General features: G+C 42.1%; 1 protein-coding gene and 2 long non-coding RNA genes across 7 annotated transcripts; 1 reads left to right on the top strand and 2 right to left on the bottom strand.

The window, feature by feature from the left end:
- Positions 1-4,753: 4,753 nt before the first annotated feature.
- Positions 4,754-22,553, bottom strand: LOC117529988. Its single transcript, XR_004566163.1, has 3 exons — positions 22,508-22,553; positions 22,222-22,339; positions 4,754-4,847 (listed from the first exon to the last, which is right to left on the bottom strand). It is a non-coding gene; the product is annotated as an uncharacterized LOC117529988 (long non-coding RNA).
- A 19,740-nt stretch (positions 22,554-42,293) lies between these two features.
- Positions 42,294-113,856, bottom strand: ulk1b (unc-51 like autophagy activating kinase 1). Of its 5 annotated transcripts, none has more exons than XM_034191594.1 (27): positions 113,264-113,856; positions 110,649-110,741; positions 108,524-108,565; positions 98,871-98,903; positions 92,100-92,136; positions 88,813-88,986; positions 84,582-84,655; positions 84,215-84,316; positions 77,086-77,144; positions 76,177-76,259; positions 75,342-75,392; positions 73,637-73,728; positions 73,365-73,527; positions 73,053-73,104; positions 68,474-68,560; positions 60,811-60,954; positions 60,578-60,726; positions 57,222-57,481; positions 56,925-57,130; positions 54,274-54,401; positions 53,633-53,755; positions 53,299-53,483; positions 52,867-53,048; positions 50,747-50,865; positions 50,495-50,652; positions 46,801-46,936; positions 42,294-42,420 (listed from the first exon to the last, which is right to left on the bottom strand). In XM_034191594.1, exons 1-27 carry the CDS (start codon positions 113,351-113,353, stop codon positions 42,365-42,367), a joined length of 3,078 nt encoding a protein of 1,025 aa, XP_034047485.1. In that variant the 5' UTR covers positions 113,354-113,856; the 3' UTR covers positions 42,294-42,364. The 5 variants fall into 5 exon arrangements, with proteins under 5 accessions (XP_034047485.1, XP_034047487.1, XP_034047483.1 ...); XM_034191596.1 differs by having other exon boundaries at positions 54,280-54,401; positions 113,264-113,855; XM_034191592.1 differs by having other exon boundaries at positions 73,053-73,107; positions 113,264-113,854.
- Positions 67,912-89,974, top strand: LOC117528948. Its single transcript, XR_004565909.1, has 3 exons — positions 67,912-68,072; positions 78,529-78,532; positions 89,964-89,974. It is a non-coding gene; the product is annotated as an uncharacterized LOC117528948 (long non-coding RNA).
- Positions 113,857-119,157: the final 5,301 nt, after the last annotated feature.

The following is a 119,157-nucleotide window of genomic DNA, read 5'->3' as shown; positions in this document are numbered from 1 at the left end:
AAATTATGCACAGTGCAAGCTTTGCATTTTGTATCACCAGTTACCCATCTTCATGATAAAGTGGTATAGAGGAGGATTTTCTTAAAAAGACCTGAAAGTTCAGTTACAAATTGCCAGAAGGTACAACATCTGAGATGCAAGCCTGGATCTGATGTTTTGGTGAAAGAAAATCCTTCTCTGCTCTACTCCACTATGAAGCTAAGAGTAGTGATGCAAAATGCAAATCTTGCACTGTGCACAATTTCTTTTGTGATTTGGCACATGTATAAGCTGATTAAATTGAATTTAAATTGTTTTGTGAAAGGCTCATTCTAAGCTTATGACAACACATTGATACACTGTTGCACGTAATTAAAAAAAACCTGAAAGTTTACTGCCACTAATGTCATGCAAGGCCCTCATATTGCAAGTCCTTTAGCCCCCCTTTATTATAACATATTGAACACCTGATATTTTTTCCTTTTACATCATCAAAACAATAAAAATGCAAGGTGAAGTGTTTTTTTAAATTGGTACTGTATACCAAAAGGTTTACATATTTCCCTATTTTAATTTCCTGTTATTCTCTAACTTCCCTTTCGCTGACATCAACTCATAACACAATATGCTGGAAGGAAGCAGCTGAATTTATATGCAGGAGAACATGCCTTCATAGCCCTGTCACACCTTGATGATTTAGCCAGCGTATGTCGACGTATGAAAAATATGCCGAATACGCTAGCTACGTCAAATACGTGAATTCACCTGTCATACATTGATGATTTAGCCAGTCTATGCTGACAGCCCCGTTTCCACCGAGCGGTCTGGGTCAGTACTGCACGGTATGGTACGGGTTGGAACAGTTAAGTCTGGCTTGGTTTGTGTTTCCGCCAGCTGCAGTACCCAGTTCCAGCTGCAGGTGGAAGATGTAGATATACTGACATGCACAACATCGAGCACGCGTACGCTGTCGTGCAGCCTCTTCACTCCAAACAGAGGCCAAACAGAGTAATTTAACATTTTTTAAATTTTTTTTATTTTTATCTTGGTGGATCATGGGATTTATTTTTGCCACATGCAAAATGCTGCAGAATTGACTGATGTCTGTGGTAAACGCTGAGATGAATGAATGAGGCTCTGTGACTCTTTGAACTTTTAAGTTAATTGTCTTTTTGTGGCACAAAGAGCCGGTGGGACTATGTTTTTTCAGCGACGACAAGGAATTAAAATATTTTCAGATGCTGTTTTCCAAAATCAGTACGCTTTATGTGGATAAGTTTTCATCAGGTTGTGATGATGAATCCAATTGAAACGAAGAGTTCAGATTAAGACTTTATATTTACCCTCAATGGACAACATCAATGTACGTATTTCAACTTATGAGTAATTTACAAGAAACGTGTCAACAATCACATAACTTACCTACAATTTATTGTCCACGTATGAAGTACATATCAGTCATATGCTGGCATACGTCAAAAATATTGTGCATGCCAAAAAAAGTTTTGACGTACTCGCGGTATTACAGTGAATATCAGCATGCTTCAATGTCCTCTTAACTTATACAAAACTTACCCATAACTTATTAGACATACACCAGCGTTTTTAATATGGTCGGCATATGCTGGCTAAATTGTCAAGGTGTGGGTGTTAAAGAAGCCTTTTTAAGAGAATTACAAAAGATAAATGTTACGGCAGACAGTGGAAAAAGGTCTCCTTGTTGACGTTAAATGCCAAACGAACGTATACCATTAAGATTTTGGTGACCATGACTCATGAGACTGCAGCTGGCATAGGGCTGCTCTCGTCACTGCAGCACTGTGTGAATGTTAATGCATTTGTTGCACCCAGTCGTCTTTAGAGCAATGCCTGCCAATTCTGTTTCCACAATGACCCACTGATTCAACAAAATGGAACAAATGACCAATTCTTAAAAACACATGGCATATACTGCATATTTAACACAGGCGCAAACGTCTTCAGTTTAAATGGTTTCAGTTGACCCTAAATCAGACCTCATCAGTAAAACATTTCTTTCAGTTAGTCAGGCTTCTTTGTGGGATATCTGATCATTTAATGAATCCCTGATAAATAGCTGGCCATCACTGACAAAGTGGAGCTTTCAAGAAATTTAAAAAAAGCTGTTGAGGCAGATCACCAAAATTTTATCCACTCTCCCCAGACCCATGGATTATCTCCACACAACATTTCACAAAACTTTTCTTTAATTTTTTAAATCAACTTGCATGAAGTCAGACAGGTAGATGGTAATGCTGTGCTGAGTTTCACCTGGTTATGTCAATGTTCTTTTAAAATGCTTTCGCTGTATAGCACGAATCCTCCTCTGTCTGTCTGCAATGTGGAAACTGAGGCTCTGTGTGAGGGCTGGGAGGATTACTCCACACCTGAGGAGGTACACGTGCAGAGACAGAGAGCACAAATGTGGACTTTGATAACATAACATGCTCTGCAGTTGATTTAATGCTACACTAGGTCGGATTTAGTGTCGTCTCGGATGAGACTGTAGATTACATTATGTCATCACAGGTCAACGAGCTTGATTCCCTTCCAGTTTTCATGTCTTTGCCTCCCTTGCCTTCTCGTGGGATATTCAATATGTATGGTCCCTCCATTTCACAAAAATGAGGGTTCTCAAAACTTGCTAGCCTGCAGTAGCAACCAGTAGACAGCGTACGAGCAGCACAACACTGATTCCTCTTTTTTTATCTCTACAGTTTCCCAGCTGCAAATGATGGAGTAAGTATGCCTCTTCGGGCTACTGTATCAACATCGTGGCATCCATGACGGGGCCCACTCCCATGCAGATATGAAGGGCTCCCTGTACCTTAGAAACACATCAGTTTTTGTTTTGTATCCACAAATGAACAGATGGTTATGAATGTTATATTAAATCCCTTGTGATAAGCACCCCCTAAATACAACACACTGTAGCTTAAAATTTGCACTAATAGAAATATTTGAGTCTGGCTTAAGTAATTGCTTTAGACTGCAAATTTTGTGAAAAGTTAAATTTGAGACGTCTGAGGAACCTGCTACATGGTTTGCTGCAAGTAGGTGTAAAGAAATCAATTAGCACGTAGGAAGAAACACATTTACATACTTTTTTTCTGGAAGCATTTGAAGTCCGATTTTTTGGATGTTCTTGACTCGGGCCGATTTGCTGAAAAGCACAAACAAACAAAATAAGTATCTGAAAATTCAGGTAGCTTTGGTCAAGTTTAATCAATGTAAGACCATTAATAAAAATGTCATCACTTTACCAGGTACCATCAACAAGGTAGGTCTTGGCCAGAACATAGTTTTCTGGGGTGACTTTTCTGCTCAAAACAATTTCCTTCAGCAGCGTCTTCACACGTAGAATCTAGATGACACAGAACGGCTGCTGTAGATGTTTTGATAAGTTCCACAGTAAAGCTGTGTTCACATTACCACAGCAAGCCTTTTTATGTGTGTTTCCTCCATTATTACTGCATGTGTGTGGTGCACTGCGAGAGGCTTGCGATGCGCACCACAGATATGCAATACATCAAACGTTCAAATTTATTGACTGTACAATTGTACAGACCTTTGAATGCAAGTGCGAGCTCACACCAGAAGACAGGCTAATGCTAATAACATAGGTGTCAGATGTTCCAACACTCTGTAACAAACAAACTAATTTCTTGTGAAGCCAAAAAAAACCAAGGCCAACATTTTCTGGAGTATAAGTCACAGTTTGTTTCTTTGTTTGTAGTTTGTAACCTACATACTGAAAAATCACGTGTTCATTAACAACAACATAATTTATTCAAGGCTTTCCCAGGAACAAATCACTACATAAATGAACTCCAATAACAAAGAATAGATGCCAATAATAAAAAGCAAACTACAACAATGGTCAAAAATCCTAAATTAAAGCAAAAAAAAAAAAAAAAAGGCAGACTTTCCTCTGGTGTGAGGTATACAGTTTTTCACCCTCCTCAAAAGGCATTTTTTTAACAGGTGGGACTTATACTCTGGAAAATACAGGAAATGATGGATGTCCCAAAAAAAATGTACTCACGTTTTTATTGTGGTGCATCAAATAGTTTACAATATGTGTCTAACACATGTTTATTTATCTATTTTTGCTTTCTTTTGGAATTTAAAAACCCTTTTGGTACACACCACAGGCTGGGGGTTTCCTGTAAAAATCCATTGTTTATGTCTCCATCCACATCCATCTGACAATTCCTGTTGTCCAAACTGCAAGAAATAACATGCAGTATGTTGTCCATACACATTTATTTGTCCATCTGCTTATTTTAGAATTTAGAAATGCTTATGTTAAGTAACAGCACACGCTGTGGTGTGCACATGTGCTGAGGCCCTGTCTGTTGTTGAACTTCACCCCACGGAAACGCTGGTTAAAACGCGGGGGTCCACATACAGATAAACGTCCAACTAATGCTCTGGTGTGACATGTACCCCAGAAAACACTGGTACTTACCCTAACCTGCATCACTGAGCCCAATGTCAAACTTCTGAAGTGAACTTTGTGTAACAATTTTACCTTGAACACAAAGCTCTTTGCCAAGATATTGCATACACAAGGTTTAGAGACTCAGCCCCCTGGTGGCCACAGACCAAAACAAAGTGAACACAGCTTCATACTGTATTACACAGTGTGGAAAGTGGGAGTATACTATGTAAATGATGGGTACGTACTTCTTGAGACTGTGAACTGTGAGCAGCGGAGAGCTGGCGGATGATGTCCTCACATTCTGGCAGTGGTGGGAGCACGAGGTGGATGAGAGAGGCTGCTGTGAATTCGTAGAGGATGTAATGAAGTGATAAGGTCTGCCTTTAGCACTTGACCACGACCCTTCCTGGGGAACAAATAAAGAAATAATTTCATTGCTTTCTTTAGAGCTTCTCACACGTGATGAAAGTGTACATTTACTCCACAAATAAAGTTATATTTTAAGGTAAAACAAGGTGGAGACAGTTAAGGAAGAGCAAATTGTTCTCCTGCTGAATAGATCATATTTCACTCACCGACTACCGCTGCTCTTAAGACTTTAACCTACAGTGAGGAAAACTAAGTATTTGAACACCCTTCGGTTTTGCAAGTTCTCCCACTTAGAAATCATGGAGGGGTCTGAATTTTCATCTTAGGTGCATGTCCACTGTGAGAGACATAATCTTAAAAAAAAAAAAAAAAAAAAAAAAAAAAAATCCGGAAATCACAATGTATGATTTTTTTTAAATAATTTATTGTGTGTTACTGCTGCAAATAAGTATTGAACACCTACCAACCAGCAAGAATTCTGGCTCACACAGACCTGTTAATTTTCTTTAAGAAGCCCTCTTATTCTGCACTCTACCTGATTAAATGCACCTGTTTGAACTTGTTACCTGTATAAAAGACACCTGTTCACACACTCAGTCAATCACACTCCAACCTGTTCACCATAGCCAAGACGAAAGAGCTGTCTAAGGACACCAGGGACAAAACTGGAGACCTGCACAAGGCTGGAAATGGACTACAGGAAACAGGTAAGCAGCTTGGTAGAAGACAACAACTGTTATGATTATTTATTAGAAAGTGGAAGAAACACAAGATGACTGTCAATCTCCCTCGGTCTGGGATTCCATGCAAGATCTCAAGGATGATTCTGAGAAAGCTCAGAACTACACAGGAGGACCTGGTCAATGACCTGAAGAGAGCTGGGACCACAGTCACAAAGATTACATAGTAACACATGATGCTGTCATGGTTTAAAATCCTGCAGGGCAGCAAGGTCCCCCCTGCTCAAGTCAGCACATGTCCAGGCCTGTTGAAGTTCACCAGTGACCATCTGGATGATCCAGAGGAGGCAAGGGAGAAGGTCATGTGGTCAGATGAGACCAAAATACAGCTTTTTGGAATCAACTTCGCTTACCATGTTTAGAGGATAAGAACAATCCCAAGAAAACCATCCCAATCGTGAAGCATGGGGTGGAAACATCATACTCTGGGGGTGCTCTCTGCAAAGGGGACAGGACGACTGCACCGTATTGAAGGGAGGATGGATGGGGTCATGTATTGCGAGATTTTGGCAAACAACCTCCTTCTCTCAGTAAGAGCATTGAAGATGGATCATGGCTGGGTCTTCCAGCATGACAATGACCCCAAACACACAGCCAGGGCAACTAAAGAGGGGCTCCGTAAAAAGCATTTCAAGGTCCTGGAGTGGCCTGGCCAGTCTCCAGACCTGAACTCAATAGAAAATCTTTGGAGGGAGCTGAAACTCCAAACCTGAAAGATTTGGAGAAGATCTGTATTGCTGAGCAGACCAAAATCCCTGCTGCAGTGTCTGCAAACCTGGTGAAAAACTACAGGAAACGTTTGACCTCTGTGACTGCAAACAAAGGCTACTGTACCAAATATTAACATTGATTTTCACAGGTGTTCAAATACTTATTTGCAGCAGTAACATACAAATAAATTATTATAAAATCATACATTGTGATTTCCAGATTTTTTTTAGATTATGTCTCTCACAGTGGACATGCATCTAAGATGAAATTTCAGACCCCTCCATGATTTCTAAGTGGGAGAACTTGCAAAATCGCAGGGTGTTCAAATACTTATTTTCCTCACTGTACATATTATTTAAATACTTCAGGATAAACACGTTTAAGGGGACAGCTTTCCTACAACTCTTGATGTCATTCAAACGAAACCGGGGGGATGGGGGGGGGGGGGGGTTGAAAGTGTATCTCGTCAGCAGCAAATTTGGGTTTTTGATGTCCAAGGATGCATTCTGGAGGTTTTTTGATTACTATTTTTTCACCCTGATCACCCACCCATTTTCATAGTTTTGGCTTCCCTCATCCTAACTGACCAGATTTTAAAGCTAGAACCCCAAACAGAGCCAAGTAATGCTGAGCTTAGACATTACATTTAAAAAAGTCTTGGTTCTTATCCCACTTAGTTATGCAGAAAAGTTTAATTAACTAAACTTATTTTTATATGGCTCATCATTTAAACTTAATACAGAACTACAGTAAAACGTAGGCCCAGAGAAATACTGATTTAATATTTTAGTCATTAAATTATCCATCCATCCATCATTTTCTTCAGCTTTATCCGGAGTTGGGTCGCGGGGGCAGCAGCTCAAGCAAAGCCGCCCAGACCCTCCCGATCCACAGTCCCTCCAGCGTGTCCTGGGTCTTCCCGGGGCCTCCTCCCAATGGGACGTGCCCGGAACACCTTTCCAGCGAGGCGTCCAGAGGGCATCCAGAAAAGATGCCAGAGCCACCCTCAACTGACTCCTTTCGACGTGGAGGAGTAGCGGCTCGACTCCGAGCTCATCCCGAGTGACCGAGCTCCTCACCCTATCTCTAAGGGTGCGCCCAGCCACCCTGCGGAGGAAACTCATCTCGGCCGCTGTACTCGCGATCTCGTTCTTTCGGTCATGAGCCAAATCTCATGACCGTAGGTGAGGATCGGAACGTAGATCGATCGGTAAATCGAGAGCTTTGCCCCCTACTCAGCCTCCTCTTCACCACGACGGTCTGATACAGCGACCGCATCACTGCAGATGCTGCAACGATCCGTCTATCGATCTCACGCTCCATCCGTCCCTCATTCGTGACAAGACACCGAGATACTTAAACTCCTCCACTTGAGGCAAGGACACTCCACTGACCTGAAGAGGGCAAAGCACCTTTTTCCAGTCGAGAACCATGGCCTTGGATTTGGAGGTGCTGATTCTCATCCTGTACGCTTCACACTCAGCTGCAAACCCCCCAGTGCATGCTGAAGGTCCTGATTTGACGAAGCCAACAGAACCACATTGTCCGCAAACAGCAGAGACGAGATTCTGTGGTTCCCAAACCAGACCCCATCTACACCCTGGCTGCGCCTAGAAATTCTGTCCATAAAATAATGAACAGAACGGTGACAAATTAAATTATTCATTAAATCATTAAATTATTATTATTATTATTATTATTGTTAGAAGTAGTAGGATGAAAAATGTCCTCAAAAGTAAACCCTTTAATCAAGGGGTGCCCCCACAACAATCAAGACAATCAAGAATTTGTCTATTTATCAGAATCAATTTTATAGCCAAGTAAGTTCTCACATACAAGGAATTTGAATTTATGTGGAAAAAAGCGACCTGATTGTAAGGTAAGAAGGTTTTATACGTGCGTTTTACGTCATGCCGTCCCCAGAAAGAGATATAGGTGTATTTTGGGTAAAAGAAAAAAAAAAAAAGAATTTGTTTTATGTGACGCAGGTCTACAGACACTCAGAGCAGACTTTGAAAGAAAGTTTAAAATATGTAAAACTCTGCTCTTTGCTCACTGTGTCTCACCACTGCGCTGTGAGACACTCAAACACACCATCCCCTCTCCTCCTGCAGACAGGACATAGAGGAATGAGAGGAACAGACACAGGGACTCGCTGCCATTAGAGTCTCTTGATTGAGAGAGTAACGACGAGTAAAAAAAAAAAGGTCATTTGACTCATGGTGCCATCTTGGGTTCAAAATAGCATTTGCTGTTAATCTGTCTACATGGAAATCCCGCTATTTTATTTATTTATTCGCTGAAAATGATGGGTTGTGCATTTGGATGCACAAATAGACACAACAAGGGTTTAAAGATGTACAGATTCCCTTCAGATCTGAACAGAAGAAACATCTGGGAAATACTGGAAAATACTAATAAAGTCAGCCATGTGGGATGGAAGCCGACTTCATCGTCAAAGCTTTGAGAGGTAAATTTATTGTTCAGTCTCATGTACAGTAAAAGTCACCTACATACATGTCAACCTATACGGATTGTCCGTAGATTATACGTTTTTTCCGAGTTTCAGAGTCATACGAACGTAAAAATAAAGTCTTACAGATATTCAGGGTTTGGTCTGCAGCGGGTCTGTAATCAACAGTTTCTGTAGCGCGACTCCACTTTGAAGCGTGAGCCATTGAAGCAATGCTTCGATCCACTAGTTCGTGGTTCTTTGATTCACTGCTCTTCAGAAACGGCAAGTCGCTTCTTAACTCCTCTCAAAGCCATTAAAATACAGTGAGTCACTTTTGTGTGGATTAAAGTCACTAACTGGGAAGCTTGTCTTGTTGCAGTCAAGAAACGAGAATTGTCCTCCGTTCCGTTGGCACAACTTCAAACACTGCGTGGCTCTCTACTGAGACAGAGTCTGATCGGAATTAATAACTTCAAAATTAAATGCCCTTACTTTAAATGTTTTTTTTCCTCCCAAAATGAGACATGCTGTATTCTTTAGGAATTACATCCTGACGTGCAGCACAGCCAGCTGCAAGCGCTCAGCTCAGATGTATGGAAAGACATTCATGCCAATAATGTCTGAAAGGAAATGCTTTTGACAAAAACTACAGATTTTGTTAATTTCTGTTTATGTCCAGAGATCAAGGATCCACCATGTAGAGTTTATTATGTCCAAAGTTTAAGGATCCAGTGACCAATTTCATATTTATTTACTTTAAGACTCAATAAAATGTTGTTCAATTTCAATTCAATTTCATCAGCATATAAAGCGCCAAATACCAATAAAAGCCGTCTCAAGGCACTTCACACTGAACAGTTCAAGATAAAAAATTAAAATAAATAAATAAAAATGAAAAAATTAAAATACATAATTAAAAACAGAAGTAAAAGAATAAAACAGATAAAAATTAAAAACTATTCACAAGAAAGAGAAAAAAAATAGTCTTTAAGTCTTGACTTAAAAATGTCCACGGACTCCGACTGTCTCATGGTCACAGGAAGACCGTTCCACAGAGCGGGTGCACAATAAGAAAAAGCTCTTTGACCTGCAGACATAGAAAACCTGTAAGCCTATTTTTAGTGCACAAAAAAATTCACAAGAGGTATCGATAAGTGAATCAATAAGGAATCGGATCGATAAGCGGAATCGATAATGGTATCGATATCAATAAAATCTTATTGATACCCAACCCTAATAAACACAGGGGCGAAATCAAGGATCATCGACATGCCAGTCTGCAACATTGGCACTGGCAAGGCGATTTTCGATACACTTGATGAAGTTCTGAGGTATGTTTTATTTTTCATTACGAGGTCTGTCCAAAAAGTATCTACCTTTTTATTTTTTGCAAAAACCATATGGATTTGAATCACGTGTGATTGCATCAGCCAAGCTTGAACCTTTGTGCGCATGCGTGAGTTTTTTCACGCCTGTCGGCTGCGTCATTCGCCTGTGAGCAGGCTTTGTGTGAGCACTGGTCCACCCCTCTCGTCGGATTTTTATTGCGAATAAATGTCTGAACGATTTGGAGCTTTGCTGCATCAAATTTTTCCAGAAACTGTGAGAGACCTCCAGGTGGACACCATTCGGAAAATTTTGATGGCTTTCAGCAACGATTTTATGGGGATTACACAGATTAAGAAGTGCTCCAGCCGGTTTAAAGACCGCCCACAGCGTCTGAGAGTGCGGCGCGCTCTGAGCACCGATCGACAGGCTCAAACCCCACTCAAACAACCAGATCATTTCCAACGTGAAGGCTTTGTTGATCCGGGACGTCGTCTAACTTTCACAAAAAGGCAGAAGGCTGTGGACATCAGCACTTTTTCGGCACATTCTACTGTTACAGGAGTTTTTTTCACGGAAAGAGAAGCGGAGGATTGCGCCACCATGCCGCTCATGGCGCAGGACAAAACCACCTCCGTGTTGGTCTCACAGGACGACTTTCAGATGGCTCAGACGGCTTCCGGTTGCTTTTCAGTTGTGTGAGTATCCGAGAAATTGTGCATGAGCCTGGACATGTCCCAACATGTCCTGTGAGGCTTCATCACGGCGTTGCTTTGCGCCATGCGGCTCCGCCGCGACGCACGGAGTTCCTCCGTTCCTCTTTCCATGACAAAAACTCCTGTAACAGTGGAATGTGCCGTTCATTTCTAAACTGGACGCTGTCTTGATCGGTATGTCATCTGACTAGCACAGGAACTGCGGAAGACGTGGACATCAGCACTTTTTCGGCACATTGAGACAGACTGTGCGGAGGAACTCCGCGCGTCGCGGCGGAGCCGCATGGCGCAAAGCAACGCCCGTAATGAAGCCTCACAGGACAGGTTGGGCATGTCCAGCTCATGCACAATTTCTCGGATACTCATACGACTGAAAAGCACCGGAAGCCGTCTGAAGCCACCTGAAAGCCGTCCCTGTGAGAACCAACACGGAGGTGGTTTGGTCCTGCGCCATGAGCGGCATGGTGGCGCACAACCTCCCGCTTCTCTTTCATGAAAAAAAACTCCTGTAACAGTAGAATGTGCCGAAAAAGTGCTGATGTCCACGCCTTCTGCCTTTTTTGTGAAAGTTTAGAGGCGACGTCCGGATCAACAAAGCCTTCACGTTGGAATACCTTGGGTTGTTTGAGCGGGGTTGAGCTGTGTGATCAGCGCTTGGAGCGCGCCGCGTTCTCAGACGCTGTGGGCGGTCTTTAAACCGGCTGGAGCACTCCTTATCTGTGTAATCCCCATAAAATCGTCGCTGAAAGCCATCTAAATTTTCCGAATGTGTCCAGCTGGAGGTCTCTCACAGTTCTGGAAAAATTTGATCCAGCAAAGCTCCAAATCGTTCAGACATTTATTCGCAATAAAAATCCGACAAGAGGGGTGGACCACTGCTCCACCCAAAGCCTGCTCACAGGCGAATGACGCAACCGACAGGGCGTGAAAAAACTCACGCATGCGCACGAAGGTCCAAGCTTGGCTGATGCAATCACACGTGATTCAAATCCATATGGTTTTTGCAAAAAATAAAAAGGTCCAATACTTTTTGGACAGACCTCATATATTAGATTATTTTTCCATTTGATAATGTATTTTCCACTAGTGACACACAGTTATTGTTTCTGTAAAAAATAACTACATTTGACACATTCCGTTAGATAAAATTCAGCTTGATGCATGAATACAAGGTCTCTATTGTTTGAAATTAAACTGTGGAGGAAATACTAATGATCCTGCCTTTAATGTCATTGTGGCAAACTCATAATATGTGGACAAAAACCCCAGTTATGTGATACCGCTATGCAGTTGTGTGTACTGTAATAAAACCGATTTTGGTGCAATTTGGAGGTTATAAGGATTTTGTGTTGATTTTATGGATTTTCTCACTTGGTTATACAGGTGGACCCTCAAAGGGGTTGACATGTATGCACCTAAACCGTTATCGTATAATCCAGATATTGCAGTCACCGGACAAAAAGTCCCAGTGTTTCTGTATTGTTTTCCATGTTGTCATGACCAGCCCTGTTCCAGGCTTTGATCCCTTTTTTGCCCCTTTCTTTGCTGCACCTTCTGTTCCCGCTTTGATTTATTAGTGGTTTATTTTCATCATGAGTTATTCTGTTATGTTTTTCTTATCACTTTGTTACTTTCCATACTATAGCCATTGTCCAGTTCTGTTCTACTTTTGTTCAGCCCATTTGTGTTTTCATTGTTTATCATTTAGCTTTCATCTGTATATGTTTTCTGTTATACTTTTATATCGGGTTTTGATTTCTGTTTATTAGTCTGTTCCTGTTTAATTCTGCTTTTGTATTGATTTCCTGATCAGTTCTAGTTACTTTTGTACTCATGCTCATGTTGATTTTGGTTTCTGTTGTTGTATTACATTCTGACCATGATTTCCATTTTAGCTCTGTTCTGCTTTCGCTGTTGTTTCCATTCTGCACCTCCCATCATGTCTTCATTCCTGGTCTCACGCCCAGTTACTTCTGTTCACTCCACGCCCTGCACCTGCCATTGTTTCCCTCACTTTGATGCAGTCTGTTTTGTTTCCGTTCGCTCACACTCTTGCACCTGCTCCCGTGTCTTTGTCTATTACATCACGCCACTGTGCTCACTCCCTTTAGTCACTTGACTCCCATTCACACATCTTGTCTTTTCTTCTCTCCACCTTGTGCTCTCTTCCCTCACTGTCTTGCACAACATGGTGTCTTGTTCATGAGCCACGCCCCTTTCTGGATCCTTCCTCTCACGTGCACCTTGTTTACACCACCTGTCACTAATTAGTCCACATGTATTTAAACCCCACAGTTCTTCACTTCCTCGCCAGATTGTTGTCTTAGCACACTTTCCAGTGCCCATTACAGTCCTGTTTTTTGTCTTGCCGTGTTTTGGAACCTTGCTTTGTTACCTTGACCATGCCTTTTGCCTTATCCCAGATGTCTGGTATTGCTTGTGCCTCTGAACCCTGCTCGTTTGTGACTGCGTCTCAGCCTGATCCTGTTTGTACCTCTGCAACGCTGACTGACCACATATGTACTGAACCTTTGCCTGAAATAAAGACCACGTTTTCTCTTACACCTAAATCAAGTCTGGGAGTCTGTATTGCGGGTCCAACTGCTCCTGGTGACGGGCTCCCGCCCGTCCTGCCACATGTAAGAAACACCATATACTAACTGATTTTGTATAATGGATTTTTCGCTCACATCGGATAAAATGTCCCATCCTATCGCAATGTATTTCCATTAAAAGCCCCTCGCATGTGGGTCCGAGTCATTTTCGTGATTAAAGACCGGCCGTTTATTTTTTCACACCATGCTCAGACTCAGACCCACAGCCTAACATGCACCTGTTAAATCAGACACAGCAAAAAGCTGTAATTTGACACTTTTCTGCTTTAACTCCTTCGTCTCCCCTCATATTTTAATATAATAGTTTTTGCAGTACGCACACTGATTACAAATGGATCAGAAAAGTCCATAACTTTACAACACAGAGTCTGAAAAGATGAAATTCTACAGCTTCCCTTTGATTTGGAGGTGATGACTGCAGAAAAAAAAAACGCTTGTTGATGTTCAAATTAATCTATAAAAAAGCATAGTCCAGTGATAGAGAACTTTAAACTGTCACGCATGTCATTGCATGACACGGAGTTACAGAGCTGCAGCTGCATAAATCAGGCTTTAAATTAATTAAATAAATCATCAGAAATTGTAAATGGATGTAAATTTGATAGCTTAACTATTTTTATATTTATTTTGATAGTACCTGCACCTCGATGTGTTGCTGTATGTGGTTAAATGATTAATAAAAATGTTGAAAACATAAATGGTTAATTCAGTAGGTCAGCACAATTGGAACCAAAATGGCCCCATGTTCTAAGTTGATGTTACTCTCCTCAGTCAAGGGGCTCTAGTTGCCAGGAGAAACATCAAAAACAAACAAAGACATTACTCTAAAAATCATTTTTTGAGCATTTTGAAACGGTAAATTTTATATCTTGCGCCCAGCCTTGATTTTGCATTAGAGGGAACACTGCCTTTTGGCAGCCCAATTGATGGAAATTTCATCACAGCGATGGAGAACTTTAATCCCTGTATTTTCATTGTCATTTGTCTTTGGGTCTTTCTGCTTTGATATACGTCACCAGGAACAATGGGTAGAAATCAGGATCACAGCTGAGAGATCAGGATCAAAGCTTCGAGGTCAGGATTAAAGGGCAACATTAAAGCTCATGCCCCCACCCCTGGTCCACACAAATCAGTAATAAGAAGTGGCAGGGGATCACCCAAGTACATTCTTATGATAAATACACAGTAAATTCACCAGTGTAAAACTAACACTGACAGTGCTAAATTAACACTGCCAGTGAACATATGGTCCCACTCTGCCCAGAGTAGTTCTGGTGGTACTGGATTACTGGTGATTTTACTTTGTATGAATGAAACTGGTCAACTGCTTCTTGAGATATTGCACTAGCAAGCAAAAATGGACAGACGGACACACAGGGGTGGGTGGACAAACGGATGGACGAACACGCTGATCACTATATCGCTCCATATTTCATACTGGTGGATAACAAAGGTGAGCAATTAGACTCAAACATTAGCAATTGAGAACAAAGGCTAAGCTCGAACAACAGTCAAACCTGATCAGTAACAAAGATCAGGGTGACAGGCAGTGGTGGGCACAGTTCTGCTAATCCGCTAACCGCTAATTATCGAAGATAATGTTTTCAATATCCGATTAGCTTTTCAGATAATTTTGAAAACCATCAACGGACAAATTATCTTCCGATAAGTTTTGGTCTGACAATTTTTAGTCCGCTAGCATTTTTGCAGATGTCGCTTTTTGTAGTAGATGCACAGTTCTATCTTCTACAAACAGAGAAGAACTGGTTCAAGAAGAAACCGCTCTATCCTCTGCAGGCATAGGAGAACTGGTCATCGCAAAGAAAAAAAGATCATTTCTTTTTACCCCATAGTGACCAAATTTTAACCAAACTAATTTTGGACAAGTTATTTAAATTAATGTCACGTCTGAAGTTTTATAAAGTGAGAATATCAGATATATGTTTTAGTTTTAAAGTATTGGACTAATTTTAAAGGTTTTAGTGTGAACATGGTGTGTGCGCAGTGCATTCTGGGTAAATGTTCACGACAGGAGAAATGCATTTGAGATGCTCCGATCAGGCTCCACAAGGTCAACAGCATTAAACTCTTTCTATACTGTGCCTAAAACTCTCGGGAATATATTCTCTGGGTTTATAGACATTTTTATTGTGTTTGTTTTATGTATAAATGCCAGAAGAAGTCCAGGTTGCTTCCTCCAAAAGCCGAACAATCTGTTAAATTGTGATTCAGGCAGTGTGATATAACTGGCATCAAAATGCATAGAACACTGCCATCTACTGGTGACCAGTTATATCACAGTGGTGTCGACCGCAGGTTTTTAAAATTATCTATAGGTTTCCAAAACCTGAGAGACCACACATAAGGAGATTAAAAAAAAATCATAGATCTGACAGGTTTAGTTGTACAGTATGTGGTGTCAGCCACATGGTAAAAACAACACACACAAACAGATTTCACCCACAAACATTCCCAGGTCAAACACCTCGCTTCTGATTGGCTGCATGTCACATTTCGCTCCTCACATCCTTCTTAACACACCACACACAGCAGGAATATCTAATAAGATTATATTTAGCGTCATCACAATTGTCGGGGCGTCCTTAAGATTGTCGGAAGGGGAAGATCGGGTCCAATATCAGCCTAATTATCTTGCCATGTGAACCAGGCTAGATGTTATGACGTCTCACGGAGCGATTGATCTGTTATAACACCACACCGAGCCGATAACCGATTGGATGTTATGACGCCTCACAGAGAGACTGATCGATGCGTTATGACCATTCAAAGGCGATTCCTATCACCACACAATAACAACCATACACGAGAAAGTTTTTTGACAGTTCTTTTATTGAAAGAAACCTTGTCTCCCTAACTGGATAGAGTTGTGATGTGATCACGCGTGCGTTTAGGTGCTGTCTAGCAGGATCTTGAAAATTTCTTTCTTTTTTTTTATACAAATGAAAAAAATGACATTTTACAAAATCACATTTATTTGTAAACACCAACACATGTTACACTGATTCACTTGTGTTGGTTTTTACATAGAATGAATGAATCAACTAATCAGTATGAGCGGAGGCTTAGTTTACCCATAATCCCCTCTGGGCATCTGTGTGTTAATGTTCAAATCTTCAGAATTAGTGCATTATTTTAAAATGAACAGATATGTGTTATATATCACTTTGTACATTTTAAGAGTTTACATTAATGTAGTTATTCTCTCCGCAATAATTTTATTTATAAAGCAAAACCATAATTACCTCCGCCAAAGAGGTTGTGTTTTCAGTCACATCCGTTTGTTTGTTGGTTGGTTGATTTTTAGCAGGATTACTCAAAAAATCCTCAACAGATTTCAATAAAATTTTTACCAGGGGTGTATCTTGGCCTAACTTAGAAGTCATTAAATTTTGGTAATGATCCGGAACACAGTCTCAGGTCCCACTGTCGCTGCCCACGTGGGCGTTGAAATCCCACAGGAGAACAATGGAGTCCCCAGTCGTAGCACTATATAGTACCCCTCTCAGGGACTCCAAGAAGATCGGGTACTCTTCAATGCCGCTCAGTCCGTAGGCCGAGACAACAGTGAGAGACCTTTCCCGACCCGAAGGCGTAGGGACGCGACCCTCTCGTTCACCGGGGTGAACTCCAACACATGGTGACTGAGCTGGGGAGCAATAAGCAATGCTACCCCAGCTCTCTGCCTCTCCCCGTGGGCAACGCCAGAAAAGTGGAGTGTCCAGACCCTCTCCAGGAGTTGGGTACCAGAGCCCAAGCTGTGCGTGGAGGTGAGTCTGACTATCTCTAGTCAGTATCTCTCAGCCTCCCGCACAAGCTCAGGCTCCTTCCCCCCAGTGAGGGGCAACAGCCAGGGGATGCGAGCGCGGACCGGGCCGTCGGGCCACCCACCCTCAACTGCCACCCAATCCTCTCTGCACCCGACCCCCATGGCCCCCCTTTGCAGGTGGTGAACCCATAGGAGGGCGGGCCCACGTTGCTCTTTCGGGCTGAGCCTGGCCGGGCCCCGTGGGCTAAGGCCCGACCACCAGGCGCTCGCGTGCAAGCCCCAACCCCAGGCCTGGCTCCAGGGTGGGGCCCCGGCTCTGCCATACCGGGCGACATCTCGGTCCTTGATTTTGTACTGGTCATGGGAGCTTCTGAACTGCCCTTAGTCTGACCCGTCAACTAGGACCTGTCTGCCTTGGGAGACCCTACCAGGGGCACAAAGCCCCCAACATAGCTCCTAGGATCATCCAGGTACACAAACTCCCCCACCACAATAAGGTGGCAGTTCGAGGGTGAGAGCTGGAGGGAGGTGATCGGGAGGCATAGCCTCCCCGATCTGAACCCGAGTGGTGTTCAGTTGTTGGACTTCTGTGCTAGTCACAGTTTGCCCATCACGAACACCATGTTCGAGCACAAGCATGTCCATAAGTGCACGTGGCACCAGGACACCCTGAGCCGGAGGTCGATGATCGACTCCGTAGTTGTATCATATGACCTTCAGCCATGTGTCTCGGACACTCGAGTGAAGAGAGGGGCAGAGCTGTAGACTGATCACCACCTGGTGTTGAGTTGGATCCGCTGGGAGGAGAGGAAGCTGGTCAGACCTGGCAGGCCAAACGTATCGTGAGGGTCTGCTGGGAACGACTGGTGGAACCCTGTGTCAGTGAGGTCTTCAACTCCCACCTCCAGGAGAGCTTCTCCCAGATCCCGGGGGAGGTTAGAGACATGGAGTCTGAGTGGACCATGGTTTCCACCTCCAATGTCAATGCAGCCGCTCATAGCTGTGGTCGCAAGGTCTCTGGTGCCTGTCGCGGTGGCAATCCCCGAACCCGGTAGTGGACGCCAGAAGTAAGAGATGCCGTCAAGCTGAAGAAGGAGTCCTACTTGTCTTTGTTGGGAAGTGGGACCCCGGAGGCAGCTGACAGGTACCGGCAGGCCAAGCGTGCTGCAGCCCGGCAGTCGCAGAGGCAAAAACTCGGGTCTGGGAGGACTTCGGGGAGGCCATGGAGGAGGACTATCGGTCGGCCTCACAGAAATTCTGGCAAAACCGTCCAACGCCTCAGGAAGCGGAAGCAGCTCTCCAACTGCACTGTTTACGGTGCAGGTGGGGAGCTGTTGACCCTGACTGGGGATGTTGTTGGGCGGTGGAAGGAATACTTCGAGGATCTCCTCAATCCCATCGTCACGTCTTCCGAAGAGGAAGTAGAGATTGGGGACTCAGAGGCGGACTCACCCATCACCCAGGCCGAAGTCACCAAGGTGGTCAGAAAGCTCCTCTGTGGCAAGGCTCCTGGGGTGGATGAAATCCGTCCTGAGTACCTTAAGTCTCTGGATGTTGTGGGACTGTCTTGGTTGACATGCATCTGCAGCATCACATGGCAGTCGGGGACAGTGCCTCTGGATTGGCAGACCGGGGTGGTGGTCCGTCTGTTTAAGAAGGGGGACCAGAGGGTGTGTTCCAACTAAAGGGGGATCACACTCCTCAGCCTCCCCTGTAAGGTCTATTCCAGAGTACTGGAGAGGAGAATTCGACCGACAGTCGAACCTCGGATTCAGGAGGAGCAGTGTGGTTTTCGTCCTGGTCGCGGCACACTGGACCAGCTCTACACCCTCCATCGGGTGCTCGAGGGTTTATGGGAGTTCGCCCAACCAATCCACATGTGTTTTGTGGATCTGGAGAAGGCGTTCAATGATGTCCCTGGGGGCACCCTGTGGGGGGTGCTCCAGGAGAATGGGGTCCAGGGTCCTTTGCTAAGGGCTATCCGGTCCCTGTACGACCGCAGCAGGAGCTTGGTTCGCATTGCCGGTTCAGTCAAGCCTGTCTCCAGTGCACGTTGGCCTCCGCCAGGGCTGCCCTTTGTCACCGGTTCTGTTCATTACCTTCATGGACAGAATTTCTAGGCGCAGCCAGGGTGCAGAGGGGGTGCGGTTTGGGAACCACAGAATCTCATCTCTACTGTTTGCGGATGATGTGGTTCTGTTGGCTTCGTCAAGAATCTCATCTCTGCTGTTTGCGGATGATGTGGTTCTGTTGGCTTCGTCAAATCAGGACCTTCAGCATGCACTGGGGCGGTTTGCAGCCGAGTGTGAAGCGTCCGGGATGAAAATCAGCACCTCCAAATCTGAGGCCATGGTTCTCGACTGGAAAAAGGTGCTTTGCCCTCTTCAGGTCGGTGGAGTGTCCTTGCCTCAAGTGGAGGACTTTAAGTATCTCGGGGTCTTGTTCACGAGCGAGGGATGGATGGAGCGTGAGATCGACAGACGGTTCGGTGCAGCGTCTGCAGTGATGCGGTCACTGTATCGGACCGTCGTGGTGAAGAGAGAGCTGAGCAGGGGGGCAAAGCTCTCAATTTACCGATTGATCTACCTTCCGACCTTCACCTATGGTCATGAGATGTGGCTCATGACCGAAAGAACAAGATCGCGAGTACAAGCGGCCGAGATGAGTTTCCTCTGCAGGATGGCTGGGCGCTCCCTTAGAGATAGGGTGAGGAGCTCAGAGTTGAGCCGTTGCTCCTCCACATCGAAAGGAGCCAGCTGAGGTGGCTTGGGCATCTTTTCCAGATGCCCCCTGGACAACTCACTGGAGAGTTGTTCCGGGCATGTCCCATTGGGAGGAGGCCCCAGGGAAGACCCAGGACACGCTGGAGGGACTACGTCTCTCGGCTGGCTTGGGAACGCCTCGGGGTTCCCCCAGAGGAGCTGGGGGAGGTGTGTGTGGATCAGGAGGTCTGGGCGGCTTTGCTTGAGCTGCCGCCCCCGCGACCCGACTCAGGATAAAGTGGAAGAAAATGGATGGATGGATGTATCTGGAACACGATCTGGATCCAGTAATTTTTTTTTTAAGGATTCTTTATCATTGCAGGATATGGCCAATTTCAACATTTTTGCATCTAACTTCATGAAGATGGGTCACAAAGGCTGAACAAAAATTAAGTTACGACACAACAATAATTGAGCATTTGTTTCTCCTCATTGAATAAACTTGTTATTAGAAAATAAAAAAACTTGTGTAGTTCATGCAGTTTCTCTTTATAAATACATTTGCTTAAGATCTCAGGGTTTAACCCTCTGGGGCTGACACCGTCATATACGACAGCTAAGACCAAGCTTTACTAAATTATAAATAACTTTTTAATGATATGAGATAGAAACTTACTCTTTTTTTTTTGCTGATAACTCCGTGGACTTTCGGGCCACCATCCACCATCTTTGTACTCCTCATAGAAGCTGTGTGATGACGTGAGCAATGTGAGTGTCCAATCAGAATTGGTTCACTGTCACATGGTTTTTTAAAATCCAATTGTAGGGAAGATTCACCTCATGTGACACACCAAAGATTGTTTTTAGGAGTGATGTGTTACTAGTTGGCCTGTTTGAATAGCTCCCTGGCTGCTCCAATGCAATTACGCACAGAGAAAGTGAAAGTGAGCAGACGGAGAGTCTCTCATACAATCTCACGTGCTCACACAGTGTGTGAGTATCAGGACTGCTCGACTAGTTTTCCTGTGAATGTTACTGGATAAGCCTGTGGCAAGCTTTCTCGCTCCGGCGTAAAGCACTGTTTACCATATCAATGGAGCAAGGGGGGAGGGGCCGCTCCTCAAACTGAATGAGCCTTGAAGTGTGAATGTTGCTTTCAGAGCAGGAGAGAACAAACACACAGTCAACTTCATAGTAGAAGTTTGTGATGTGACCCTTGTGTAATAGCAGACAGAAATTGCTTTGAGATGAAGACAAACACAATGCATGGACCATTTTGTATATATTTTTCAAAATATAAAATGTTTTTTGTTTGAACCTTTATGTTGTACAGTCTTTCACACAAGAGCCCAAATTACCTTTATAAAGTGTCAAAACAGTTGCTTATTATAGTTTGCTGTGTGTTTTGAATAAATGTGTGTGGAAAATTATTTTCCGTTTTCCTTTCTTATTTCTGATTGTAAACCTGTATTACACTTATAAAACGCAACTACAGCATATATATTTTGAAAGTACAGGTTGTCCTGAAAAAAAAGAGACATAAAACTTGATTCTGGGATGCAGGGGAAGCTGTTAACAGCAATAATAATACATTTATGCCAGGCAAGTGAACTGTCCAAAAAATGCCCTCGGATCCCAGAGGGATAACCACTGAATCTGAAACATGTTGGTAGATGCGTGAAATGAGGTGGAATAAGTCTCTTTGCCAAAGGGTTATTCCATGTGACGTCAGTGACCCTATGGCCTTGGTGGAGGTTTGCGCTCTCCGAGTGCTTCTAGTTCAAACCTGCTTTCCATTTCAAGACCTCTGCCTCATTGCTGGACCACTGTATCCTGTCAGGGTAAATGACGCTTTCCTACAGCAGGGGGCAGAGCGCACAAAGACAGAAGTACTGGCTCATGGGCTGTTTGGGTTTGTGATTGCCATTGGTTCTGTTAGAAGCTTTGGCGGTGTTTAAACTCAAAAACAGCTTCTTAGTAGCTGAGAGTGAGAGCTTCTGATAAGTTTTTAGACAGTTTATCGTTAAAAAAAGATAACTTTTCAGTTAGCTGATTGCCAGTTATCAAGCTAACTTTTGGTTAGCTGTGCCCACCACTGGTGACAGGTCATAAATTAGAAACAAAGATGAGCAATCAGGATTTAAGAATGTTTGTTAAGAGCTCAAAGGAATAACCCTCTCACAAAAATAAAGAGATAAAAGGAAAACATCAAACAGAGGAGCACTGATCTTGGCGGTGGTATGCCCTCTTTGAGTGCTCTTCTAATTTATTTTGTTTGGCTTGGACCAACTGAACCACAGTGGTGACTTCTCATACCGAGGACTGAAGTAAGTGAAGTGTGAGCAACATGAAGATTCACCTCAGTGGTTGGTCCGGTATACGCCGCACGTCCTGTGGTGGTACCTCAGGGTAGGTCCCATTAAGGACTTTGCTTCCCTTTGTTGGAGGTCCAAAATCTTGTTGACTGTGTGTTGGAGCTTAGAGGAAAGAAAGAAAAATCCAGTCAGAAAAATGACGTGCTGCACTCCAAAATATATTTTAGCTGGAGGTGATTTATCTTCCTTTGTGTGACTCTCTTATTAGTCAATGCCAATACTGCTGTACAAATCAACACAGCTGAACAACCAAGGAAACTTGCATCTTACCTTTTCTACTTAACTGTGGAGAATCCATGATCATCTTATACTGCAAACTCTGCAAAATCCAAGCAAATATTACTGGAAGTTATAAACACAAAATAATTTGAAAGCACCCATGGCGTGACTGCTTTGAGGCCAAAGGAAGGATCACCTATACTACAGGGTGCTGAGATGAAGCCTGTTCATGACAGTGACACTGGATCTGTCTACCTAATGCACAACTGAAAAAACCAAACACCATCCACGTTCCACAGTCACAACTCTGCATTTTCCATGTGACCAACATGCACAGACTGTAGGTCTGTCAGGGGGTTTGTCATCACATGCAGCAGAGCATTAATTTGGAATGCATGCCTAGATTAAAAGGTGATGATAACTATAATTCGACAAGACTCAAATTAGTTGTCATATGACCTCTGACTCTGTGTGTAGATGTCATAAGGGTTGTGAAAAATATTAATTCTTAAAATCATCTAGTTGCATCTCATTGTCCGTGTGTTGTTTTAAAGCTACAGTGTGCAGAGTTTAGGGTTGTTCATTAGCAGAAACTGACATCATAACCATCTATTCATTACAGTAAAATACCTGCAATAACAACTCAATGTGTTTCATGAGCTTATAATTAGGCCTTCAAATGTACATGGGAGTGCATCCCCTCATGGAAGTCCCATAGACTGAATATATACTGGACAGAGTCTGCGTGACGTCATCCATTGGTTTTCTATAGAGACCCAGAACAGCCGAAATGACCCCCTTTTCTGGGTGTTGCATAAAAGGCCGGCATGTGGGTGGTTCTTTGTGTGACGAAAAAAGCCTAACATGCCCCTCTCTCTGAATCTAAACCACAGCTAACAGGCTAACCTTGGTTTGGGTGTTTATTAAATCATGTTTTTGTGAACTGTGCAGTGGTTCTCACTAGGGGTGTCGGGAAAAAAAAAAAATCGATTCACATCCGAATCGCGATTCTTATTTATTACGATTCTGAATTGATCCCAAATTTCCAAGAATCGATTTTTAAAAAGCATTTTTTAAAACATTTTCTTGCTTACTGGCTGCGTGTACTGTTTGTCAGGCAACGGCTTCTGTACTACAGCGTACCCGCGGGGGGGGTCCGGCGTGCTTCAAACACTCAAGCTGCAGAGTTCAGTGGCTGCAGCTTAGCATGGCGGACGAAGTGCTAATTCAGCCAGCACCGTCTTGTTGAAGGCAAATGTTTGGGCGTATTTGGATTTTATTAGAGCTTGACATGACTTATGCAATGTGCAAAATCTGCAAAATGAAAGTCAAGTACTTCGGAAACACTTTAAATCCGCAAGCCCACATGCTACGCTATCACCCGGAGCTAAAAGAGGGGAGCAGCGTATCTGCCGATTACTGAGCAGCGCTTTGCTAAACTGCCAGCCAACTCCGAATGAGCAAAGCAGATAAGTACATTTACATCTACAATCACTTGATTAACCTTGTAAAGCTGCATTTTCTTAAACATAAACATTTTTTAAGTAATATAACCATTTCTCAGTGCTCTTTGAATCGAAAATTGATTCTGAATCGAATCGTCACCCCAAGAATCGGAATCAAATTGAATCATGAGTTGTTGTAGGATTCACATCCCTAGTTTTCATAACAGTTTACTTTGGTGTGGACAGTACAAATGACCAGCGATATATTTCTTCATTAATCGTGCATTAAGTGGGCCTACATACAGCTGCTAAAAGTGCTAACATCATTAGCACACAACATTAAATAAGACAAGAGTTTCACTCAGCGTCCATATTACAACAGAGATGTCTTAGATGATCCGTTAGGACGTTTCACTGCACAACAAGCCATATTATTCCAGGAATTTCTAATAAAATACTTCAAACAGGCAAAAGCAAGTGGCTCCATTTCAGTGGGAGACTACAGTTACCAACTCCTTGAAAAATAAACAAGGGACACTTCACTGGCAAGGCTGGCCAACCTGATTGCCTTCAGTCCTCCAAATGTCGTGAGATTGTTTTATTTTTTATGTTGTTGTTGCATTTTTTTTGTGTATGAAACAATTTTAAACTATTTGATGTGTACTTGCAGGGCTCGAAATAGTACGTGCATGTGCTAGTTGTGCACGTATTATTCGAGCGGTGCACGTAATTTATACTGCACTTGCACTGGTGGCAAGTAACTTTATCCAAGTTGTTATCAACTATAAGCACCAGTAAAATGAACCAATAAAGGAATAAATAAGGAAAAAAAAACAATTTCCAGTGTGTTGTCTTCGTCTCCCCTGCGTTGCGTTTTTATGACTCAGACACACGGAGCGAGTTGCTGTGCTCCATTTGTTGTCTTTGTGCGCGCACATGTAAACAAAGAAATGAGAAAAAAAAAAAAAACTGTCTGGGCTGCGGTTCCCCCCCCCCCCCCCCCCCCCCCCAAACTCTGTCATCATTGTGTTATAACACAGTCAACATTTGTTTTATTATACATCTGTGTAGTTAATAAAATTATCTTCCACAATTAGTTCACAGCGCGCATGTGAAAAAAAAGTGGGTTGTCGCTGCGGTTCCTTTATGGAACCCACGTCACTTAAAGTGATATTTTTTTTCTGGCCATGATAATTTGTGCGCACGTTTTCCTTAATCATGCCCTCGAATTAATAAAACGTGCACACGTTTTCCTTTAAATGAGCCCTCGAATTAATAAAACGTGCGCACATTTTCCTTTTGTTCAAAATGAACATAATATGACCTAAATTGTCATCCTTGCGACGCTTCAACCTCAGCATCCTTTTTAATGTGCTTAAACTCCAGATGATGTCATGCTGGGCAGCTGGAGTTCCCTGTATGTCCTTGTGCACCCAAACCATGCTAATACACCCTGACCAGATCCATTTCTAATGGGGAAATGTATTACAATGTCTCCTGGTTTGTTGACTAACAGTCAGCATTAATGTGTCAAGACAATACTGAGTGCACATTTTACAAATTATGGCCACGTTTAAGTAGATCGTGCCCTTGTTTTACGATGCTTAAAATGTGCGCACAATATAATAAAAGGTGCGCACGTTTTATATCGTGCGCACATTCTCTCCACATGCAAAACATTTTGTGATGACACTTCCAGGGCTTCGTAGTTCCTCGCTCTCTCTCTCTCCCCTGAAACGCTGTCATAACTGTGTTATAAACCAGTCACCATTTGTTTATTATACATCTGTGTAGTTAAGAAATAAAATAATCTTCACGGAACGATTTGTTCACGTGCGCACGTGAAAAAAAACTGAGGGGAGAGCAGCAGCAGCGGCAAACTCTACCCAGAGAGGAAGAGTCTGAAACATCAGAGGAGTTTTAAGGTTGATATAAGACTGACGTTTGGTTGTGCAAGTAACTTTTTTTTGGTGCAAGTAATTTTTTTTGTTACTAGCACCAGTGCAAGTAGGTTAAAATATGTATTCTGACCCCTGACTTGTGTTTCTATCTATGGGGCAATTCCTTTTTTTCAAGAGATGGTTGGCAAACCTAATGGGCACAGTCACTGTTGCTCAAAACAACCACGCCCTCAATTATACATAATTTTGTTAAAATGTATTAAACTATGAACTTAGGAAAAAATTCCCCCCAACCCCATAGAGTTGTCATGAAGGAAGAAACTATCTATAAAGATCATAACCATTTTTTTGTACCAGGCTGTAAACATGTTTATTTCTGCTCTAGAGTAGGACATTTTATCATGGACTTCTATGAGAATTTGTTCTCTTTTGGAGCCAGCCTAAAGCCACCAATCAAGGAAGTATGAAAAATGTCTTCTGCATTCGGGTCAAAATGCAAGCTTGAGTGTTTCCGCTTGAGCAGTCCCCATGTTGATACAGCAGCCCAACCTTTCCCATTTTCTAGCTCAGCTGAAAAACTGAAGAAAAAACAAGAGGAATCAGTGATTGCTCCTCTATACACAGTGTTGGTTGCTACTGCAGGCTCCCCTTATTTTTGTGAAATGGAGATGCGTATTTATTGCTTATCACAGGAGAAAGAAAGGGAGTGTGAACCCCATCACTAAATCAAGCAAAGACCTGAAGAAAAACCCATCACAAGTTGAAGTCATCATACATACCAAATTTTATACTTTATTTAAAGCCAAACCTCAACTCTAATACAGGTGAGCTGCGTACAAATAGAATTCTGTATTTTATATATAAAATAATAATACAGCTAGGTATTTTTTGGCCACTTTGCTTCACGAACCATCTCCTGTACAGCTTCAACACCATGATAACCCTGTTGTGAAAGTGTCGTGTCACGGACCCACAACAGGGGGCGTTAATGAACGGACAATGGATAAGCCAAAAAGTAACAATTTAATGTTGTGAATCACACAACGATGTACAGACAATAACAATACAGTGACTGTCAATCATACACCAGGTGACGTGTGGGCAGGCTCGACGATAGAAGACGCCTGGCAAGAGAAAAGCCGGATCCACACAGCTTCCACCGCCAACGGAGCTGAAGAACACCGGAGCCGCCAAGCCCTGCGCCCCAGGTGGCCGCTGTCTTCAGCAGTCAGACCCGGTACTGCTGGCAGAGAACAGAGACAGTCCAGATGAGTGTGAGGTGGCACACTCAGTAATCCCACAGTCTGTATTCAGTAAATGAGGGAGAACCTCCACCTCCAATCAGACACTCGTGCAGCTCCTGAGTTAACCACTTATCTGAGTGGGGTGTGAGGCGAATCCGTCGCAGTCCACACCAAACGCCAACTCCACAGATAAGGCACACCACAGGAAAACGGCTGCAAAAAGAGATCAGACTAATACTCAAAGTTTAAGTCAGCAGAGAAAATTACCTGATTGGTAGTTGATTTCTCGGCGGGGAGGTGGAGTTGCAGTCCGGCCTTTATGGATGAGTGACAGCTGGTACGGATGATGAGTGACAGCTGTCACTCCTGGTCACTCCGACGCCCTCTCGTGCTTGAAGCCCGCACTTCAAGCAGGGCGCCATCTTGTGGTGGTGGGCCAGCAGTACCTCATCTTCAGCGGCCCACACAACAGGACCCCCCCTCAACGGGCGCCTCCTGGCGCCCGACCAGGCTTGTCCGGGTGCCGCCGATAGAAGTCGGCCAGGAGGGCCAGGTCCAGGATGAAGCTCCTCTTCACCCAGGAGCGTTCTTCGGGTCCATACCCCTCCCAGTCCACCAAATACTGGAACCCCCGGCCCTTCCGACGGACATCCAGGAGCCGGCGCACGGTCCAAGCCGGCTCCCCGTCAATGATCCGGGCAGGAGGCGGCGCCGGTCCGGGGGTACAGAGGGGTGAAACGTGGTGAGGTTTGATGCGTGACACATGGAAAACCGGGTGGATCCGCAGTGAAGCTGGCAGCTTCAGCTTCACTGCGGCTGGACTGAGGATCTTGAGTATGGGGAAAGGTCCAATGTATCTGTCCTTCAACTTCTGGGATTCCACTTGCAGGGGAATGTCCTTTGTGGGAAGCGAAACCTCCTGCCCAGGCTGATACGCAGGGGCCGGGGCACGCCGGCGGTCTGCATGGTTCTTGGCCCTCGTCTGGGCTTTGAGCAGGGCAGAGCGGGCGGTACGCCACACCCGACGGCACCTTCTCAGATGGGCCTGGACCGAGGGCACCCCGACCTCTCCCTCCACCAGCGGGAACAATGGGGGCTGGTACCCCAAACACACTTCAAACGGGGAGAGGCCGGTGGCAGACGAGACTTGGCTGTTATGAGCGTACTCGATCCAGGCCAGATGTTCACTCCAGGCCGTTGGGTGCGCGGAGGTCACGCAGCGGAGGGCCTGCTCCAGTTCCTGGTTAGTCCGCTCTGCCTGCCCGTTAGTCTGGGGGTGGTACCCAGACGAGAGACTGACGATGGCCCCCAGTTCCCTGCAGAAACTCCGCCAGACCTGGGAGGAGAACTGAGGACCACGATCTGAGACAATGTCTGCTGGAATCCCATGCAGACGCACGACGTGGTGGACCAGGAGGTCTGCAGTCTCCTGGGCCGTCGGGAGCTTCGGGAGGGCCACGAAGTGGGCCGCCTTGGAGAACCGGTCCACTATCGTTAAGATGGTGGTGTTTCCCTGGGACGGCGGGAGGCCCGTGACAAAGTCCAGGCCGATATGAGACCAGGGGCGACGAGGCACAGGCAGAGGCTGGAGGAGGCCTTGGGCCTTGTGGTGGTCGGCTTTGCCCCTGGCACAGGTGGTGCAGGCCTGGACATACTCCCGGACGTCGGCTTCCATAGACGCCCACCAGAAGCGCTGCCGGACCACTGCCACGGTCCTTCGCACCCCCGGGTGACAGGAGAGCTTGGAACCGTGACAGAAGTCAAGGACCACAGCCCTGGCCTCTGGTGGGACGTACAGTTTGTTCTTCGGACCTGTCCCCGGGTCCGGGCTCCGTATCAGGGCCTCCCGGACGGTCTTCTCCACGTCCCAGGTAAGGGCGGCCACGACAGTGGACTCGGGGATGATGGTTGCAGGGGGGTCTGACAGCTCGGTCTTGACCTCCTCTTCGTGCACCCGGGACAGGGCGTCAGATCGTTGGTTCTTTGTCCCGGGGCGGTAGGTGATCCGGAAGTCAAAACGCCCGAAGAACAGCGACCAGCGGGCTTGCCTGGGGTTCAGACGCTTCGCGGTCTGGATGTACTCCAGGTTCCGATGGTCCGTGAAAACCGTAAATGGTACCGATGCTCCCTCCAACAGGTGTCTCCACTCCTCAAGAGCCTCCTTCACCGCAAGAAGTTCCCGATTGCCGACGTCATAGTTCCGTTCAGCCGGGGTCAACCTGCGGGAAAAGTAGGCACATGGATGGAGAACCTTGTCGGACTCCTCGCTCTGGGACAGCACGGCTCCTATCCCTGAGTCAGAGGCATCCACTTCAACAACAAACTGGTGCTTGGGATCGGGCTGCACCAGAACCGGTGCAATCGAGAACCGGCGTTTTAACTCCTTAAACGCGGCTTTGCACCGATCCGACCAGGTGAAGGGGACTTTTGTGGAGGTCAGGGCTGTCAGGGGGCTAACTACCTGACTGTAGCCCTTGATGAACCTCCGGTAGAAATTTGCAAAACCGAGGAACTGTTGTAGTTTCCTACGGTTCGTTGGTTGGGGCCAATCTCTCACCGCCGCAACCTTGGCCGGATCAGGGGCGACGGAGTTGGAGGAGATGATGAACCCCAAGAAGGACAAAGAAGTGCAGTGGAACTCACACTTCTTGCCCTTCACAAACAGCCGGTTCTCCAACAACCGCTGTAGGACCTGACGTACATGCTTGACATGGGTCTCAGGATCCGGAGAAAAGATGAGTATATCGTCTAGATATACGAAGACAAACCGATGCAGGAAGTCCCGCAAGACGTCATTAACCAATGCTTGGAACGTCGCGGGCGCATTGGTGAGGCCGAACGGCATGACCAGGTACTCAAAGTGACCTAACGGGGTGTTAAATGCCGTCTTCCACTCGTCTCCCTCCCGGATCCGAACCAGGTGATAAGCATTCCTAAGATCCAATTTCGTGAAAATTTGGGTTCCATGCAGGGGTGTGAACACTTAAACCAACAGAGGTAACGGGTATCGGTTGCGAACCGTGATCTCGTTCAGCCCTCTGTAATCAATGCATGGACGGAGTCCGCTGTCCTTCTTGCCCACAAAAAAGAAACCAGCACCCATCGGGGAGGTGGAGTTCCGGATCAACCCGGCAGCTAACGAGTCCCGGATGTAGGTCTCCACTGATTCGCGTTCTGGACGTGAGAGGTTGTACAGCCTGCTGGACGGGTACTCAGCGCCCGGTATCAAATCAATGGCACAATCGTACGGACGGTGCAGGGGCAGTGTGAGTGCCAGATCCTTGCTGAAGACATCAGCAAGGTCGTGGTACTCGGCCGGCACCGCCGGCAGATTGGGGGGGACTGAAACCTCCTCTTTAGCAGTCACACCGGGTGGAACCGAGGATCCTAAACACTCCCGGTGGCAGGTTTCGCTCCACTGAACCACAACCCCAGACAGCCAATCAATCCGGGGATTGTGTTTTAACACCGATGGAAAACCCAAAATCACTCGGGAGGTAGAAGGTGTTACATAAAACACAATCTCCTCCCTGTGATTCCCAGACACCACCAATGTCACTGGCTGTGTCTGGTGTGTGATTAGTGGAAGAAGGGTGCCATCTAGCGCCCGCACCGACAATGGTGACGGTAAGGCCACTAGAGGGAGCCCAACCTCCTTTGCCCATCTGCTATCCAGCAGATTCCCCTCTGACCCCGTGTCCACCAGTGCTGGGGCGTGAAGGGTTAGATCCCCACTCAGGATCGTGACTGGGATTCGTGCAGATCGTTGGGGTTTCCCCACGTGGGTGTTGTGACCCACCCTTAGCCCAGTCTCTAAGGACGAGTGCTGTTGCTTTGACCGTTTGGGGCATTCTCTCTGTATGTGCTCGGTAGAGCTGCAGAGAAAACACTCTCCACGGATCAGCCTCCTTTGTCTCTGAACTGATCGTTTTTTGGCCCTGCTCGTTTCCATAGCAACGTCAGCAGGGGGAGCTGTTGTCACGTGGAGAGCCCTGGCAGTGGAGCGTGGGGAAGTCGGCTTCCTTTCGGACCCGGGAGGAAGAGGGACGGCTTGTGCCTGGCCACGCACCTCATCTCGTTCCCGTCGGTGTTCCGTTAATCGGTTGTCTAACAGTATAACCAGGTCGATAAGCCCATCTACATCCCGCGGCTCGTCCTTCGCCACCAGGTGCTCCTTAAGGACCAGAGACAGTCCATTTACAAAGGCGGCGCGGAGCGCAACAGCATTCCAGCCGGCTCGCGCTGCCGCGATGCGGAAGTCGACTGCATACTTCCCTGCGCTCCGACGCCCCTGCCGTATCGACAGCAGCACACTTGAAGCGGTCTCGCCTCTATGAGGATGGTCGAACACCTGTCGGAACTCCCTCACAAACTCAGTATAAACCGTTAGGAGCCGTGAATTCTGCTCCCAAAGCGCCGTAGCCCAGGCACGTGCCTCTCCTCCAAGCAAATTGATCATATAAGCCACCCGGATGGCGTCTGCTGCGTACATGACGGGACGCTGTGAAAAGACGAGCGAGCACTGCATCAAGAAGTCCGCGCACGTCTCCACACAGCCTCCGTACGGCTCCGGAGGACTTATGTATGCTTCAGGGGAAGGTGGGGGGGTTCGTTGAACGACCAGCGGAATGTCTGTTTCTGGCACACGGTCAGCAGGAGGAGGTGCTGCAGCAGCGCCCTGAGCACGCGCTTCCACCTGGGCGGTGAGAGCCTCCATCCTACGATTGAGAACACTGCTCTGCTCGGTAATTAAATCCAACCGAGCGGTAAAGGCGGTTAAGATGTGATGCAGCTCACCCAACACGCCTCCTGCTGGCGCCTGTGCACCTCGCTCTTCCATTGGCTGTTCAAGCGATGGTTGACGCCCCTCGGGATCCATGACGCTGGCCGAGAAATCCTGTTGTGAAAGTGTCGTGTCACAGACCCACAACAGGGGGCGTTAATGAACGGACAATGGATAAGCCAAAAAGTAACAATTTAATGTTGTGAATCACACAACGATGTACAGACAATAACAATACAGTGACTGTCAATCCTACACCAGGTGACGTGTGGGCAGGCTCGACGATAGAAGACGCCTGGCAAGAGAAAAGCCGAATCCACACAGCTTCCACCGCCAACGGAGCTGAAGAACACCGGAGCCGCCAAGCCCTGCGCCCCAGGTGGCCGCTGTCTTCAGCAGTCAGACCCGGTACTGCTGGCAGAGAACAGAGACAGTCCAGATGAGTGTGAGGTCGCACTCTCAGTAATCCCACAGTCTGTATTCAGTAAAGGAGGGAGAACCTCCACCTCTAATCACACACTCGTGCAGCTCCTGAGTTAACCACTTATCTGAGTGGGGTGTGAGGCGAATCCGTCGCAGTCCACACCAAACGCCAACTCCGCAGATAAGGCACACCACAGGAAAACAGCTGCAAAAAGAGATCAGACTAATACTCAAAGTTTAAGTCAGCAGAGAAAATTACCTGATTGGTAGTTGATTTCTCGGCGGGGAGGTGGAGTTGCAGTCCGGCCTTTATGGTGGTGGTGATGAGTAGTGGATGAGTGACAGCTGGTACAGATGATGAGTGACAGCTGTCACTCCTGGTCGCTCCGACGCCCTCTCGTGCTTGAAGCCCGCACTTCAAGCAGGGCGCCATCTTGTGGTGGTGGGCCAGCAGTACCTTCTCTTCAGCTTCCCACACAACAGGCCCTCTGTATCTTGTGCTAATCACAGCAGTTTCTTATCGCACACCATATTATAATGGCAGCTGGTTGTTGAATGCCCTACAAAGTGCTGGAGTACCATAGAGCAGCAACAGCTACTTTGAATAAATAAAGTGCTTAGACCCATTTTTGTCCTGAATGACAAAATGGCCCCTAAAACATCAAAAACAGATGCCTCGGTTGAAAAATGTCAATCTTCTCCCTTAAAGCTGTACCGCCTCTGTTTTTTTTTTGTTTTTTTTTTTAAGATTTATGTCAAAAAAAGGATTTTCTTTGCCACGACTTTAATATGATTATTGCCAATGTGATTTAAATTTGCATTGTCTGGAAACAATTAAGAATGTCACCTGAAGAGGAGAATTTCAACCGATCAGACACCATGACCTACATTTGGTAGCAGCATCAGATCATGTAGGGGCTTCCTCTGAGTTGAGCGAGGGATGCTGTACCTAGCATACCTCACAAAGAGTCAGTCAGCATAAAGAAAGGTAGCATGACATCCAAGATTGTGGAAAACACTCCAAAACATCTTATGCCTGTATAAATCTTTTTTTTTTTATATGGCAAATGTTAACAAGAAATAAACATTTCCAAATCTAAAAACACCATTTTTGAAACCAGATAACACCTCTGAAGTGATTTACATATATCTTACTGATATTAGCGTGCACACCCCGGGAATAGGTACGGTCGGACATCCGGGTCCCTGATGCACGCGCACATAGCAACGCACATAGTAACCAGCGAGCCGCTGAAAACAAATCGCTGTCGCGCTCATTTCCTACCTGACACCCATCGCGCTCACATCGTTCTGCCACGTTTTTTTTCTACTTTATACCAGTTTTCACAGAGAATGCCACGATCATGTGTTGCAATTGACTGTACCAACCACGATAAGTTAAAAGATCAATAAGTGCATATTTTTTTCGAGCTCCCAAAGCGCCACACTCTGCTTCTCTCTTCATTCCGCTCGGCTTGCAGGAATGCATTCTGTCTTCAGCTGTGAGTTCTCCGCTTTCAGGCTTTCCAACTCTTCCATTTTAGGACACCTGTTCCATGTTAACGTAATCAGGTGACGCTGGACAAGGCGAGTCCTCATGGTCACGCAGGTCAGCTGGAGGCAGGAACTCTCTGGGTGAGGTTACTGTTGTAGCAGGTTCACCGAGAGAGGCAGCTGCAGGAGGTGAGCCGAAATGAAGCTTTGACTTTGTCCTCATTGGCCTGGGGCGTAGCTGGTCGAGACTCTTCACATTTCTGCTTTGGCTGTAGCGTTCCACACACGATCATGGCATTCGCTGTGAAAACTGGTGTATATTAAGTAGAAAAAAAATGTGGCAGAACAATAACAGCGCAATGGACGTCAAGTACGAAATGAACGCGCCAGCGGTTGTTTTCAGTGGCTCGCTCGTTACTATGTGTGTTGCTATGTGCGTGTACATCAGGGACCCGGATGTCCGAATGTACCTTCGCCATTTGGCATGACCAAATCAGCAGGCCTTTGTGAATAAACAGAGGTAAAGACGACTATATCAACAATGGTTGTTGAGTGCGCGTACAGTTTGTTTTCAGCGGCGACCCAAAATGGCGGCCGCAACTACGAGGAAGTGACGTAGGCCCGACCGTACCCATATGCATGACACGGGTGCATCAGGTCAAAGGTTACCTCAAAATCTCAGCCATGTGCACACACACTTCCTCATGTAGACGCAATAGAAGGAAAAGAAAATATTTGCTATGGAATCCTCACCCCATGTTCTTTTCATTAAAATGAGCTGTAATTTTGCAACGTTACAAAAATAGACCAACAATGCTCGGATTTTGACAGAAACCAAATTTTGACAGTTTTGTGAAATTTGAAAGGCTGTACACCTTTAACTGATGTTATGATATAGTTTGACAGTTAAATTTAAAGGTTTTTTCCTCCCTTTAGGCACAAAACTCAATATACCTCGCAACGTCTGACTTTGCAACTGACACAAGGAGCAAAATCTATCTCACTACTAGCCCCTTTTTAAAAATTGTTACTAAATGGTAGTATGCATTAAAAATCCAATAAGGAAACTTTTTTTTTCACCTTTATTCTCCCGTCTGAGGTGGTCTATTTCAGCGTGGAGCTTCTCCAGAGTATCCTTGTGTTGCTCCTGCAGGAACTGGACGCTCCTCTCCAGGCAGGACACTCTCGGATCCGCTCCAGTGCGTGAGGAGGACGAGGAGGACTCCTCCGCTCGTCTCACAGCTCCTCTCCCTGCTGGAGGAGGAGGAGCAGGCAGAGGCCGGAGGAGAGGCCGTCGAGAAGACTTCCCTAGACAACCGACGCGGTTCCACTGCGGCAAATTGCGTATTGGTGGGAAGTGGTGACTCGACACCGACATAGTAATCGCCAGTGTTCTCACACAGCTTCCAAAGTGTCAGTTCTTACAGTCACAAATCCCAGGTGGACATATTAAACTGAATTAGCGCAAACACAGCCGCTATATGCTACATTTAGCTAACGACCGTTGTCGACCGGACAGGTCGCGTTGTCGGCGTTGCCGTGACAACGCGACCTGTCCGAGTGCCCGTAAGGCTGCACTCAGGGCAAAGAAAACCCATATTATGATTTATAAGCCCCGCCCTTTTGCCATGATTGGCAGAATCAAAGACCAATCACGGCATTCTGAGCATCCACAACAGTAATTTTAATGTTTTGAGACCATACAGTGGACACCATTTGACTTATGCAATTTGAAACTGTGGATACAAGTACTTTATTTACTCAAAAAGAATGACAGGTTGACTTTTCATTAAAAAACAACTGCAATGTGGTAAAATGTATTCATAAATATGAATGAACAGGATCTTAATAATTATTAACTATCGCATGCTGTATTTTTTTTCTCAAGATTTGTTTATGCATAAGTTTGAAAAAACAACAGATCATAAGTTTAGGATAAATGACTTATCATGAATTTAATTTTCGAAGTGGCACTAATGACAACACTCATACTGAACATAATTTCGCTTGCATATACTGATTTTGGAGATCAAGCAATAATTGCAGATGGGCTTTCTGAGGTCCCAGATAGCTTTTCTGATTTCCTTTTCTAACTTTCAGAATTTAGTAAATTAGCATATGGTCCATTGATACTTATGTGTAGACACTAGTCCCTAGAGGCAACTATTTTTCATTTCAAATCTGGGCAAATGCAGTCCCAGAAAATTCTGAATGTGACAAACAAGAAACAGGTGTTGTAAACAAGTCAATGCTGCTAAAAATACAAACTTACAGAAACAAAGATACTATTCTGACATGGTTTGCACATAAGACTGACATAGCATGTTTCAAGTACACACATATATGTCAGAAGGTGGGGGGGACATACCATATTCTGTCCACCCTGGTTGAAAAGGTGTGTGTGTGGGGGGGGGGGGGGGGGGGACATGTCCCCCTATCCCCCACCAAATTGCGCCCATGCTCGCCAAGTCCTGTTAATTCTTCACAGGGGATCCCAATGCTTTCCCAATAACTGCAGTTTTTTTTCCTTTAAATTTTGCTAATTTAAATTGCTTATATTTCTGTTCTGTGCAATATTCCAAAAGTTGATATGAGCATACCAGAATTCTACTACTGTATAAGACCTCTGGAAGTAGTGTTCAAGTTAAAAAAAAAAAAAAAAAAGAGCACATCAGTAAAATTAACCCATATTTTAATCAATTTAAGATTACACAGTGGTTCTCAACCTGGTCCTCAAATACTGCCTAACCTACACATTTTCCATCTTTCCCTGCTCAGCCAATGAAGTAATTCCAGACACCTGAAGAAGCTAATGAGCTTGTGGTAGAGCAGGGAGACATGGAAAATGTGTAGGTTGGTAGTACTTGAGGACCAAGTTTGAGAACCACTAAGATAACATAACTTGCAAGGTTGCTAGGTGGTTGTAACATCCAATTCAGCGTTTGTGATCGTACTCTGGAAGCACACAACATCCCTCCCGAAATGACAGTCCAGTTCAAGTGCCCCCTCCCCCCCAAAAAAAATTCCCAATTCATATATTAAGAACATTACTGCCTCACTAAGGTTTTCATCACCATCTGTTGGGATTAGACAATATTGATGTTCCACACAATCAATTCCAAAATTGAGCCAGACCATATGAGAATTCTGCTAGTGTGCAAGACTTACAGAAGGGCACAATGTTGTTGCACAGTTCTGGTGGTTTTGTACAAATTTCTACACTTCTATGTAGCACACAACACCCTTCCACAAATTGCCATCATTTTCAAAATTTATATTGCAAAAAGAAGCTGGAAGGTGACTTGATAACATCACTTGATCTGTTGTCAATTCAACATCTGTTGTCTGGTTATTATTAAGACAACTTGTAATCCATTTTAAACCAAAGGACTTCAGCTTTATTATAAACTGTTTAAATTTAACTGTTTCAGCTATTTGTGAAACTGACATGTGAAATAACATCCACAGATTTGGTAATGACAACGTGGTGTAAAATCACCCACAACTTAACGTAATGTTTGGATAAATGTGCATGAGAATTTGTCAGGGATGATAAAAGTGTAATATTCTTTCTACAAGTCTAAGCTTTTTGTAGCTGGCATATTTAATGATCGGAGATAAACCTTTTCTGTTAATTATTTGTACTAGACACTATGTTGACGTTCAGTGAGGAAAATAAGTATTTGAACACCCTGCGATTTTGCAAGTTCTCCCACTTAGAAATCATGGAGGGGTCTGACCACTAACTGCTAACAATAAATACAGTTAGCCTTGATCATGGTTATCCTGACCATATATGCTAACCACTAACTGGCAACACATGACTGGATCTGTTAACACGAACTGTGATTTGTATTTTCTTTTAAAAAGCAGTCTACCAGTAGTAAAATACAATATGTCAACGTACAAATATCTGGCATAAGGAGTGAGAAATCCAGTAACCATTTCTGAGTGATGCATTATACGGCATAATGCAGGGCATAAGCTGCTTGCTCACGGGCCTTATGTGGCCCTCGGACTGTCAGTTTGAAACCTGTAGTTTTTGAAACACAAATCTACTTAATCAAAAAAATAATTTACATAAATGTCTAAGAGTAAGGAATTTTGTATTTCTTTGATTGTATTTGTCTGACAAAGCATCAAAACTTAAAAAAAGAAGCAGATTATATGAACAGAGTAAACTCACTGATACAGACAGCATTCATTTCTTTTCAGTTTATTCAAGTTGCAACTCAAATAGTAATGGTTATGTCACATAGAGGAGAGAGAACATATGCAATTTAATTGTATAGCGCCAAACAATACGTCAAAGTGCTACACATGAGTAAGGTCGAGATCAGACATTCCGAATCTTTGAAACTTGAACATTTTCTGCAGTCCATCTAAACCTTTAACCATAATTCTGATCAGTGATCCAGCACAGATTCGAATTGGGACTGGACAAGTTTTAGGCGGGATGCAGCTCACACAGCTCCAGGTTTACCTGGAGACACACACACAGCCCCTGATCTTCTGAAAAGGCCTCACATCCAAGTACTAACCTGGACTCACTCTGCTTAGCTTTGGATATCTGATAGGATCAGGCTTAAACAGAGCACACTGGCTGCACTTAAAAACAACTCTCAGTATTTTTGGGTCACTTTAAGCTTCATAACTAAACTGAAAATTACAGGCATTTGTTTTCTATGACCTCTGTCCTCTCATGGCCTACCAGGGAACCGCAGCCCACACTTTGGGAATTGCTGGTCAAGACCTTATCTACCAAGTGGGTTTACCGTGAATATGACACAAAAATGCCTTTGTGATGGGAGACATTATGGAAGATCAGCAGAAGGTTCTTTGGAAATGCGTGTGACGTTCTCAACCATATCTACATGGGTCACATTTACTATAACGGCAATAACCATAGGTCGGATGAAGTCACTGTCAAGTCATTCTCAAGTCATCAATCTGCAAGTCCCAAGTCAAGTCTCAAGTCATAATGACCACTAATTGTTTGCAAGCTGGCTTGAGACTTGACTTGTGACTTGCAGATTGATGACTTGAGAATGACTTGACAGTGACTTTGTCCCACATCTGGCAATAACTTACTTAATGGATTCAGATAGAAAGCTGGTGGTAAATCAGTATCCTGCTGAAGGACTCTCCAACATGGCGGAGTTATGTTCATCATAGACTAGCGTTCTACTGTATGCATGAGCTTCCACTCCAACCAGATATTGATTATTATGATCACCCATACAAGTGATCATAGGGAAAAATAAAAGTGACACATGCATCAGTTTCAAAAGGTAACACAATGTTACCTTGTGCTGTTATCATTTGAGAAATTAACACCAAGACAGAAAACCCGTGGAATGTACAAACACACGGAAAAGACGTATCGGGGGGAAAAAAAAATAACCGATAAAAGTCAAAACAATGTGTATTTAAAGAAGACATCGCTGTTAATAACCTTTCTACACTGTTGCTTATTCTCCCCATAAACCATCTTTACATATGCACATTTACCATCAACAAGGCAACTAACCCTGACCTGCATCTTACGCAAGGCTTTAGCAAAGTATAGTTAGGGAATAACCCTGTTGTGTCTGATGATTTGTGGATGTTAATTTTATGGTCGCAAATTACGGTCGGATATTTGCGATCGTAAAATCCAGCATTAACGTCCGCAAATCATCAGACACAATTCCCTTTCTAATCCAATTTCATCATTTGCGCAGTTTCTGTAAGTAATTTGACCTGGATCCGTGTTTTCAGTGAAAGACCGCTTCACCACTGAAGGTTACATCTAAACCTGCATAATAATATAGTTCGATAAAACTGTTACGCAGACCGTAGTTTTAGGGAAATGCTGCGAGATTCCTGGTCCTGAGTCATCAAATAATCACCGTCAGTATTGTATTTAATGGTTATCACAGCAGTAATTGCAATATTTACATCGGTCGGCGAAGCTTACCGTAGCAACAGCGTCTTCATGCCAAAATGGAAATTCTGTGAGCAGACCCACAGATTTCTCCATCTGGTCATCTGCATTGAGTAATTCTTTATCAGAATCTACATCAATACTTTTATATGACAGATTAAACTCACCCATTTTGGTATCCTCGTTGCTCCACCAGTTTCTCTCGCTCTCGGCACCATTATTGACATCTGCCTAGCAACACGGTCAGGGCACGGAGTAATAATCATAGTAATAATAATAATAGTAATCAAATGTGAAACTGTGGAATATTTTGCCACCGTCAACGCTATATTTTATCATTGGAAATCTCACACGATTAACCAATCAGATTGGTGGAACAAATGTAACTGGATTAGAATCTATAATAAGAAGTGTGATCACAAGCCACCAAGCAAGCCCTTGTGGTGTAAGCACATACGCTCGGTCTTAGAGACACCCCCCCTGCCGATGGCTACAATGCCCAACATTAAACATGTCTGAGGTCTTAGTGAGGTGACCCCGTGTGCAGAGTTTCACCTCGATCAATGCATTGATAAAGTAAGCATCTGTGAAAATTTCACTTAAACAAACCACACGCAGACAGATATGCATGGTTCCTAGACCTGGTGAGCCTTCAGCAATGCAGGTAAAAAGGCAGAATATGGGTTTAATACAACTTACCAGTAATAGTGGAAAAAGAATGAACAGGGGTTTTTTGGAGGGTCACACAAGACAAATTCTTGATTATCATTACATGTTTCCACTGACATATTGGATGTTTAAAAAGAAAAAGAAAAATGGAGAGTCAGTCCCCACCCTGACTCAGGTGGGCAGTGTCATTAATTTATAATAATAGAAAACTCCACCTTATTAGACACCACTTCACACATGCATGAACACACACACCCCCACAAGCCAAAGGAGAAAAAAACAAACATTTTTTTTCAAGCTGACCCTTTTGGTCAAACCTACAAACAAATCAGGAAAATCAAATAAATCCTGCAAGGTATCTGAGGCTACAAGATAAAAAAAAAAAAAAAATTTCAAAAGCCACTCCAAAACAACACAAATAAACTAACAGTTAACAACAACCACTTGTTTTCCAGTATGAAAGATCATCGCCAAATCTTTCTAAGCTTTCAGAGCACCATCTTTCTCGGCATCCTCACAAAAGATATACGTAATGGTAACTTCAACGCAACTAAAATTGCACTAAAATTAGCAAAGCAAAATCTCTTTCACATCTATGCATCTACAAAATTGAACACGTTCAGCGTGTTCCTCTCAGAAGCATTTTGTACAGTACTTCAGCAGTGCAGCAACAGTCGGACATCAGCCCCGCCATTAACCCAAATGTCACTTGCATAACATTCAGGTGGACGTTTACTCTTGTATCAGTTCTACATTCAACATTGATTACAAAACTTTAAAATGAGTGACAGGTAAAGTAAGAAACGCAGAACTACGGAATTTTGTAGAGATTATCAGCATCTATATACCTGAAAAAAACATTCCACATTACGAAAGCGTCTTCAACGTGATTAGATGCAAACACAGTAAATCATATCTTTAAAAAACCCAACAACAAACAAAAAATCAAATTTAATTTTGTCTTCGCTTTTCCCGCAGATTCAGGATCACATAAAATGTGCTGCTTCTGTCAGTACTCAAACTAAAATTCTGCTACAGCTGGTTCAAATAGGCGTATGTAGATTTTTTTTTTAAGCTAGCAAATACATAGTTTGCTATTTGCCACACTCGAAGATTCACAACATGGAACAGACTTCACATCAGTTCTCAAACAACACATTAAAATAAAGGGCAGCGCAATGATGAGCGTGCATCTTAAGAAACACTTTTCCAGTAGTGTTTTATATACCGCTACATTTCCCTTCGGTAATGAAAGCAACAAGCCAAAAAAATTAAACTCATGAATACAAACGTCTAGTTCACTGCTTAAACCAGGGGTGGCCAAGTTCGGTCCTCGAGAGCCACATTCCTGACACTCTTAGTTGTCTCCCTGCTCCAACACACCTGAATCCAATGAAAGACTCGTTAGCAGACTTTTAATGAGCCTTTCATTGGATTCAGGTGTGTTGGAGCAGGGAGACAACTAAGTGTCAGGAATGTGGCTCTCGAGGACCGAACCTGGCCACCCCTGGCCTAAACATTAGTACACATCCTTATGAAAGTGTGCAGAAAATACTCCACCCAACCACAGATCTTGATAGATGATTATTATTTTGTCTAGATAGTAAACTGCTAGCATGTACTGTGTAAGTAGGTGAGAGTGACTACTTGGCTAAAATTGTTAACATCTGGTGAGAACGGTCCTTGGCGAAAATCAGCATTGTCAATTCCAGGAGTAACACCCTCACCCACAGATGAGTGCTGACAAATGTTTCACAGCATAAACACTTTGAGTCCAATGCTAGTCTGTGGTTAGCCTTGGACACGGCGCTACCAAAATCCAAAACTAAATGACACCCTGGAGCACGGACACCACCAAGGCTTAGTGGAAGTCAAACTAGGGGTGTCGCCACAAGAAAACATTGGGTGAAAACTAAAGCCTTCCGTGCAGCAGACCGTGAGGGTAGAAATTTGGTTCACTTATTGGGCACAGGGTGCAAACGACTGACATTGTCTCCACACTGTAGAGGGCAGTGTCTGACTATCAAACACAGAGCCCCGAATGCAAAGCTGTGAGGTGACGTTCAATGCACTGTTTACCTGCAGAGACAAAGACAGGGACACAACAACTGAAATTAGATGAGAATGGTAATGTTCTCACACACACACACACAGTTTGAGGCATCCAGCAATTTATGTTGTTGAGTTTTTACTTAAAGCTGTACGGCCTTTCAAATTTGACAAAACCGACAAAATTTAGTTTCTACTAAAATCCAAACATAATGTCTGTTTACTTTTGAAACATGCTGCAAAATTACATCTTATTTTAATGAAGAGAATATATTTATCTGGGGTATTCCATAAGGAATATTTTATTTTCCTTTTAATGCCATCTGCAGGAGGAAGCACGTGTGCATGCATGAGGTTTTGAAATTACTGGAAGTAACCTTCTGACCTTGCGTGATGTGCGTACACGGGGCGTGCATGCCAACATCCGTAAAATGTCTGTAAATCACTTTAGAGTTGTTATCAGGTTAGGAAAAAACATTTTTAGGTCTAGAAATGTTTATTTCTCACCAACGTTTACAAAACACGTATATGAGAAACATTAATTTTATACAGAAATAAGATGTTTCAGACTGTTTTCCACTGTGTTAGATTATTTTGTTGGCGGGAGAAGCCAGCTGACATCACCGTGCCTCTTTACTCTGACTGGCTGTCGCTGTGTGCTTCCCAGGAGTTAGAGGCAGGCCTCCGTGATCTATGATGTTATTATGGTTGCTTTCATAGACTGTACAGGTCATTACTGAACACAGTTCAAGGCCCTCTATTGGTTTGAAAATTTTTTTCCTTCAGGGGAGCCATTTATTAACTTTTTCAGACAATGTGGATTTTGAAAATATGGTCTATGTCATATTATGAATCCATTATTTAAAGGCAAATATACTCAACAAAAATATAAACGCAACACTTTTGGTTTTGCTCCCATTTTGTATGAGATGAACTCAAAGATCTAAAACTTTTTCCACATACACGATATCACCATTTCCCTCAAATATTGTTCACAAACCAGTCTAAATCTGTGATAGTGAGCACTTCTCCTTTGCTGAGATAATCCATCCCACCTCACAGGTGTGCCATATCAGGATGCTGATTAGACACCATGATTAGTGCACAGGTGTGCCTTAGACTGCCCACAATAAAAGGCCACTTTGAAAGGTGCAGTTTTGTTTTATTGTGGGGGGGATACCAGTCAGTATCTGGTGTGACCACCATTTGCCTCATGCAGTGCAACACATCTCCTTCGCATCATCCGTGAAGAGAACACCTCTCCAACGTGCCAAACGCCAGCGAATGTGAGCGTTTGCCCACGCAAGTCGGTTACGACGACGAACTGGAGTCAGGTCGAGACCCCGATGAGGACGACGAGCATGCAGATGAGCTTCCCTGAGACGGTTTCTGACAATTTGTGCAGAAATTCTTTGGTTATGCAAACCGATTGTTCCAGCAGCTGTCCGAGTGGCTGGTCTCAGACGATCTTGGAGGTGAACATGCTGGATGTGGAGGTCCTGGGCTGGTGTGGTTACACGTGGTCTGCGGTTGTGTGGCTGGCTGGATGTACTGCCAAATTCTCTGAAACGACTTTGGAGACGGCTTATGGTAGAGACATGAACATTCAATACACGAGCAACAGCTCTGGTTGACATTCCTGCTGTCAGCATGCCAACTGCACGCTTCCTCAAATCTTGCGACATCTGTGGCATTGTGCTGTGTGATAAAACTGCACCTTTCAGAGTGGCCTTTTATTGTGGACAGTCTAAGGCACACCTGTGCACTAATCATGGTGTCTAATCAGCATCTTGGTATGGCACACTTGTGAGGTGGGATGGATTATCTCAGCAAAGGAGAAGTGCTCACTATCACAGATTTAGACTGGTTTGTGAACAATATTTGAGAGAAATGGTGATATTGTGTATGTGGAAAACGTTTTAGATCTTTGAGTTCATCTCATACAAAATGGGAGCAAAACCAAAAGTGTTGCGTTTATATTTTTGTTGAGTGTAAATAAAATTATAGTGATGCCAAATAAATTTTTTTATGACTTTTAAATCTTAAAAAACCCCAAAGGTGGCACTCTTAAGTTTTAAATAACTTAAGTTGCTTGAGCGTTCTTAAGTTTGGTAATATGTGACCTAGACTATACTATTGTCGACAGAAAGTTTTACATAGATTTATCACTGACATGAACATGGATGGGGGTAGTGTTCCTTTTTTGGACAAAAGGACAAAATGGTTCTTGCTTTAGAGGTATTACAAAATGGAATTTGACTTTTCACCCAGTCTCCTCTGCAAAGTGCGATTATTGTGTTCATATATGTCCAAATAAACGAAATGTGGGTGAGAACTATACCAGTTTCTGAATAAAACACTTTAAATGAGTTTGGTGTAGAAATGCCAGAAAATGCGCAAATTGGTTTATACCACCTCTTAGCTGCTTTTAACTTGTTCTAAAGCAATGGATAACAGGTTAAAACCCAATTTTAACAAAATAAAATTGTGATAATTTTCTCTTGGAGGTGGGATTACACCAAGGATCAGCTCAGAGTGCTTTCTTGTTTGCAATGGTGATGGACAGGTTGACTAATGAGATCAGACAGGAGTCTCCATGGACTATGATGTTTGCAGATGACATTGTGATCTGTAGTGAGGTTAGAGAACAGGTTGAGTCTAGCCTGGAGAGGTGGCGATATTCTCTGGAGAGAAGAGGAATGAAAATCAGTAGGAGAAAGACTAAGTACATGTGTGTGAATGAGAGGGAGCCCAGTGGAATAGTGTGGTTACAAGGAGTAGAAGTGGTGAAAGTAGATGAGTTTACTTGGGGTATTATACTTGGGGTCAACTGTCCAATGGAAACTGTGATAGAGAGGTGAAGGAGAGAGTGCAGGCAGGGTGGAGTGGGTGGAGAAAGGTGTAGCAGTGATTTGTGACTGAAGAATATCAGCAAGAGTAAAACAGAAAGTTTACAAGACAGCAGTGAGACCAGCTACATTGTTCAGCTTAGAGATGGTGGCACTAACAAAAAGACAGGAGGCAGAGCTGGAGGTGGCAGAGCTGAAGATGTTGAACATGTCAGAGGGACAGCACAGGTGGGACGGTTTGGAGACAAAGTCAGAGAGGCGAGATTGAGATGGTCTGGACATGTGCAGAGGAGGGACCCAGGGTATATAGGGAGAAGGATGCTGAGGATGGAGCCACCAGGCAGGAAGAGAAGAGGGAGGCCAAAGAGGAGGTTTATGGATGTGCTGATGGAGGACATGCAGGTGGTTGGTGTGACAGAAGAAGCTACAGAGGACATGAGATGGAAATGATTGATGTGCTGTGGCGCCCCCTAAAAGGAACAGCCGAACGAAGAAAAAGAGGAAGAAGAGAAAAAGCCTATATATAAGTTCCACCTTAGTTCTATATTCTCAGTTCTTTAATTTATGATGTTTGTGCATTGTTGAAGTGTACTTTTTGTTACTGGCATTTATTCTTTTATTATTGGGGTTTATTTTGTTTACTGCTTTGATTCCTGGGAAAGTCCGAAAGCCCTCATTATAGTTATTAGTATTAAAAAAAAACGAATGTGTGATTTTTCTGTAAACAAGTTGCACAGGAGTACAAGTTGCCGGGCCTCCCAAATTAGTATTTAAAAAAAAAAAAAAGTGACAGACTGGAAAATACGGTCAATTTCAAAATAACACTTTGTGGTTACAGAAATGGTTAGACTGAGATTTTGTTCTGCAGATTCATTTAAGTGTTAACAATTGTCAATTAAAAGCCACTGACCTTTTTAACATATAAAACTGTAAAAATCTTTGATTCATTAAGTTTTACTACCTGATTTTAACTGTGAAGGAGCAGATTCTAAAATGAAAACACTTCAGATTAAACATTTTCTCAAAAACAACAAAAATACTGAAGGGGTTATATCGTGCAAAACTAGCAACAGTGACACTTTCACATCAAAAAAGTGACAAATACATGATATTAACTATAGTATTATATTATTTCGTTATATTATATTATTATATTTACAATATTATTATAGTTATAATATTATATTCTAATTATTATAAATATTATAATTATTAATATTATTATTATAGTATATAATTATATTATTTCGTCGCCCACCCCTAATCTCCACAATCAGTTACTGTAACTACTGAGTGAAAAATGCTTTCTGCTTTTTTACAGTGTAGCTTTGGAGAAAGATGGTCACGTCTGATTTGTCAGTGTTCACAAGTTCTTGCATATACTTCAAAGATGTTCACATTTAACTGTAAGACTTCCATCTGCATTAGCCCTGTGACAACTGACAGCATTACCCAACATCACTAATTTGAATTTAACAAAAATGGTCCACACAGAAAGTGCAGAATTAGTGAATCTGGATTCCTCGCCATTTGTGCAAGCCAAGCAGATGGAGACACTTACATTTGTCCACACTGAGGATGTCCTTTTGTTCAGTGAGCAGCAGAGAAAGTCCTTCCAGCAGCAGGAGGGCTTTATGGTAGCGTAGGATTGATGCCTCCCCCTGGTGGAACATCTCATCCAGTGCAGCAGCCTGAACCTGAAAGGACACCACAACACTTTTAGTCTAAATTAAAATAATACTTCTTGGTCTGTACATCCATTCAACCATTTTTCAGCGCTAATGATCTTCAGCAACACATCCTGTAAGGACTGACCTTTTCCTAAAGACTCATCCTGCCAGCTGGTGCCTCTATATTATTTGTTATCTTTCTCCAATTAAAAGCCCGCCTCCCTCCCGGGAAGTCATCACCCTCTGGGGTCCGAGGGGATTTTTTGGACAGTTCACTCACCTGGCATAAATGTTTTATTATTGCTGTTAACAGCTCTCCCTGCATCCCACAATCAAGTTTTATGTCTCTTTTTTCAGGACAACTTGTGCTTTCAGAATACAAGTATATGTTTTTGTTGTGTTTTATAAGTGTAATAAAGGTTTACAATCAAAAATAGGCAAGAATAAAAAAGCGAAAAATTATTTTCCACACACATTTATTCAAAACACACAGCAAACTATAATAAACAAATGTTTTGACACTTTATAAAGGTAATTTGAGGTCTTGTGTAAAAGACTGTACAACAAAGAGGTCCAAACAATAAACACAAATGCACATTTTGAACAATATATACAAAATGGTCTATGTGTTTTATTTTGATATGGTAAACAAGTGCTTTATGCAGAGACAGCAACGGAGTTATCCCGTAACATTCACATGCAAACTAGTGGAGCAATCCTGATAGTTACACACTCTTTGTTTGAGCACGTGAGATTGTCATCAGAGGCTCTCTGTCTGCTCCGTGTGCTTTCACTGATCGTAATGGCGCAGGGCACACTGAGTATGTACTAATAGTATGTACTCATTGGAGCACCCAGGGGGCTATTCAAACACATCACTCCTGAAAATGATCTTTGACTTTTCACGTGAGGTAAATCTGCCCTACGATTGGATTTTGGAAAACCATGTGACGGTGAACCAATTCCGATTAGACACTCACATTGCGCACGTCATCACACAGCTTCTATGAGGAGTACAACGATGGCTGGCTCGAAAGTCCGTGGAGTTAACTTTTCAGCAAAAAAAAGTAAGTTTCTATCTCATATCATTAAAAAATTATTTATAATTTAGTAAAGCTTGGTCTTAGCCATCGTATACGACGGCATCAGCCTCAGAGGGTTAAGCACTTAAAAAAAAAAAATTACTGGGTGCTAAATCTGACACAGCAGCGACTGTCGACTCGTGTATGTGCTTCAGCTTAGAGCTCTGCGCGGGACTAATATCTCCGTTCTGCTCCGACCCGTTCCCACTGAATTTCGGACCATTACCGCCTGTACCAGCAACGTGTGTTACACTCCCACCTGTTCAGTCCCGCCCAAATCCACGAAATGCTGAGAATTTATGCACGTACAATACAAGAGATTTTTATTTAATTTAACCTTTATTTATAGTCCCATTGAGATCGAGCTCTCTTTTGCAAGGGAGACCTGGTCAAATATAAAGTTTCCAATTCAACTAACCTGCTTGTCTTTAAATGTGGGAGGAAACCGGAGCACCCGGAGGAAACCCACGCAAACACGGGGAGAACATGCAAACTCCACACAGAAAGGCCACAGGTGGGAATCGAACCCATGACCTGCTTGCTGTGAGGCAACAGTGCCAACCAACTAAATCACCGTGCTGCCGAGATACATTCACGCTGTGTCTCCTCCTGTCTCGCGGGAGAAAACATGTCGTTAAGGTTATTATTAAAGGGATTCATGTGGTTTAGATTTCCTGGCCTATACAGTAGTGTTCAGAATAATAGTAGTGCTATGTGACTAAAAAGATTAATCCAGGTTTTGAGTATATTTCTTATTGTTACATGGAAAACAAGGTACCAGTAGATTCTCACAAATCCAACAAGACCAAGCATTCATGATATGCACACTCTTAAGGCTACGAAATTGGGCAATTAGTAAAAAAAAAGTAGAAAAGGGGGTGTTCACAATAATAGCTGTGTGGCATTCAGTCAGTGAGTTCGTCAATTTTGTGGAACAAACAGGTGTGAATCAGGTGTCCCCTATTTAAGGATGAAGCCAGCATCTGTTGAACATGCTTTTCTCTTTGAAAGCCTGAGGAAAATGGGACGTTCAAGACATTGTTCAGAAGAACAGCGTAGTTTGATTAAAAAGTTGATTGGAGTGTGGAAAACGTATATGCAGGTGCAAAAAATTCTAGGCTGTTCATCTACAATGATCTCCAATGCTTTAAAATAGACAAAAAAATCCAAGACGCGTGGAAGAAAACAGAAAACAACCATCAAAATGGATAGAAGAATAATCAGAATGGCAAAGGCTCACCCATTGATCAGATCCAGGATGATCAAAGACACTCTGGAGTTACCTGTAAGTGCTGTGACTGTTAGAAGACACCTGTGTGAAGCTAATTTATTTGCAAGAATCCCCCGCAAAGTCCCTCTGGTAAATAAAAGGCATGTGCAGAAGAGGTTACAATTTGCCAAAGAACACATCAACTGGCCTAAAGAGAAATGGAGGAATAATTTGTGGACTGATGAGAGTAAAATTGTTCTTTTTGAGTCCAAGGGCCACAGACAGTTTGTGAGACGACCCTCAAACTCTGAATTCAAGCCACAGTTCACAGTGAAGACAGTGAAGCATGGTGGCCTGATCATGATATGGGCATGTTTCTCATACTATGGTGTTGGGCCTATATATCGCATACCAGGTATCATGGATCAGTTTGGATATGTCAAAATACTTCAAGAGGTCACGCTGCCTTATGGTGAAGAGGACATGCCCTTGAAATGGGTGTTTCAACAAGACAATGACCCCAAGCACACTAGTAAACCAGCAAAATCTTGGTTCCAAACCAACAAAATTAATGCCTCACAGATGTGAAGAAATCATGAAAAACTGTGGTTATACAACTAAATACTAGTTTAGTGATTCACAGGATTGCTAAAAAAGCAGTTTGAAGATAATAGTTTAGAGTTTGTAGTGTCAACAGCAGATGCTACTATTATTGTGAACACCCCCTTTTCTACTTTTTTTTACTAATAGCCCAATTTCATAGCCTTAAGAGTGTACATAGCATGAATGCTTGGTCTTGTTGGATTTGTGAGAATCTACTGAATCTACTGGTACCTTGTTTCCCATGTAACAATAAGAAATATACTCAAAACCTGGATTACTCTTGTTAGTCACATAGCACTACTATTATTCTGAACACTACTGTATGTCTTTTAATGCACTGATCAGGAATAACACCACTATTTGGTTGTTTTCACTTAGTTTAAAGACAGTTTCATGTGACAGAAACTTGCTGCACTGTGTCTCTGTTTGCACCTGTTATGTCCTCCTGTTAAATTATTTAAGATGAAAGTAGCATGTGGACACGCATACTTTATACTATTCTCCTTTGTTGACTGAGTTATCTTGTTGATTCTGTTCTTGCAGTGTTTATTTTTAGCCGTCTGTTACCGCCTGCAGTGAAGTTCTGACCGCCCACTCCCACAAGATTTGTGTTGGGTTCCGTGGGACCCAGCAGGACCCAATCCCAATGCAACCTTCTACTTCAGCTGTGGAAGGTCTATTCTGACGTACCATTTGCACAGTGTGGTTGAAAACTAGCCGCTCAGCTTTGATGGAGGTGACTTGGTCCATTAGACGGTGCTTCCTGGAGAAGAAGCGCTCCAGACGTGTGCTGAGTGAGCGACAGGACGCCACACTGGTCTTGTACAGCTCGTTCAGCCTCCTCACTACTGCATATGGACATGAGACGTGGAATAATGATAACCTAACACAAAACAGGTGATGAAACATGATGCCGCTTAGAAGCCACTGTTTCCCTCATACCCTGTTTGACAGTAGCAGATGGGTAAAGCTTGCCCTGTTTGACTCGCTCCATGGCCGTGTGTAAGGCAGCTGACAAAAGTTCTGTAGTCTTAAGGCACAAAACCAGCTGTTCTGCATGACTGCGGAGACAATAACAGACACAACTTTGACAATGATGTAGGAATTCAAAAATCAATGCACATATCTCTCAGCACCAGCAGTAATAACACATAACACATCTTGTGTCTATTACTGTATGCAGACAAAGCAACTATCTCAACTACAACAAAAGGCAATTAATAGTATGTTGCTTTACATACGAATTAGCAAAATGTGAGCAAAATGTGAGCAAAATGTACCACAATGGTGTGACTGTACAGTTAGTAATATGGAGGACACCAAACGCAATTGGAAGGTTAAAAGTTTAGTGAGTAAAACTGGGATTTGTAACCTCTGAAATGATTGTTGGGAATGAATAGCATATTGTTTAAATGTAAAAAATAAAAAAGTAAAAGCTGAATTACTTGCTAAAGTGTTGCAATAATGTATTTTAAAGCCTAATTTGACATTTTAGAGCATCACTCTGTGGAGAGAGGAGAACCTTCCAGAAGGACAACCACCTCTGCAGCAATCCACCAATCAGGCCTGTATGGTAGAGTGGCCAGACAGAAGCCATTCTACCATTAAATTAAAAATGATTTTACTCCATTGTGGAATAAGGGTGTAACATAACAAAATGTGGAAAAAGTGAAGCGCTGGGAATACTTTCTGGACCATAGGGATAATGCATTAGCAATTAGCTTTACGATATATGGCCCTGTGCTTCTGAAGTAGAAAAACATATGTCATACTAAGTGCATAGCTAACTGAGCGTGATCAGCTAACAGCATTAACCTTGTGACTGTATATACTCATGCGAATTATTAACCAAATACATAAGCCAACGGTAACCACAGTTTAGCATGAGCATCAGAATCAGAATAGCCTTTATTATTCACCTTCAAAGAATACAAGGAATTTGACTCCAGTTGGAACTGTCCTCTCTCTTTGTACGAGCATGTATAAATATACACTAAACAGGAAATAATTCACAGTAAAAATGTGCACATAAAATGTGCAGTCAACAAAATGTGTGCAAAGGAGAAACAGACAGATTGAGGCTGTACATGAGGTATATGAATTATTAAGTTTTTTGGCAGGTTAAATTGTTCATCGGTGTGATGGCCTGTGGAAAGAAACTGTTCCTGTGTCTGGTTGTTTTGACATCCAGAGCTCCGTAACGTCACCAGAGGGGTTAAACAGTGTGTCCAGGGTGTGAGGCGTCTGCAGAGATGTTACCAGCTCGCTTCCTGGTCCTGGACCGGTATAAATCCTGGATGGAGGGCAGACTGGCTCCTATGATTTTTTTTTTTTTCTGCAGACCTGACAGTTTGTTGAAGTCTGTGTCTGTCCAAACAGAGATGGAGATGCTCAGGACAGACTGGATGATGGATGTGCAGAAGATGATGAGCAGTTCCTGGGGCAGGTTGAACTTCCTGAACTGTCTGAGGAAGTGCATCCTTTGCTGTGCCTTTTCCTGATGGAGTCTATGAGGGAGGTCCACTTCAGATCCTGAGAGATGGTGGATCACAAGAACCGTGAAGTGTCCACAATATGCAGTGTTGTTGAGGATGGAGGTGGGGGGTGATGGTGGATTTCTCCTAAAGTCCACTATCACCGGCACAGTCTCGAGCGGGATCAGCTCCAGGTTGTTCTGACCACACCAAAGGACTAAATGTTCCACCTCCTGTCTGTATGCAGCCTCATTACCATCCTGGAGATGAGGCTGCATACAGTATATGTTTTTGCTCAGGCTAACTGAAGTTATGCTAATGATATGTGTCATTATTACAATAAAAATAGCAGTGGGGCAAAACCACACTGTAGGTCACCTGACATCTAATGAACTTTTGTCTCCCTCTTTGCTAATCACTTTTTGTCCATCTTTCTGCTTTTAAAACCCAAAACAGGCTGAGTAACACTCAGTAAAGATGCATTTGCAACAACAGTTAACAGTCCATGTTAACCCCAACATTTATGCCCAACAACACCAACACATCTGTCATCAACAGAGTCTGATAGAAACATCTGGTGAGCTTTACCTCCACTCCCGGCTCAGTGAACTTATCTGATCGGCTACCAGGGTCTGTGGCTGAAGGAGGGAGGGGCTAGAGGCATCCTGAGCGGCCGCTCCCATGGCCCCGCGGGCTCCAGCTACCTCCATCAGACAGCAGGTGAAATCCAAGGTGAAACGGAGGCTTTGCAGGGTGTCTGTGTGATCCTGCTGCACTCCAACAGAGGGGAACAGAAATCATTTAGCGACTCCCAAGAAAGTATTAGTATTCAAGTAGCCAATGTCACTCAATTCCCATCTGTGAGATAACACCTTAGAAGATCAAGGTAAGATTTTTGACATTTCAGTTCAACATGGAATGAAACACAAAATCCAAATACACACATATGCACAGCAGAACAGAAAAGTGTTAAAGAGGTGAAAAGATTCTCAACACTTTACCCAACATTCAGTTTCTCACCTCCATGAGGGTCTCCTCAGGCAGCTCAGGAGGATCAAAGGTTACAGGACCGCCCATGTTGGCTGTGATGGGATCAGTCAAACTGTAGCGACGACTAGATGGAAACTCAAACCCTTCCAGGTGTGTTTCCATATGTGGGCAGCGCCTGGTGAAGGAGCCTGTTGGGCTGACTGAACTGAAAGAGCCTGCAATAAAAACAATAGGACAGTAAGAATATATTATGTTTGTGATAAATGCCAGAGCTTCTCATTGTGACGTAATGAAACCCAAACACTCAGACTTTTTCATGCATTTATATAACATTGGTCAAAAAAAAAAAAAAAACTCAACTTACTTGAGCGCTTTCGCTGTCTGCAGGTTTGAGGTGGGGTGCTGCTGGGTGGAGAGCCCACTGTGAAGACCACTTGCGCTGGGCTGCTGGACCCAGCAGCAAGTCCTCCCACACCAACCGGATGCACTAAAGGACAGAAAAGAGTTGCCATTAAGATGTATCAGAGAACAGCTGCTGTTCAGACATGAATATGATGAAATGTTGGAAGTGAATTATGATTGATTTGAGAAGCAGTACCACAGTACTTTTTAAAAAAAGATTAGGCATTTTCAACTTTTAGTGCTTGGAATGGCCATACAAAAAAAGAAAACAACAAAAAGAAAACAAACAAACAACCTCCCCCCCCAAAAGCTCTTTGTGGGGGGGGGGGGGGGGGGGGCACTGGGGTGCACCTGCATATGTGTGAGTAGAGTACACAACAGAGCCGCATACGCTCCATTATCATTTAGAGCAACTGGGGGGAATGGGGGGGGGGGGCTTTCTGCTAGTTGATAGGCTGTTTGAGCTCGCCGGGTCAAGTAACACTGTACAAAACCTATCACCAAAATTTAAATAAATTTGATTACAATTCTGGTTCAACCTTGTTTCATCACCAAACCTCTGAGCAACTTGAATCTTTTGTTGGGATCAGTGCTTGCACGTGCCTCCACCTGTAAGGTCTATGGCTTTTTCAGACATCAGGTTCTCTATGCTGCCTCGATCTGTCACGGGTCCACCTGCACCAAATGCAGTCATCAGCAGCGCGTCAGACAGCCGGCCGGCACTCTGAGACCTGATGAGAAACACGGGAGGAATGCAAATGCAGAGAACATGAGGAAAATTATACCATTCTGACAAATGCTGACTTAAAATATCTTATTTCACTCTTTCTTCTATAAGAAATCTTTCCACTTTCATTCAAGTTTCCATCCACATTTAAGCCCCCGGCACACATACCAAGAACGTGGAGGAGCCATTCAGACACGGCAAATATTGCCATTATCCGATGCAGTCAGTAGGAAAAGAGGCATGGCCAGCTGTGCGCCAAACGCATCCGGACTGCCTCGTCCACACCTGCATGATGGCATCCAAAGCATATGTAGACAGCAAGTAGATGACACTTATTTCTGTCAGAGGGCCATAAAAGGTACTGCAAAGTGCCTGATCACCAACTGTCCAACAGGGCAGACTGGAGCGCTATACGTGGGCGCGTGTGTACGTGGCACACCTGCACTCCGTCACATGCGTGGGGCTGTAATTATCACTCAGCCGTGTGTGTGTGTGTGTGTGTGTGTGTGTGTGTGCATAACGCTGCATGGGCCATCAAGCACGAACGGGGGGAGGGGGGGCACCTGCCACTGTACAGCTTCACTCCAAAGTTTGCTGGCAGTGTGCCATGCAGTCCCTCAGACGGAGCGCCTTTTCAGGGAACTTTCTTTTTTCCACAATTCAGGAGCACAACAGAACTTTGGACACTGCAATGGTTGGATTATCACATGGAATTATTTATTTTCTTTTGGGTGAGAGGATTCTGACCGCAGGCTGCTGTGCTGGCTTCGTGTCCATGTGCGAGCTGTGAAACACCCGTGGACTGCTGTTGGAGGTAAGATGCATGTTTATTAAAGGTGTCACAGCCTGCCACAAGCTCCATGTGATATCTCCCCCAGAGTTAGAAGGTGATCATTTATTAGATGATCATTTATCATTCATTAGCGTGAGATCTGTCCAGCTCCGAGCCTGACGCGTGCAATGATGCGTTACGCAGCTGCCGATGTTATAATGGAGACAATAGTTCATATTAATTACATCACCCAAGGGAAAGAATGGACAAATATCTGTACTGTAATGCTGTGTTGACACATAACAACGACAAGTCCCGAATGCCACGAAGTATACATTTTTGGCCGCTGATCACGAATGTGACGATTTGAGCCAGCAGCATCAGGTGTCCTCAGGAACTGCTGCAACCTGTTACCACATGTTACGATTAATGTCACATGTTGTTGGCTAATTATCAGGAACCATTACGCACAGTCAAGAATAATGTTTCGCGCTGCATCATTACGTTCTGTCACACTGTGAATGAGGCAAATTGTCTCCACACGCACAGACCCATATTCATCCATCAGCTGCTGAACAATTCAGATCGCTCCAGTTTGCTCCTCAAAATCTAGATTAATCCACAGCAGAAAAACTTTGTGACTGCATGCTTAGTTGGGCTCTGTGCTATGGAGTGGCGCAGAGAGGAGGAAGAGACAGAGAGCTAGATGTGTGGCTCCAGGTGGCTCTCATCTCGCCTGTCTTTCCAAACATCAGGCACAGCAGGAGCAGCAGCAGGTGGAACACCTGCAGGAGTGTGCTGATGAGCATTGGAATGAGACTTTTAGCCGACTTAGCATCACTGTCCTTGAGCATACTGCAGCAATGAAACTGAATGCGGTGCAGCAGGGTATAATTGTGCGCACATCAGAGAAGAATGCTGTCACACTCTATTAAGGATCACCACGCTCAGTTGCGAACTCCACGACATGAGGCGAAATGAGGGTGGTGTGTGACATCCATGGAAGATTTTTTGACAGCCAAGAACATGCTCCACGAAAATCACAAATATCACACACTATTAAGAAACCTATTCAGATGAGTTAAGTCATGTTAAGAATGTCAGGAATGTGCCAAGAATGACGCAAATTTGACATTCGTAACGCGTCCTGCCTGCCTGCAGATCCCGTTTTTCCGCCATCGGAATATGTAAGCTGCGGTTAGACGGTCCTCAGATTACACATGGATCGACGTTGGATATGTGTCCCATCTCGACGGCGCTCGGAAAATTATGAACATGTGCGTCATACTTGGGGCCGCCTGCCGATTTTGACCAAATGTGTCGACTTCTGCAGATGGCTGTCAGCACGTTTTGGAACTGAAATCTGACCCCTTTTGGATGTGCGCCATTTCATAAGTTCAACTCCACCCTGCGTGATTCTGGCTATGTGTGACAGGGGTATTAGAAAGACTAAAAGGAAGTTTCACAATGCTACAAATTTCCAGGTCCTGCACTGAAAGATTTTTAACATATTCTCAATCAAAGTGAAAACAACCTCCACTGTATAAATCTTACATTTGTAAAGTGGAATTATGACAAAAATATAAACTTAAAAAGAAGAAAATGCAACTGAAATAACTATTTTTATACCCAGACTGGAGAAAAGAGTCTCATCTCTGTCCTGTATATCCAGGCAAACTATACCTTTTAACAAACAATAAGTAGGAGAAAACTGGAGGAAAAGTTGTACTGTGTAGCTGTTAATCAGGTTCCTACCTTCCGAAGACCTTTGTGTCACTGTGCCGTCTGTGGATGCAATGGGCAGGATGAGTGATCTGTGCCGGTGCCTGTTGTCCTGGATCTCTAAGCTCTGATGGAGGAGTCCTGCTGCTAGGTGAGCCAACAACCAAACCCTGCTGAGTCAGGAAGGTCACAAGGTTCGGCGAGCTGGGAGGCTGTGGGAACTCAAATGGAGGGGCGGTCTGTAGCAACAACAGAGAACACCACTTGAGTTTAAAAAGTGCTTGGTAGTCCCTCTGCTCAAGAAAAGAATGAATGGAAAACAAGGCTCACCCTAGAAGGGGAGCCAAGGATGGTGGGAAGGGGGCTGCGCTGTATCAGCTCACTGAGTCTGGGGGAAGAGTGCAAAGGACGCATAGCCATTAAGCCTGTAGGAGGTGAAGCCACCGGGTCAGAGAACTGCTTCCTAATCTTTTGCCTGGCACCACTGCTAGTGCACTCCAGCAGACATGGGGCGCTGTGGAGCCGTGAACCCAGTCCCGTCTGCTGTGGTTGCTGTCGACTGGCCTGCCGAGGTTCATTGTACTGATAAGCTGCAAAAGAAGATCGGACCGAAGATCATACAACATCTAATTCTGCAATGTCCCGTTTTACTTACTGGTATACTATGCACTCATTCACAACTGAGTAAATTAGAGTATCATTGAGCCAAAGTTTCAAGGCTGAGCCTTATGCTAAAAACATGCAACAATCAAACTACAGCAATCTGCGATTTCTGACGTCCACCAATCCGGATCCAGTGTCCCACTTTATACATCCCCCAGGATATCACTCCCTGCATAGCAAGACTGCTGCAGCGTTATCACACATTTCATCCTACCCAGATTTATACATGGCTGACAGAGTGGAAACAACATTGATATTATATGTCTCAATGATGTGGTCTTGCCCTTGACTGATTGTACACCATTTGATAAAAAGCCTATTCCCATCTTGACAACATATCTACGAGGTCTGTTAGAAATGTATCAGACCTTTTTATTATTTGCAATAACCTTATGGATTTGAATCATGTGTGATTGCATGAGCCAAGCTTGAACCTTCGTGCGCATGCGTGAGTTTTTTCACGCCTGTCGGTTGCGTCATTCGCCTGTGAGCACGCTTTGTGGGAGGAGTGGTCCAGCCCCTTCGGCAGATTTTCATTGTCAGGAAAATGGCCGTGCGACTGCTGCTTTGCTGCATCAAAATGTTTTCAGAAACTGTGAGAGACAGCCAGGTGGAAACCATTCGGAAGCTTCAGATGGCTTTCGGTGAAGATCTTATGGGCGTCACACAGATTAAGGAGCATTACAACCGGATTAAAGATGGCCCACAGCGGCTGAGGGCGCGCCGCGCTTCGAGCAGCCATCGACAGGCTGAAACGACCAGATCATTTCCAAAGTGAAGGCTGTGTTGATCCGGGACGTCGTCTGGCTATCAGAGAAATGGCAAGAGAGGTGGACATAGCACTTTTTCAGCACATTACACTGTTACAGGAGATTTTGTAATGAAAGACGTGTGGTGGAATTTGCGCGTCAGGACGGAGCCGCTAATGGCGCAGAACAAAAAGCACCTCCGTGTTGGAAGTCTCATGGGACATGCCCAGCTCTTCCACCATTCGGAAGATTCAGACAGCTTTGGGTGGCTTTTCAGTCGAGTGAGTATCCGAGAAATTGTCGAAGAGCTGAGCATGTCACAACATGTCCTGTGAGACCAACACGGAGGTGCTTTCGTTCCGCGCCATTAGCGGCTCCGTGGCGAATTCCTCCGCTCCTGTTTTCATAACAAAATCTCCTTTAACAGTGGAATGTGCCGGAAAAGTGCTATGTCCACCTTTTCTGCCATTTCTCGGGTAGTCAGACGACGTCCCAGATCAACACAGCATTCAGTTTGGAAATGATCTGGTCGTTTCAGCCTGTCGATCGCTGCTCGGAGCGTGGCGCGCCCTCCGTCATTGTGCGTCGTCTTTAAACTGGCTGTACCACTCCTTAATCTGTGTGATGCCCATAAAATCGTCCCTGAAAGCCATCTGAATTTTCCGAATGGTGTCCTGGCTGTTTCTCACAGTTTCTGGAAAAATTTGATGCAGCGCTGCTCCAGCCACTCAGACATTTTCCTCACAATGAAAATCCGACGAGGGGGGAGGACCAGTGCTCACTCAAAGCATGCTCACAGGCGAATGACGCAACCGACAGGTGTGAAAAAATGCATGCGTGCGCATGCATTTTTTCACGCATGCGCACGCATGCATTTTTTCACGCATGCGCACGCATGCATTTTTTCACGCATGTGCACGAAGGTTCAAGCTTGGCTGATGCAATCACACGTGATTCAAATCCATAAGGTTATTGCAAAAAATAAAAAGGTCCGATACTTTTCTAACAGACCTTGTACTTGTGGATGCACAAAGGTTGCCAAGGTTATGGTGGGCTGAATTTGGCAATATACAGTACAGAATTCTTGATAATGGGTTGGGGGAGGTGGGGAGATAACCAGGTCACGATATCTTACCCCCCCACCCCATCATGGATGGGTGTTCGCAATAGAACATGATGAGAGCTGGAATTAGATACCTTTATCAGCAGGGTATGCTCAAATAGGGATCAGTAACACAGGACTGGAGCTTTTAGGGGCAGCTAGCCCCAAGTTGATTAACAAAGGCGTCTATCAGTTAATTACCTCCTAGTAAAGCTAAAATAGACCTGAGACTTCGGTAAAGTAATCAGGAATATAGTTTGAAGGTTGCACATAATTGTTTAATAGTACCAAGGTTATGTTGGGCTGAATTTAGTGATATATTTTGTACAGAATTCTTGATGTTGGGGTGGGAGGGAGAAGATATCCAGGTCAAGATATCTTACCCCCCACCCCATCATGGACAGATGTTCTATCGTATTTCAGGTTGTCAATCAGGTCCATTGTAGAGTATATTTGGAAGGGGGATTTAAAGCTACTTCAGAATAGGAAATATTACTATTGTAGATAGCTATAAATACATACAGAAAGAATATCAATATCCTTCACCATCAATCAAACTGTGCTTCATCTGGGACCATAAGACGTCCATGATATATAGAGTTTAAAGGTTGCTCTATCCTGATTGGGCCTTATCAAGGTTTGGGTAAGCTTTAATCAGTGCTGCCCTGTAGGAATGTTGTCTTTCAGGTGGGGGGAGTTCCAGGGTCAGTGGGGAGGAGATATACTGTTACCGATATAGACTAAACTGAAATGTCTCTCTGAATACCTCTTTTTTCCATGTTGTTCAATGTATTCATTTCTGAGCAGTTGATGCAAAATTGGTTCATCATTGCATCTTAAAGAATATTAAAAAAAAAATTCTTGGATCCATTCCTTTAAATGAGATACGCTCCAAAAATTTGTGGTTTCCTCTTTGGCTCACACGTCACCCTTCCTCCAAGTTTCAAGATCAGTTTAGCAGATTTTGCATAATCCTGCTAAAAGTCAAATAGGGCTGAGAACATTACTTCCTTGGCAAAGGTAAGCAAAGATGGACAAATCCTATGAGCTTGAACGTTTTCAGCCAACACATATGTAAACGTGTCCACAACTATGAGTCTCATATATAATACTGCATCATCATCTCTAAAATGATCATTAATCCAGCAGCAAAAAAAAAAAAACTGAACTACCTTGTGGGGACAGCTGAAAAGGTCTAGCACCTCCCAGAGAAAACCTGCGTGTGGTGGCAACTGCCTCTTGCACGTATGGTGGGGACAGCCTGGCCCGAGCAAAACCCAACGAGCCTCCGCTGCTGCAGCGATGCACTGGAACAGTCAGCCTAAGAATGTGAAAATGCAACAGAGATTCATCATTCAACAAACAGAACAAAAACATGGCTTCGTGCAAGTTTGTGGATACAGACTGTGGTGAGCCATCCTGTTTAGAAGACTGGAGGTTCTGCTCCATGCGCTGATAGTTCTGGACCTGAGTGGGGACTGGAATAGGTAATGACTGAGGAGGGTTTCCATAGCTACCTTCACAGTTGCTTGCAGAGAAGCCGCTCGGCCTGCCAAGAACAGAGACAAGAGTTTGTGTTTGCCGTTAAGCGCATTACACATGACAAAATCCTTTCAATATTGTTCCTGTCAAACAGACATGTTGCACATTTCATAATTATATGTAAGGGGCACCACAAATGAGGAAATTCAAAGCATTAGTCTTTTTTTTTTTTGTTTAAACCTACAATGTGTAGGATTTATTGTCATCTAGTTGTGGGGCTGCAGAATGCATTATGCCATCTAATGGGTCTGTAAGAAGCACAGGAAGTCAGATCTTTTCCTTCCTTGAGCTGGCCTGTCTCAGCATTGTGGGGAGAGAACCCTGTTCCAATGATTCCTCAAAAACTGACAAAAGTAATGGAGCTAATTTCATATTAAACTTTGGATAAAAATCAGAAGGGAATCCATTAGGGCCAGGGGATTTGCCATAATAATAATAATAATAACTGCCTAAACAGCCAGTTTGAACAAACTGTACAAAAAGTTATATTAGCACTTAGCATTAGCATACATCACTCTACCTCTCTAGTCTGATTGGCTGCCACTGTGTGCTTCCCAGAATTCTTCATGCAAGTCTGAGGAAGTCCCCGTGTGATCAATGATGTCATTCTCATAGACTGTATCGGTCTCTACCTTCGGTGCCATAAGAATTTCAAGGCCATCTGTTCTTTAGAAAATTTTCCCCTGACAGTGAATTTTGATCATACTGGTAATGTCATATTATGAAAGACCTGTTTAAAGGCTAATAAATAAAATTATAGTGGTGCCAGTAAAAATTCTTTTATGCCTTAAATCTTTAAAAGCTCAGTGGCCTTATATAGGGATGCACCAATCCACATTTTTTCACTTTGGATCTGATCCCGATACCCGAGTTCGGATATTTCCCGATACTATTCCAATACCAGAGCTCTGTTTGCGTTCATATTATTATTGTCATTACTGTTGATTTTGTGAGGCTATTTTGTATCCCCAGTTATACAGCTTCATAAGTATTTAGAGGATTTTCTTATAAAGAAGACCTGAAAGTTCAGTTGCAATTTGCCAAAAGGTACATCTATGATGCAAGCCTAGATTTGATGTTTTGATGAAACAATTAAGTACTTTTATAGACTGAAAAGACATATCTCTCTCCCTCTAAACACGAAACCTTTCAACTCAACCATAAATTTCTAAATGTAGTGTCAGCTAGACTCACATGAGGAACTCTGCATTAATACTTCCCCATTCAGCAGACAGAAACCAACTGTTCTCAGCTCTGCTGTTGTGCTCTGATTTGTTGTTTCATAGAGTTTCACAACCTCAGGACACTGAAGCAGTTGATTTTTTTTTTTCAGCACACATTTCTAGTTCTTTTTTCAGAAAATCCGTCCTCTGTGGCACAGACAATCTGAATCTGAGAGCCGGGCAGAAATTTGGCACTACCTGTGGCTGAAAACCCTCAGTTGTGTGCAGAAGAAACAGCTCAGCTTCAGCTCAGAAACATTCCCCTTCCCCTCGCCTCCTCAGCAGTCAACAGAGCCGAGAGCCAGCAGCAATTGAGAGGTTTCATAGACGTGACTTCTCTCCGGTATCGGAAAATGCCGCAGGTTGGATCGTGTTTTTCCGATACTTGAATTACCTTGGTATCGGAAGCTGATCATTCTCTACTGCCTCTACTGGTGGCTGGCTCTCACTGCGGTATTGTATCACTTCCTGTTCCGGAGCACAGCGGTGTTTTGCTGTATCTGTTAGCTGTTTAATCTGCGCAGTTAGATTGATCTAGTTAACAGATAACGATTTGTTTCACAGTGTAATCTTCACGAGCCTTAACTAAAGCACTCCCTCTGCTGAATCACCTCTAAATTATTTACACATTATTCACTTTGTGTGTTTTTAGGAATCCGCTATCTTAGCGCAGCTACTAGCTCTTAGCCGGTTTAGCATGGCAGCTTCTCCTGTCTCTCCCGCACTTTTCTGCTCTTGGTGTGAAATGTTTAGTTATTCCTCGGCCTCCTTTAGCAGTAATGGTACTTGTAATAAGTGTAGGTTATTCGTAGCTTTGGAGGCCAGGCTGGGCGAACTGGAGACTCGGCTCCGCACCTTGGAAAATCCTACAGCTAGCCAGGCCCCTGTAGTTGGTGCGGCCCAAGGTAGCTTAGCCGCTGTTAGCTGTCCCTCAGCAGATCCCGAGCAGCCGGGAAAGCAGGCCGGCTGGGTGACAGTGAGGAAGAAGCATAGTTCTAAACAGAAGCCCCCTGTACACCACCAACCCGTTCACATCTCTAACCGTTTTTCCCCACTCGGCGACACACCCGCCGAGGATCAAACTCTGGTTATTGGCGACTCTGTTTTGAGAAATGTGAAGTTAGCGACACCAGCAACCATAGTCAAATGTCTTCCGGGGGCCAAAGCAGGCGACACTGAAGGAAATTTGAAAATGCTGGCTAAGGCTAAACGTAAATTTGGTACGATTGTAATTCACGTCGGCAGTAATGACACCCGGTTACGCCAATCGGAGGTCACTAAAATTAATATTGAATCGGTGTGTAACTTTGCAAAAACAATGTCGGACTCTGTAGTTTTCTCTGGGCCCCTCCCCAGTCGGACCGGGAGTGACATGTTTAGCCGCATGTTCTCCTTGAATTGCTGGCTGTCTGAGTGGTGTCCAAAAAATGAGGTGGGCTTCATAGATAATTGGCAAAGCTTCTGGGGAAAACCTGGCATCCATCCCACTTTGGATAGAGCAGCTCTCATCTCTAGAAATCTGGCCAATTTTATTAAACCCTCCAAATTGTGACTATCCAGGGTTGGGACCAGGAAGCAGAGTTGTAGTCTTACACACCTCTCTGCAGCTTCTCTCCCCCTGCCATCCCCCCCCAATACCCCATCTCCTTAGAGACGGTGCCTGCTCCCAGACCACCAATAACCAGCAAAAATCTATTTAAGCATAAAAATTCAAAAAGAAAAAATAATATAGCACCTTCAACTGCACCACAGACTAAAACAGTTAAATGTGGTCTATTAAATATTAGCTCTCTCTCTTCTAAGTCCCTGTTACTAAATGATATAATAATTGATCAACATATTGATTTATTCTGCCTTACAGAAACCTGGTTACAGCAGGATGAATATGTTAGTTTAAATGAGTCAGCACCCCCGAGTCACACTAACTGCCAGAACGCTCGTAGCACGGGCCGAGGCGGAGGATTAGCAGCAATCTTCCACTCCATCTTATTAATTAATCAAGAACCCAGACAGAGCTTTAATTAATTTGAAAGCTTGACTCTTAGTCTTGTCCATCCAAATTGGAAGTCCCAATAACCAGTTTTATTTGTTGTTATCTATCGTCCACCTGGTCGTTACTGTGAGTTTCTCTGTGAATTTTCTGACCTTTTGTCTGACTTAGTGCTTAGCTCAGATAAGATAATTATAGTGGGCGATTTTAACATCCACACAGATGCTGAGAATGACAGCCTCAACACTGCATTTAATCTATTGTTAGACTCGACTGGCTTTGCTCAAAATGTAAATGAGTCCACCTACCACTTTAATCATACCTTAGATCTTGTTCTGACTTATGGTACAGAAATTGAAGACTTAACAGTATTCCCTGAAAACCCCCTTCTGTCTGATCATTTCTTAATAACATTTACATTTACTCTGATGGACTACCCAGCAGTGGGGAATAAGTTTCATTACACTAGAAGTCTTTCAGAAAGTGCTGTAACTAGATTTAAGAATATGATTCCTTCTTTATGTTCTCCAATGCCATATACCAACACATGGCAGAGTAGCTACCTAAAATCTGTGAGTGAGATAGATTATTTCGTCAATAGTTTTATATCCTCATTGAGGACAACTTTGGATGCTGTAGCTCCTCTGAAAAAGAGAGCCTTAAATCAGAAGTGCCTGACTCTGTGGTATAACTCTCAAACTCGCAGCTTAAAGCAGATAACCCGTAAGTTGGAGAGGAAATGGCGTCTCACTAATTTAGAAGATCTTCACTTAGCCTGGAAAAAGAGTTTGTTGCATTATAAAAAAGCCCTCCGTAAAGCTAGGACATCTTACTACTCATCACTAATTGAAGAAAATAAGAACAACCCCAGGTTTCTTTTCAGCACTGTAGCCAGGCTGACAAAGAGTCAGAGCTCTATTGAGCCGAGTAGTCCTTTAACTTTAACTAGTAATGACTTCATGACTTTCTTTGCTAATAAAATTTTAACTATTAGAGAAAAAATTACTCATAACCATCCCAAAGACATATCGTTCTCTTTGGCTGCTTTCAGTGATGCCGGTATTTGGTTAGACTCTTTCTCTCCGATTGTTCTGTCTGAGTTACTCTCATTAGTCACTTCCTCCAAACCATCAACATGTCTATTAGACCCCATTCCTACCAGGCTGCTCAAGGAAGCCCTATCATTAATTAATGCTTTGATCTTAAATATGATCAATCTATCTTTATTAGTTGGCTATGTACCACAGGCTTTTAAGGTGGCAGCAATTAAACCATTACTTAAAAAGCCATCACTTGACCCAGCTATCTTAGCTAATTATAGGCCAACCTTCCTTTTCTCTCAAAAATTCTTGAAAGGGTAGTTGTAAAACAGCTAACTGATCATCTGCAGAGGAATGGTCTATTTGAAGAGTTTCAATCAGGGTTTAGAATTCATCATAGTACAGAAACAGCATTAGTGAAGGTTACAAATGATCTTCTTATGGCCTTAGACAGTGGACTCATCTCTGTGCTTGTTCTGTTAGACCTCAGTGCTGCTTTTGATACTGTTGACCATAAAATTTTATTACAGAGATTAGAGCATGCCATAGGTATTAAAGGCACTGCGCTGCTGTGGTTTGAATCATATTTATCTAACAGATTACAATTTGTTCATGTAAATGGGGAATCTTCTTCACAGACTAAGGTTAATTATGGAGTTCTGTGATAGGACCAATTTTATTCACTTTATACATGCTTCCCTTAGGCAGTATTATTAGACAGCATTGCTTAAATTTTTATTGTTATGCAGATGATACCCAGCTTTATCTATCCATGAAGCCAGAGGACACACACCAATTAGCTAAACTGCAGGATTGTCTTACAGACATAAAGACATGGATGACCTCTAATTTCCTGCTTTTAAACTCAGATAAAACTGAAGTTATTGTACTTGGCCCCACAAATCTTAGAAACATGGTGTCTAACCAGATCCTTACTCTGGATAGCATTACCCTGACCTCTAGTAATACTGTGAAAAATCTTGGAGTCATTTTTGATCAGGATATGTCATTCAATGCGCATATTAAGCAAATATGTAGGACTGCTTTTTTGCATTTGCGCAATATCTCTAAAATTAGAAAGGTCTTGTCTCAGAGTGATGCTGAAAAACTAATTCATGCATTTATTTCCTCTAGGCTGGACTATTGTAATTCATTATTATCAGGTTGTCCTAAAAGTTCCCTGAAAAGCCTTCAGTTAATTCAAAATGCTGCAGCTAGAGTACTGACAGGGACTAGAAGGAGAGAGCATATCTCACCCATATTGGCCTCTCTTCATTGGCTTCCTGTTAATTCTAAAATAGAATTTAAAATTCTTCTTCTTACTTATAAGGTTTTGAATAATCAGGTCCCATCTTATCTTAGGGACCTCACAGTACCATATCACCCCAATAGAGCGCTTCGCTCTCAGACTGCAGGCTTACTTGTAGTTCCTAGGGTTTGTAAGAGTAGAATGGGAGGCAGAGCCTTCAGCTTTCAGGCTCCTCTCCTCTGGAACCAGCTCCCAATTCGGATCAGGGAGACAGACACCCTCTCTACTTTTAAGATTAGGCTTAAAACTTTACTTTTTACTAAAACTTATAGTTAGGGCTGGATCAGGTGACCCTGAACCATCCCTTAGTTATGCTGCTATAGACTTAGACTGCTGGGGGGTTCCCATGATGCACTGAGTGTTTCTTTCTCTTTTTGCTCTGTATGCACCACTCTGCATTTAATCATTAGTGATTGATCTCTGCTCCCCTCCACAGCATGTCTTTTTCCTGATTCTTTCCCTCAGCCCCAACCAGTCCCAGCAGAAGACTGCCCCTCCCTGAGCCTGGTTCTGCTGGAGGTTTCTTCCTGTTAAAAGGGAGTTTTTCCTTCCCACTGTCGCCAAGTGCTTGCTCACAGGGGGTCGTTTTGACCGTTGGGGTTTTTCCGTAATTATTGTATGGCTTTGCCTTACAAAATAAAGCGCCTTGGGGCAACTATTTGTTGGGATTTGGCGCTATATAAATAAAATTGATTTGATCCCGATAATGGATCAGGTCGGTCTCAACCGTAGTCCTATACTTTTACTTTCTGCTCATCAACACCCCCAAATCCTACATGCTGTAGGTGTAACTTTAATGATATCAACTGCAGGAAAATAATCCGGGGGGGGGGGGGGGTGTACAGGTGATGTAATGTCATTATCAGGGTTTTTCACACAGCACAGACTTTCAGAAACCTGGAACTTTGTTTTGCACCAAGGTCCTTCTATAATTTAAAACTGTGCAAAAAAAGGACTGCCGTTTCTTCACATTTGCGTATTTTTTTTAACATTTATTTTTTTTCCAGCAAGTAACAAAACACCAGCACACCATCTTGAAAAGTACAAACACAACTAAAGAGAAATCAAACGTGCCACAACTCGACCGTTCATAAACATGAAATCCCAACATTCCAACCCCAGGCCCCACGAAACAATAATAAATTAATAATAACTCCCTCCCACTCCTCTCACACTCACACACACACAAAACGACAGGCCCCAAAAAACAATACTAATAATCAACCACCCCCTCCCCACACACAACCACAGGCCTCACAACAATATTAATGACCCCCCCACACCCACAGGCCCCACGAAATAATAATAGTAACAACAACAACAACAACCCCCCCCCCACCCCCACCCCCACACACAACCAACCACAGGCCCCACAAAACAATAATAACCACCCCCACACACACACACACAGGCCCCACAAAACAATAATTATCCTAATAATACCCCCCACCCCCCACCACTAGATCACTTTGCTTGCGGTCAAGTTGTGGACCCCGAAAATTTAGACTGCCTATAAAAGTCAATTTTGATTTGACCGTTTTTCAGAGGGATTGTCAGTATGATGTATGACTATGATATCTTCTTCCTCCTCCAGCAGTTGCAGGTCAACAATGAGGGTAGACAATTCTGTGTGGAAGATTCCTGACGATTCAGTTTTTGGATGCGCCCGCCACGCGGGTGCATCTTCAGCACTGACAAACCCCTCATTGCTGACCTGCAACACCCGGAGGAGGAAAAAAAAAAAAAAAAAAGATCCCAAACCCAGTCCAGATGAAGAAATCATCACCATCCAGGAAGAAATCACACTTCAAATTATCAAAACGATTATAAAATTATCAAAACGATTATAAAATATGGCAAGATATGCTGATTTGTTGTTTTTGTCAACTTAATTAACTTGCAGTGTCAGATAGCTCACGTTTTCGGCTACATAGTAGAAAGTAATAATCCACTTGAACTCTTACCTGACTGGACTTGGAGAGCTGCCGTATGAAGGCGAGTGTGGTGGGCTTTTGGGTTGGACACACAAACCAGCAGATGCCAGAAGAGAACTGATTCCAGAAGAGAGATCAAAACTTTATTTCAAACCAAGAGTTGAAATAACATTCAGTAAATTTATATTATATATATATATATATATATATATATATATATATATATATATATATTAGGGCTGGGCAATGTTAACGCGCTAACGTTGCGTTAATTATTGAGCTCATTATCGCCGACAATTTAGTTCATCCTCTTAACGCTGCAGGGTTTTTTTTGTTGTTGTTGTTTTTTTAGCCTTTTATGACTGTTGCTCATTGCCTTTTATTTTGAAAGCGTCAGTCAGGGGCGAGCTTATGCTGCTGCTTCCTGCTGATAGCTGAGTTCACACAGAAAATGACACGAGGATCGAGAAAAGTACAGGCTATGCAATGCATAACAAAACAAAATGCAGAAAGACGCCGAACTTTTGAATGGACATTTTCGGTACAAAGTTCTACAGGATCAGGCCCGGATCCAGACCGGTTTGGACCGATGCAGCTGCATCGGTCAAATTTTTTTTACACATCGTTCGTCATCGGTAAATAACAATCTTGAATAATCTCGAATAGCTGAACGTGTCCCCGCAGTGAACACAGCTTTTCGGTGGTTTTCATGTCAAACCTATAGTCCGTAAATTATACGGATTTTTCCGAGTTTCAGAGTCATACGGACGTACAAATAAAGTCGGATATTCAGGGTTTGGTCTGTAATAAACTATTTCTGCAGAGCAGCTCCACTTTGAAACCATGAACCCTTGAAGCAATGCTTCGATCCAGTAGCTCGTTGGTTCTTTGATTCACTGCTCTTCAGAAACGGCAAGCCGCTTCTTAACCCCTCTCAAAGCCATTAAAATATTGTCAGTCACTTTTGTGTGGATTAAAGTCACTAACTGGGACTCTTGTCTTGTTGCTGTCAAGAAACGAGAATCGTCCTCCGTTCCATTCACACAGCTCGAAACGCTGCGCGGCTGAGACAGAGTCCGGTCGGAATTAATAACTTCAAAATGAATCGCCGCTTTAAATAAAATGACACCTCTTTCCAAATGTAATACAGACAAGAAACTACAATCGACTAAAACGTTTTTTTTTCCTCCCAAAATGAAACGTGCTGTTTTTTCTTTTCAAATTACATCCTGAAGTGAAGCACAGCAGCTCTAAGCTCAGCTCAGATATATGGAAACACATTCATGCCAATGTCTAAAAGGAAATGCTTTTGAAAAAAACTACAGATTTTGTTTATTCCTATTTATGTCCAGAGATCAAGGATTCACCATGTAGAGTTCATTATGTACAAAGTTTAAGGATCCAGTGACCAAATTCATATTTATTTACTTTAAGACTCAATAAAATGTTCAATTTCAATTCAGTTTAATCGGCTTATAAAGTGCCAAATCACAACAAAATCTAAATATACTAAAACAAATACATCACAATTGTACACATATCAAATTGTGGTATGTGTACAATTGTGACGTATTTGTTTTAGTACATTTAGTCATGGACATGAATATTGTTATTTTGATATGAAACAGGATAACAAATGACCTGCCAGTGGTTTTATATTTGATTTCATTAGTGTGTTTCAGCTGAAATTTACATTTTCAAATTTATGCAATGTTCATTTACATTTTCAAATAAAACTGTGCTTTTAAGCGGCTTTTGAATTCATTTTTGGGTTTCACATATACCATGTGATTAATCATGATTAATCACAGAAAGTCATTGAGTTAATGCGATTAAGATTTTTTATGTTTGCCCACCCCTAATATATATATATATATATATATATATATACACACACACACACACACACACACGTCATGCTATAAATTTGCTGGTCACAGCTCCTCATATGTGAAAATTATTTGATATTCTGCTCTATATCTTTGTGAATTAAATATTTTTTGTTTTGGGGCTGTTTTTTCTAGACTAAACAAGAAATTTTAGTTTCCTTCAACTGTGGTAAACTATGAAACAAGAAGGTGCAGTCAGAGGGTTGATACCTGTGTCTTATTTGCTTGATCCTGAAGTTCTATAATATCATCAACTGAAACAGTAACCAGTGGCGGTCCTAGACTGATTTACTCCCCGGGCGAAACCCCCTGCGTGTGGACTTATCTGCAAAGATCATCTCAAAAGTTTGCAGGAGGGCATCATAATTGTTTGCCACAGTGCTCACTATCCATGATGTGAAATTCCATCGAGTAGGAGCATTTCTGGGCAACCTCAAGAAAAGACATCCTCTTTGTGGACAAACATTGCACTGGGGGCTATTGCTTTAACTTTGGCCTGCAAACCATTGAGAGCTGAAGCCATGACAGCAGCCACGGCTTCTTCGTAAGGAAGACTATCAAATGGCTTCGCCAAAATCCGGTCCACAACATTCTAATTGTCTGCCATTATGTGCAGCTTGCTACCTAGCTAGCTCGCTAGCTGGGACTGGCGCGAGGCTAGTGTGAAGTTTATCTGCCTCTGAGTGCTTTGTGACGGTGGAGGAGCTCAGCAGCACCCGCTGCTCGGTAGGGACAGAAACTGCGATAGAAGTCAGAAAGATTGATAGAAGTCAGTCTCCAAACACAAGCAGCTACAAAAAAAATAACAATAAAAACACCAGAAATAGAAGCTCGATTTGTCGCTAGTCGTTTTTAACAAAGAAAATGCCGCTAAGAGGATTAGGAAAGTCTCCGGTTCAACTCAGAACAGAATGAAAATTAAAAAATGCTCCCACCGATGTTTACACCAAAAGATCACTGATTCGCTCATTTCGCTGTCAATCAAAAAGGGATTCAGCCTCAGACAGATCATCCAATCATCATGCAGAAGCTGAGCATCCGGGCCAGCCCACTGCCCCATAGACCCCCAGAGACACTGCGCGTCTGATGGGCGGGACAAAGCCCAGCATTTATCCAATGACTCGTCTCGTTTTGCTGCATGCTTTGTGTCGCTATTGAAGTCTGTGGATGCTCAGCATCCACACTGTTTAAAACACTGTGAAGCTGCGGGAATGAGTGAGAGGAAAGCTGCGTCGTTACCAGTGATAAGAAGCTAATACTGAACAAAAGTTGAGTGCGTTGTAGCCACGAACCCCCCCGTTTTTTTTTTTTTTGACCTTTTTTTTTTCCCCCCACACGGTCGTGCCGCCGCACCCGCGATGCCGCCCGCCCACCTCCAGGATCGCCCCTGACAGTAACTATAGATATAAATAAAAGAAACAGGTAATTTATATATGACATGACTGTACAACAGTCAAAGATTCATCTCAAAGCATTTAACTCATACAGCAATTCTAAATATATCTCAGCAAGATCATGATGACATCTAACGCCTAAGTCTGACTGTTCTTCTCAAAATCAAATAAATTCATTGACTGACTCTCCACTAGTTCAAGTTTGATCCAAATTGGATCACAGCTGTTTGAGTTTCACATACAGGCACCTTGACACTTGCATGAATTTGATCCTCGCACTGGCATGCAATCTTGTGTGCCAATGAGTAAACTCGCCGTAAACTGTGCGTGGCTACGTGTCAGTACACAAAGAAAATTTTGGAATGTTCAAAATTTCTGGCGCACATAAAATTCGTGTCACTTGCATGAACTAGTTGTCAACAATGCGCAACCTATTTGAAAACAGTCATTGCTCGCAGGGCATCTGAACCTGAAATTGGATTATGAAGAGATGCTACATCTATAATAAATATAACTTCACAGGTACATTGTATAACTCATAAGAAGGAATGAAAATGCAACAGTTTTAACTCATAAGAAGGAATGAAAATGCAACAGTTTTACCAATCCATTACAATATATGTATTATAAAAAATTACCTTTGAGACAAGATTCCGAATTCCAAATTCTCCACCGCACGACACACTTGAGACAACCTGTAGCTGTCGATAATTTCTCTGATTGTGGGAGCGATGAGAGAATGGTTTCTTCAGCCAAGTTCTGAGAGAAAATGCGTCTTAGGCTATGAAAAGATGATTTTATATAGTGTGACTTCAAGCGGGACAAAGTGGGATGCACTGGCACAATAAATTGCGCAGGAGTGCGGGGACCAATTTGTGCAAGTGTCATGTGCCTTACGGACACACAGATGGGCAACGCTACACTCCTGCCTAGTTATTGTGCACAGAAGTAAGGAATAACATGCTAAGCAATAATCTGTATTGGACATAATCAGTTCTGTAAGGTGACTGTTCACCCTTTATTCTCATGTTAGTTTTTTTTAGTTTTTTTTTTCCCCCTTAATAAAAAGTTTTAATGTCTTGTAGACAAATACCAGGCATTATGACCAAAAGTGTTGCAGTGCTTTGACCTTAAGGTGCCTTCACACCCACTTCATGTTTTGTTAACTGTCCCCCCGCCCCCCTTTACTCATGCCTTGGTCTTTGCGAAGGAGGGTATCAAAGCCTTGGCTTTCAAGATTTGTTCCGTGACTACAGTGATGAACAACGTGACTGTATCATCATACAACTTATGAATAACTGAATGAGAGCAATGGCTGTTCCTTACCCACTGTTCATCAGGCTGTCCTGCAGCATTTTACTCTCACATGTCAGCTCTGCTGCTGGAAAAACACAATAACCAAAACAACGAAATTTAAGCACAGGATCCAAATATCACACAAATAAGAATAAGGAGGAGGACATCTAATTGTAACAACCTACAAGTTATCCAATACTGCTGAGGTTACCAATGGGCCTGAATATGAAAAAAAAAATTGTGTTCCACTAGTTTTGGAGTCAGAGCTAATGATGAGATTATACACGGTGGTATCTCACATATACTGCAGACAGGAAATGCATGAACACCTATTTTACTCACTGGTGAAATGAGCAGGCACTATGACAAAATCATCTGTGTCACAGGAAGAGGAATTCTTGCTGCTTCCTCCTCCGCCGGACAAGTCCTTGAGAAAGTCTGTGGCTTCATGGGTCGGGGAGGCCAAGGCTTTGGCACGCTGCTGTTGAACTTCAGCGAGAGACTGCTGCAAGCAAAAAAAAAAAAAAAAGAAGAAGAAGTTGAACAAAATCAACATTAAACCAGCAAAGAAATTAAATAAACAAAAATTGAAGCAGAAAAAAATGAAGACAAACCGGTGGAGAGGCAAGGTGAGAAGTGGAAGAACTGCTACAAGAACTGGCCGATGCAGAGCTCGGGAAGCAGGTCATAGTCACAGCAGGTGTTGCTGTTAGGGGGAAACAAACAAACAAAAACAAACAAACACACACACAGCATTTGGAAAATATTCACAGTGCAGTTTTCCACATTTTGTTATGTTACAGCCTTATTCCAAAATTCTAGTCACAACACCCCATAATGACAATGTGAAAAATGTTTTTGCAAAATTATTATAAATTTTTGCGAATTTATTAAAAATAATTAAAAAAAGATATCATGTGTACTTAAGTATTCACACCTTTTGCACAATACTTTGTTGATGCACCTTTGGCAGCAATTGCAGCCTCAAGTCTTCTTGAATATGATGCCACAATCTTGGTGCACCTATCTTTGGGCAGTTTTGCCCATTCCTCTTTGCAGCACCTCTCAAGCTCCATCAGGTTGGATGAGGAGCGTCGGTGCACAGACATTTTCAGATCTCTCTAGAGATGTTCAATCAGATTCAGGTCTGGGCTCTAGCTGGGCCACTCAACGACATTCATGGCCTTAAGAGTCCTTCAGGGGTCTTTGGCAAACTCCAGGTGGGCTGCTATGTGCCTTTTACTAAGGAGTTGCTTCTGTCCGGCCACTCTACCATACAGGCCTGATTGGTGTATTGCTGCAGAGATGGTTGTCCTTCTGGAAGGTTCTCCTCTCTCCAGAGAAATGTTGGAGCTCTGATAGAGTGACCTTCAGGTTCTTGGTCACCTCCATGACTAAGGTCCTTCTACCCCGATTTAGCTCTAGGAAGAGTCCTGGTGGATTTGAATATCTTATTTATGGATGATGGAGGCCACTGTGCTCATTGGGACCTTCAAAGTTTGAAGACTCTGGCCATAATAGGACTGGATTTATGCTGAGCACAGACGAGACGGACCGATGGACGCAAAGTTTTCGCAATACCTGATGGCCACATTTGATGGCCTCGGGTAATGAGGCTTTGATTTTGAAAAATAAAAGAGAAATATAATCTTATAAATGTACCACTGAGAAAGTGTTAACTGCAGATCCTTAAATGCTTTTTTTTGGGGGGGGGGGGGGGGGGGATATACATACATATATACATACACATATATATACATACATATATACATACACATATACATACATACATATATACATACATACACATATACATACATACATATATACATACATACACATATACATACATATATACATACATACACATATATATACACACATATATACATACACATATATATACACACATATATACATACACATATATATACATACATATATACATACACATATATATACATATACATATATATACATACACATATATATACATACATATATATACATACACATATATATACATACATATACATATACATATATACATACATATATACATACACATATATATACATACATATATACATACACATATATATACATACATATATACATATACATATATACACATATATACATATATACACACACTACTAGAGCTACTGTGTGTGCAGGGCATTATGGGATGTTGTGAAACAGACAATAGTCTTAACATATAAGCAAATGCCAAAGCCAGTTGTTACTGAAAACATTTTCTGTATGAATCTGTAGTGACCACATAAAATTCTAATGAAGAAATGCACATTCTTTACTTACTTTTCTTCACTGATGAACTCGCTTCCAGGAAAGGATGACCAAAAAATTCATCTATCAACAGCATGAGAAATTTTGAATTACTGAAGGTTAACAATTCAACCATTCCTATGCTGACCATCTGCACAACAGTTCAACACAGGTTTAACGGGGTAAGTAAAGGTGGAAGTATGCACTATGAAGCTCAAACTGGACTATAATAGAAAATAAATTATTTTGCATTTTGATGAGATTTAAGTTTTTAGCATTTTTGTTTGTTTTGAAATTGTGCACATGGACCTGTACCAATTAAAATGGTAACTGGACTGCATTTGTACAGCGCTTTTCCATCAGAATCAGAAGCTCAAAGTGCTTTACAATAATGCCTCACATTCACCCATTCACACACCAATGCCAGGCTGCTGCCATGCAAGGTGCCCACTACACACCGGGAGCACCCAGGGAATTAAGGACCTTGCCCAAGGGCCCTTAGTGATTTTCGGGTCAAGCTGGGGTTTGAACCAAGTATCTTCTGGTCTGAAGCCCAACACTTAACCACTTGCCCATCACCTCCCAAAGGGTTAGGATTAACACCGCCGTCACTGTAAACTGTAACTGTAACTGTAAACTGTAAAAAGACAGTGACTGGAGTGTTAAAGTAATAATTGGGGTACGCTTATGTGCTTGAACAATTTTGACTGAATATTCATTTAAGGTTGAATATTAAGAAAAAAAGTGAAATTTCTTCCACACATATGTACATTTTGATACTTCTAGCAAAATGATTATTTGTCTTCATATCACATGACCATTTGTGTATTTTACTGTGATTTATTTTCCACTGAGGCACTCCACTAACCAAAGTCCATACGGTCCTTATGGTTGCGCTGCAGCAAACCGAGCAGTAGGTGCCTCAAATGGCTGGAGGTCTCTCTGGGGATGCTGCAAAATAAACAACATGAGGGCTGCTGTTCAGAAGACTCAGTTAAAGGGTCAAGAGCAAAACAGGAAACTAAGACTGGAACTGAAGATTTCTATCCGTACAGTTTCCAAAAAGTATCCTCGTAATTAGGCTCTTCTGAGATTCCCATTTCTATAATAAAGGCGGTAGAGTGAGCGACTTCTCACCAGACATTGGAGCAAACTCTTCTCTGTGTAGCTACCTCGCTTAACAGAAGAAAGTAATAAAAACGAAATCTGTCAAGAAAGGAGATTGTCCAACCAATGTTGCTCAAATTGGCATGTAGCAATAATATACTGGTGTAGTGCACAATCTGGATTGTTTGTGTCTCTGCAGTCAGGGGACAGAGACAGGTGTCAGAGGATGGTCAACACTGTATATTCAAAGTAAAGAAGTAATTGAATTAGCTCTCCAGCTGTAGCAACGGTGCCAAGCAGAGCAAACGTGGTGCTGGAACATTTATTGCCAACTCTCTCTGTACGTGTTCTCCTTTTGAGTGTCGTGAAGGATCCTCATAGGGATTTGTGGCTTGTCTAATGATGTCACGTACTTGTTCATTTGTGATGCGATCCAAGAGGGAGATGCTTAGAATTGTTCTATTGCATCTCATCTCTGCAGTTAGGATCAGTCTTTGCAACTCTGCTGGTAGACTGGTTGTCATAAATGGCCATCATGCACCACCAATCAGTAGCATTTTCCATTTGACCATCATTACAATCCACCAGAGGGAACTGAGAGGAGCCTAATTAGTGTGGTTGTTAAAAATACTTAGCAGCTTCTATCATGGACACATCTGTAAATTCTTACTTGGGGCTGAGATTCTTGTTTTTTTCATAATACAGTCGAAGGTCCTGAGGACTGCTAGCCTAAAGATGACAATACATGCGGTAGACATTAAACAAAACAAGAGCATCTGCATGTTTTATTGTCAAATAAACACACATGAAGCACCTTTAAATGATATGTTGTACTGTGGAATATGTATTGTTCATTAGAATTTCTGCTCGTGTTATTTCCTTATGGTTCAGAGAAACATAAATGTTAATGTATTCATCCACTGACCTGTCCCACGAAACTGTGGGTTGGCCTGTACTTTTTTGTTAATTTAATTCACTATATGAAATAATTTCTTGTTGCTCAATAACTGACCAATTTATTAAATATTCTGATTATAAAATAAACAGTGACTGCATTGGTTGCCATCAGAGCTCAGCATTGGAAATTAAATTAATTAAGGTTATTTCAAGCTAAATTTAATTTTATCTAAACCTACTCCTAATTTCCATCATTCATGCAATGATTCAATGACTCCATGTAACAAGCCCTGACAGGCCCAGCAAGTGGAAGTATATGACAAATTGCATGAGCTAAACAAACTTACTTTTAGTATCAATCTAGTCCATAAAAGTTAACAAAATATTATTGCTTTTTTCTAGTCCATAAAAGTTAACAAAATATTATTGCTTTTTTCCTTCATTATACAACTGTTTAATTTTGAAGATGATATTATTTACTGCTTTGGAGTTACTGTATTAAAGTGGAGGGGAATTACTTATTTATTTAATCACTACCTGGATTTTATAGCACAAGTGTTTCGGCTGTTGCTACAGCTTCAGGACATTTTTTGATTAGCACGCATTTCTGAACATATTTTAAATAATCTACTTAAAACTCACGTGTGCCAATAATTCTGATCATGACTATCCCATATGTGAGCACTAGGGCTGCCACAATTAGTCGACTAGTCACAGTAACGTCGATTATCAAAATAGTCGGTAACTAATTTAATAATCGTCATTTATTTTTTAAAGCTTTGTTTTTCTATCAAAACCGTTGTTGTATCTTCTGCTGCTTTTCTGTTCTTGATGCACATGCGCAGTAGTGGTAATCCGGGGAGCCGTGATGTCACCGGAAAAGTTATGCTCAAACAATCTCATGGCTAGCGGGTAATGAAGCTCAAAAGTTTGGGAGCATTTTAACCAAATTAAAGAGAAAAACGTGCAATGCAAAATTTGCAAGGCAGAACTTGCCTTCCACGACAGTACAACAGTGACGCAAGAGCATCTGAGAAGGAAACACGCAATGGTTGACTCTGACGAAGCAAGAGCTGTCTCTGTAAGCTAACTGGCTAGTTAGGTGCTAACATTAACGTCTATAGTGAGCTACTTACTTAGCTGTAAATGTTAACATCAACGATGACGATTTCATAAGCCTTAGTACACATATTATGTGTTTGTGACATTATAATAGCGATGTCATGTTTAAATTGGAAATGTGACAACGCCAGTGTTTTATAACACTATGTTATAGTCCTAAAACAATATGTGCCTCTTCAATGAATGACTTTGTTATCAAATAAAACCTGAATGAACTATCATCTTAATTGTCTTTATTTTTAGTTAGCACATACCTTAAACACTTTAAGCTTGAAGCTAAAGATAGTTATATAAGAGCAACTGCATGTGGTGCATTACACCGCAATTTATCTATGACCCGACTTGTCGACTAATCGCAAAAATAATCGGTGACTAGTTGATTATCAAAATAATCGTTTGTGGCAGCCGGAGAGAACAAACAGCAGAAAAGCATAAAATGATGGTACAGTTTAACTAAGCTAAACTACGCTGCAGCAAGCAAGAGATAAAAGAAAGCGATGTAGAGTTCTACAACTACCACACATGAGAAACCACGTTTTAGCATGTTTCTCAGGCACTTTCAGAAATGCAGCTGAACCAGTTTAGATCACAGTCTTGGACACAAATTATGTAATTGGGCTTTAGGAAAATTGCTTGCGCCTGCCAAGACAAAAAAGCCGCTTTCTGAATTCTTGCATTTGTCATGTAACTAGAGTTAAGATGCAGCCCGGTAAATTAAATCTAATAGCGAGGCATGGAGGAAGACATTTTCTTAACAACTGCAATCAAACCTTACATCTCAGATCTATGGCACAGTTTTTGTTTTGAAACACTACACGATTGTCACTTCAAAACAAAAATGAGGTGCTTTCCTCTTGGACAGGTTTTAAGCAGTGTCCATTCAAGGGAACATTTAGCCAGGTTTTGAGACAATATGGCTTATCTTGATATAAAATAAAGAAAAAATTTAATATAAAATAAATAAAATAAAATAAAGAAACCAACAGTAATGATGTCATCACAGATTCAGGTGGATTGTTACACCGATGAAAATTTCCATTCTCCAATACACAACACCAACACAACAGCTGCTGCAGCTGCTCACACTGTGGGACGAGCTGCACCACATCGCACTGCTGATGTAGATGAAAATAAAATAAAAACCAGCTGTATAATTAGTTAATATCACTGGGTTGATAGAAATAATACATAAAAGGGGGCTCAATACAGAACCCCACAGTTAAATAACCCTGGTTATATATTAAAAAAAAATGCCACTCATGGGATTTGAACCCACAAAATCAACAAGAAGATAAATGTATTTTCTAAAAAAGAATGAAAAAAAGTGCTGTGACAGCTGACCAAATGGCATTTGGTACGGCGTATTTGTCGTACTGTTGGCCTGTCATATGGTCCTGCGGCACACCGCTCACTGTCCTGTTAGACAGTGGGAGGGGGAGCACGTGACACGCACACGTGTTGTGGGGAGAGCCGACACTGGCACGTCACATGTGCACTCAGCAACTCCACACTCGTGGGGCACTTAGACAAATTTCACATCCACCTCGACAATGATTGTCTGCTGACTTGTCGCGTTAACAGTGAGAATGGCCACACATTTTCAATGTGCCAAATGAGCGGTGTTAGATGTTCGTGTTTGTCGGCTGAAATTTGGCCGACACCTGCCGCAAGAGGGTTTGATGGGCTTGCACAGCGCACACTCTGTCTTTTTTTGGTGCGTGCAAATAATTGTGGCAACAGGTGTACGAGGCATTCGACACAGCTACGAATTTACACGTTTTGCATACGATTCCTGTTTCATGCGCATTTCGATCAAATTTGCACTATGTGTGAAAAGGACCTTATAGCTGAACTTTTTTAAATAGGGTATTCTTAATGAACACAGCTTGAATCTTGTTTGATTGTGCTCCATCAGGGGAACATTTGAAGCTGAAGCAGTGGTTGTTGTGGTTTTTGATCATGTCTGGAAAGGGTACAGCTCCTTTCTTTTGTTTTTGGGCCGGTTGCCAGCTCTGCACTTTAAATGGAATGGACTGCTCAAAGTGCTTTACAATGATGCCACACATTTTCTGTCTGTCTGTCTGCCATACAAGACAGTCAGTATACACCAGGAGCAACTTGGAACTTTATAAGCCAGCCTGTTAGGGGGCACATCAGATCAAGCCATTTCGTCACGTTTTCTTTTTTTTTTTTGGATCACGGGTGATTGTAGTAGAATGGTGATCCTATGAAATACACCGTGCCACCTATGGTTAGTGGTAAGCACTGTTGACTCACAGCAAGAAGGTTGTGGGATCACTTCCCACCTGGTCGTTTCTGTGTGGGGTTTGTATATGTACACGTATATATGTAGACCATGGGCCGTATAATCAATATCCCTTTGGATTTTTGAGACCATGACCTACACCTGGGGTGGGTGCAAAAACGTGGGCAAATAAAAGTCTATGGTACCCCAAACAACATAATTATTCTCTTTTTCACCTATGTGAATTTTGAGCGTTACCGAGAACCACTGGCCCAAAATGTCAACATGTACACAAATAAATAAATAAAAAACTAACACTGAAAACATGCAATTGACTTAAAAAATATCGTTATCAGTATTTATCAATTTTATTATTAAATAAGCAAAATAAAAAGTGATCATTTACTCCATTTCACCATCGCTGCCTCATCAGAATCTTCTATACTGTCATTATCTAAAGTAATGGATGTAGTGATGTTCTGACAATCATTTGAAGCACATTTGCATAGATTTGTGCATGGAACATTGTTTCGCAGATGTACAACCCCCGGCAATAATTATGGAATCACCGGCCTCGGAGGATGTTCACTCAGTTGTTTAATTTTGTAGAAAAAAAGCAGATCACAGACATGACACAAAACTAAAGTCATTTCAAATGGCAACTTTCTGGCTTTAAGAAACACTATAAGAAATCAGGGAAAATAATTGTGGCAGTCAGTAACGGTTCCTTTTTTAGACCAAGCAGAAGGAAAAAAATATGGACTCACTCAATTCTGAGGAATAAATTATGGAATCACCCTGTAAATTTTCATCACCAAAACTAACACCTGCATCAAATCAGATCTGCTCGTTAGTCTGCATCTAAAAAGGAGTGATCACATGTTGGAGGTGTTGCACCAAGTGGACTGACATGAATCATGGCTCCAACACGAGAGATGTCAATTGAAACAAAGGAGAGGATTATCAAACTCTTAAATGAGGGTAAATCATCACGCAATGTTGCAAAAGATGTTGGTTGTTCACAGTCAGCTGTGTCTAAACTCTGGACCAAATACAAACAACATGGGAAGGTTGTTAAAGGCAAACATACTGGTAGACCAAGGAAGACATAAAAGCGTCAAGACAGAAACCTTAAAGCAATATTTCTCAAAAACCGAAAATGCACATCAAAACAAATGAGGAACGAATGGGAGGAAACTGGAGTCAACGTCTGTGACCGAACTGTAAGAAACCGCCTAAAGGAAATGGGATTTACATACAGAAAAGCTAAACGAAAGCCATCATTAACACCTAAACAGAAAAAAACAAGGTTACAATGGGCTAAGGAAAAGCAATCGTGGACTGTGGATGACTGGATGAAAGTCATATTCAGTGATGAATCTCGAATCTGCATTGGGTAAGGTGATGATGGTGGAACTTTTGTTTGGTGCCGTTCCAGTGAGATTTATAAAGATGACTGCCTGAAGAGAACATGTAAATTTCCACAGTCATTGATGATATGGGGCTGCATGTCAGGTAAAGGCACTGGGGAGATGGCTGTCATTACATCATCAATAAATGCACAGGTTTACGTTGATATTTTGGACACTTTTCTTATCCCATCAATTGAAAGGATGTTTGGGGATGATGAAATCATTTTTCAAGATGACAATGCTTCTTGCCATAGAGCAAAAACTGTGAAAACATTCCTTGCAAAAAGACACATAGGGTCAATGTCATGGCCTGCAAATAGTCCGGATCTTAATCCAATTGAAAATCTTTGGTGAAAGTTAAAGAAAATGGTCCATGACCAGGCTCCAACCTTCAAAGCTGATCTGGCAACAGCAATCAGAGAAAGTTGGAGCCAGATTGATGAAGAGTACTGTTTGTCACTCATTAAGTCCATGCTTCAGAGACTGCAAGCTGTTATAAAAGCCAGAGGTGGTGCAACAAAATACTAGTGATGTGTTGGAGCGTTCTTTTGTTTTTCATGATTCCATAATTTTTTCCTCAGAATTGAGTGATTCCATATTTTTTTCTCTCTGCTTGGTCTAAAAAAGTAACCGTTACTGACAGCCACAATTTTTTTTTCCTGATTTCTTACAGTGTTTCTTAAAGCCAGAAAGTTGCCATTTGAAATGACTTTAGTTTTGTGTCATGTCTGTGATCTGCTTTTTTTCTACAAAATTAAACAACTGAATGAACATCCTCCGAGGCCGGTGATTCCATAATTTTTGCCAGGGGTTGTGTGTATGTATGTATATATATATATATATATATATATATATATATATATACAGACACACACACACCCACAGTTGTGCTCAAACATTTACATACCCTGGCACAATTTCTTTTTCTTTTTTTGCCATTTTTCAGAGAATATGAATGACAAAAACTTTTTTTCCCCCACTCATGGCTAGTGGTTGTGTGAAGCCATTTATTGTCAAGCAGTGTTTACTCTTTTTAAAATCATAATGACAACAGAAACTACCCAAATGACCCTGATCCAAAGTTTACAAACCCTGGCAGATTTTGTTTTTTGGCCATATTTCAGAGAATATGGATGATCACACAACCCCCCCCCCACACACACACTTATGGTTAGTGGCTGTGTGAAGCCATTCATTGTCAAACAACTGTGTTTACACTTTTTAAAACAACAGAAACTACCCAAATGACCCTGACCAAAAGGTTGACATACCCCTTTTCTTAATACAGTGTATTTCCCCCTTTAACATTAATAACAGCTTTTGCTAGTTGTGGATGAGGCTCTCGGATGGTGAAGCTGCCACTGAATAGGTCTTGGATTTTATTTCAACAATTTATGAAGAAATACAAACAGTATGACACTCTGTGGTAAATCGACATGGAGTAGACAGTTCTCAAAAACTGAGTGACTGTGAAAGAAGTAGAAGAGTGAGGAAAGCCACCAAGACACTCAGACAATGCAGAAGAAGTTATAGGCTTATGTGGCTGTGATTCGAGAAATTATGCACAGTGCAAGCTTTGCATTTTGCACCATCAGTTACACAGCTTCATGATGAAGTGGTATAGAGGAGGATTTTCTTAAAAAGAAGACCTGAAAGTTTAGCTACATATTGTCAGAAGGTACATCTGAGATGCAAGCTTAGATTTTATCGGTTTTGGCAAAAGAATATCCTTCTCCGCTCTACTCCACTACTGCAGAAGTATGCACTCTGACAACTGTAGTTTATTTGCATCAATGCATCCTGGGTGGGGTCAAGCTAATTTGTCTTACTACACAGTCACGGTAAGATTAAGCATTTACATTACTGTTTGGATGCTTTCTGCTGACATAAATGCCATTACCAGGATGTTAAGTTGAAAGTATAAAATACTGTTACACCTTACACAAGTTTTATTAAGGTCCAACCTTAATCCAGTGTTAATTACCACATTGATGCATATGCGGAATCTGACACTGGCAAACTTCCTTTGAGACGTTTGGTATACATCAAACAAGAGAGAAAAAAATACATATTGTACAGTTCTTCTTAAAATAAATGGACATTATGTGGGGTAGCATGCATACCTGAAAAGGAGCCTTCCCAGTCAAACACTGAAACACTATTGTTCCTATACTCCACAAGTCAGCCTTGGCATCGTAGTTTTGAGACATAATGACCTCAGGAGCCTAGCGAGCAATAAACAGAATGTCACATCAACAGAATACACCTACAGGACAGCCTGATGGACAATTAGAGACATGATTAAGTTGATGTTTATGACAATCATTCCACTGTACTGTTTTGAAGATGTTGCTCAGCTAATCCTAGAAAATGACATCTATAATAGCAGAAGCAACCACACCACCTACACCTATAGACCAGACTGACAAGAAACCTTAAGGTTTTAAAAATACCGTAATGAGTCTTATAAAAATACTGGTATGTCCTTACCATATACATTGGAGACCCGCAGAGTGTTGCCGCCATCATGTTGTTTTGAAGGTACCTGGCAAACCCAAAATCCGCTGTGGAGAGTTAAAAATGAATACAATAAATAAATTTTAAAAATTACAAAAGAAATTTAGAACTGTAGCATTCCGGGGGGTGCACAGCAGGTTATAGCAGAAAATGAATAAGAAAGAGTGTTTCCTTAAAAAGGGACATTATAATAAAATTAACAACACACAATTTTTGTCACAAAAATGACTAGTGACAATCTGACAGTTTAGGTTTCTGCATTCATTTATATGAACAGCAAACAATTTCGACTTGACCCAAAATCCCTGAGCACAAACACATGGTTGATTTAATGTCTGTTTATTTTCAATGGAAGTCCTATATGTTACATTACGTAAGTTTGTCGATACGCCACATGAGCATTGTACATGCAGCAGGTTTTCAGAGTCTTGAAACACACAGAGTAAAAAACATGAGCCTCACACTTCATTTCTGCAGTGCAATGAACCCTCTTCAGGAAAAAGAACAACAACATTTAATATGCATCCAAAAAAATATTCACAGCACTGTACTTTTTCCATATTTTGTTATATTACAGCCTTATTCCAAAATGGATTAAATGAATTTTTTTTCCTCAAAATTCTATACACAATACCCCATAATGACAATGTGAAAAAAGTTAAGATTTTTTTTAAATAAACTATTTAAGATATCACATGTACATAAGTATCCACAGCCTTTGCCATGAAGCTCAAAAGGTGCCTCTGGTTTCCACAGCTTAATTGGAGTCCACCTGGGGTAAATTCAGTTGACTGGACATAATTTTGAAAGGCACACACCTGTCTACATATAACTGTATGTCAGAGCACAAACCAAGCATGAAGTCAAAGGACTTGTCTGTAAACCTTTGAGACAGGATTGCCTTGATGCACAAATCTGGGAAAGGGTACAGAAACATTTCTGGTGCTTTGAAGGTCCCAATGAGCACAGTCGCCTCCATCATCTGTAAATGGAAGACGTTCAGATCCACCAGGACTCTTCCTAGAGCTGGCCACCCGTCTAAACTGAGCAATTGGGGGAGAAGGGCCTTTGTCAGGGAGGTGAGAGAGAACCCGATGGCCACTCTGTCAGAGCTCCAGCATTCCTCTGTGGAGAGAGTAAAACCTTCCAGAAGGACAACCATCTCTGCAGCAATCCACCAATCAGGCCTGTATAGAAGAGTGGTCAAACAGGCCACTAATAGATACATAGCAGCCCACCTGGAGTTTGCCAAAAGGCACCTGAAGGACTCTCAGACCATGAGAAACAAAATTCTCTGGTCTGATGAGACAAAGCTTGAACTCTTTGGTGTGAATGCCAGGCGTCATGTTTGGAGAGAACCAGGCACCATCCCTACAGTGAATCATGGTGGTGGCAGCATCATTGCTGTGGGATGTTTTTCAGCAGCAGGAATAGTCAGGATTGAGGGAAAGATGAATGCAGCAATGTAGAGACATCCTGGATGAAAACCTGCTCCAGAGCGCTCTTGACCTCAGACTGGGGCAAAGGTTCATCTTTCAGCAGCGCAATGACCCTAAGCACACAGCCAAGATGTCAAAGGAGTAGCTTCAGGAAAACTTGAGCAGTTGAGTGGCCCAGCCAGAGCCCAGACCTAAATCTGACTGAACATCTCTGGAGAAATCTGAAAATGGCTGTGCACCGATGCTCCCCATCCAACCTGATGGAGCTTGAAAGGTGCTGCAAAGAGGAATGGACAAAACTGCCCAAAGATGGGTGCGTCAAGCTTGTGGCATCATATTCAAGAAGACTTGAGGCTGTAATTGGTGCCAAAAGTGCATCAATAAAGTATCGAGCAAAGGCTGTGATTAGTTATTTACATGTGATTTCTTACTTGTTGTTGTTGGTTTTTTTTTTTTTTATGAATTTGGAGAAAAAAACAACTTCATGTTGAATTCTGAGGGAAAAAAATAAATTTACTCAATTTTGGAATCAGGCTGTAACACAAAATGTGGAAAAAGTGAAGAGCTGTGAATCCTTTCCGAATGCACTGTAGCACCTAGTTTCTTTTATCACCTGTAAAAAACATCAGTTATTTCTGTTTAACCAAGACTACACCACTACTGAGAGAACATCACACTCATCACTCATCTTCAATGGCTTTTCTGGGATTGGGTCGCGGGGCAACAGCTCCAGCAGGGGACCCCAAACTTCCCTTTCCTGTGCAACATTAACCACCTCCGACTGGGGGATCCCGAGGCGTTCCCAGGCCCAGTGTGGAGATATAATCTTTCCACCTAGTCCTGGGTCTTCCCCAGGGTCTCCTTCCAGCTGGACGTGCCAGGAACACCTCCCTAGGGAGGCGCACAGGGGGCATCCTTACCAGATGCCAGAACCCCCTCAGCTGGCTCCTTTCAACACTAAGGAGCAGCGTCTCTACTCCTCACCTCTCACGGATGACTGAGCTCCTCACCTCATCTTTAAGGAAGACACCAGTTACCCTCCTGAGGAAGCCCATTTCAGCCACATGTACGCACGATCTAGTTCTTTTGGTCATGACCCAACCCTCATGATTACAGGGGAGAGTTGGAACAAAGACTGACCAGTAGATCGAGAGCTTCCCCCTTTGGCTCAGCTCTTCGTCACAACAGCACGGTAGAGCAAATGCTGTGCCGATTCTCCAGCCAATCTCACGCTCCGTTGTCCCCTCACTCGTGAACAAGACCCCGAGGTACTTGAACTCCTTCACTTGGGGCAAGACCTCATTCCCTACCCTGAGTAGGCAATCCATTGATTTTCTGCTGAGAACTATGGCCTCAGATTTAGAGGTGCTGATCATCATCCAAGCTGCTTCACACTCAGCTGCGAACCCATCCAGTGAGTGTTGGAAGTCACAGACCAATGAAGCCAACAGGACCACATCATTTGCAAAAAGCAGTGATTAGACCCTGAGCCCATCAAACTGAAGACAACCCCCAACCACACCTCGATATCCTGCTCATGAACATCACAAACAAGATTGGTGACAAGGCGCAGCCCTGGCGGAGGCCAACCCCCACCAGAAACAAGTCTGACTTACTGCGAAGCACCCAAACACAGCTCTCGCTTTGTGAGTACAGAGATTGGATGGCCCTGAGAAGGGACCCCCTCACTCCGTACTCCCACAGCATCTTCCACAGTATCTCCTGGTGTACCTGATCATACGCCTTCTCCAAGTACTTAGAGAATGTGTTAAACTAAAATAAAAGTTGGCTTCAATAACAATTTTCTTCCTGTAGTCTTAGTTCATGCCTAATGATTCCTAATAAACAGCCACACAATATCTATTCCTCAGTCTTAAGAAATGTGAAAAGTTGGCCCTTCATATTTCTGGAAATCACTGTTTGTTTATTGTGGTTTCAATGAGTAGAGAACTACACTAAAGTGCATTTTGAGCTAATCACTCTGCTTGTTTGTCCAGTGCTTCATCTTAAGCGGTGCTGCCAACATTTTTTTGTTAAATGTTAAATCTGTTAAATTAGTTTTCCATTATGGATGTTGTGCATCCACATCCAACTGAAGAAACATAATACAATAACAAGCTGTGTTCTCATAGGACGTCTGGTGAATTTGGTGCGGACATGTCCTGGACTTGTCTAGCTGTGTTCTCATAGGACGTCTGGTGAATTTGGTGCGGACATGTCCTGGACTTGTCTAGCTGTGTTCTCATAGGACGTCTGGTGAATTTGGTGCGGACATGTCCTGGACTTGTCTTTTCACGCATACGGAATACAACAGAATAATGTCAATGACGTGAACTCACCACCTGGAAATACTTTCTTTGGTTTCGGCAGGCAAAGCTGCAAGCCAGTGTGTGCAGGAGGAAGATGATGATGCAAAAAACTCACTGCAGAAATCACTCTTGCAATTCACAGAATCTGTATGATATTTTTCCCAGAAGAAATGACTGTGTCTCATCTAATGAGAAATGAGAATGGCACATATGTGGCCACATGCAGCTGCCTCCAAAAAAGAAAGGGAGAGAACTTTTCAAGAAGACTGATGCTGTGATGTAACTGCCTTTTCAGGGAACTGGGAGTAGAATACAGTAATTACCTTATCATGCTTTACACACTTTTTGCATCTTTCTTTTAACATCTACAACACTTTGTAATTTGTTGTCTTTACTTGATGCAGGGAGCCGATTACACATACAACAGATCATACATGTGCACAAATGTAAACCTACCAATCTTGATGCAGGTGTTGTTGGAGTGGGACTTGCGTCCTGGTGGGTAGGAGAGCAGAATATTCTGGGGTTTGAGGTCTCTATGGATTATGCCTTTGGACTGAAGAACCCTCATGGCCCCTGCAATCTGTTGTAAGAAAACCCTGATCGTGTCTTCACTCAGCGTGCCTTTGGCTGCAGGTGGGGTGGGGGAGAGAGGTAATGGGTGTTACATGTGAGATGTTATAGAAACAAACCATCTGTATGAAATAAAATGCAGATTAAGAAAAGTTAAACTAAATTCCATATTAAAGCCAATATTCTACACATAATGCACAGCATCTATTCACCAACCCTGGACACACTCAACTATAACAACCTAATTCATGATACTGTTTTTTGGACTGGACATTCAGAGCCCTGGAATGTTCATAAGGCACTGATCATTGAGTTTTACAATATGTTACAATAATGTAACATATTAATTGAAAAACCATAGTTGCAGCCAATTGTATTAGCAATGTGTCAAATATGAATAAAAGGCATGAGATAAAACTGTGGAACACTGCAGGGATATTTGACCATAGTTTTATTATACTGTGTGTGTGTGCGTGCGTGTGTCAAAGTATTTTAAGTCTTGGGTACTCCAAACAAAGTGACTACAGCTGTTAGGCACTGAAGCAATAAATGTTTGTCTTTAGGAACCAGGATAAAAAGCCACCTCCTGCAGTCACACAGAAGGCTATAAAACCTAAACAGCAAGAAGACACATCCATGATAAGCACTCTCCTTCAGTTTGAACTTTTAGGTAGATCTGAGCAATCAAATAATTCTCAATTTTCTACCAATATCTCTAAAAAGGCCAGACACTGCAGTTTTTTCATTGTTTTGGTTGACTCAGATGAAATTTCCTTGTTTTCAAAAATCTATTGTCTAAACAAAGGTCAACTAATGTGAGATGGTAACTGGAACAGAAAAAGAAAACTGATCGTCAGAGTGTCTGAATTTTGGGTCTGTAACCTTGCTAGCTACTTGCTGAACATCCTGACCATGTATCACCTGGCTGCAGCAGATAGACGGTTACCTTCGAAAGGCGGGGATACAGTAGACCAGCTGCCTGCCTGGGTGGTGTTGTGGGTGCAGCAAAGCTTGACCCCAATATATGTTCCCAGACTTGACAATGTGAATGAATGTCTTACCTCTGAGATAGACAGTAAAGACATTCACTTATCTCAGTGGTCCAGGCATCTCTAGATCTCAGTGATCTTTGAGATACAAAAAATACCCACAAGAAACTCAGCGTTAATGAGTTGCTGGACAGAGGTGTTTGGCGATACGGATATCTTTATAGTAGAACAAATGACCAGATCTTTAGAGTCATGGTGCTCCCTGTCTTTTGTGTATGATTGTGAAAACTGGATGCTAACCAGTGACCTAAAATGATGATTTGATGTGTTAGGGGCGAGGTCTCTTTGGAGGATACTTGGATACCGCTGAAATGACTGTGTCAAATGAATGGTTACTTAGAAAGACTCAGATGAGGAGTACCATTTGCACTGTGAGATCATGCAAACTTTGTGAAGCACGACACTTTAGTCAAGTGGCAGGTTTCTTCTGTGTGGGATTCAGCATGTAGGTTAGGAGTGGGGAATCTTTAGACAGGACTTTACACATGATTTCTTTTTTCCTCACTGTGTAACTACTTGGCACTTTTCAAAGCAAAATATTTCTAATCTATAATGAATTTATTTCCAATACATTCTGTAACACCTCAGTTAAATTTGCACCTGTGCGGTTTTCATTCACCGATTCTAAATCCCAAATCCCAGGGGCACTGTATGAAAGCAGCCCCCCGCCATCTACTAAAACCACCTGTGTGTAGCTTCAGACTGACTTGTGTTCGGATTAGCCCCGCCCCCCCCGAAAGAAAAAACTCAGACTCACATTTGTTACTTCCTCCCACCTTTACGTTCACCTAATCCCAGTGTGTGTTTAAACTGGCTGTGCTGCACCAATGCATTTTGCACTTGCATCACAGTAATTAAAACAGGATCGTGCGCACGTGCACATCACCACAATGTGATGCAAAGTGTATATCAAAAGTGAAAATAGTGCTGGAGATGATTTTAGGTGATCAGCCATGATACTCAAGTAATCCATTTGGATTATTTCTTAGTGCTTTTTGAAACAACAGAATAAGTCTGCTTTCAGTGGAGCTGTCAGCTGGGCCTGTAACGTACTTATAGGCAGTGAGGATAAAAGCAGAGATTTTCTTTTGCGGCACAATCAAGTGCTCTGTCACATAACTTTAATTTATAAAATCAATCAACATTTGTGAATAGATTCTGAATTGTCCATGTCTGCATTGCGATGCATCTAAGAAATTACTGTATTTTTCCCCCAACCCTAATGCAGGTACCTCATTGTGGAGGACCCTAACAAGTTGAAAAAGCCAAGGCAACGACAGCCGACAAATGGCTACTTTGAAAAGGTGGGGGTTGCCTGCCTGGGTAGTTGCCATCGAGGGCCCAGAGTGGTTCTGTGGTGTGGTGGATACAAAGATGTGTGACACCCATGCATGCTCCCAGGCCTGGCCAGGTATATTTTCTGGTCACATAACTATGATTTAATACATGGCATACACACAAGAGATGTAGAGTAATGATGCCTGATGCAGGCTGTAGCCTCGGGCAATAAATGGCTTAATGTCAGTGCAATAAACCACCGGTGGAGCAGATTCTCATTGATGTAAGAACAAAGAATTGTATGAAACCCACATACAGAGATGTGTCTTGGACCTTGTTGACTACAGAATTGTGCTTGAAACCAGAATTTAAAGGGCATAGCTGTCAAACAAAAATTTGTTGCATTTTCAACTTCAAAAAGGAATGGGTAAAGGGCAAATTGATAGTGCCTACAAACATCTAAAGTGAAAACATGAAAAGTAGGCTTTACGTTTGAGTTAAATTCTTGCAAACTAAAATAAACAAGACCACAACACCACCACTGCTATGATACCACCATGAAGATTAAAACAAAATGCAGTCTAATCTACTAGCCTCAGTAACCTTTAAAACAAGCACCTTTGTAGAATATCTTAATATGTGTGGTGTTTTCTGCCTTTGGTTAGAATCATTTCTAATCTTGGCATTACATGAATACATGAGGTGCCCTTTATCCAACATTATCACAGAAAATTTCATACTTTGTCTTCATCAGTCAACTAAGATGACATTTTTTTCCCCATCAATTCAATTAGTGTCCTGAAAAGCACCTGAAGCTTTTAGCACATGAAATGTTCTACTTACAGTGTAGGTAGTCAGCAAGGTCACCACCACTGCAGTACTAGGATTAGAAGGAAAAATAGCAGAGGGAGGGATAATAAAAGGATAAAAACAATTATGTTAGAAAGCATACACAGATATCATGTTCTGACATTACCGGTCTTGAAGCAACTAAAGACACGATGTGATTACAAACTTGTGTCCTTTCCCTCATTCCTAGTATTGCTGTAAATAAATCCAGGAAATTATGGGATGTTCTACAAACAGAAGGCTGCACTAGACTAATGCTTACTCTGTTATTCATCAAAAAAACCTACATTTAAGTCATTCACTGAGGGAGAGAGAGAAAAAAGATCTCTTTCATTTAAGCTTAAGAATTTTGTCTAAGTTCAATGTCATAGTTTTAGCCTGTTACTGAGGGGAAAAAAAAGTAATTTGGAGGCAATGCTTTAGGTTCTTCAGAATAAGTTAAATCAACACCTCAGGGTGTGCAAAGTGTGCTGGAATTGACACGAGGTCATTAGAGGGTAGATCTGACCCAGATGTGCTAATGTGCAATGTTTTTACAGTGAGTAGATTGGAAAGCTGGTAAAAAGAGTTCAACTTTGTGGGTTTTGGGGGGGAACTGTTGTACAGCCCCTGGCAATAATTATGGAATCACCGGCCTTGGAGGATGTTCACTCAGTTGTTTAATTTTGTAGAAAAAAAGCAGATCACAGACATGACACAAAACTAAAGTCATTTCAAATGGCACCTTTCTGGCTTTAAGAAACACTATAAGAAATCAGGAAAAATAATTGGGGCAGTCAGTAACGGTTACTTTTTTTGGGGATGAAAATTTACAGGGTGATTCCATATTTTATTCCTCAGAATTGAGTGATTACATATTTTTTTCCCCTCTGCTTGGTCTAAAAAAGTAACCATTACTGACTGCCACAATTTGTTTTTCCTGATTTTTTATAGTGTTTCTTAAAGCCAGAAAGTTGCCATTTGAAATGACTTTAGTTTTGTGTCATGTCTGTGATCTGCTTTTTTTCTACAAAATTAAACAACTGAATGAACATCCTCTGAGGCCGGTGATTCCATAATTTTTTGCCAGGGGTTGTAGTTGCAAGGTAGGTGATTTTATAAACTGGGCAGTAATTACTGGTATGGTTAACTTTTTTTTTTTTTTACATCTCAATCTGGGATACAAGAAAAAGGATCTGATAGTCAAATGCCACTACATTTAGTAAATAAAATCTAGCAGATTAACAAGATTTTATTGACTGAAGATGAAGGACAAGTCCTTGATCCTGCACAAAGTGACTCACACTAGTGGACAAGTGAGAAAGAGGACTGGTGAGAAAGACTAATGACCATTTTCTCAGAACACATTGATATAGCAATATTAGCATGTAGCTGACAGTGTTCATCAACCAAAATTTTACACGTGATTGTCAGACAATCAGAAAGTCTGTTGATTGGTGAGATCCTCCAGGATTTTGATTAAGAAGACCACAACAAACAGGCAAAGTAAACAGAGATGTTCTCTGTTAAGGAAATACATCATTAAAGTATATTAAGTATAAGATGTTAATATATAAATGGCATAAAAATTTGAACAGACACTAATGGAGACATGAATACCGTGTTTTCTCCCGGAAATATATCTGCCAAGATTTAACACTGGACAGTTTTTTTCATCCTGCACACCAGCATTTATAAACATCAAACAGGAACAAACAATATATATGAAACCATCTGGTGGTGGCATGGCAGTAACCCACACACAGATGGGACAAGGGTCAGTAAGTTTCATCATATTTTAAAAAATATTGTGATTCATGCCATGCAGTTTGATTTGATAAGCAATAAAATTAAAATGCAAATCAAACATAAGTCATTTCATGTTTATGTAAAAGAAATAGGTGAACCTCATTAACTCATGCAAGTTGGAGTCTGCAAAATCGAACGGCGAGTTATCTGAAACCGTGAGTTAATGAGGTTGACCAAAAGCAGTCTTTATACAGTAGTCTAAGTTTTCAGGGTCCACAAACCGCCCACGAGTAAAGCTGAAACGTGAGTTAAGCATATGTGGGTTAACGAGGTTCACCTGTTATAGTTCTTGACTGGTTAAAATTACAATACAACAAATACAATGGAAGAGTTGATGCAGAGCCTTTGACTGGTTAAATGTATTCAACATGCAGCTGATAATTAAAAAAAAAAAATCCACATCAGTTTGAGGAGCACTGGTTTATGAGAATAATGAACAGAATTAAACATTAGATGGAGCCCGACAATCAAACTCTAGTCTCAACATAATTTTCGTATTTTTCACATAAAGCGCTATCAAGCCACTGCGCAAAAAAGACACGAGCGGCATCCGCCCATGGGAACAGATTTAGGCGCATCTGCATAGGATTTGTATCATTCTGGCATTTCATCCACAAGTAAACTGTGTTTTTGGTGGCCGAAAATGACAGTATTTGAAAACATGTCCCAGAGCGGGTAAATCTGAAAATGCTGTATTTGCGTCTCCATGTGCACAATACGGAATGTTTCTGAAAGGATGACGTCACACCACCACCTGTCTAATTACAGCAGCTACTCACTTGACTTTGTTGTTAATAGACTAACTTACTTTTTTATTTTCTTCTCTCTCTAATTTTGGTGAACCATTAATGAGATTTTTTTGTAGCAAGCAGAAAGCTGAAGAGATGATGGCTGTAGTGAAAGCCACTGAGTAATTTGGTCTACTGAAAAATTAGAATAACAATAACACACCTATAATTTTGTTCTAAAATCTTTGAAAAAGTGGTGTCACGGCAGCTCATGGACCATCTTACTGAGAATAATATTTTTGAGCCACTGCAGTCTGCATTTAGAACATATTCTACAGAGACAGCTCTTGCTAAAGTGGTAAATGATCATCTTCTTGCAATGGACTCACACACCACTACGGTTCTGTTACTGTTAGAGCTTAGCACTGCATTTCATACGGTAGATCGTCGTATTCTACTCGACAGGCTGGGGAATCATTTTGGGATTATTGGGAATGTCTTGCTTGGTTGATATACCCGACCTGTCATTCTCATTGTGTTCTATACAACAACATTGTGTTCATTGTGTTGTATACAACAACACTACCTCTAACCTTGGTGACCTCTAACCTTGGTCCATCTTCGGCCCCCTGCTTTTCTCCTTTTATATAGCACCCCTTGGCACATACTGCGCCGTTATGGGATTATTGCTACGCTAATGACACTCAGTTGTACATGATAATTGCTGATAATCTCATACACAAAGTTTTTTGAGGATTGTCTTGCGTCAATAAAAAGCTGGATGTCAAGCAATTACTTAGTGTTAAACTCAGACAAGACTGAAATGATGGTCCTTGGTCCAGTGGGACATCAACATCAGCTTGACCAGCTAATGCTTAACCTAGGCTCGTGTGTCATACATCACACCGACAAAGTGAGGAACCTTGGTGTGATTTTTGATCCCACGCTGTCCTTTGACCAACACAGATATTATGAGGACTGCTTTCTTCCACCTGCAAAACACAGCGAAGATTTGTCCCATCCTGTCTATGACTGATGCAGAGACTCTGATCCATGAATTTGACTCTTCTAGATTTACTACTCCAAAGTTTGATTCTTTGGTTTACCACAGTCCAGCATAAAGGGTCTGCAATTGGTTCAAAATGCTGCTGCCAGAATCTTGACAGGAAACAGAAAGTTGGACCGCATTACGCTCACTTTGTCATCTCTTCACTGAATTCCTGTCTCTGTGAGGTCGAATTTTAAGGTTCTGTTACTAACCCATCAAATTATTCATGGAATAGCACCTCCCTATTTACACCCTAGGCACAGTTCCACGAATCCACTAATTAGTGAAGCTAACTTTTCATTAGCGATTTAGCTTTTCAGCTAAGCTTGAAAAGCATCAGCGGACCAATTAGCTTCCGCTAAATTTAGTTCCGCTAACATTTTTTTTTGCTGGCATAGTGAGTAAAGATTAATGTTCAAAAACGTTCATAAACCCTAAAATCCTACATGTTAGTCCCTCTCTGTTGTGTGTTTTGCAACAGTCAGTCAGCTGTGAGGAGCTCAGCCCTCCACCAGCAGAAGCGGGTTAGGTAGGGCGGCTGCGGGCTGCTGCTGCAAAAAAGTGTAATTTACTTTTAACACACAACAACATAGACAGTGGCAGAAGAGATTAAACGTGAAGCACTTTTCACTCATGGTCACAACATAACTTCACTAAATTAACTACACTACTTGAACTATCAAAACACAACAAATGTATAACACTACCAACACAGCTAAACCAAGATGTACTAAAATATCAATTAAAAAAAGGACCCAAATCCAGAACTCCCATAATGTATTGCAGCACCTATAGACAGTGAGCTTTAAAGACGGTGTGTACATGCCATGCAAATCTTTACTTGTTTTTTAAGAGAAAGGACACTTATTTATGGAGTTAAATTTGACTCAATACCTGCAAATGCACAGAGGGTGATCTACAAATAGTCCTTAATTTGCACATGTGATTTGCGATCCAGAGACAAATTTCTGGTTTTTAACTTGTGTGTTGATCTATACAAATAAATGTGTATTTGTAAATATGTTGTTTTTTCATTTGTAAAAAAAAAAAAAAAAAAAGTCATTTGCAAAACTGAAAATCCTGTTTGTGAAGTGCAATTCAACATTTGTGGATGACCGATCACACGCATGGTCGCTATTCACACTCCCATTCAGTAGATGGCAGTGTTCTGGGATGATGACAGGAAACTCATTTCCCATAATGCCTTATAGCTTGTGTGTCGGTTAACGTTCAAACCCTCAGTATTAGCGCATTACTTTAAAAGATATGTGCAATATTTTCATTTTGTAAAAATGACAGAGTTGCCATTAATGTCGATAAACTGTGAAGAATTAGTTTTTTTATAAATTAAACCATGAGTGAAAAGTGCCTTGATTTGAGCTCTTCTGCCACTGCCTGTGTTGTTGTGTGTGAAATGGAAATGACACTCTTTTGCAGCAGCAGCCACGGGTAGGGTGCATAAAGACAAAAGGTCTGGCTTGTTGTTGGTTTTCTGAGCACCTTTAACTTACTCAGAAGCCCCTGCAGTGCCTAAACTCGAAACTGGCTTGTCAGTAGCTGACCCTGTAACGCGGTTAGCTGTAACTTGGTTTGAATGGTGGTTTTCTGTTTTCTTCCACGTCTTTCTAGTTTTGATGCCATCTTAAAGTGGTTTATTGGTTTAGAGTTATAAAAGTTAACTTTTCAGTTAGCGGATTAGCAGTTACTGAAGTAAACTTTTCGGTTAGCTGTGCCCACCAGTGACCGTTTCTAAGAACTGCTTCACATCTGTGTTGCATGGAGTTGACCAACTTCTGTCACCTGTGAACAGGTACTCCAGTCCAGAACCATTGGACTACATTCCACTATTCCTCTGCATTTTTTTGGTTTTCCCCCAGAAACAGCATTTTTGATGTCATCCAACAATTTTCTATTGGATTTAAACTGGGATTGGACACATCATTTGTGGATGTGTTTGGGGTTGCTGTCTTGTTGAAACACCCATTTCTAGGGTAATTCCTCTTTGACATAAGGCAACATGACCTCTTCGTGTATTTTGATGTATTCAAACTGGTCCATGATCCCTGGTATGGGATAAATTAACCCAACACCATAGTGTGAGAAACATCTCCATATCATGAAGCTTGCTCCAACACACTTCACTGTCTTCACAGTGTACTGTGGTTTGAATTCAGTTTTTGGGGGTTGTCTGACAAACGATCTATGGCCCCTAGACACAAAAAGAGAAATCTTGTTTTCATCTGTCAATAAAATGTTGCACTATTTCTATTTAGGCCAGCCAATGGTAAATTGTAACCTCTTCAACACGCTTTGTTTTTTTCCCCTCAACAATGGGACCATGTGGGAGTTTCTGTCCATAGTTTGGCTTCACATAGACATATTTTAATTGTTCCAGTAGATAACTTTAGACCAGATCACCCTGGTGCTGATCATTGGCTGAGTCTTTGTCATTCTGTCTGTTCTTTGTTCCATTTGAATGGTGGTTTTCTGTTTTTTCCACGTCTTTCTAGTTTTGATGCCATCTTAAAGCATTTGAGATCATTTTCTACCCTTCTTTTTATGTTTTCCCTTGTTGAATCAAATTTTTAATCGAAGTATGCTGCTCTTCTGAACAATATTTACTCAGATTTTCAGAGAGAAATGCACGACAACCAGCATGAACATTTCCTGCCTTTGTCCTTAAATATGGGTCACAGAAAGAAAAATGCAGACACTGCTATTTTTTTTTTTTTTGAACAGCCTAATATTCCTTTTTCTTCACTTTCTGTAAAGTAATAAATTTGATAAAAATTTTCCTCATGTTTTGATTTGGAATAGAATGTGCAGTGTTCCCGATGCATTTGTGTGTATGTAGGAAAAAAAAAAATTATAAAGATTTTGAGCTTTACCTACTTTTTTTTTTTTAAAACACACTGCTATTATTTTGAACAGAACTGTACTTCAGCTTTTTTGGTCAATTTGAACGTTTTAGTGAAATGTTGCTGTGTTTATGGAATACTATTTGAAAACAACAAAGACAAAAAGATGGTTTTGTATCCGTGTGGACACGACCCACAGGACAGATGTTGGCTGGTGGTCTCTGACCCTCCCCATTGATGCCTGAGGACAAAGCCAATTATAGCTAAGGCCTGTCAGAGCTGCCTGCAGCACAGAGACAACACAGTGGCAAGCAAACAAAGCACATCATCAGACTGATCTTACCTCCATTACCAGGTACACTGAGCTGGCAGTTTCCTACAGAGAAAAGATAAGGATGGCTGTAAACAAACACGTTGGTGAGAGCCAAAGAAAGAACAGGTGGGTACGAGCGCTGCTGGTTCAGACTGGATAAATGTAAAAACAACCCACACGGTGTGCAGAATGTCAGGATTAATGTCATTAATAAATAAAATAAAAAAAGCAGAGCACCAGCTGCATACAAGACTGCTAAAAGGTCTGATTTAAACACAGGTTTTACAAGGGATCCCAGAGTCCTGCAGCACTGGATTATTAAATATGGCCTGAGAAATACTCCCTGCATTGAAATCAACTCATATGAAAACAACATGGTGAATCTCTTAACCTGAATAAAAAATAAGCTACAATCCAATATTCATGCAGAGTGACTGCTTACAGCTACACATTTTTTACATGTTCAATGCACAACTAGTTTTCTCCAAAAACTGAGGAACTTCATTGTGAGCAAGATGCACCAACAGGATTAGTCAGCCGTCTAAAACCTTCAGTACAACACTACCAACGATTAACACATTTTTTGTTTACCGTCTAAATAATTTGGACACAATTCAAAATCTGAACAGCTCTACAGACATTAGTTTGCTCAGTCCTGTCAGAAAATCTGAGGCACCGTTTTTGGTGGTTTGTGGGGTGGGGGTGGGGGGGTTGTTATCACAGTACAACAGCTGACCACAGAGACGCACTGTCCTCATCTCAATACTATCTCCTTCAATCAACCAGATGGAGGTCAGGACACGGCGCTGAGTCCGGATGTCTTAAGGTGATCGTCTCCAGCCTTATTGATGACCGACAGCACGGCAAACAAGAGTTTTAAGCCAAAAACCTGGTTTCAACAGGCTGATTTCCTGAAATGTTTACTTCATAGATGCAGCACCGTGCTGTTCTTTGATAGGAAGCTTTGTCTTGTAAGTCAATATTACTGCAATTTAATCATATCAGCCTGAACAGAGCACTTGCTACTGTATATGCCACATTTGTGTACTGATAACAGCATCTAACAAGTCACAAAAAATAAAGATGGGGTACCTCAAGGATCTATTTTTAGCCCTGCTTTTTGTACACTTTGACTGGGCCATATTATTAATGGTATGATGGCATTTATTTTGATTTGACACTATTCTACTTTCCAGTTAGGTTCTTCTGAGAGTCCACCACTTCAGATGGAGGTTATTTATTAAAAACTAAACAAGGCTACAGATTATCTTCCAGCTCACCTTCTGCCATACTCAGCCAGTGCCATTGTTAAGGTTTGCTGAATGTTTAGAACAGCTCATTCTCCATCAATGGGACACAGACAATCTTTAGAATTAAAAAAAAAAAAAAAAGTACTTTTGACACTCCATGTTGGCCTTACAGAGCAGACAACTATGTGATCCAATCATGCATGACCCAGTTAGGCCAACCAAAACCCCAGGATGACAAAAGAGGTCAGGTCCCTGCTTCGGAATAGATACAGCCTTCAGGTCTCGTGACATGGATCTGTACAGTGTAGGGGCATCAGACAGGCCAAGGTGGACTACAAAAACAAAACTGAGGACCACCTCCACAGTAACAACTTGTGGCAGGTGTGGCAGTGGGTCCAAAACAAACTACAAACCTGGAGCCAACGATGTGGATGGAGATCCTGTACTGACAGGAGTTGAACTGCTTATTTTTTCCACTTCAAAAAACAAAAACCAGAAGCAGCTATATCATATCCATCATCCAACACCAGCCACATCTTCATAGTGGAGGAGCATGACGTGAGGTACATGTCAAGAACAATACGCCCCAGGAAACAGTATATTGGTCGGGTGCTCAAAGACTGTGCAGAGCAGCTCACAGGGGTCTTCACTAAAATATTCAACCTGTCCTTAGCACAGGCCACTGTCCCCACCCTGCCTGAAACCCTCAATAATTATCCCTGTCCCCCCCAAAAAACACCATCAGCAGCCTAAATGACTTCCAGCCAGTACCTCTCACTCCAGTCATTATGAAGTGTTTTGAGAAATTGGTCAGAAGTCACATCATTAAGGATTTCCACTCACATTCAACTCCCACCATTTTACATACAGGGACAACAGATCTACAGAGGATGCCACAGCCTTAAACCTCCACACAACCTTGACCCACCTGGAACAGAAGGACATTTATACCAGGCTTCTTTTCATTGACTTTAGCTCGGCATTTAACACAATCACCCCAAACAGACTGACTAGAAAATAAAATTTTGGCCTCCTACACTCCACCTGCCTCTGGATCAAGGACTTCCTCAGCCACCACCCACAGAAAGTCAAAGTAGGGCCCCAACCTTTCCATGCACTCAGCCTCAATACCATTTCCCCATATGGATGTGTACTGAGCCCCCTACTGTATATTCTCTACACACGACTGCACCCCCACCCACCCAAGCAACTCAATCGTGATGTTTGTGGATGACACAACAGTGGTTGGGCTCATCACAGGGGAACATGAGTCTGCATACAGAGACGAGGTGGAAAAACTGTCATGGTGGAGAAATAACAACCTGGTCTTCAATACCACAAAAACAAAAAGAAATTATAATGGACTTCAAGAGGAAAAGATCCGACCATCGGCCCCTACACATCAATGGAGACTGTGTGGAGAGTGTCTCTGACTTCAAGATTCTGGGACTGCACCTGAATGATGATCTCACCTGGAAAACCAACACCACTGCACTGATCAAGAAGGCACAGCAGCATCTCCACTTCCTGAAGGCCCAAGCCAAGAAGCTGCTGATGTCCTTCTACAGATGCTCAACTGAAAGTGTACTGGCGTACGGCTTCCCAATGTGGTCTGCCAGCTGCACAGTTCAGGAAATGACTGCACTCCAGTGAGTCATCAACACAGCCCAGAAGATCATCAGCTATGGTCTCTGCTCCTTAGAGAAGCTGTACAGCTCCTGCTGCAATAGAAAAGCCCTCAGCATCCTGAAGGACACATCCCACCCAGCACATCACCTGTTCTAGATACTATCATCAGGGAGGTGGTACAAGACAAAAAAGCTAAGACAAACGGACAGAAAAAAAGCATATATCTCAGGGCCAGGCTGGCCACAGCTGCAGTGGACATCAGGACTTCGGCAATTATGCATTTAATGTTTTTGTTTGTTTGTTTTTTGTGAAGCATACAATACTACAGGAGTGGAGTACAGCACTCACTTTCAACCTTTTTTAATTTATCTGGAACGCTCTCTCTGTCTCCCCCTCGTCACTCTGTCTGTCTGTCTGTCTCTCTCTCAATTCAATTTCAATGGCACTTTATTAACATGCGAAATATACATTTACATTGTCAAAGCAAGTGTTACATAGAGCAAAAAAATAAAAATTAAGAAGATGTACATACAGTTAATATTCTACAGTAATTAAATGTGTAAACAGGAGATGTGTGAAATAATTTTGCTTACGGTGGAAAAATATACTATGCCATAAGATATATGAGGTCTACTAGAAAAATATCCGACCTTATTATTTTTTAAAAAAACCATATGGATTTGAATCACGTGTGATTGCGTCAGACAAGCTTGAACCCTCGTGCGCATGCATGAGTTTTTTTCATGCCTGTCAGTTGCGTCATTCGCCTGTGAGCAGGCTTTGAGTGAGGTGTGGTCTACCCCTCTCGTCTATTTTTTATTGCGAATAAATGAACAATTTGGAGCTTTGCTGCATCAATTTTTTTCTAGAAACTGTGAGAGACCTCCAGGTGGACACCGTTCGAAAAATTAATATGGCTTTCAGGGACGATTTTATGGGGATTAAACAGATTAAGGAGTGTTACTGCCGCTTTAAGGACTGCCCACAACTCCTGGGAGCGTGGCGCGCTCCCAGCCCCCATCCACAGGCTGACACCCCGCTGGAACAACCAGATCATTTCCAACGTGAAAGCTTTGTTGATCCGGGACCTCGTCTGACTTTCACAAAAAGGCAGAAGATGTGGACATCAGCACTTTATCGGCACATTCCACTGTTACAGGAGTTTTTTTCATGGAAAAAGAAGCGGAGGGACGCGCCACCGTGCCGTTCATTATGCGGCACAAAACCACCTCGGTGTTGGTCTCTCAGGACAGCTTTCAGGTGGATTTCAGACGGATTCCGGTTGCTTTCCAGTTGTGTGAATATCCGATTGTGATTGTGCATAAGCTGGACATGCCAAAACATGTCCTGGAAGGCTTCTCTTTCCATGACAAAAACTCCTGTAATAGTGAAATGTGCCGTTCATTTTTAAACTGAACGCTGTCTTGATCCGGTATGTCATCTGACTAGCACAGGAATTGCGAAAAGACGTGGACATCAGCACTTTTTCCGCACATTAAGACAGACGTGCAGAGGAGTTCCGCGTGTCGCGGTGCCACCGCTCGGCGCAAAGAAACGCCGGGATGAAGCCTCACAGGACATGTTTGGGCATGTCCAGCTCATGCACAATCACAATCAGATAGTCAGACGACTGGAAAGCAACCGGAATCCATCTGAAATCCACCTGAAAGCTGTCCTGAGAGACCAACACCGAGGTGGTTTTGTGCCGCGCCATGAGCGGCACGGTGGCGCGTCCCTCCGCTTCTTTTTCCATGAAAAAAACTCCTGTAACGGTGGAATGTGCCGATAAAGTGCTGATGTCTACATCTTCTGCCTTTTTTGTGAAAGTCAGACGAGGTCCCGGATCAACAAAGCTTTCACGTTGGAAATGATCTGGTTGTTCCAGCGGGGTGTCAGCCTGTCGATGGGGGCTGGGAGCGCGCCGCGCTCTCAGGAGTTGTGGGCAGTCCTTAAAGCGGCAGTAACACTCCTTAATCTGTTTAATCCCCATAAAATCGTCCCTGAAAGCCATATTAATTTTTCGAACGGTGTCCACCTGGAGGTCTCTCACAGTTTCTGGAAAAAAATTGATGCAGCAAAGCTCCAAATCGTTCAGACATTTATTCGCAATAAAAAATAGACGAGAGGGGTGGACCACACCTCACTCAAAGCCTGCTCACAGGCGAATGACGCAACTGACAGGCATGAAAAAACTCATGCATGCGCACGAGGGTTCAAGCTTGTCTGACGCAATCACACGTGATTCAAATCCATATGGTTTTTAAAAAATAATAAGGTCAGATACTTTTCTAATAGACCTTATATATATATATATATATATATATATATATATATATATATATATATATAAAGTGAAATAAAACAGTAGTTTTTTGGTTTACAGTGATTTATGTCCATTGCTCCTTTTCATGTTGCAGCAGCTCACAAACCCTGCTGCTGCATTTGCATATTGTTGTATTTCACCTAACAAATACGGAGGTTTTTTTATGTTGGTCATGCTCTCAAGTCTTTTTAGGTGTTTGTGATCTGTGGGAGGTACGCGTCTCTGATGTCTTGGTACAGCTGACACGTGGTTAGGAAGTGCAGCTCAGTCTCCGCCTCATGATGTGAGCAGTGGGTGCACAGTCTGTCTTCTCTGGGGAGACAGGACTGCCTGTGGCAGCCTTTCTCCACGGTGAGGCTGTGGTCAAGGATTTCCTGTGCTTCGGGTTAGTCACAGTGCTCAGGTATTCTGCCATGGAGTATTGTCTGTTTAGGGCCAAAGAGCATTCCAATTTACTCTGGTTTTTGGTTAATTTTTTTCCCCAATGCGTCATATAGTTTTCTTTTTGTTTTCTTATAATTTGGTTTAGTCTAATAGGGTTTGTGTTTGATGGCTTGAGGTTTCTTCCTCAAATCATCAATCATCATTCCAGACTTCACAATCATAAAAACAAATGGGTTCTATGACGGAGTCCAATATTTTGAGCCAGATTTGAATTGGTATGTCTACTTTAATGCTCTTCTTGATGGCATAAAAAGCCCTTCTTGCCTCATCTCTCAGGTCATTTACGGGTGATTCTTTAACTACGGGCACTATTGGCCTTGTAAATGTAATTTCCACCACACCATTGCCTTACAATATAAAGCGCCTTGGGGCAACTGTTTGTTGTGATTTGGCACTATATACATGTGCTCTGATGTCACTATTTATCTCCACAGAAACTACCCAAACAATCTTTTATACAAACTGTTTAAAGGGACATTACAGTGTTGTGGTGGAAATTACGGCAATAGTGTGGGACAACTACATTTTGTTTAAAAAAAAATCACAACAGTTGTATGACATTGAATACCCCAATTATGTTTTGATTATTTTACTGATATTTTATAACATTAGAAAAAATGTTTCTTTACCATTCATTTTTATCATTGAAGATCAAAAGTCTGAGTGTGGGACAAGCACAAAACGGCAATATTTGCATATAATGATGCTGAAAAAAGGTGAAAAAGTCATCATAGACTACCAGAACAACTTTCTTAACAGACTTTCATTGTAAAGATAATTATAAAAGTGTGAAATTTCCCCTTTTTTCTGTTTTTTATACAATATGATCAAAGGACATAAGTGCCCGTAGTCTAAGAATCACCCTTACAGCTTTGTTAAAATTACCTGTTGTGCTGATGTTTATTCTGAGGTAGGTGCAGTTTTTGTGTGTTCTAGGACTGTCTTCTCGAGGAAGAAATTATATTTGTGTGATTGGAGGCTGGGTCCTTTTTGGAATATCATAATGTTGGTCTTGGATTAGATTCACTGTCAAGGCCCAAATTTGGGAGAAATTGTGTTGAAGGTCAAGCTGCTGTTGTAGCCCTTTGGTTGGAGACAGCAATACCAGACCATCTGCGAAAAATAGCCATTTTATTTCTGTATCCACTGGAGTGATGCCCGGTGCTGCAGACTGTTATAATGATTTCGCCAATTCATTGATATATATGTTGAAGAGGGTTGGGCTCAAACTGCATCCATGTATAACTCCCCCCCCCCCCCCCCCCCCCCCGCTTTGGGGAAAGAAGTCTGTTTTTCGCACATCTTAAGGGTGCACTTGTTTGTGAACATTAAGGTCATGACAAACGTTTTTCATCCAACCCCACTTTTCAACAGTTTGTACAGCAAACCCTTGTGCAAAATTAAATCGAATGCTTTTTTAAAATCGACAAAACAGGAGAAACGTTTGCCTTTGTTTTTGTGTATGTGGTTGTCAATCAGGGTGCTGAGGGTGAAAATATAGTCTGTTGCACGGTAATTTGGTAAAAATAGATTTGAGATTTGCTCAAGGCATTGATTTCAGTAAGGAAGTGTAGGAGTCTGTAGTTGATTATCATGTAGAAGATTAGCAACTTTAATCCGCAGAAAGGTGAGTCATGATTGACATCTTTAAATGGCTCTGACGAAGGCTGATGAATAAGTTGTGGACCAGAAGCAACAGGTCATGAAGTGACAACAGAGCTACAAGAGCATCGTAATGTTGAGGCACATACATGACGGACTCGATCTCTGGCAGCCAGTTGATAAAAATTAACCTAGATAACCTACATAGGAAGCAATCAAACACACATGAATAGATGTCAAAACAAGCCAAAGCTCTGCATTCGCGCTTGCTGTTAAATATTTGCCTGAATACATGTAAGTTAGCCAGGTACAATCAACAAAGAAATGATAATTTTCTCACTACACACCCTCGAAAGCAATGTAACGGCCCAATTTGCAGTGTAATTTTTTTCAGGCAGCAGCGTAATGGGCTGTTACTCTGTTATGTTGGCCAGAAGCATGGTATGTTTGTGAGACTTGAATGCTAACCAGTGACTAAAGGTGGTGACCAGATGTCTTTGTATCAAGTCTGTTGCAGAAATACTGGAGTGACTGTCAAATAAATAGTTACTTTGAGAGACTCAGATGAGGAGTATCACTTGCACTGTAAGGAAATGTCAGCTGCAACAGTTGGTTCATGTGGCGTCTTTTACTAATACTGATCCAGCATGCAGGTGGCTCAGGACCCTGGCGGGTGGAGAAGGCCAAGGGAATGCCCATGCAACATCTGCTTGCAGCAAATAGATGGTTACTTTCAAAAGGTGGGGCTGAACAGATGTCTACCTGGGTGGTTGGCATCCACGACCCACAGCGGTGGCATGCTGTGGTGGTTGGAGCGATGCGCTGCACTAGCATACGTTTCCAGACCTGACCTGCATCCACTGTCAAATTCTTTACAACTTCAATGAATGCAGTCTCACAACATTCTCTCTAGTTTGTTGAGAAAGTTGTTTTTTTTTGGATGGCCTCCATCCTTGTAAAATGTTATTTGTAGTTTCAGGAAGCTGTAGACTTTAGTTCAAGCACAAGTTGTTTCATGACATGAAGCACTGTATTACCCCAACATATTTCTAGAATTAAATTTAGATGGCTTTGAGTGAGTTTAACATGACAAAGTCTGGAGTACCTTTGTCCACCTGCCATGCATATGTTCCACCTCTTCCCGCTCTAACAAACACCTGGTTCATTTTGCCTGCTATCTGGCTGAAATCATCTGACTGACTTATTAACCCTCTGGGGTCCGAGGGCATTTTTTGGACAGTTCACTCGCCTGGCATAAATGTTTTATTATTGCTGTTAACAGCTCTCCCTGCATCCCACAATCAAGTTTTATGTCTCTTTTTTTCAGGACAACCTGTGCTTTCATAATATATATGCTTTTGTTGTGTTTTATAAGTGTAATAAAGGTATACAATCAAAAATAAGGAAGGAAAAAGTAAAGCGGAAAATACTTTTCCACACGCATTTATTCAAAACACACAGCAAACTATAATAAACAAATGTTTCACACTTTATAAAGGTAATTTGAGGTCTTGTGTGAAAGACTGTACAACAAAAAGGTTCAAACAATAAACACAAATGCACATTTTGAACAATATATACAAAATGGTCTATGCATTTTTTTGTCTTCATGGTAAAAGCAACAGAGTTATCCATTAACATTCACATGCAAACTAGTGGAGCAATCCTGACAGTTACACACTTTGTTTGAGCATGTGAGATTGTCATCAGAGGCTCTCCGTCTGCTCTGTCTGCTTTCACTGATCGCTGTGCGTAATGGAGCAGGGTGCATTGGAGACCAATAATATGTACTCATTGGAGCACCCAGGGGGCTATTCAAACGGGCCAACTAGTAACATATCACTCCTGAAAACGATCTTTGGCTTTTCACGTGAGGTGAATCTGCCCTACAATTGGATTTTGGAAAACCATGTGACGGTGAACTAATTCCAATTGGACACTCACATTGCACACGTCATCACACAGCTTCTATGAGGAGTACAAAGATGGCCAATGGCTGGCTCGAACGTCTGCAGAGTTAAGTTTTCAGCAAAAAAAAAAAAAAAGTAAGTTTCTACCTCATATCATTAAAAAGTTATTTATAATTTAGTAAAGCTTGGTCTTGGCCGTCGTATACGATGGCGTCGGCCCCAGAGGGTTAACTGCAGGTAGAGCTGGAAAAGACTGAATACATCCAGGACAGGCAGTCTTCCAGCCAAATACTTGCTGCAAAAACAAACACATCTGAACAGGAACAAACCATATCTTGCTTTGAGAATAAATAATTACAGCAAAGCCTCATATGGCAACCAGGCAAATAAATCTGTCGCAGCTGTGTTAGTCACAGAAGTGGGTCATAGAAAATATCCCATCTTGTCCAAACACAATCTTAACCTCAGGAAACCTGGCATGATTCTGAAGTAATTTGTGTGCATCATGCTTTAAGTATTACATACCTGAAAGTCGAGTAAAGCAACAATATTATCATGTTTTAGTTCCTGCAGAAAAAAAGAAAAACAATAATTTGCATAGTACAGCCTTAACAGCTTGGAGATCAAACTTTAACAGGTTTGACCAAGATTCACTCCTTTGAATCTAGTCGAACTGCCAAACTGAACACTGGCTTTCACACCTCCATGAGGTTTTCAGCCAAATGATAGCAATTTTACAGCTGCAGCACAGAGCGCATCATTACAACAACAGGCATCATTACATCAGCCAAATCATATAACCACGCTTTAGAAGAAAAATGGTTAATATTATTAAAACTATAATGTGCAAAATTGAAGAGACTCGAGGGTGATTCTAAAGTTCACAAAAGCTCAATAGTATATTGTTAAAACAACCATACACTGTTGTACAAAAAACAGTTCTCAGTTCCTAATGCTACCAAATTTAGCAGGTGTTGGTAGTCTACAGCTTGTACAGATCTATTTATTTATTTTAAAATTAGGCTGTTTTTAATGCGCTCTAGATATGAAGTAGCCAAAAGATTAATCACTCCCTTATAATGTCATAAGAAAGTGTTTTTTTATATTTACACATCACAAGAACTAAATGACATATTTTGGATGGCTGCATTTCATTTGTTAAAAATTTGTATGAAACTGTAAACAGTAGCAAACTGTGATCTATCACCTCACATGTAGCACTCTATATCTTTAGTATAAAACTACTACTGGTAATTACAAAATGCCTTTACCAGTTATGTGAGTGACCCTTGAAAGAAAAAAACCTAAAAGATTTTCCATGATGTCAGCTCGTATGTGTGTGTTTGCATGGTGGGGGCTCTAGGGGACCTCTGCTAGAAAATTTTGAAATACTATATACAATTTGGTGTAATTAGTAAGCTAAATGAGAGCTATTTCTCAGTCTGATTTTAGTCATAAAAAAGCATATTTTCCCATTGTGGCAAGATAACAGAATTATAATACACAGTTTGCCACATGGGTTACAATAAAGTGTTATTACTATTTCATAAAACCTCATATTGGCATTCGACTGTTACGGTTGTCTCTCTATATTTATCTTCAGCAATTTGCGCTTTTATAACTGACAGTGTCTTAAAATGATACAAAATAAAATTTTATATAAGTAAACTGCCCCTACTGTTCATTAAGTCACCAATATAACTTTTAGTTCTCAGAAATACTGATTTGGAGTTAAATTTGATTCTTATTCAGTTATATAAATGGGAAATGCAATAACATGGGAGTTTCCCGTCCAGTGATGACATTAGCATTTCTGGGATACTCACAATTCACATGATATGCAAAATGACACACAAACATTTTTCACATCAATATTTGACTTCTATGAGCATGTTAAATATTTATATTTTCCTCCACATGAATATTTCACACCAATGTCACAGAAGAATCCATATGCTAAATGCAGCTTTAGCAGGCTAACATGTCATGTTTGCATGGAGACAGTTTGAAGTAAATTCATCCCAAATACAGACTTTGATTTGTGTGAAATAACCTGAATAATGCCAACTGACAATGAATTCTGTCAAAACATGATATAATAAAAGCAAAGACTTACTGGGAGTTTTAGCTTTTCCATATAAACGATGATTAAAAAACAGCCAGTTCAGCATTTTGGTCCTTTTTGCTCAAACCAGCCCCATTTGAATTTATTTCTGATGAACATTAAATTGTTTCCCTGCAGAAGAACAATGTTTCCAACAATTTCTTTGCAGTTTCAACATGACGTGGAATACACTGTAAAATCTGTAACGTCGTTTCTCCTTGGCTGCTGTGTGGACGGGAGGCGGCACATTACATTTAACCTTCACTCTTGGATCAGGACATGAAAATGTGAGACTTAATATCCACTGTGGTGTCTCAGAGACATTTCCAAACATTTTTACAAATACGAAAATCGTGACATCAGACTATAAATCCAACAAGGGCCAGGTAAACAAAAATAACTCGAGAACGTCTGGATTCCAGGAATTCACGGAAAAACTCCCATCACTGCTTTACAAAGTGACCTTCTAAAGATTCTTCCTGCAGAAAATAAATGGAAACCACTAATACTGTTTGAAAGAATATTTTCTGAGTAATTATGACTTACCTTGAGTATTTTAATCTCTTTCCCCAACAGTGCCTGGGATTTGGCCAAGTTCTTCTTGTTTATGCATTTTACTGCCACTTCCCACTCATGTTTCTAGAAAGACATTAAAACCCAAATTGTTATTTTGTAGAAAAACATTATACACACTATATTTGTGTATAATGTTTGTTTTCATATCATCCTAAAATAGTAAATTTGCTTTACTTTTCAAATATGCATGCATCTCAATGTATGTGGCATGTAGTCTACTGGAGTCTTGTTTTACTGCTCCCACTTAAATATAATTAAACTGTTGAAACTTGCATCCCCCTAGGACTCCAAACCCTGCTTGCACAATGGCTCCATGTCCCTTAAGGATCCTAACCCCATACTTTGGAAACCTGTGGTTTAAGACAATATTCAATAGCCTTGCTTCCCTTTTAAACAAATAACAGTGGCCTCAGTAGCCACCAGGATCTTGCAATTGTGAACACTTCATAAATTAGATGCACATAAAAAAAAAGCCTATGCACGTGCCTGCCTGAACATGCCCAGACATGTCCCATTGTGCCAACTTTGCACAAATATATAAAGAAATACCTATAAATTATTGTTAAAAAAAGTTAGCAGATGCTAACATAGCCCAAAAATAGAGATTAACAGATCTGTACCTAAATCTAAATAGTAAACAAACTGCATTTCTATGGCACTGTTCCATTCAATGCAGACGCTCAAAGTGCTTTAAAATGACATCTCCCATTCACACACACTGATGTCAGTGTGCTGCTATGGCACACTGCTATGAAGGCACTCAACTTTACACCAGAAGCAAACAGGGCTGTCAACACAGCCATGAGTTTTGTTAATTCCTGCTTCGGCTGCCAGCAGGTGGCTACCACTGTGAGGCACGAACAACAATGGCGCAACAGTCATGTCATGATGTCATACCAGCATTATGATGAACTCCCCCTGCAAGCCAGGGCCAGATATGATCAGAAATTTCATATCTGCAATATAGACAAATTGCCCCTCCTGTCTGTCTACCAGCCTGATTCCGCTGAGGCACGGCAGAAGGCTGGGTGTACACGTGTCCACCAGAAATATCCCAGAGATGCAGGAGACAGAAAAATCTTCTCCAAGCTCTCTCTCCCCTGTGGAAGTGCAGGCTTGGCCACATGTCTACAGAAAATGTTGCCATAATGTACGAGCTGTCAACGTGCACCACAATTTGGGGATTATTCCCGTTTCACTGCATGCCTGTTTCACTACTTTTGGTCCAAAGTGTACTGCTGTTCATACCTTTGAAATGTCAACATTCTGTGGTAAAGCCATAGGTTAGTCTGCAAGGTATCAGGTCAACTGGTATCACACCAACTTGTAACACCTTGGTCAACTCGCAGCACTTTTCAGTAGAGGTGGGCGATATCTGGAATTTTGGTATTGATCCGATACCAAGTAAATACAGGCCCAGTATCACTGATATCGATACCGATACTTTTTCCTATTTAAGCTTCATAGATCCAAAGGATGCAAAAGACCTAGTATAGAATTTCGCCAAACATTGTACATGACAACAAAATACTTTATTATCACAATCAACATTTTTGTTTAAAAAATACCACTCACCACAACTTAAAACAAAATCTCCTGAGGTAGAGGGCTGACAAACCACAATACAAGGGTGCATTGCTCCGTGTTGTGTGACACAGCGCAGCTCTTACATACAGAGAGTAGACTTTGCGTGCGGGAGAGAATAAAAAGCTTGAGTACTAATCTTTCTACACGAGGATCGTTCAATATCAATACCCGCGTTGGTATCGATATTAGGATTGATCCGCCCACCTCTACTTTTCAGATCAGCAAGTGGAGTCAGTGTGTTACAGCTGCAAGGTTTTATTTGTTTGATTGATGTCGTTGTACCGGTGATTTATTTTAAAGTCAGTTAGCATAATAGCAGGCTGTTATCCCACAGAATAAACAGCATTTCGGTTACGCTTGTTGATTTGAAAGGTACTATGAGCTGACCCGATACCGCCCAAGGAACTTTAGAGATTTTTCTGTCTAACAAGGAATCAAAGAGGGGATCATCAAAAATGAATATGCAGTAGTTTTTAAGATTTAACAACAATTTTGCATATCACTAACTCCGATGTCTGTGATCGTCCTGCAAACCGTAGGGAAAATATTTTTTTAGTACTACAGGTAGGCTAATGAGTGTTAGTTTTGGCTTCCACCAGTTGGTTGTGCCTTACTTGTGTGGTTTTATTCAGCAAAAAAGGATGTGCAGGAAGATGCTTTTTCACTAGAGGACATATTTTAACACGTATTGGTGTCAGCTCACTGACGGAAAACAAGCACTGCTACGTTACGTCAACATAGTCACGATTATGCTTTCTCCGACTTGTAAAATGTGGACAATGTCATAAAAAAAACAAACTATTTCGTCATTTTATCTTTTAACAGTCTGTTATTTTAAGCAACAGCCTGTGGAAACCTGCCAGGCCTCTTAAGGTCGTTCAATGAAAACAAACGAACAGATGGCCAAAACAAGGCTAATTGCGCTTTAAAAATAATGCACCTAAGTCGGGATAAGAGACACAGGTTTACCTTACATTTGCGAAAGTCACTTAACTCACCTCTCGGTGTCTGCCTTTAAAAACGACAGCAAATGCGCCGTGTCCTATTAAGTCCTTGCGGCTGAACTCGAATTGGCCCACCGTCTCCATGCTGCCTCGGTGCGGCTTAGTGGGACCAGGACAGACCGCGAGGAGGCCGCAGCTCGTAGGCTCCCTTCTCCTCTGTAGAGTAGCAGCAGCGGCAGCAGTAGCAGGGATTTCCACCCCTTCTTTCACTTGCCATGGGCTGCCTTTCTGACAGTAAACTGTCCTCTTCTCTCATGTTCGCGTAGTTTTAGGAGTTTAATCTCCTAACGACGCCGCGAAGCCATTTTCAAGTCCGATTATAACACTGCTAACTGCTGCCGTACCACCTTAAAAAAAAAGCAGCTCGCTTACTGCGTTTTGTTTATATTTAGGAGCTCGACAGCTTCTGTCTGAAGCCAAACAAGCACAGCCGATAAAAACTTAAAATCAACCTTATAACATGCGTTAGAGGAGAAAATTCTTGCTCGTGACCCACATTAACCGGCTGAGTCACCAAAAGCAGCTGCAGCGACACTCACAACAAAGCAGACGGCGTTCTGCCTGGTAACACTGAACATGCGCGCTGCTGCAACAGCTGTAGCTGTGACGTCAGCAACTTCCTAAAACACACACATCAAGACACGCCTACATATAAATACTGACGCCAGTAGAAGGCACGCCTACTTAAAATAACAACGACAGCAGAGCAGAACGTGCAGAGAGCGGCGTCGCGTCCATGGAAATATAGACCTGGAATGGACGTGCGCGCCTCAATCTATTAGTGTCGTAATTTTAAGACTTCGAGAATAAAGTCATAATATTATGAGAATAAAGTAATTTTAAGACTTCGAGAATAAAGTCATAATATTATGAGAATACAAGAATAAAGTCCTAATATCATGAGAATTATTCTCGTAATCTTTCGAGACTATTCGTAATCTTACGAGAATAAAGTTGTAATATTACGAGAATAAAGTCATAATATAATATTTTGACTTTTTTCTCATAATATTACGACTTTTTCCTCGTAATTCCGACTTTATTCTCAAAGTCCAAAAAAAAAAAAGAAAAAAAAAAAAAAGAAAAGAAATTCAGTGTGGCCCTAAAACTCCTTCATACTATGGATGTGTGGGTGAAAAAAAAAAAAAAAAAAAAAAAAAAACTTTTACGTAAAGTGCAGAAATTTGGGAAAATTATGACAAACTGTGCTGCTTTTCTCGCTCTATTGTCACCATTTGTTAACAGATTTTAATAAAGGTAGGCTTGTTTTAAAGCCTTTTAATTGCTCTTTCTAATGAACCCATACATGTCTTGGTAGAAAAAAAATGTTTTATGTAACGTGTGGAAATTTGGGGGAAAATATGCCATTCTGTTCATTTACTGTGATGGTTTTTCCTGTCATCATAATTCTCAATGAATTTTTATAAATGAAGCCTTGTAAATTGTATTCAAGTTGATTAAAAGCTCTAATGAACCCATACATGCCTGGATAAAAAATCCTTATGTATTAAAATATAAATCTGAATTATGCCTTCCCATTGTGGTCATTTACCTTGCTGCTTTTTCCACTGTAATATTATTGCTATTCTTTTAATAACATACGTATATACAGGGTGGTTAAAAAAAAAAACACACCCTATTTTCTTTTTTATCTCATTTTTTACTCAGATGAGATATTTTGAAAATTCTTTCACCAAACATTAGCAGAATGACGGGAGATTATGTCCTTCAAATCTGATAGAAATTGAAACATTTTTGGTGGTCTGTCCTTAATAGTTGATAATATGTTCTATCCAGGCTCCTAGCTCTTTGACGAATAACTGCAGCAACATGAACGTTGAAATTTTTGATGACTCTACCTATCATGTCAGCTGGTATGTGCCTGATTTCCCTTCTTATGTTGTCTTGTAAAGCTGCCAGGGTCTGGGGATTGTTGTCGTAGATCCTTTTTTTGAGGTACCCCCAGAGAAAGTAGTCAGCTGGGTTGAGATCAGGAGAGTACGGTGGCCAAGGGAAGTCAGTGCGTCGTGAAATGAGTCTATCACCAGGGAAATATCGGCAGAGGAATTCCAAAGATCGGTTTGAACAATGGGGTGGTGCATCATCTTGTTGGTAGATAACTGTGTTCATATCCACTCCCCTTTTCCTCCTTAGTGCAGGAATGAACTTGGTCCGCATGAGTGCAATGTAACGGTCAGTGTCCACTGTCACCCGATTCTCATTCTCGTCCTCAAAGAAGTATGACCCTATGATGCCATTTTGTCCTATGGCACACCACACTGTCACTTTCTCCTGGGTAAGTGGGCGATAGGTATGTTCATGGGGCTGAGCCCCAGCCCAGAATCGCATGTTCTGTTTATTGATGTGCCCACTCAGGTGGTAGTGAGCCTCATCGCTAAAGAAAATCAAATCCAACAAGCCAGGGTCATTTTCAATCCTTTGACTGATATCCCGACAAAATGCTAGTTGTTCTGCTTTATTGCAATCAGTTTGCCTTTGCAAGATTTGAATTTTGTAAGGAAAGAGCTTAAGGTCATCATGGAAGATCCTCAAAACTGGTGACCTCAAAATGCCAACTTCTTGTGAGAGACGGCATGTTGATTTCCTAGGGGATTCCTCAAGCCGTTCTCGCAAAGTCTCAATGTTGTTGGGAGTTCTGGCTGAAGGAGGTCGACCGCTGTGACCTTTATTGGCATTTGCTACACTTCCAGTCTCCCAAAATTTGCCCACCAAACGTTCAATTGTCCTTCTATCAGGTACTTAGTTCCTGCCAAAATCTCTCCTGCATTGTCTTTGTGTCAGAAGCACCGATTTTGTGGCAAAGTAGGCCTCAACAATTTTTATCCGCTGCTGCTTAGTATACTGTCCAGCTTGATCCATATTGGTGTCAAAAGAATCTCCCATGCCTGCTGTCTTACACCACCTGAAAAATATGGCAAAATGTTGTAAAACACAAATTTGGGAGGAAATACAAAATAGGGCGCTTTTTTGGACCACCCTGTATGATTTTTACAAGCATTTTATTACAAGTGTTATGTGTCGGACGCAGCTCGGAGAACCGACCAGCGTTTGAAAGACCCAGTATGAAATAAGCAGAGCACGGTACAAAGGCTAACTGAATTTAATACATAACAGTGATAATAACAAAAGATAATATAACAAAAAGGTGCGGTCTGGCGTGGTGCGCTCCCAGCAGCGCTAACGGTCCGGAGCCAGAAGCTGTTTCGGACTCAAGGACCCCGCCGACACCCCCCAGGTGGCCGCAACAACCGAGTCTGTGAAAGAAGGAACCATTATGTGAGTCCACACTCTACACACAGAACACTTAAAGGTGTACAAACAGCAAACACTTCCTGGCTTGATTGCTGATCAGCTTCCCAACCTGCAGGCATGGAACATCCCGTTCACAAAACTCCACCGCAGTGGAAGCTGATACATGACTAACATACAGCTCAATACAATAAGGTGTGAGGGACACCACATTTACTGACTGTATAACTGTTAGTCACAAAATCCAACGTACCTCAGGAAGTGTGCTGACGAGCGTGAGACCTCACCCCCTCCTCTTTCACAGACCGTGCATCAAACCTGGACATTCTCAGCGTCCGCTGCTGATGAGATGGCTCCCAAGACGACGATCTCACCCGTCTGGTCACAAGGTCGAGTCTCTGGCAAATACACACTGTGCACTCCAGTCTTAAATGCCAACATGCTCCAATCCATCCAGATGCACCTCAGCTGTGAGTCCTGACGAGTCGCAGGTGATCAGGGTGAGGTCCTGACAGCCTCAGCAACACAGCCACTCAGTCCCAAATGCACGCCACCTGGGAGGAAACCAAACGACAAACAAACCGGCAGCCAGGCCCCCCCAGCCATATAACAACAAGTAGATATAAAGTCATTCAGAATTTATAACTTTTGACCCTCAGTCAGGGTAAAACGTACCACCCCAAACACAAACAAAGCAGTCAATGATCTGAACCCACAGTTTAGAAATATGTCTAAACGGTTCCCTCATATTTCTAAACCATTCCCTCAGATTTCTAAACTATTCCCTCAGAATTTTTTAAACTGTTCCCTCACATTTCTAAACCATTCCCTCAGATTTCTAAACTATTCCCTCAGAATTTTTTAGACCATTCCCTCAGATTTCTAAATCGTTCCCTCAAAATTTTTTAAACTGTTCCCTCAGATTTCTAAACTATTCCCTCAGAATTTTTTAAACCATTCCCTCAGATTTCTAAATCGTTCCCTCAGATTTCCAAACCGTTCCCTCTAGGCATGTGAATCTCATCACTGACAACGATTCATTACGCACCTTGATACACTACCAGCGGTACGACACATGACAATACTGACGATACGATGTGATATGATTCACCCCGGTTCCCAATTCGATGTGATTTCATATATGATTCAATTACTTACAATGCGATTTGGTGTGATACAATTAATGATGGTATTGATAAGATTTTATCAATATCGATGCCATTATCGATTCCGCTTATTGATCTTATTCTTTTTTGATTCCCTTATCAATACCTCTTGTGAATTTTCTGGGTACTAAAAGTAAGCTTTACATGTTTTCTATGTCAACAACATTTTATTGAGTCTTAAAGTAAATAAATATGAATTTGTTCACTGGATCCTTGATTTCTGGACACAAATAAAAATCAATAAAATCTGTACATGGTCACTGGATCCTCGATCTCTGGATATAAATAAAATCTGTACATGATGGGTCCTTGATCTCTGGACATAAATAGAAATAAACAATCTGTAGTTCTTGTCAAAAGCATTTCCTTTCAAATATTATTGACACAATTGTAACTCCATAGACTCTGAGCTGAGCTCTTACAGCTGGCTGCGCTGCACATCAGGATATAGTTCATAAGAAAGGGAGGATGTCTCATTTTGGGGGAAAAAACGGTTTTGGTCAGTTGTAGTTTGTTTGCATTTTAACATTTGGAAACATTTGTCATTTGATTTAAAATGGCAATTCGCTCTGAAGTTATTAATTCAGACTGAATTAGTTGTGTGCACTTAGTCCCACAAAACAGAGGATATTATTATTATTATTATTATCATTATCAGTGACGTGCAGTGAGGTTGACGGCTGGTGAGTCAAGAGGCACTGACTTCATCACAATCAGATTTACAAACATATGAACTCCACAGAGCGCAGCTTATTCACCGTTTGATTGGCAGCAGTTAACGGGTTATGTTTCAAATCTCTTATCAGCATTCTTTACACATACAAACTGTAGCACACAAAAAAGCACATTTCTTAAAAAAAAATTTATTTTGGTCTTATCTTTACTTATAAATGAAGTCCACGTATCACTCCTTCTGAACAAAAGCATTGATGACGTGCTTGTGGAAGTTTACCTTATCTTCCTTCAGTTTTAAAAGTCTCTCTGTCTCAGTGGAGATCACAGCCAGGGGAGAAAGTTGTCCCTGATCAGTCCTGTTCCGACTGTATGTTTGGAGCCTTTTCTGGCTTTGAATGTGAGTGGTCGACCGCTCGTGTTTGATGAGACTTCTTTGTAAATTCTTTAGGCCATGATATCCCATCTGGGTCCAGACATTGTCACAAATTGAGAAAAGGACGCAGAAAAAGACAGTTTCTTACTGGACATTCACACAGCCAGACTAAAGGGCCCCTTCACACATAGTACGAATAAGTACAAATCAGGGTGAATCACAGCAGAACAGCTCATCTGAACGAACCATGAAAACATTGAGCCGACAGGCAGGTGTGAATGATACCGCTGCGACGGCTTCTGTTGCATTGTTCTGTTGGACTATTTTTTCACGCAGTTGTTCACAAAGTGGTGATCCTTGCCCCATCTTTAATTGTGAATGGCTGAGCCTTTTGGGGATGCTCC

This window comes from Thalassophryne amazonica, chromosome 17, assembly GCF_902500255.1.
Source record: "Thalassophryne amazonica chromosome 17, fThaAma1.1, whole genome shotgun sequence".
In the NCBI taxonomy this organism is placed as follows: Eukaryota; Metazoa; Chordata; class Actinopteri; order Batrachoidiformes; family Batrachoididae; genus Thalassophryne; species Thalassophryne amazonica.
Note: the sequence above shows the minus strand (reverse complement) of the source record. Positions and strands in the feature narration are given on the sequence as shown.

Excerpts from the sequence above, each read along its gene's own strand:
- ulk1b (XM_034191592.1), bottom strand. The coding sequence starts at position 113,353 with ATGGAGACGGTGGGCCAATTCGAGTTCAGCCGCAAGGACTTAATAGGA. Across the intron at positions 60,727-60,810 it reads AAACAGGATGGCTCACCACA|GCTGACTGTTCCAGTGCATC; the intron begins GTCTGTATCCAC and ends TCACATTCTTAG. Across the intron at positions 53,049-53,298 it reads CTGAGGAGACCCTCATGGAG|CAGGATCACACAGACACCCT; the intron begins GTGAGAAACTGA and ends GTTGGAGTGCAG.